Source organism: Cibotium barometz, chromosome 12, assembly GCF_041138505.1.
Source record: "Cibotium barometz isolate CiBa-2024 chromosome 12, ASM4113850v1, whole genome shotgun sequence".
Lineage (NCBI taxonomy): Eukaryota > Viridiplantae > Streptophyta > Polypodiopsida > Cyatheales > Cibotiaceae > Cibotium > Cibotium barometz.
In genome coordinates, this window is record NC_141057.1 from 4,849,991 (window position 1) to 4,971,886 (window position 121,896).

Sequence of the window (121,896 nt, forward strand, 5' to 3'; positions counted from 1 at the left end):
CTGCAACGTAACTACTCGGCTTACGAGCGAGAGTTACTAGCGATAGTTCATGCACTGAAAAAGTGGAGACACTATTTATATGGTGCTACTTTTGAGGTCCAGACGGACCATGAAAGTCTGAAATGGCTTTCAAGTCAAAATGAACTGAAGGGTAGAAAAGCTCGGTGGGCGGAGATTCTACAGGAGTTTGACCTTCAGATACGTTACCAGAAAGGTAAGTATAACGTGGTGGCAGATGCACTTAGTCGCACGCCACAGATTAATGAAGTTAGTTTCACAGTCTTCAAGAATGATTTCTTGGAGTCCCTACGTGGTTTATGTGAGCACGATCCATCTTTTACAGAGGTCTGGCGCGCTGTACATGTACGCACTTCTTCACAGACGCGACCACCTCCCTCGTCGGCACGTATTGCTAGTCCGGAGAGATTGGTCGAAGGTGCAACGAGAAGGGAAGCGAGAGTTAGTTCGGAGAGACTAGCCGTGTCTTCTGGTTATAGTTTGGAGCCGGAGAGTTCTGACGTAGGCCCTTCATCACCTTTGACTGCCACGGCTTTAAAGGGGAGTGATAAACTTCGTCGGGGGGAGAAATATGCTAATTACTCCATTGACGACGGGTACTTACTCTACAAGGGTAGAATATGTGTACCAACTATTGGTGACTTTCGGGCCCAAATTCTTAAAGAAAGTCATGATAGTCCAAGTGCGGGTCATCCTAGGATTCAGAAGACCTATGCACTAGTAAAAAGACAGTTTTATTGGCCTAGTTTGTTTAAGGACGTCCAGACATGTGCTGAAATGCAATAAGTGCTAGGTCAATAAACATGAACGTCTTAAGGTTGGAGGACTACTCCATCCGCTGGAGATTCCTCAAGGGAAATGGGAAAGCATTTCCATGGATTTCATTACCGGTTTACCCAAGACGAGTCAAGGGAATGACTCGGTGTGGGTGGTAGTGGACAGGTTAACTAAAATGGCAAAGTTTATAGCCACGAAGAAAATTGTAAAAACGCCAGAGTTGGCAAAACTCTTTATTGAACATCTCTACAAGCTATATGGCCTGCCCGCCCGCAGATATAGTGTCGGATAGAGATAGAAAGTTCAATAGTCATTTTTGGAGGAAAATCTTCAAAAAGTTGGATACTACTCTGAGTACAAACCCGACATAAAGTGTATCAGGACGTACTTGTTAAATGGACAGATAGGGATGAGGAGGTGGCAACTTGGGAACGCCGTAGTGTAATTTCCAAAAGGTTTCCCCCAGTTTGTTTTCGAGGACGAAAACTCTTCTTAAGGGGGGGTAATGTCACGTAGGCTGTAATGCCTGTGATGACCGACGGCAGACCGGATGGCCATGTCCGGGGTTCAGTGGGAGAGGACGCCCATGTGGAGTCATGGGCGGCCAGGCTAGTGTGGACGGCAGGCCACACACTATATAGCCTGGGGGGGGATGAGGGGCAATCCTCATTCTTCCTCTATGGCTGGGTGGTGAGCCAGAGGCCGTCCCCTCTCGTGGTAACGCCCGTAGAGCGGCGTTACGGATATCTAACATCAACCTTGAATCTAAAGCTTCTTTCCCACAATTAGGTTTAGACTGTTTCCTTGCTACTTAATGATTTAAAAGAATTCAGACTTTGCAAAGAAAACACACTCCTTTGTGTGCTGGCTGTGCAAGTTGATCCTAGGCTTCTCTAGAAGAAGATGGGGATTACTCACGTCTGAAAATACCAGATTTTTGCAGAATCATAGACATGATTACGACATAAATCACAACAAAATTCTCGTTTATTCTCAGCTATTTATAAGTACCCCTAGTGTCAGGGTGACCTTAGAAATACCCCTGAATACTTAGTCTTACGACATAAATCACAACAAAATTCTCGTTTATTCTCAGCTATTTATAAGTACCCCTAGTGTCAGGGTGACCTTAGAAATACCCCTGAATACTTAGTCTGATGACAACTCAAGGTCTCAATTGATGTGATTTTGCAAGGTCCAAAATCATGGCGGTGTCCTTTACAAAATCACGATGATGTTTCTCACCCTAACAAGTTCAATGAATGTGTATATGAGTTCCTTGAGGTCTCTAATATCTACTTCAGATATCTAATCAAATTATCAGGTTGGGACACCATGATTAATGATGTGGCACCTTGATTGATGATGTCGGCATAGTCACAGTCGTGTTTCCTAATCCACGGACCGTGATCCATGATCACGATTGGATAAGATAAGATAAGATGAAATTTGCCAGAGATAAGGCACAATTGATGCACAAGCCCAGGATTAGTGGGATAGTTGGAATTATCAGAGAATCACAGAATCACATCATGATCGAAAATGTGCTAGAGATAAGGCACAATGATGCACAAGCCCAGGATTAGTGGGATAGCTGGAATTATCAGAGAATCACAGCGTGATCGAAAATCATGGGTGTGATTTTGTAAACTGCAAAAATCACGAACGTGAATCTATAGGTTTCGACCCAAAATCAATGGTTTGGGGGTGCAAATTTTCTTTTCTAGTTCAAAATTTCTAGATTATTCCTTTGCAACATGAATCTTTAAGTGCTAGCAAGTAATCGGATCAATGGCTCTTTGTTTTTTCAAAATTTTAAGATTTTAGAAAATGCAAAAATGGGTGTTTACTGTGCATGATTATGCGAGCTCCCACCATGCAAGTACTGATGTAAATGATTTGTTTTTTTTTTGTTTTCTAACTCTTAAACAATGCAAACAAACATTCCAAATGCTAAAACAATAGAAAACACCCTTCTTTTTCTCTTATTCTACCTTTCTCACAACCTTATCCACAACTTATCCTCTTCTCAACCAATCACACAGCTTCAAGAAGCCATATTAAGGGAAAAGGGACTTATAAGAAGATGACAAGGAGTAAAAAGAGACCGGTTACTCCTGGCAGGCACGAAAAATGTTACAAGCTACACTACCCCTTTCCAATAATGCTTACCTTAACATGTCATGGGGAACTTGTTGGCTCCAAGCTCGTATCTCTGGAAGACTCCAAGCTATGCTAGTGATGGTGGCTAGCTCTACTCCTTTGCCTCCTTCCTCAAGCTATCACCAAGAGGTTGTCTCTCTTTATACAAGAACTCTCACTCCTCCCTACTCTTACACCCATGAACACAAGCATAAGAGGGATATGCACTAAGTATGAAGCTCTCTCAACTCCTTCTCTCACACTATTAGTATCTCCTTTTTTTGGTTTCTAAAATGTGTAGAACGAAGATGTGTGTGTGAAAACCATGCAAATTCTTTCAAAAGTGCACTAGGGATCTTATTGAATACATGGACCCTTGTTTAGGCCCATACTGATTAATGGCCCCACCAAATATCATGGGGCCATAGACTCTTTGCTCATGTTTATTGTGATATGAGGCTCAGAGAAGGTTTGAGGGGTATTGCTATAGGGTTCTTTGAGTCTTGTTGAGGATTCTGAGGGGTGCCATTGTACTTCATAAATTAAATTATGGTTTCTTTTTCTATAGAAAATCATAATGCCCACAAAATCTTTGTGATATAAATAAAACAATTTGTAAAGAAGTTGTAAAAAGTACAAGGAAAATTACTATGGAGCTGATTTTGGTACTAATCCTAGTGAACATAGCAAGTCTTGGAATTGATGTAGAGAGAGAGAGAGAGAGAGAGAGAGAGAGAGAGAGAGAGAGAGAGAGAGAGAGATGTTAGGCTGTTGCTATGTTTAGATTATATTTTTTATATTGGGCTAGATTCCAGAAAAATAAGATTACCGTTATTTTAGGCTGCTTCATTACATTTTTTCCAATTTGATTTTTTTGAGGCGTCGAAGGTTTATGATAGAATATTCCCTACTTTTTGGTGGGTTGATGTTGTTTTGCATTTCTATTAAATATATTATGAAATATATATTTGAAAAAACCATATTTGTTTTTTTTCGAAAGATTTGGAAATATATTAAAAGAAAAGAAAAAATCAAAATCAAACCATACAGTCTAGTGTGTGATTACATTGAAGCTTTTATAAAGAAGCTTAACTTCATACGCTAGCTTGTTTCTCGTTTCTCATTGCCGTTAGGCTGCGGATATACTTTTGCAATTTTGAGTCTTTGATCAAGAGGTTCACTTCTTCATCTACCACTAGGCCAGCCCTGCTCTGTTAGGCTGAGGATATACTTTTGCAATTCTGAGTCTTTGATCAACAAGAGTTCCACTTCTTCCACTAGGCCATCCTCAAACGTTCGCTTTCTCAATTTCAGAGATTTTCTCCTGAAAGTCTTCTTTGGCCTTCTCTCTTTCTGAATTTCTCAGATTTTCTTGTTCATATTTGATATTTGTAGTGAGAGGTGGGGTCTAACGAGCCTATTACACATCGCCATACCCTTGCCTGCCCATGGAGTGGTGGGTATCCCCACCGCCCATAATTTATGGGCAGGCAATCTCCCCCGCCCATACATGGGCGGTGGGGTATGTGTAACGGGCCTTAGTGCGTTGTCGTGAAAGGTTGTCGGCAAACCCACTGTGCCCACCCACACCGCTCAACCAACAACAAATCTCTTTAAAGCTCCCGCATTTCTCCTAAACCTGTCGAGCTCAACAAATCTCTTTAAAGCTCCCGCATTTCTCCTAAACCTGTCGAGCTCAACAAAACCAAGCAACTCTTGCCATTGCCGCAGCAGCTTCCCCTCAGGTACCTGTGTTTTCTTTGTCTGTCGTCACTGTCTGCAATGTACCTTGTCTGCACATCTTCAGGATTTCGTCAACTAAAGCTACCTGCGAGTGCTTTATCCTGTATCTATCTGCTGGATTCTGTGTATGTGGCAGTGCGCTTGTGGCTTCGACTAGTAGACCTAGGCTTTCTTGACAAGCAGATCTAGGGCTTAGCTTAGCAATGATTATTGAACTGCAACACTCCTTAGCATTTTGACGAGCGGATGTAAGGTTTTGATGAACGTGAAAATGTAGTTTACATGTTGCCATATGTGAGCATGCCGTAGGAATGGGGCGCTACCTGGTTGCTGTAAGTATAGCTTAATAATTCAGTCTCTGAGGAATCGCAGCACACCTTCGGTTTCCACGTTTCTGTGATTGTAGCTGAACAGATAAAAACCTCGAAATTAAGTAATCAAACAAAAAGAGAAGATCTAGGGTGTTCATGGTTTCTAGCAGATTAGGGCAGCGGGAAACCGCAGCATACTTAGCTGATTGAGGGTTTCCACCACTCAGGTTTAACGCACACCTCTGATCTTATAGGGCTTTTCAATTGCAGATTCAAGATTCAAGATTTCACTTCAGTGTAGATGTGGTTTAACAGATCCATGAAACTGCACTTTTCCTAGAGTCTTGAAGAGCACGTGTAGGGTTTTTTACGCGTCTATGGCGTTAGCGGATTACCCTGCGCTCCTATAAAGTTTTCATCCCTCTTTTCATTTCTTCTGTTACTAATGGCTCACCAAGCAACGTTCTTCACTGCGGGCAAGCTAAAAGCCATGTCAGCCCCATGTCTGGAACTGTAACCTTGAGCTGTGAGCTGTGGTTGGCAGTTTGGCTCTTTGCATGATACCTCAATGTAGATAGGTGGACACCCCCTCTAATCTTAGCCGAAGATACTGTGTGGACCTTTGCATGATGCCACCTAAAAGTGTTGAAGAAGTCATGAGATAGAATCACCTTGTGATCTCTAACAAGGTGTATTCTGTTTGAGAGAGATATGCTGTGGCTATGTCCATTTCAAGCATTTTAGTGTGACCCTTATTTTTATCGCCTTCCCACTGACTGCTTCTCCCTTTCTTTTAAGGTCTCAACCTTACTCTGCTGCCATGGCTTCTCATGTGGTGGGTTACCCCCGAATGGGACCAAAGAGGGAGCTCAAGTTTGCACTGGAGTCGTTCTGGGATGGAAAGTCTTCAGGATCTGACCTAGAGCAGGTTGCCAAAGATCTGAGATGTTCAATTTGGAAGCAGATGGCCAGCGCCGGCGTTAGCTACATTCCAAGCAACACGTTTTCCTATTACGACCAGGTACTGGACACGACAGCCTTGCTTGGTGCGGTTCCCCCTCGCTATGGATGGACTGGTGGAGAAATTGGCCTTGACGTGTACTTCTCCATGGCTCGTGGTAATACAAAGAATCCGGCTATGGAAATGACTAAGTGGTTTGATACCAACTAGTAAGTGTCGAACTATTCTCAGTACTATGGTGGTTTTTCTTTCTTCAATTTCACAACAGTAAGTTTTAGGCCTAGATTTCTCTTATTCACTCTAAGAGTCTGTTTTCTGAGCCTTGATTGTCAATCCTCAAGTTTAGCAAGGGATGTATTCCTCCATCTGTGCTGCCTGGTTGGGAGTTGAGCTTGTAGACTTGTTTGTTTTACCTAATGTAAAAGTTATCTGTAGAGTTGTCACTGTACATTGTCCACTGCAACTATGATGGGGGCATGTGCAAAGCTTGTCCTCAGAGTGACTTATTGCAATTGCCATTCAACCCTTTGGTTGCACATCTGGATGTTTCTGTATATGGTACTGTCTGTTGTCAACATAGTTGCAATGAAACACGTTTCATTCAATTTGAATAAACGAAACGTTTTGTAAATGTTTCATACAAATGAAACGCATTTCATTCATGTCCACCTGGAACTGTACAATTTAAGCATTTTTTATCTAGATTCTTTAGTTTTAGCTTGAAAACATGTTTTAATGTGTAAATGATGCATGTTTTATATTGTTTTGCAGGGAAGGCAACATATTTTTTACATATTGTAAACTTGTATATAAATTTTGGGGTCTGTAACCTCCCTGTTTTGTATGAAACGTTTTTGAAACGTCTGGGATTTGAAAGAAACGTTTATGAAACGCGTTTCATGAAACGCCTGGCAACTATGGTTGTCAAGCATTATGTTAATGCTTTTTCCTAATCTTGTCTTCTTGGCAACTTGTACTCCAGCCATTACATTGTGCCTGAACTTGGCCCTGACACTAAGTTCACACTCTCATCCCACAAAGCAGTTCAGGAATACAAGGAAGCCAAACAGGTCAGCGACATCTATGTTTTGTCTGCATCATTAATTTGTGCTACAGGCAATGAAATTATATGTTTTTCTCTTAACAGCTCGGCATAGATACCATCCCGGTACTTGTTGGTCCTGTTTCATACCTTCTTTTGGCAAAGCCAGGGAAGGGCGTAGATACATCCTTCAATTGCCTTTGCCTCCTTGATTCTATTCTCCCAGTCTACAAGTAAGCACGCTCTTGCAGCTTTTGAGCTCTATGAAATCTTCTTTTAAGAAATATGGTTTTGCCCTTACAAGGTTCTTACTGAGCATCATGCTTCCTTGGTGCAGCGAGATCATTTCTGAGTTGAAGGCAGCTGGGGCTTCATGGGTTCAGCTTGATGAGCCTACTCTTGTTCTTGACCTTGAGGCACACAAGTTGGACGCATTCAAGCAGGCCTATGCCTGCCTTGGAGCGGAGCTTAGTGGAATCAAAATTCTTATTGAGACCTATTTTGCAGACCTTCCTGTTGATGCCTATAAGTATAGATCTTCTATATCAATGTTTGACTTGAAAGCCGTGCTATGTTATGTTCTTGGCATGCCTTATTGTCTATGTTTCCTCTGGCTGACTCCACATTGGCTTGCTGATGTAGGACCATTATCGGCCTAGAAAACGTATCTGCCATTGGAGTTGACCTTGTTAGGGGGAAAAAGACTTTTAGCCTTATTAAGGAAATTGGCCTTCCTCATGGAAAGGTTCTGTTTGCTGGAGTTGTTGATGGTCGCAACATTTGGGCTAACGATTTGGCTGCTTCAGTCACTTTACTAGAGGAGTTGACCGCATCCTTGGGAAAAGGTCTGAGTATAGAATGGAAATGTTGTCAATTGATTTGACATTTTGTGTGTTTGGCAGGAGTGATGAAGCTTCTAGTTCTATGCATTGGCTTTGGCTCTATTAACCCAGTATGACCATGTTTACTGTGGAATACAGACAAAGTGGTGGTTTCCACCTCCTCTTCCCTTCTCCATACAGCTGTTGATCTTCAGAATGAGAACAAGCTGGATGCGGAGCTGAAGTCTTGGCTAGCTTTTGCAGCTCAAAAAGTTGTGGAAGTTGTTGCCCTTGCCAATGCCCTCCAAGGAAAGAAAGATGAGGTAATCAAAGGACCTTGCGTGATGCTACATTGCATGTACAACACTGCTTACTTAGTTTACTGATAGTAAACTAGATTTTCTAAAGGGTTTGTGTCTTTCAAACAGGGTTTTTTTGCTGCAAATGCAGCGGCCCAGGCCTCCAGAAGGTCTTCTCCTCGAGTCCATAATGAGGCAGTGCAGAAAGCAGTAAGTTACCAAATCTCATTGATTCTTCATTGATGTGAAGCTTGGTAAAATGATGGGACATTCCGGTGATACCCAACGGAAACTTGTGATAAGATCTACACGACTGCGGAAAAAAAAAATCCTATGGATTTGATTTTTGAGAAAGAGACGTAGGCTTCTACTTTTCTCTAGAGACATACTCGCAGAGAACCGTGAGAGAGATTCTTTTCCTTTACCTGTAGAGAAACTAGCTCGCAGATAGAGAGACAGAGATGGACCCAGCTCTACGCACAAAGCCTTGTAATATTTGATTTTCGGCATTTTCGCTGTGTTATGCTATTTTTTTCCAGTTGCGTTCTGCTATTGTTATGGTGTTTTGCCATTTTTGTGACATTTTGGACCTTAGAAACAAGATAATATTCCTTGTTTTTTAATCGTACCCCCATATTCACAACAGCCAGCGGAAGCAGGTGACATGTATTAAAAAAAGAGTTGGAAAGAAAAAGCAAACCTAAACTTTAGGTATAAGTAATAAATTTGATAACCCAAAAAGAAGCGTTCAACGTTTCGTACTTTAGAAATGGGTAAAACAATTGGACATTTAGGTGATTACCCAATGTGCACTGCTTTGTATGCAACGCAATTCTCTTTGTTTCTTACGACGGATGGATTTAAATTCTAAGTCAGTTATTCTATTTGTGCAGTCTGTTACTCTCTATGTCCAACTTTGGTCCACTTTGGTTTGAGTCTCTGTGCCTGAATTTAGATGAGCGTTGTTGGTGGTATGACCAGGCAAGTGGTCTTCATGGGTCTGAACACAGAAGGGCCACGCCTGTAGCGGTCAGGCTAGAGGAGCAGCAAAAACATCTGAATCTCCCCATTTTACCAACCACAACTATAGGGTCATTTCCCCAAACAATTGAATTGCGAAGAGTTCGCCGTGAGTTCAAAGCCAAGAAGTAAGAATATCTTATTTAAGGATTCCTGTGTATGGCCTAGTTTCACATTTATTAGCACTTATATGCCTTTCTTTGCCAAGTGCAGAATCTCAGAGGAAGGTTACATTAAGGCCATCCAGGCTGAAATTGCCAAAGTATGCAAGCTGCAGGAAGAGCTTGATATTGATGTCCTTGTACATGGAGAGCCTGAGGTGAATGCTTTGTAGATTGACGTTTTGTTGGAGTGGTGATTTGAGAGTAGTTATGCCTTAGAACTCATTTGTATCATCTGTCTCAACAGCGAAATGATATGGTGGAGTATTTTGGAGAACAGCTCAAGGGCTTTGCCTTCACTGAAAACGGTTGGGTGCAGTCATACGGCTCTCGCTGTGTGAAACCGCCTGTCATTTATGGTGATGTGAGCCGCCCAACTGCAATGACTGTTTTTTGGTCAAAGTATGCCCAGAGTTTGACAGCCCGACCGATGAAAGGAATGCTTACTGGTCCAGTGACAATTCTGAACTGGTCCTTTGTCAGGAATGATCAGCCAAGGTGAGCTACTTAGATCAAAATCCAAGCTGAATTTTATGTGTCTTTCTTTGCAGACATGGCTGCAGCTTGTTTTGAATGTGTTGAGCTCATTCTGCTGTGTTGCAGGTCAGAAACATGCTACCAAATTGCTTTGGCTATCAAAGATGAAGTAGAGGACTTGGAGGCTGGTGGAATTAATGTACTGCATTTCATCTTCATTTCAAGCTTTGTTGCCATTATTTTCAAGTGGCTTTATAACCTGTTAGGGTGGTGGTGTTTGTGTGTCTTGTCATTTGATGAGTGTTACTTGTTTGTGACCCCTCTGTACCATTGTGAAGTGTTCTTTTAGCTCTTATATGCTTGTCTGCACAGGTCATTCAAATTGACGAGGCTGCACTCAGGGAGGGTCTACCTTTAAGAAAATCAGAACAAACTCATTATTTGGATTGGGCAGTGCATTCTTTTAGAATTACCAACTGTGGAGTGAAAGACACTACACAGGTAAAGAACTTTGCGTGGCTTCATTTTTATCCAGGTAGACAAGTAGTTGTGTGTTTTGTTACTCCATTTATTGTGAGTGTCTTTGACCTTCATGCAGATACATACACATATGTGCTATTCCCACTTCAATGATATCATCCATTCAATCATTGACATGGATGCTGATGTCATTACAATTGAAAACTCTCGGTCTGATGAGAAGCTTCTTCGAGTGTTTAGAGATGGTGTGAAATATGGTGCTGGGATTGGTCCTGGTGTTTATGATATCCATTCTCCAAGGGTTCCTGATACTACAGAGATTGCTGAGCGTATTCGAAAGGTACTTTATACTTATGTGTGAGAAAATTTTCTGCAAACTGATTTGTGTGGACCTGGAGTGCCAACTATATACCCTGCAAACTTTGGATTGAAAATGTAAGCATGCTGTGTTACAGATGTTGGATGTTCTGGAGTCCAAGGTTTTGTGGGTCAATCCTGATTGCGGTCTGAAGACACGCAAGTATGGGGAGGTTAAGCCAGCTTTGATAAACATGGTGGAGGCTGCTAAGAAACTTCGTGCAGAGCTTGCCAGCACAAATTAGAACCTTGACTTGCATATTGACTACTACCAAGGGCACTGGCCCTGAAAGAGAACAATGGTTGCTAGCAATGTTGTGCAGTGCTAAATTAGTAAGCTACTGAGGGATTACCTAACTTTCACCTCTTTTATTTTTGGCATATTCATTCAGAACTTGCAGCCTTCCTCATGTGGCATGAGGTTTAAACCAATTTTGTAAAGTTTAATGTAATATTGATCCAAGAATAAATTTCTTATTCAAAAACAAAAGTGTACACAGGCAGAGATTTTCAATTTCCTGCTTTGATATTTGGTAATCTAATTCTCGAATGAGTTGTTATTGACATGCCAACTAGTATGTCATCATTGTAACACTCTAGGATACAGGCCCTTGTTCTCATCCCCTACCAAACAAGTAGCAGGTGCAGCTCCCTACATTATGTGCTGGCACAAGCTGATTTTATGAAACAATTATGGGAAGGCGATCGCACGTGAATATCCTCTCTCCAGTTATTGGGGGCCATCTGATGAGAGAGTGCTTCTACAGCTGCATCACATCACAGCTACTTCTTCATCACTACTGTGTGTGTGTGTGAGAGAGAGAGAGAGAGAGAGGGGAGCTATGTTAATGTCCTGAAGGTGTCTGACCAAAAAGATGTAAGATATGATCCATGAGTAAACTGGATGTCAAGACAACATGAGAAAGAAAAACGTCATATAGACAAGGTTGGACGTGCAGTTAATGGAGAAGGTTCTTTAGGTGGTTATCTCAAATCTATGAAAAGAAGATCCTGCTCACCTCCAGCTGAAAATTGGCCATGTGCTGGCAATCATTGAGCTTTAGCATGTCTGCTTAATTCATTCATCATGTTGATTTTAACAAATGTGTTACGGATGTGTCAAGAGAATCTAGAAAATTTGTTTGGTACTAAGGTTCAAAGTTTTAAAGTGTTCTTGAAGACAAATTGTGTCGTTTACACACGTAAGAATAAGATATCCTATCATGGACATAATAACCTAAAATCTTTGAATCAACAGGGGGGAATGTACAAAGGATTGTAGGTGATAGTGGTGGGGCTATTTCCCATTGGCAAAGATAGCGGCCACAAGCTAAGTTGCCGGGCAACACTAAGCAATATATATGAGTTTAAAACAGTGGAAATATAAGTGTACCTATGTATTGCTGAAAGATAGATGTTTATGCTGGCAACTATGGTGCGCAAAGTGAAGAGTTGCCAACATAAACTTGGAGATGTTGAACGGCTCCTCCATCCATGAAGGTAGTAGGTGAATTGGTTAGGCTTTGTCCCATGGGGGTGAATTTGTCGGGCTTTGCCCATGAAGGATTAGTGTATGGCATATTGTGGGGTTGAAGGTTGGGAATTGTCGGAGGATTAGTGAGTGTTATCCGGCACAGGAACCTAGTGGCAAATATTTCTATGATTGACCCTTAGGGATTTCTCCTTGAGAGGTATTCTTATCGGCTCTAATCACCACCACGTGTGGTTAGACCAAGAGACAGCTTGCAGTGGGCAACGGAACATTGATTATGGTGCTGTGCATTGAAACCAAGTCAAGATTTCGTTGACCAAGAGATGGACTGAGTATGGTGCTATGCATTGAAACCAAAGTCAAGATTTCGTTGACCAAGAGATGGACTGAGTATGGTGCTATGCATTGAAACCAAAGTCAAGATTTCATTGACCAAGAGATGAGTGATTATTGTGCAACCAAGTCAAGATTTGGACACATTCTCACTATTCTTGCCCTTGGCATAGCATTCACTTACGTGTCACTCTATGGCCATCTTATTGTGCCAAGTATATAAGGGGAGATAGATTGCTATACACACACATAAATATATATAATAACATATAAATATACACACAAACACACATGATGCATGTGTACGTGCACGTGCACACATACACATACACGTAAATATATTATTATGTGCATATTTATAAATTTTATAAATATACACACTAATATTTATGTATATTCATATATACACATAATAATATTATTATGTGTATATATGAATATACATAAATATATACACATGCATACACACGCGTATGTATATACATAAATGAATATACATAAATATATACACATACATACACACGCGTATGTACACGTGTATATACACATACACACATACACACAGGTATCCACACAAATACATACATACAGATGCACCCATACACTCTTGCGTTCATGCACATAGAGACACAGACACAAACACATGCACACGTATAAGCGCACACATGGTGTTGCACACGCACATGTATCCACACAAATACATACATACAGATGCACCCATACACTCTTGCGTTCATGCACATAGAGACACAGACACAAACACATGCACACGTATAAGCGCACACATGGTGTTGCACACGCACATGTGATTTTATTGGCAGACAATCATACACAAAGTCGATACACATAGTCTCATTAGAGCCACCTTTATTAAGGCTTTAATACATAAAGGTGCACTCACATAGACATGTGCGCGCACACACACTCACACATGTACGCATACACAAAGTTGCACTCGACACATGCACATATATACACACATGCACTTCCACATGTGCACACACATAAACACATAGAATCAACACACGCGTATACGTGCACATAGAATTGACACGTACATGCATATGTGTGCATACACACCCACACACATAGAATTGACACGTACATGCATATGTGTACATACACACCCACACACATGCACATGATGTGCATACACATAAAGGCATATACACATATACATACACACTTGCATGCTTGTACGTACACACTTGCGCACGCACACACACACACACACACACATACACATGCACATGTAAGTGCATGCACACACTTGGGCGTGCAAACACACACACTTGACATATGTATGCACACACATGCACACATAAGTGTTCATATATGCACACACATGTACACACGTACACACACACCCATGCATATACATACACACGTGCATCCACACACACAAGCACATAGATGCATACCCACACTCTCTTGCACACACACATGGGGTGACACAATCGCACACATGCGTACATAGAGTTGACACACACACACACACACACACACACACACACAGAGTTTGAGTGTGAGGCTAGCATTGAGCCGCCTTCATTAAGGCTTTACTATGTGACGATGCACTCACACAGATACGTGTGCACACACTATCAACACATAAAGGCACACACACTTGCATGCATGTGCATACACACAAAGTTAGCATGCACATAATTGACATACACATGCACACATATACACACGTACATGTTCACGTGTGCACGTGCACGCGTGCACACACACACACACATGTACATTGTTTGAGCACACGGGTCTATATTGTAATAGAGAGAGAGAGAGAGAGAGAGAGACAGAGAGGGTGCACATGCGGGTGCATACATGTGTGTGTGTGTGTGTGAGAGAGAGAGAGAGTGAGAGAGAGAGAGAGAGAGAGAGAGAGTGAGAGAGTGAGAGAGAGAGAGAGAGAGAGAGAGAGATGTGAACCTACACACATGTACACATACATCATCCCAACAAAACACATGAATGTACACATATATATATTTATAGTAGTGTTCATCCCAACAAAACATATGTATAGTAGTGTTCATCTCAACAAAACATATGCACATCTCACAATGAGTGTTTTCACACCTATAGTCACTTAGATTAAAATATAAGCTCACAAGTTGGTACATAGTGCAATCGAAACATTATTTCGAGGTGATTGTTGAGAGTTTTGTTACTACATTTGATCAAGGCTAAGGTCCCAAGGAGCCAAAAGTCCTACCAAGATTGCACATGGTAATGGTCATCTTCTTGGTCTCTCTTTTTTTAAGGGGTTTTTTTTGTTTGTTTACTTTTTAAAAATTACTTTCACTTTCAAATTCACCTAGGCTGTGCCATATTCTTATATGGTATCAGAGCTTAGGTGCTCTTAGCAAGAATAGTACATAAAGTTTAGTCTTTCTTTGTGCATAGAACCCTAGGAGTGATGGCTTCTACCTCTGCTGCTACTGTTGTTGGTGCACTAGTCTTGCACATTCGTCCACTTACCTTCACGGAAGGCAAGCTTGATGGGACAAACTATACTCTTTGGAAATTCAAAATCAATGCCATTCTAGACTCTTATGAGCTCCTAGAAATTGTTGTGGGAATGGATGCAGAACTAGTGGGAAGTCTCGACCCCAACAACCCTACAAACATGCTTCTACCAGATGCTACACTTCTTGGGGCATGGAGAAGGCGTAATGTTGACACACTTTGTGCCATCGTCACCAGCATAAGTGATTCTGTTCTCACTCTGATTCAACATACTACCAAGGCTACGGATCATACTGAGAAATCAGTATGAGACTCGCAATCAGACCAGGATTTTGAACCTGGAAAATCAGCTTACTGCTGAAAAGTTTGCTGAAGGAGAAGCTGTTGAAGCATTTATCTCGCGGATCAAATATCTGCGAAATCAAATGGCTGCTGTAGGGATTACACACACTAGTGAGGAGTTGGCCCGGAGGTGCATCCGAATTCTTCCACAGAAGTATGATGGCTCAGCTACATCACTAAACACTCAGGTTAGAGTACCATCTTTATCATTTGAAGAATTTAGTGCTATGCTACTTAGGAGGAGATGCAACTGAAGACCCACGTAGTGATGCTGCATTTTTGGCCAATGCTAAAGACAAAGGCGCAACATCTTCTGATGAGAAGAAGAAGAAGCCAAAGAAGAAGAAGTTTCAAGGGAGCTGTTATTACTGTGACAAGAAGGGTCACGCTATCAAAGACTGTAGAAAGAAGCATGTTGACGAGAAGAACGGCACCTTTTGAAGTCTTCATGGAAGGAAAAGGAGTCAGTCAACAATGTCGAGACCGAGCTTGAACTTTGGGTCGCCATTGAAGAGGTATGTTCATCTGCTCAGGCTCCAACTGATGATTTATGGATTTTGGATAGTGGAGCATCTCGACACATGACCAGTAAGAAGGGTTGGTATAGTTCCTGGAAGCCTCTATAGAAACCCATCAATGTTGTTGTTGGGAATAATGCTAAATGTCTAGCCAAAGGGTCTGGAACCATATCTTTTGTGGCATCTATAGGTGAAGAGAAGAAGTTGTCAGATGTGTTCTATGTACCCCAGATAATTGTTGTGCGATGATAGATCGTGGGCCTGAAGTACGCTTCAAGAAAACTGAAGTAGAAATTCTAGATGTTGTTGGAAAGGTAGTTGGGAAAGGAGTAAGGCGCAACAATCTCTACGAGCTGAGTGCCCTTACAATGTCTGCAGATAAGAGCACAAGCAAGCTTTGGCATGAGCGATTTGGTCACAATTGATTTGCCGTGCTAAAGGAGATGCAAAAAGAGGGTATGGTACCTAATTTGCCTGCATTCTCAGAATTGCAGGAACCATGTGAATCTTGTATAATGGGCAAGCAACAACGCAAGGCATTTCCACAGGAAAGCAGCAAATCGGGCAAAGACTCCTCTAGGGCTGATACATGTTGATCTTTGTGGTAAAATGTCTACTATTGCATTAGGGGGATCTTCTTACTTTATGCTGTTAGTCGACGATTACAATAGGAAGAGGTGGGTTTACTTCCTTCAGGATAAGGCTGAGGCTTTTGGCGGCAAGTTCAAATAGTGGCATAAGCTTGTGGAAAATGAGACAGAAAAGAAGGTGAAGAAGTTTTTTCGTACAGATCGAGGAGGAGAATTCCTTTCAACGGAATTTGACAGCTATACTGCAAGGAGAATGGCATCAAGCGCCAACTCACCACTCCTCACACACCTCAACAAAATGGTGTTGTAGAACGCCACAATAGAACTGTCATGGAGATGGCTCGATACATGTTGAAGACAAAGGGTTTGCCCAATACATTTTGGATTGAAGCAGTCAACATAGCAGTTTATGTCCTCAATCGGAGCTACACAAAGGCACTCAAGGATGTTACACCACAAGAGGCCTACTCTGGTAAGAAACCTTCAGTTTCTCATTTCAGAACATTTGGCTGTGAATGTTATGTGCATATTCCAGATGCATCCAGGACCAATCTAGATGCCAAAAGCAAGAACTGTATCTTTCTTGGATATAGTCAAGAGTCGAAGGCACATCGGCTCTATGATACAAAGGCAAAGAAGATTGTGGCTAGCCGAGATGTGGTATTTGCAGAAGAGCCACACTCAGTGGTGGAGGAAGGAGGTCCGTCCACTCTATCATCAGTTGGAGAAATAGTCCACCATGAGCCCAACTCACCAGTCATATTTCCTCTTAAAAGGAGGAGTTTTCAGAGGATGAAGACTCTTACACATCACAACAGCCTGCTACTACTGTACCACAGGAAAGCCACTTCCAAAGTGGACACAACAGCTCTTTGATGAGCGTAATCCAGTACTTGAGAAGCTAGAATCTTCAGTAGATGGGCCACGTAGATCAAGGAGAATAGAGCAGCAGAGAAGAGCATTTGATCTCATTGTCAATATGGCCTTGATGGCTGAGATATTGGGAACAGTGAAGGAGCCAGCCACCTTGGATGAAGCCTTAGAAAATTCAAGGTGGAAAGCCGCGATGCAGTCTGAGTATGACAACATCATAAAGAACAACACCTGGGAGCTAGTTAACCGACCACCAAACAGAAAGGTAATTGGTACCAAATGGGTTTGGAAAGCAAAGTATAAGGCTGATGGCTCACTTGAAAAATACAAATCTAGGTTGGTTGCACATGGATTTGCACAAGTAGAGGGTTTTGACTTTGATGAAACCTTTGCTCCCGTATGACAACTATCAGGGCGGTACTTGCCTTGGTTGCTCACAAAAATTGGCTAGTCTTTCACATGTATGTCAAATTAGCTGACATTTATAAATGGCCATCGCAAGGAGAGGTATATGTAGCTCAGCCACCAGGTTTTGAGATGCCCACATCAGAAAACAAAGTTTGCAGGTTGAAGAAGGCATTGTACGGGCTGAAACAGGCCCCAAGGGCATGGTATCACATGATAGACCAATTTTTCAAAAAGATTTGGTTTATAAGAAGTACTTCTGATGCTAACTTGTATGTTCTAAAAAGGCATGGCAAGATTGTTTTGGTTTTGTATGTAGATGACTTAAACATTTCGGGTGACAATGGAGAAATGATCCAAAAGACAATGGATATGCTGAGCCATGAGTTTGAGATGACAAACTTGGGTCTTATGCATTTTTGTTTGGGGATTGAGGTCTGGAAAGAGTCGGGCAAAATCATAATTTCGCAGCAAAAGTATGCTTGGGAGATTCTCAAAGCATTTGGGATGAAAAACTGCAAGCCTGTGTCTACGCCAATGGAAGTGAAGATGAAGCTTTCTGCAGGAGGATTCTTCATCTCTTGTTGACATCAGGAAGTTGGTGGGGAGTTTGATTTTTCTCACTAACACTGGACTTGACATCGGCTTCACAGTTGGTGTGTTGAGCAGGTTTTCCAACAAGCCATGAGAGAGTCATTAGAAGGAAGGGATGAGGGTACTTAGGTACATCATAGGTACTCTTGAGTATGGCATCACTTACAGCATGGATGACACTCTGATAGGTTATTATGACTCAGGTGTGTTCTCTTTTAGGGTTTTGTGAGTGTGTGTATGCTTGCAAGAGCTCAAGCTCTCTTCTCCCCTGCATCTTTTCAAGGGGTAATGATCTCGTCTTGTTATTGCATTGACCTTCTTGAGATCGACACATACTTGCAATTTCCCACTCTTTTTAGGCACAACCACAATGGGTGACACCCAGTCTGAATGTTCTCTCATAGATGAATCCACATTCGATGAGCTTGTCTGTCTCTTTTTTTATAAACAATTTGAGTATACTTTGGATTCATTAGATAAGGTCAAGAGCATGTGATTGTGTGAGCATTGCACACATGTAAGTGTTTTGTGTCCGCATGTGTCCATTTACTACCATTATGTGCATCTCGCATAATATTTATCTCACGCACTCACGTCGTGACAATTACAATGATGCTCAAAGAAAGGAAGATCGTCCTTTTGCATGGGAACCATGTGAGAAAGGGCCAGGGCTCGTCAGCCCCATAAAAAAACCATGAAGAAAAGAAGAGATGACAACTTGAGTGTATTGGGAGCCATTTCGATGAAAAAAAAAGGGATAAATTAAAGTAAAAGAAGGGTAGGGTGGCCCAAAGAACGAAGGGGCACAGCCGTGAGAAGTGGAACATTTTTTGGGGCATATAGCTTTTGGGGGTTGGTTGGGAGACTAACACAAAAAAAGAAGGGCGATCAACAGCTCGGGGAGCGCCACACAGCCGGCCAGCGAAAAGCGGTGCCATGATGCAAGCAACGGATGAGGCCACGCAGGCCGCCGGGGTATAAAAAAAGGAGACACAAATACTTATTCTCTTGTGATTTTTTCACTCATACACAAAAAGCCCTTGATAAAAATTGTATAATTATATTGATTGATTATGTGCCTTGAGCATCGAGAGAACACACACACCCGCCCCGAGAACTGCATCGACAAACAAAAAAAGACGACCTACAAGTCTCGGTAGCAAAGACAAAAGAGATATGCCCTTCTTTCAATACATTTTTCGATATCTTGCTCAAATGCATTAAGTGTGGTGTGAACGTTTATTTTTTCTAATAAAGAATATAATAACACATTAAGGTCTTGTTTATTTTTTCTAATAAAGAATATAATAACACATTTAGGTCTTTGGTGAGCCCGATTGTTGTAAAGTTTTAGCATCTATTCCCGTACATTATTATCCCGCTGTATTGAATATTTACCAAAATGATTGTGCTCTAGTGTTGTGTGTTACATAAACTCCATCACATATTTGCAAAGCATTGCATCTAAGTGCTGGTGAAAGGAGAGAAGAGAAGAATTGATTCATAAGGGTTGCATTGCACATTCTTGACTCACACACCAGCTATTTTAATATTCATGCACTTCTCTTTGCAGCTTTGATTTGACTTTGAGGATATAACCTTGCATACATCTTTATCATCTTTGCTAGGTGTTTCTTGCATGAGCTTGGCTCTAGAGCTTGTGTGAGCGCTTGTGTGAGAAATATTTCCTGATAGTGGCACGTCCGATGGGACTCTATCTCTAGTTTAGGATCATGTGACACGAAAACTCACAACCTTGGGTAGATGGAACCTTGCACTACATGAGCACTAGTGATTGGGAAAAGCAATTGAGACAGTTTGAGAGGGCTGATCGATATAAGCATCAGAAGAACTTTAAAAAAAAGCATAATCTTTGAGTCCATCCATCCACCAGGGTTAGTTCACCCCCTTCTCCACAATCGAGTGTTGGTATACCTATCATTAAAACACCTCCCATTTCACCTCCCAAAACACTTCCCAAAACTCTTCAAATAACTCACATTCCTACACAACCACCTTTATCCCAAGTTATCATCATGGCCGTGCCATCCCTAGCACCCCAAGCAATTGTGATACCTGCAAACATGGCTCTCCCTAGAAAAGCCAATTATACCTTTGCCTGAATTTCATGCTAGCCTAGTTGGAGGATCCCCAAAGGCATTTAAATGACTTCAAGAGAGCTTTCCATGTGTCTCAAATCTATAATGATGCTCATTTAATGGTTTACTTTGCTATAACTCTTAAGGACCATGTTGTACTGATTGGTACTATCACCAACCACTAAACTCAATTGTTGATTTTGAATGAAAATTCTTGGTTGAGTTTAGACTACCAGTGACTAGCACTCAAATGGTGCATGAGTTATCTAACTTTAGGCAATAACCATGGAAAAATGTGAATATGGCTGGTGAGATTGAAAGATCTTGTTTGAAAATATGCCAATGTAGCCAACTTAGACCCTAGACTTGTGGTTGAAACTTTCATGAAGGGATTACAACAATATCCAAATATTAGTTAGATCCCAACAACCTGTAGATTTAGAAGTCGTCACCATCACCACGGGAATTCAAGTTTAATTTTTTTTTAAATTCACTTTTGCTCAACCATTGATGAGAAGTATGCATCAACCAGAAAGTTTCTATACCTCTATATATACAGCATGGGTAGCACCACTTAATTCTTTCCCATCACCACTTAATTCTTTCCCATCACCACCACAACCCACTTTCTCATCTCCACATATCTCTCAAACTTTAACCTCACCATCCCAACCTTTAGCCTTACCACTTCCACCTCTCAATCCTTCATTTCAACCCCCTACATAGAAGCTCTACCAACAAGTACTTCTCAGTATGTGCCAATGCCACCATTAGCCTCACAATACATACCACCATTACCACAAACCCCACAAATAGTTCAAGTATCCTCTCAAGATGGGTATGAACTTAGTGCCTGATTTAAAAGTCATGTTCACAAACTACATGAACCAATTGAACGAAAACATCAAATCTATCACTTTAGATGTGAATTTTTTAAAGAGGCAACAAAATCTCTTGGCAGTACCAAAAATTGAACCCTAGCCCACAAGGGTAGTTTGTCAAGCTTGTAGGGGATCTCATCTCACACTGGAATGCCCTAATGTTCAATGCACATATTGTCTTGGAAATGGGCATGTAGAGGCTCGTTGTTTTATGAAATTTAGGGCTCAAAATAATAGACAAGGAGATTTTCCACCACCTGGATCCTTGAACCATCATAGTGATGTTGCAAAACCACCTGGACCAAGTTGGACTCTCCTTTAAAAGGAGCAGCCAAGTCCACAAGACCCAAGTTCTGGCACTAGGATCCAAGAGATGACATCTGACAATAAAACTCCTATCAACATGATTGACGTCATACAACCTAGCTCTCATATATGTGTGTCATCACTATGGGGGGGGGAAGGAAAGAAAACCCAAAGAGCAAGCTAGCACATCTAAGGTAGAACCCCAAGAACAACCAAGCATTCCTCACACCCTCCCACCCGCTCACATTGAGAAAGAGTCTCACGCTCTAATACAGTCTGAACCAAAAAAGAAAAAAGAAAAAAGAAAAAAGAAAACTTAGGGTAGTAAGGGTGCTTCTTCCAAGTAAGTTACCATCTTCCATCTCTTGCTTTAATTTGCTTGACTTCCTTAACCATGTGGAGATTACCATGTCCCTTTCCCAATTTTTGTTAGAGATCTCTCATAGTCTCACTCAAATTAGAAGACTATTTCGTGATATGAGTTTGTCTCGCCACTTAACCCAAGGGAGTAAGCAAGTGCAAAAGATAGATTCTATGCAAGTTAATAGGGATTTCCCATCCATAGCTTGCATGATTCATGAGATAGTCATTGGTAAAGCTATAGTGGATGCTGGGTCTGGGGCTAATGTTTTGAGCTATTCTATTTTTGTCGAGTTGTTGGGGGTCACATTTAATGGTGTGCCTAAGAGTGGTCTTAGGATGGAAAATCATAGAACAATCTAGCCAAAGGAGTTTATTCAAGGGTTACTAATCACAGTAGTGGAATTTTATGTCATTAGACTATGCCCAGGGTCTGGTCAATATCAAGTGTTATTAGGGTGTCCTTGGCTTAGAAAGAGTGATTGTGTTGGTAGATATCCCTAGAGGCCAGCTTATCTTTGGGAGAGGAAAAGAAAGAATTAAGCTTGATGCATATCCTCGAGCTCCACAATCTGATAGGGTAGAAGATTCATATGATTTAGCTAGTGATGATGGGAGTGAGGATTCTTCAGATTCCCTTGATGTTTACATTGTCTACCCTGATCACACGGAGATTAGCTTTGGGGAGGAGGAGGAAAAACCACCCTTAGCTAGATATCATTAAGGTTCCCATTAAAAGTCCTGACATTTTATCTTGGGACTATTCTAAGTTAAGTGGGATTCCTCTCCTGAAAAAACAATCATTTTGAGTGCATCCATAGACCCTAGCCTATAAGAGGGTATAATTGAGCTTTGTAAAGAGGTATCAAGACATTTTATCTGTTCTGAGTTAAGGGGGATTCCTCCCGAGTTGATTGTCCACTGTATACCTTTAAAGCTAAATGTCTAACCTGTGAGACAAAGACAAAGACGCTTGCCTGAGCATTATCGACTTGGAGCGTACAATAAGCTAAAAAAATTATTATCAGCAGGGTTCATCTTTGTAGATAACACTGAGTGGGTTTCCCCTATAGTAGTTGTCCCTAAGAAAAATAAGCAATTACGCATTTGTGTAGACTATAAACAATTGAATAAGGGTACTGTGAAAGAATACTATCCCCTTTCTTTTATGGATCAAATTCTTGATTCCTTAGCTGGGAAGGAGATCTATTCATTCCTTTTGGGTATAATTAAATTGCCATAGCCAATGAGGATAAACTAAAAACCACCTTTGGGACCCTATGCATATCATGTCATGCCATTTGGGTTATGTAATGCACCAGCCACATACCAGCGCTTTATGCATGAATCTTTTTGGGATGACTGAGCTGAGTTTCTTAAGATTTTCATGGATGACCTTGGGTTGGGAACTGAGAGACACAAACACTTGAGAGCCTTGTCGTATGTCTTTGAACGGTGTAGAGAAAAATCTAGTATGGTATCTTATTGGGACATCTCATTAGCAAACATGGCATAGCAATGGACCCTTTCAAGGTTGAGGCTCTTATCCAAACACCAACACCAAAAACAGTGAGATAGTTGAGGGGTTTCCTTGGGGCAGCTAAACACTATAGTTGATTCATTAAAGATATGGCTTATGTTCTCCTTCCATTGAATACTCTCTTGAGTGCTAAAATAGAATTTGATTGGGTAGAGGGGCACCAAAAGTCATTTGATACCCTTAAAGATGCCTTCACCAAAGCTTGAATTATGAAACCTCCTAATGCTTTAAGACCATTTCACCTTTACTCATATTGTTCACGACACATTAGCTCAGCTTGCTTAGCTCAAAAATATAATAAGAGGGATCACCCCATATCTTACTATAGCCGAAAGTCAAAGGATGCCGAAACTAGATACACTCGAGTGGAGAGAGCATGTTTAGCCATTGTAGAGGCAGCTAGAAAGTTTTGACCTTATCTTACTATGCAGCATACTATGCAGAAAGTTTTGACCTTATCTTACTATGCAGCATACTATCATCTATGTACTAAAAGATTCCTTTAAGCTTTTATTGAATAAGTTAGAGCCCCCTGAGAGAATCATGAAGTGGGTAGTGGAATTACAAGCCATTGATTTATGAGTTGAAAACCAAACCCCTGGCTCTGCAAAAACTGGTGGATCACTTAGCTAACCTCTCAATCGTTGAAAAAGAAGAACCTAGTGAATTGGTGGTTGACTTATTTTGTATTGAGAAATCTCAAGAGTGGTATGACAAAATAGCCTCTTATCTTTCTATCTTGGAGTTTCCCGATGAGTTGAATAAAATAGAAAGAAAAAGGTTAGCTACACATGCACAAAAGTTTTCTATTATTGATTGGCAGCTTTATAGAAAGGGTATGGAAGGAGTACCTAGACGATGTGTTGCACAAGAGGAGATCTCACATATATTAAGGGAATGTCATGATTCAGCTTGTGGGGGATTTTGCTGGGAAACTCACTGCAATGAAGATTCTAAGGGTGGGTTATCTTTAAGGATGCTCAGATGTGACATGTGTCAATTGGCTGCTACATGTCTTGAAAATAGTCTTAGACCTAATATCCTATTATGCCCGCTTCATCTTTTAAAAAATGGGGGATAGATTATGTGGACCCATAGCACCTACATCTAGGAGCTAAAAGAACTACATCATAGTAGCCCCCCTCACTGATTACTTCACCAAATGGTCTGAGGCACGAGTTGTTAGAAAAGATGATGTACAAACCACTGCTAATTTCTTGATTGAGAAAATCATTTGTCATTTTGGATCTCTAGCCAAACTTGTATCTGATAGGCGGACACATTTCTTCAATGAAGTTATTGAAGGTCTCACTGTTTATTTAAATATTCATCATGATAAACCACACCATATAAACCTTCTACCAATGGGAACTTTAAAAGCACTGATAAGACATTAATGGCTACCTTAAGAAAAACCATTGCATCACTTAAGAGGGATTGGGATGATAAGTTATGTGCTATTGTTTGGGCTTATAACACTATATATAAGGAGGCTACTGGATTTACCCCTTTTTTATTGGTTTATGGACAAGAATGTGTACTTCCCATTGAGCATGAATTGTTGACCTTAAGGTTTCTATATGAGCATAACCTTTCTTTAGAAGAGTCTTTTTAAGAGAGATTAAACACTTTGAGCCATTTAGATGAGTGGAGGTTGAGAGCTTACTTACATCAAGAGGTTTTCGAAAAGAGACAAACAAAACAACGAGCTAAAAAAGCCAAATCTTATGAGTTTGAGAAGCACCAATTAGTATTGCTTTATGATTCCCATCATGAGTTGTTTCCATGAAAGCTTAGCCATGTATGGTTAGGTCCTTATCGTATAGCTGAGGTGAAACCAAATAATAAGGTCTAATTAGCAGAAATGGATGGGACATGGTTTCCCACTAAATCCAACGTTGATAAAATCAATCCATATTGGATTTGATTCATCTTCTCACTATACATCTGAATACCTTTTCTCCTCTTTGTGTTGTAGATGTGGAGGTAGTAGGTAGGTGGACTATGTGGTTTGATAAAGCTAGCAGAGGGTCTACAAAGTCTGGATCATGTGGCATTGTTATACATCATCTTGATGGGTGCATTAGTCTTCTAGGGATTAGTTTGGGGTAATATTTTAGTAATGATATGGCTGAATATTTTAGTAATGATATGGCTGAATATCAAGCTTTACTAACTAGGTTGAGGGCATTCAAAAAATTTGGGGCATCTTTGGTTCATGCTAAAAATTCGCAATTAGTCATCGACCAACTTTTGGGCATTTCTAAAACACTCCATCCTCTTATGCATTATTACTGCCAACAAGCTTATGATCTACTTTTGTATTTCCATAACCCCATTATTGAGTATGTCCCACATTGTCAAAACACTATTGCTGACACACTTGCCACAATGGCTGTCCTTGGATCCTTTGCCTAGAACCTGGGGAATTTGTCGACTTGTTCTCCCTCGTTAGAAGATCTTAGCACTATTTGGGAGGATATTTAAACCATGAAGATCTTTGGGATAGAACATATATCTTTAGAAGTGGGCATGTTGAGAGAGATCAATGTTATGCTTTGGGAAAAATTGGTTTATGCTCTTACACACATTCTTCGACAGTTACATGAAGTCACTTTTTCTCAGGTAGATCCATTATACCTCATATGGTTCTGTAGCCCAATGTATAAGACACTAGTCTATAACTAAAAATCTGGGTTCACACTAGTAGGCTAGTTTCCCCGCAGAGCAGCAGGATGCCACTGTTGCATTTTCTTGGAGCCTCGAGAGCATATGATTGTGTGAGCATTGCACGCATGTATGTGTTTTGGGTCCACACATGTCCATTTACTATCATTATGTGTATCTTGCATAATATTTATCTCGCACGCTCATGCCGTGATAATTACAACAATGCTCTCACTTGATCTCAGCCAAAGTTTCTTGTTCTCACAAGAAATTCCAAAGTAAAGACACATTCGCATGAAAATGTTAACACACTTAACTGTGTTCAGTGCTCAAAGAAAATAAGATCGTCCTTTTACATGGGAACCATGTGAGAAAGGGCCAAGGCTTGTCAAAAAACCATGAAGAAAGGAAGTATTGGGAGCCGTTTTGATGAGCAAAAACAAAAGGGGGATACATTAAAGTAAAAGAAGCACGTGGAGAGGGGCGTATAGGATACAACACAAAAAAGAAGGGCGATTGAAAACCCAAGGATTGTGCAAGCGACACATATAACGCACAACCGGCCAGTGCAAAGAACCAACATCACCCGGCACGCAATAATAGTCGGCACCAAGGGCAACAACAACCTCTACAACATGAGAAAATCGGTGCCACAATGCAAGCAACAGACGAGGCAACGACAATACATACACATTTACTATCGTTATGTGTATCTTGCATAATATTTATCTCGCATGCTCATGTCGTGACAATTACGACAATGCTCTCACTTGATCTCAGCCAAAGTTTCTTGTTCTCACAAGAAATTCCAAAGTAAAGACACATTCGCATGAAAATCTTGACACACTTAACCGTGTTCAATGCTCAAAGAAAAGAAGATCGTTCTTTTGCATGAGAACCATGTGAGAAAGGGCTAGGGCTTCAAGAAGAAAAGAAGATAAGACAACTTTAGATGAGAAGAGTGTATTGGGAGCCGTTTTGATGAGAAAAAACAAAAGGGGGATACATTAAAGTAAAAGAAGCGCGCATGGAGAGGGGCGTGCAGGATACAACACAAAAAAGAAGGGCGATCGACAACCCAAGGATCATGCAAGCGATGCATATACCACACAACCGGCTAGCGCAAAGAACCAACCACGTCACCCGGCAACAATAGTTGGCACAAAGGGCAACAACAACCTCTACAACACGAGAAAATCGGTGCCACGATGCAAGCAACAGATGAGGCCACGACAACACATACAAGAAGCCGACAAGGAGAGTAAACTCTCTCTCTCTCTCTCTCTCTCTCTCTCTCATTGCTAACAGACGAGGCCACGACAACACATACAAGCAGCCGACGGGGGAAGTAAACTCTCTCTCTCTCTCTCTCTCTCTCATTGCTAAAGTGTGATCAAAGTTATAAATATACTCCAAACCACTAACTTTCTTGATGCTATGTGGGATAAATCCCAGAGCATGTGGCATTTTCTGAGGAGTCATCTCCTTTATATATAAAAAAGGAGACACAATACTTATTCTCTTGTGATTTTTCACTCATACACAAAAAGCCCTTGATAAAAATTGTATAATTATATTGATTAATTATGTGCCTTGAGCATTGAGAGAACATACACACCCAAGAATGGCATCGACAACAAAAGAAGACGACCTACAAGTCTCGGCAACAAATGCAAAAGAGATATGCCCTTCTTTGAATACATTTTTCAATATCTTGCTCAAATACATTAAGTGGTGTGAACATTTATTTTTTCTAATAAAGAATATAATAACACATTTAGGTCTTTGGTGAGCCCGATTGCGACAAAGTTTTAACATCTATTCTCGCACATTATTATCTCGCTGTATTAAATATTTACCAAAATGACTGTGTTTTAGTGTTGTGTGTTATATAAATTGCATCACATATTTGCAAAGCATTGCATCCAAGTGTCGGTGAAAGGGGAAAAGAGAAGAATTGATTCATAAGGGTTGCATTGCACATTCTTAACTCACACACTAGGATTTTAATATTCCTGCACTTCTCTTTGTAGCTTTGCCTTGGACTTTGAAGATATAGCCTTGCATACATCTTTATCATCTTTGAGCCTAGGTGTTTCTTGCGTGAGCTTGGCTCCAGAGCTTGTGTGAGAAATATTTCCTGACATCGCTAATGCATGGGTTTAGCATTTGGTACATGGGGATTGTGTGCTGCAAAATCTCAGTAGTAGGTACTCCCTTCATATATCATGGTAAGTCCATGCAAAGCAATCCTTATATTCTTTGAGGAGGTCAATGAATTTGGCTTCCTGACTCGGAGTGAGGTCTTTTGCTATAAAGACTGGCTTAGGGTCTTCCCCATGTTTAACCAACTCTACTTCCTTTACTTCAACCAGACCATCAAGACCCCTTCTACCTCACTTCGGTTTTTGTGTGTGGCACTATATCAAACACTAGCTTGCGGTCCCCTGCTTTGGGGCACGGTGCAAGTTAGGTGGTGGCTTTCAGCTACCTTAGCTGCAGCTCCCGCTTCCTTCTCTTTTTGGACAACTCTTTGTTCTTCTTTCGTCTACTATAGCGGAATGATTAAGCTTTGGTTCATCGATGACATCAATTTTAGATATCAACTCAGTTGGAGGAGGGTTGCAATACATAACTTTTTGTAATTCCTCTCCCTAGTCGTCAATAAACTTGCAAATGCACCAGCATATTATAGCCATTGGGTAGTATCCTTTTATAATGATTGTCCTTTCTTTAGATTAGGACTCAGTATCAGATTTAGAGCTACTCCCCCTATAGTTTTTCGGTTTCACTTCCCATAGTTTCTCTTGATATTGTCATCTCTTTTTTGCCCGTAGTATTCGAGGAGTTGGTGTCACTTCTAGTCTCTATTTCAAATTTCTCACCATCATTGGTGCTTATGTCAAAGTCATTCCATGTGGGCTCAAGTTCACTATAACCAATCTCTTTGACATCTGAATGTAGAGCACAAATCATTCGTAATGGCACAACCTTGGGGAGCTCTTCACCATCATCAGGTGTAACCGATGTAGATCCTCTCGTTCCCCAACTATTGATTGTAGCCATCATATGTATCCAATTTAGATCATCTTGAATATCAATGGATCTCTTCACCACCATCAGGTGTAACCCATGTAGATCCTCTAGTTCCCCAACTATTGATTGTAGCCATCATATGTATCCAATTTAGATCATCTTCAATATCAATAGCTTGTTTTTGAGCATCTCTATAGGGTGGGTTCTTCCCTACATTGGTCTCTTCTCTACAAGTGTAGCAGTATTGCAACGAGGCTCAATGAGTGTTCGTGTCTGAAAGATTTTCAAAAAGTAGTTCCACTACCCATAGGATGTATGCGGCCAGTCACAAGATCAACCCTAATGATGGAATCATCGAATTGGATGTAGACATGGTTCTTATGCTAGTCATGCACCGTCTTTGTGCCTCTCATGAAGCGGTGTCCTAAGATCATCTCATACAATTTTGAAAAAGTCTATAACAATGAAAGTATGTTTAACCTAATGTTTAAGAACCTTGACCTTTAAATCTCGTAACATCCCGATAGGTTTGGCAATCAGTCCCATCATCCATCTTGATAATGATATTTGAGACTTCCAAATACGGCTTGGCCATCTTCTCCCAGCATTTCTTGGTGATTATGCTCACTTTGGCACCACCATCTAGGAGTCCCATTATTGTGATACGGTGGGATTGTAGTAATGCACTAGACACATCACCTTCAGAGTATTGTCCTAGTTTATTAAGTGGAATTGAAAAAATAGATTTGGCATTTTCTTCTTCCATTGGGATTGTTGATTTGAGAATGATTCGAAGTGTCTCCATTATATAGTGCAAACGTGCCTTATGCATGTTAATAAATGGTGGTAATCTTACATTGAGTTCTCCATTGTAGAGCTCTCATTGTTGCTTCAAACAATTCAGGATCTCTACTTGATCATCGAGTGGTTATCGTTGCTCAGGATCTCTACTCAATCGTGTTCATATTGTTTGTGAGGCCATAAAATCCAACAATTTGGGGATGTTCAATGGCAAAATTATGACCTCCTTTCTATAGAAAGATTTTGGTAAGACTAGAAAAATCCATCTCCAAGATGGGCTCAAGGTTTCCAGATGATAATTGTCCCTTGAACCAATCAGGGATCGAACTATGAGTGGTGGAGGAAGAGGCCTCAGCCTCTTCCATGATGACACTGGGGGCACATAGGGTTTGTGAGTCTCAGTAGTAGTCATTAAGGTACTAGGGTAGGTACTAGGGTGTACAATATTTGAGACTCTCACTCTTTGTTTCTAGCTCCTCTTATGTTTTAGTAACTAACTAAATCACTAAGTTCTTGGACTTTCTCAATCTCCTTTTGAGGATTAGGATAAGAGCCTAGTTTCATCATGTGTGATTTAATTTCAAGAATTACAGGTTCCCTTGGGGTGTCCTTTCTTGTGTTCTTGGTTACCCTTATATCCAAGGAGTCCGAGTCATCATCCATATCCCTAATGAATATTGGCTCTTAAGCTGTTTTCCAAGGAGTCTGAGTCATCATCATCCTCATATCCAAGGAGTCCGAGTCATCATCCATATCCCTAATGAATATTGGCTCTTAAGCTGTTTTCCTAGATTTCTCGTTTGGGTCTCTTTTGGTGGTTAATCGACTTTTTTCTTCTATGGCCCTTCTTCTTCTTAGACTCTACTACCAAGGACATAGATTCTTTCTCAAGAACATGATGTTGGTTTTGAGCTTGTAGCCAGGTGATAGCATTCAAAGGTGTCGGATCTAGATTTCTCAAGATATGCCTTTGTGTTTGATTACTTACGGTCGCCGCAATCATGTTTAGGGGTGTGATGATGGGTCTCATTTGTGGACTTGTCACCATAGACTTGTTGGGACAATATGTAATCCAATGATCTATGCTACAACAGTTACAAGTAGCCACACATTAGTGGCACGTTTTAGGGCATAGCTTGGTTGAGTTGAGGAAACTTTACAAGGCATTCCGAAACTTGATGGTGGGGACCTTAACAGTGGTAACATTGAAGAGGCATTGTCGTTCCTATTGCATTAATGTCTTGTCCCCTTCCCATAGCAGCAAGTTTATAAACTGGCTTGACTCTCCCTTCCCATAGCAGTAGGTTGGTAAACTGGCTTGACTCTCCCTCTCCCATCCACTACATAATAGTCCAGGATGAAGCTCCATGGGGTCCTCAAAGAAGTGTGAAATGGGTTCGACATCCACCTCATATTCTTAGTAATCAATAAGGTCCTTAAAGCTTAGGCTTGATTAACAGGTGCCACACCATTTGGTGGAGGTGGTTGCAATCCTAAGACTGGTGGAGGCTTGTGCATGCCCTTTGATAGTAGTTGTTATCTGGGATGCTCAACCATTGCTTAATTTGTTACAGGACCGAGGACCTAGGGCTAGTGTTTGTAGCGGTGTGGGTAGACAAGGCTAGCTATGGTCTTGTTATGTTGGCAATAGCCTATAGACATGTTCAGAAATCTCAGGCTTCTTACCATTGTAAACGAGTCCTTAAGATTAGACATTTGCTAATGGTCTGTTCTTGATGACAAATGGAACACCAATGAAGCTCTCTCCTTGGGAACATCCTTGGGAACATGTATACATTTGCTAGTGGTACGTCCTTGATGACAAATAGAATACGAATGAATCTCTCTCCTTGGGTACATGTATACATTTGCTAGTGGTACGTCCTTGATGACAAATAGAATACGAATGAATCTCTCTCCTTGGGTACATGTATACATTTGTTGGTATTCAAGGAGAGCTTGTGAGAAGTTAGTCCAAGTCATTTTTACTAAGGTACTATCTTTAGCCTATAAGTTTTGTAGTGGTGGTGCTACAACCACCCACTAGCTTCCTGCTGATGTGACAGACTTAGAATCTAAAGCTTTGACTCCTCTTATTATCAGGTTATTCTCAAGCTGGATGGCATTAGCTGTGATGTCCTCCCAATTGACGATACGTCTAATGACCAAACCATTATAGATATCTTCCCTAGATTGCAATTGCATATCATTGCAGGTTATTTTGGGAATAGGGGGATGTTTCATAGTGTTTTTGTTTTAATTCATTAATCTTTTTGTCGCCAAAGTATATTTGAAGTGGGTTTTAAGCGCTACTGGAAGTTATTGCGAAAAGAAATAATGCACTTTTTTCTAGCTAACCAGAGGTGGTTTCTTATAATTAAGGTCCCTTAACTATGGGAAATTGTAATTTTTTGAGTCTTGTATAGGTTACGCCAAAATGGTAGCAATGGCCTAAAACCTGTAATAGTCAAGTTTGTGCATGCACTTTTTTAAAAAAATTTAAAAATTGTGCCCACCTGCGGGCAACTATTTCTTTTCCTTTTTTAAGTTTTTTTTTAAATTACTTTTTTATTTTTTTACTTTTTGACTTTCTCCCCCCCCCCTTTTGGATTTCGGGTTCAATTATCATGTTTTGTGGCCAAAAAGTTTCTAGATTGCTACCTGATCCAGTGGACGAGTGGCGTTTAATTATTGGTCTAAGTTAAGAGAGGATTAATCTTGATTAGTCTACATAAATCTTGATTAGTCCATGGATTAACTCTAACTTGAAAGTGCAGGTTTGTAGGTTTATGCAAAATTTACAGATTTCGTTTAAATTTTGATACCCTCTTACTCTATCCGAGTAGACCTTAATTAAAAAATTTCCAAGTGGAGAAAGTGATTAATAAAGAAACACAAAATACAGAAAAACAAACATGAAAGCAATTCTTTTCCTAGAATTGAACTTGGATTAAGCAAAATGCTAAAAATGTAGGAAATGAGAAATTGAAATTTGTTAATGATAAATTGAACCTGGATTACCCGAATGCACAAATTAGAGAGGTTGTAGAAATTGCAAGAATCATAGAAATTACAGGAAATACATTAAGTCATTCTTTTGAAAAAAAATCATATTATAATAAACTTCCACAAATTAACCATTTCTAAAAATATCTTCTCTTTCAACATAGGATAAGAATACCGTTGCAAAAAACAAGCTTTCATGAGGGCTTAGCAAGAGAGTGAGGTCCTGGCAATGAAAACAAAAATGGAGGGCTTCACAGCCACAAAACGGTAGGACTCTACTCTCAAGATTTGGAGAGCCATAGTTCCACCTGACCTCTATCCTACCAAGAGAAACACTATGCAAAAGATAAAGTATCTCTCACTTACCTCTCTTGCTCTATAATCGAGGATTCGTTGTAATCGCCACCACCTATAATGCCCTAGTGTAAAATCAAAACCAACAAAACTAACACATCCAAGAATCAAAAATCATATGTTTTTTGGTAAGTGAGATCCTAATCAACATTGGGCAATATTGAGTAAGACCGATAGCCGTGCCAAATCATGTGTCGTGAGGCCTTGCCTTGTAGCCATAATTACAAGTTTTCGATGTGGGTACCGTGTCCACATCTCATATCCTCACTTTGTTTTGTCACACCGGAATTCTTCTTACCAGAGGGTTGAAGGGATAGCTCTCTTTGACTAGATGGAGGCAGATAGAGATATTCCTTTGCGGTTGTTCTCTCTCATAGAAGAAGAAGCTAATACAAGAGGAAATCCTACAAGCAAGCATCCATCTAGCTTGCATGAATCTAATAGCATACAAGCAAGAAAGAGTAGAGAAGAGAAGATCTCACAAATTATTCTATTACAAGAGAATGATTTTTTATTGCTTAGTGCCAAAAATGACTTATATACAAGTGACTCGTTTTCACACTAGGCCAGTCTCAAAACTTTAAAATGGTTTAATCTCTATTACTAGTCTTAAGAAAGTATGTGCATAGAGTCCTTGGACTTTCCTTATTTGGTATTAAGCTTAAGTTAGATCCACTTTATATGTTCTAGTGACCTCTTAAAAGATAAGTGTCCATCCTAGCGAGTAAGATGGTAAAGCACCTTACGGTAGGTCAAGCAAGTGAAAACCATGTTACCCTATGAAGTGGTTAACAAGGACCTTAAGTTTCTATCCAACCCAAGAGATAACAAATTTTTTTAGTACCGAAGGCACAGTTGTACGATCTTGCCCCACAAATGATAAACGGAACCCTTTAGCCACTATCAAAGCTAAAACAAACTTATGAAACAATCAACAAGGCCAAGGAGAGGGAATTAAATTGAAGGAAAGTAAAAGTGCTCAAATACCAAAAGCCAAATTGTAAAGGAAATATAGCTAAAAGACCTACTCAATTATAAGGGATCCTACTAAGCCAAATTGTAAAGGAAATATAGCTAAAAGACCTACTCAATTATAAGGGATCCTACTAAGCCATAAAGGAAAGAATCCATGAAATCCCATGCTTAAGCAACAATCACATGTATGAGTATAACTAATTTAAAGGTCTTAAGCACCCATAAACAAAGCAAGGAGCATTTAAAATCAATGCCTAGACTAGGCAAAGTTAACAAGAGAAATATAATAGCAAGAACTAAGCTAGTGCCAATAGCAAAAAGCCACAACAACTCAGAAACAAAAGCTCAAAAATGTAATCCCACTAGTAAACTTTGTGAAGCTTTTTAGCTTACCTCATAAAAATGTAAAGCGGATAATGAAGTCCAGTTAAAGAACAAGGGGAAGGAAGTCATTGTAGATTTATTATAAAAGGTAGAAATGCAAATTGTAGATTACCTCATCAAAAACCACCCTCAACTACAATGGTCGAGAAAAATTTGAGCCTGCTTTCATACTTGGGGCATCAATTTTTTTTTAAGCTCAAACTTCAAGAAAGCCCCAAAACTTCAAGAAACCCCTAACACTTGAGCATAAGGGGGTACTTCGAGTAACATATGTCTTTCCTCCTTGAATAATAATTACTTTTACTAGAGTGCCCAGTTTTGCAAAATTTCTACACAGATGGAAAGGTTGTTTTTTGTAGATGATTTGTGACTATTTGATCATGCCCATCAAAATTATCATTATGGCCTCGATAAGTTAAGGGTATGCAATCCATCTTTTCAACTGGCCCAGACTGGGTTTTAGTTTTCCATGCATGGTAGTTTGAGGGATCGCATGATTTGAAATTAAATCATGGCCATGCTACATGCATGTGAGTAATTCAAGGAAATCAAACCTCATGTTATCAAAGATGAATATTTCAAGAAAATCAAACCTCATACCCACCATCGGATAAGTACAACCCATTAGTTCTATCCTGCTTAAGTACTCTCCTAGCAAGGGCTTTCACTATTAGACTTAAACAATGATTTTAAAGTGTAAAGTCCCTGAAAAGTAAAAAATTTGACAATAAAATCTAAAATTACACAAAAGTGTAACAAAATAAAAGCGTGTTTCCTATAGATAACTTTTACTACTTGGTTATCCCAATTAGAGCTTCAGAAACTCAAGATGTAGGCCCAACAAGTCCTCTTTATAAGGTGGCAATTTTCCACACAAATTAAAGGAGGAGCCTTTGTTATCCAATTGAAGATAATCTCTTGAACAACCTTTTTTTCCCTATAGGTCACAAGAATACCAAATTTCATCCCCAACTAACACCCGGAGTATACAGCCACCCTAATAGGGTAGGCGAGGTTCAAATTCTGGGCCTAAAGCTCTAAAATTTTCCATGCCTAGAAGAAAAAGAAGCTTTGGTTCCATGCACATACATGTCTTCATCAAGGTCCATTCTACCCTCCTATATCAAGTTTCAGTTGAGATTCTAGGCATAATAGGTAGGTCAACCGGGCTCTAGACACACCAAACACTAAAGGCCAGTCAGATACCAACTTGGGGATTTTTTCCATGCCTAGTTAAATGAATGGGAAAATTGCATCAAATGGATGCTCAACTTGACATCCATGCAAATAATTTACTAGACTAGCCACATATTAAATATCAAATCATTTTGGGTAGACTCTTATGTTTCCCAACTTATCGTAGCCTCCCGACCACAGGTGCACTATTATGTTTCCCAGCTTATCCCAGACTCTCGGCCAAGGGTGTACCACACCTCCAAGGCTTCCCAATTTTCCATGCCTTAGAAAAAGGAGACCCTAGAGGGACCTGATTCAAACATGGTTAGGCATGTATGTTAATGTTCAAGTCAAGAGCTTACCTTCGCCTTGCCAAAGCATGTGTTGTTGGGTCTTGCCTTTGAGCCACAAATGCAATTCTCATTATGGATGTGCTTGCTCATCTATTGCATCCTCACTTTATTATCACACACAAATTCTCCTTTGCTAAAGGGGTGAAGGGAGAGCTCTCAATACCTAGATAGAGGCAAGAAGACATTATTCTTCTTCATGATGGTTCTCTTTCACCAAAGGTGGTAAAAGAAGAAGCTAATGCAAGAGGGAAACATATAATCACACATATCCAAGAAGTAAATGTAAGAGGGAAACCTACAATAATACCTATCTAAACAAGCAAGTAAGAACATAATAGCATGCAAGTAAGCAAGAAGAGGGAATAAGGAAGAGCTCATAAGAAAGGGAATGATTGTGTATTGCTGACTAATTTTCACACTAGATTAGCTAAACTTAAAAATAGTCCAACCTCTATTACTAGTCTTAAGCAACTATGTACACTAAGTTCATAGAATTTCTCTATTTAACATTAAGTATATATAAGGCTACCTTATATGTTCCAGCACTTTCTTACAAAAAGATAAGATAATTGCCCATTCTTTATGTGGGTAAGATGGCAAAGCACCTTACATCCGATGACAAAACCATATTAACCTATGGGATGGTTAACATACCCCTTGACTACATCCTTGCATCACCCAAGTCGGTGTGGTGAAGCTACTACTAGTAGAGAAGTGGATGGTCCAAGATATGCCATGGAGTTGGCGGTGGGTCGAGGTTGAGGTTAGGCCAGAATCAATTTGAAACCAAATGTGAGACAAAGTGATGGGAAGCTTTTGGGCAACCCTGATGATAGCAAGCTATCAAGGTAATGTGAAAGTTATACGTAATATAAAGGAGATTTATGAAGTGTGAAAATTGGATGCAATTACTGGCAACTATGGATGTATTACTCCAAAAATTTGGAAGCAAATTCTAGAAGGTTGTAAACATGGAAGCTAATTTGTTTACGATGAATCTTGTATCGATAAAGGAAATATCTAGTGAATGAAGCTTCACGCGGAAGTGATCGTGAAGATAAACTTTATGAGAAAATAAGAAAATCAAAAAAGAAATTGGGTAAAATTAGGAACAAACCTTTAAGGATTAGGCCAAGCCCCCACCCTAATCTTGAAAGTGAGAATCATTTCTTACAATATGTGGGTGCTATGCAAAATCCTATGACGGAGAGGATTTGAATCGAATCACTCCTATTCAAACCCTTGAGTCAGTCAGAGGAGCCAATGATCAAATTGAAACATCTTGAGAAGAGATATCCTCTAAAAATATGACTTGAAGTGCCAAAAAGAAGAAGAATAAGCTTCTAAAAGAAGCTAAAAAGGAAGAAAATTGGAAAACTTGGGAAGAGGAAGCTACTTCTGCTGTGCTACCATCCAGGAATCCAGTGCGTAGAGGGGGCAATGGGACCTCACAGTTGGTATTAGAGCACTGTTGTAAATTTACGTAACAGTAGCAGAAATTGCTTAAATTTTTTAAGTAAATCTGGGAAATAATGTTTTCACTTGTTAATATTATGTTGAATGAACTTCAAAAATTGAAAACTCATAAATTGAATTAGAAATTTATAGATGGATACCCCGAATCTATCTGGCATTCTTGAACTCTCCCAGAGTCAGGATATGATAGCCTTTGCATATTCGAGCACCTCATCAACTCTGCTATTACCCGACTAAGCAGAGTGAGACTCGCACGTTATTTTGAGAGTCTTTACTTTCCTGATCCTCTTGAGTGACGTCGGTATATGTGGTTCTATGGAGGACGATATATTAATGTCAGTACCAGCAGTCAGCGTCAGAGGCTCAAGCAAAATATTTCCTTAGCCATGATTCTGATAAGGCTAGGGCTTTTGTTCAGCATGTGCAACTCTTTGATCATTCACCCAAGAACTTCAGAATTTCATGCCGAATTTTTAGGCTTCTTAGCCGCCTTACCCCTAGAAGTAGAATTACTACACCTCTTTCTGTAATGAATCGTGTGTACCATGGCATGTCTCCTTCGCAGTTTTGCTTCTTTATGCGTATACGATTGAGGCAGTGATTTTGGGAGCCGTGATGCTCTATGTATATATCGAAAACTTTTGATAATAAATGATGTTTTACAAAAAAATTCCAAATTATTTTCATGATTGTGAATGGTTAATAAAATTATCAAAGTAAGTTTTGTTTCATGAAGTATGATGAAATAATTATCTATTTAAAGAATAAATTACAAAAATTAAATAATCATAAATTTGTTGTCAAAGTTAAGTTGACGAAAATCTCAATTTATCATAGTCATGAGGCGCGCAGCCCGTGCAAGAAGGCAACCGGATCCTCTAACCGATGACGAAGAGTTAGATCTGGATGTTCGAAAAAGCCCTGCACAGATCCCAACCTGGTCCCTTCAAGGGTGAAGGGGAGCAATTAGGTGAAGTAGTGGAAAAGTGGATTGAGGCAATGGAGGAATACTTTGATGTAACTGGCTACAATGAGAGAAGCAAGATGGCTCTCGCCAGGTTAAAGATTGTGGAAACGGCCAGGGTCGCCTTGGAGGAATCACTGTAAGACTAACCGTCTCGACCGGAATACCCAGACTTGGACCGATCTTAAAGCTTACCTTAGAAAGAGGTTTTGTCCTCCGGGCTTCCTTGAAACTAAAATGAATGAGTTCTTGGAACTAAAGTAGGATAGCCGAACAATTGAAGAGTACCATTAGGCTTTTGCCCTTCTCCTTAAATATTCCCCGCAATTGGATGAAGAGCAGCTGATGGTGGCCAGATTCATTCAAGTAATGAACGAGCCATTGGACACCTTAGTGAAGAATGCCAAACCTGTCTCAATGGCCGAAGCAGTAAGAATGGCAAAGGACTTTGCCAAAGCCTTTGTAGTTAAGGTCCCGCCGTCTAATTTTAAAAGATTCCAAACCCCGAGAAGTACTTCAAACTTTCCTCCCCCAAAGAGACAGCAAGGCCCAAATCAGAATCAGGATACTAGGAGATTTAGAAGTGAAGGAAGACCCTTCCCACAGAACACTTTCTCAAGAGCCCCACCTCTTTCAAGGATTCAAAGGGATGAGCTCAGAAGTGAGAACCGGTGTTTTGGATGTCAGGGTTTTGGTCACCAGCTGAAAGACTGCCCGACTCCTGCCATGTCAAGGGGACAGGGAAGTCAAGGACCGAGAGTGCAGAGACCAGCCCCTTCCTATCAGTCAAATCAGGGTCCATCTCATCAAAATCAAGGCAATCCCAGGAGAACTCCAGCTCAGCCATCTGCCTCTGTCCAGAGTAGCCTCAAAACTCCTTCCCAGAACTGGGGCAACCAAAGAGAAAGAGTTCCACCTCAGACTGCAGCAGCCAGAGCAGTCAGAATAGCAGAAGTAGTGGAAGAGAAAAGAGGACAGATTTATGCAGCAATTGAAAACCAAGGGCCAAATCACTAATTCTCCATCATCCATACTCCACCTGAGTATCAGGGTAAGCCTTTTAAGCTTTTGATTGATTCATGCAGTACTCATTCTTTCATTTCCCCAGGATGCTTGCGTAAGTTATTCTTAGAACAGAAATCAGGGAAACCTATGCAAGTTGAATTGGCCAGTGGGAAGATTCTTTTCACTCACTTTGAGATAGATCGTATTCAGTTCAATCTAGATGGGAATTTAACTGACTGTCAGTTTAGAGTTATACCTTTGGGAGTTTTCGAGGGGATCCTTGGAATGGATTGGCTCCACAAAAATCAAGCTCACATTCACTATAATGGAACCATTTCCTTCCGTGACCTTCACGGAAATAAAGTTCAAGGAACCAAAATTTTAGGATCCCCAAGTCTGCAGTTAGTAAAAGCTTCTAAGTCACTAAAAAGACTTAGAAAGAAGCAGCTCATTTATGTTGTTAAAACAAATCTAGTAGACTCAAAGTTAAAAGCTAAAGAACCTAAATGGTTAAATGAATATGATGATTTATTCCCAGCAGAATTATCAGAAATGCCTCCAATTCGGGAAGTAGATCATGTGATAGAATTGATGCCCAGAGCTCAACCAGTAGCCCTGCGCACGTATAAAATGATAGTTCTTGAAGCCATCAAACTCAAGGAACAACTTAGACAGCTGTTAGAACAAGGGTTTGTAAGACACAGTGTTTCACCTTGGGGTGCACCAATTCTCTTTCAGAAAAAGAAAGATGGAACGCTAAGACTCTATGTGGACTACAGAGGCCTCAATCAGCTGACAGTTAAGAATAAGTATCCTATCCCCAGAATTGATGAGCTTCCGGACAGGCTAAGTGGAGCGGAGATCTTCACAAAGATAGATCTCAAATCAGGGTATTATCAGATTAGGATTAATGAGCAAGATATCCTGCGAAGACAGTCATCAATACTTGGTATGGGCATTATGAATTCACTGTTCATGACGTTTGGATTGACAAATGTCCCAGCTACATTCAATCGCTTAATGCAAGACATTCTCACAAAATACTTGGATGATTTTGTTCTTGTTTTCTTTGATGATATTTTGATTTACTCAAAGAATGTAGTTGACCATGAAACTCATGTCAGAAAAGTTCTTGAGATTCTAAGGAAGCACCAACTCTTTGCAAAAAAAGAGCAAATGTACTTTCTCTGTCGACCATGTTAAATACTTGGGCTTTCTGGTATCCAAAGATGGAATTTCTCCAGATTTCGCAAAAGTCCAAGCAGTCATAGATTGGCCTAAACTAAAGTCAGTGAAAGAAGTTAGAGGATTCTTGGGATTGACTGGTTGGTATAGAATTTTTATACCAAAGTATGCTCTCATAGCTTCCCCCTGACTAATCTTCTCAAGAAGAATATCCCGTTTCAATGGTCTACCAGGTGCCAGAGTGCTTTTGATAAGTTGAAGACCGCCTTGGTAACCAATCCCGTTTTGAAGTTGCCAGATTTCTCTCTACCATTTTGAAGTTGCCAGATTTCTCTCTACCCTTTGAGGTAGTAACTGATGCCAGTGGTTTTGCCCTGGGAGGTGCACTCATGCAGGAAGGCCATGCAGTGGCCTATGAATCCCGAAAACTCAAAACACATGAGAGAAATTATGCTGTCCACGACCTAGAACTACTTTCAGTAGTATATGCCCTGAAGTTATGGAGACATTATCTACTGGGTCAGATTCACTTTGATGACAGATCATCAGAGCTTAAAGTGGATCTTCACTTAGAAAAATCTCAACATGCGCCAAAGAAGGTGGATGCAGACCTTGCAGGAATTTGATTTTGAAATCAAGTACCGCCCAAGCAAAGAAAATGTGGTAGCAGATGCCCTCAGTAGAAAAGCCTCCTTGCTTGCAATTACTGTAGTGTCAAATCCTTTGATTATTGAAGCAGAAAAGCCTCCTTGCTTGCATTTATTGTAGTGTCAAATCCTTTGATTATTAAAGCAAGAGAGAAGATCATGCAGGATAGATTCTTTGGCCCTATTGCTACCCTACTTATGCAGGAAAGCAAAACTCCACAGGAGTTGAACTGAGTTCAAGGGTACAGCCTGGATGATGGAATTATGTATTATAATGGCAGGCTATGCATTCCCAATGATGAGGGAACTAAGGATCAAATTTTGAATGAAGCCCATGACAGCCTTATTTGCAGGACATCCAGGTTTCATCAAAACCTACATGTCTGTGAAGAAAAGCTTCTTTTGGCCTGGTCTAAAAAAGGATGTACTTAATCATGTACGTCAATGTCTGACCTGTCAGAAAGTCAAGGCCGAGAGAGTAAAAATGCATGGGAATTTACATCCATTAGACATCCCCCCGATGAAGTGGGAATGTATCAGTATGGATTTTATTACTGGATTACCTTCAGTGCAATTAGGTTACACTCCATCTTCGTGGTAGTTGATAGACTAACCAAAGTTACCCATCTGATTCCAGGAAAAGAAACCGACACTGCAGTGGATGTGGCCAGAGTGTTCCTCAAAGAAATCTTCAGATTGCATGGCCTGCCCAGAAGAATAGTAAGTGATCGAGATCCCAAGTTCACGTCAAGATTCTGGACTATTGCATTTTTTGAAGCAATAGGAACTTTCTTGGATCTCAGCACAGCTTACCACCCCGAGATCGATGGTCAAACTGAAAGGGTGAACCAAGTAATCGAAGATATACTTCACTCATGCTGTGGGCAAGGAACCCAAGAAGTGGCTAAGCTATCTACACCTGGTCGTCGAGTTCGCCTACAATGCTTCTTATCACCGAAGTATTGGGATGAGCCCTTTCAAAGCTCTGTATGGAGACAAGATTGTTTAACTCCATTAACTTGGTCCGACCCATCGAGATGTCCAGATAGATGCTTGACGACATCATGGAGCAGCAGATGCAGTCAATTCGTAAAGATATAAAAGCTGCCCAGGATAGACAGAAGCAGTATGGAGATAAGAAGAGAATAGACAGAGAATTCGAAGAAGCAGATATAGTCTTCATTCGAGTACACCCAAAAAGAAGTTCTCTATCTCTTGGGAAGTATAAGAAGTTATCCCCCAGATATTGTGGACCACATCTGATCACAAAGAAAGTAGGTGACTTAGCCTACGAGCTTCTTCTGCCTCCTCATCTCAAAGTACATAATGTATTTCATGTCAGCCTTCTTAAAAAGTATATACCAAGCCCAAATCATGTGCTTGATGATGAAATCTTAACTTCTTCAACCCAACCTGAAGAAATCCTTGATGTTCCAGAAAAGGTTCTCACGAGCAGAATTCTGAGAGAATTGTTGGTCAAATGGAAGTTCTATCCTTTTAAAGATGCCACTTGGGAGAAAGAAGCCGAACTGTTGCGAGATTACCCCCAATTTGCGAGATGAGGACATCTCGCATTTTTCAAGTGGGAGAGAATGTAAGATTCCTCCCTAGCCCCTCAAGATGTCCACTATCTTCCCCTGTAATCAAATCCCTCTTCAGAAATATAAAAGATCTTGTTTCTACCTGTTTTTGCTTAGAGAGAGAAAATATTCTAGAGAGAGGTTATTCAGATATTAGATATTTTTGGATGAAAAAATATCTCTTCTTATTAAAATAAATTCCCCTGAAGCAGAAGTTCAAAAAGATTTTCAGAAGGTGCATTAGAAATCAATTATAATCTATTCAAAAGAATCCTTTTATGCATCTATTTATGCATAAAAATCCATTTTGATGAAAGTAACACTTTTATAATAAAAAAATTCTTTTATGCATCTATTTATGCATAAAAATCAATATTGATGAAAGTAACACTTTTATAATAAAAAAAATTCTTTTATGCATCTATTTATGCATAAAAATTAATATTGATGAAAGTAACACTTTTATAATAAAAAATTTCTTTTATGCATCTATTTATGCATAAAAATCAATATTGATGAAAGTAACACTTTTATAATAAAAAAAATCCAATATGCATCTTTCTATGCATAGAATTTAAATCTAATAAAAATCACTCTTTTATAATAATAAAAATAACCAATATGCATCTTTCTATGCATAGAATTTAATTTTAATGGAAATAACACTTTTATAATAAAAATATTTCTACTATGCATTTTTCTATGCTTAGAATGAAAATAACACTTTTAGAATACACAAATGGTGGGGATTACTCTTTTTGAATAATAAAAGATAAAACTTATTTCACAAAATTTAAGAAAATTTTGCCATAACCTCCTTTCTATGGCTGACCATTTTTCAATTTTTCCTATCCTTAAGTCACTTAAAAATTATCCCCAAATGGTTTAAAGCATTCTAAACTAATCAAATTCCACTTTTAAAAGAGAAATAATATGAAAAGTTTAATTCCAACAATTAGATTACTTCTCTAGGATAAAGAAAGGCTGAATTTAAGAATGAGAGAGGGGGAAAGCCTTTCCAACAAGGCATAGCATCATTTTATATCTCAAAGAAAATAAAAATTAGAAAACCATTAAAAAGGAATAAAGAAAAAGTAGGATTTCTAGCTTACATGAATTTCTAAGAGCTTTTCTTTGGCTTGATGGTTTGAGGGATCTACTCTTGTTTGCAACAAGAGTGGCTACCAATTCTTTAGAAGAGGGAATGGTCAAAAACTAATGAATTATTATGAAATTCACAGTTTTTTGCTCTAGGAAAGAGTAGAGTAACAATGCATAAAACACTATTAAGTTTCTACTACAAAGGGGGAGGCTTCTATTTATAGGAAAAAGTGAGCTTCTAACCAAGCAAACTGATTCTAGAATTTTCCAGATCAGTTTGGTCAATTTTTGACCATTTTTGGGTCAGTTTAGCTTACTTTTTGGAACTAGACTTGAATGAGGAGAGAGGAGAGATGAAATATCTCAATATTTGAGAATTTAAAACTCCACCACACATGTGAAATAGGCGTCTCCTTCATAAGGGGGAATCTTCACTCCGAGAGGTGTCAAAAATTCATTTTTTTAGTATTTCCTTTGGTCCTTAGTCCACTCTTCATCTTATGTGAGTATTTACTCATTTTTGGGGGGATTTTCTTTATTTCTTCTATTTATCTCCTCCTCCCTACATTTGGATGAATCTGATTGGCCCCTTAGAACCTTAATTTAAATTTTTTTGAAAATCTAGACCCCTAGGATAAGGCCTTTTGAATAGATTATAATCGATTTCTAATGCACCTTCTGAAAATCTTTTTGAACTTCTGCTTCGGGGGAATTTATGTTAATAAGAAGAGATATTTTTCCATCCAAAAATATCTAAAATCTGAATAACCTCTCTCTAGAATATTTTCTCTCTCTAGGCAAAAATAGGTAAAAACAAGATCTTTTATATTTCTGAAGAGGGATTTGATTACAGGGGAAGATACTGGACATCTTGAGGGACTGGGGAGGAATCTTATATTCTCTCCCACTTGAAAAATGCGAGATGTCCTGATCTTGCAAACTGGGGGTAATCTCGCAACAGTTCGGCTTCTTTCTCCCAGGTGGCATCTTCAAAAGGATAGAACTTCCATTTGATTAACAATTCTCTTAGAATTCTGTTCCTGAGAACCTTTTCTCAAACATCAAGGATTTTTTCAGGTTGGAGTTTCATCTGCCCTTGGGTTGAAGAAGTTAAGATTTCATCATCAAGCACATGATTCGGGCTTGGTATATACTTTTTAAGAAGCCTGACATGAAATACATTATGTACTTTGAGATGAGGAGGCAGAAGAAGCTCGTAGGCTAAGTCACCTACTTTCTTTGTGATCAGATATGGTCCACAATATATGGGGGATAACTTCTTGTACTTCCCAAGAGATAGAGAACTTCTTTTTGGGCGTACTCGAATGAAGACCATATCTACTTCTTCGAATTCTCTGTCTATCCTCTTCTTATCTGCATACTTCGAATTCTCTGTCTGTCCTCTTCTTATCTGCATACTGCTTCTGTCTATCCTAGGCAGCTTTTATATCTTTGCGAACCAGTTCTTAGCGAGTTTTATTCGTGATAATATTCACTCCGTATCTGCCAACAAAAGGACTGCACCTTTAATGGTCTTCCCTTGTATCTAAACTGTTACTTTTGGAATTGCCTCATCCCAATCCACAAAACTGGCCGGATTTTAAAGGCTGACTGATCCTATTTTTCTTCTTGGGTGCTAACCAGTGAGGTTGAAACCTTAGCAAGGTACACCCACAAGCTTCCCTATTAACTGTGTGTGGTAATTGGGTACCAAACACAACAACTGATCCAATTTCATGTCGAGCTTCATATTCTTCAGATCTTCCCATAAATCGTACTTAAAAGTTGCCATCTTTCCACATCTGGAAATTTTCTACTTTCAAGACTCCCGGACTGTATCATTCTACTTTAACGGACTTATCTTCACTAGGGTCTACTCCCCCATCTGATTGAAGCTTCCCACTTCTTGTGGAAGTGCGGAAACGTGCTGCATAATCCTCCACTAGCAAACGCTTCTGTGCCGATGGAGCTTATCCAACACTTGGGAAGAGGTCTTATCTTTCAAAAAACGGTGAAGGAAAGCATCTTGTAGGATCTCAAAAGTAAGAAAATTATTGGGGCCATATTGAGCATGATAGTTGGTTGCCTCACCACCATCAAAAGTGCCACTGAAGGCATTCCGCTTGGTAAGTATGGGAACAGTGGGTGGCATACCGTTGGTGTGCCAAATATTCTCAAAGTTGGCAAGTGGGTATCCGGATCCTCTTGTTTCTTGCCATAGAACTTTGGATACTCTCAAGGGTGACAATGACAAGCCCATATGGACTTCTGGAATCATTGTGCCATATCCCTTGTCAGTAGAGTTCTCCTCCCATTCATCCCCGTGAATCGGAATTGTATTGATTGGTGTCCTCCAAAGGATTTTCGTCAGCCAACCTAGTAAGGCGAAATCGCTCCTGGCGAGCAACGTAACATTGCTTACAGTCGGTCATGTGGTCCACTGCTTTTAGGAATCATACCCTTGCTCATTCCAGAGAGTTTATAGATCATCCAGTTCTTGCTTGGTATCTGGATCAAAGAACACAAGCATGCCACTCAGTAATGGAAAATACAGGCAAAAATCTTCAAACCACATGGAACGGGAAATGCATTGTAAGAAATGATGGCGATAATAATTCGACATCATTTCTTACAACAATGTGATCAACAATGCCCGAATGACTGGCTAACTGAATAGCGGTGAACTTAGTGGGATAATAATCAATGTAAGAGAGTGCATAGGCATCGACAACCATAATCCAAATATAAACAAGAATGGAACACGGCAATGTCCCATTGTGATGAATGATTTTAACATTCTCAGTATCTAAAAGACCACGGACAATCGCGTGCTTTCATGGTAAAGAACATGCTAGTAAACAAACAAAAACCAAGAGAATCAAAGGGAAATCAAACACCGCAAAATTGCTAGTGTTGGCGGATAGCCAACGCGTACCGTTATTTATATTAATGTATTACAGACAAAGAACATAAATGAATAACAACACAAACAGAAGTAAACAAAAGACAAGTAGTCGGCAAACCATCGGTATCTGAATATATTGCTTCTTCTTCTCTAAATACACATATGCTTTCAAGTGATTGCACTTTGCATCATAACGTATTTTCGGTTAAGATACAAAGAACATAAATGAATAATAGCACAAACAGAAGTAAACAAAAGACAAGTAGTCGGCAAATCATCGGTATTTGCAAATATTTCTTCTTCTTCTCTGAATACACATATGCTTTCAAGTGATTGTGCTTTGTGCCATAACGTATTTTTGGTTAAGATACAAAGCGACACATAATTTCAGTATGCCGGTGTTGAATAATGAATAAAGATAAAAAGTAGATAACTATTGTGGCGAATAACTAAGGGTTAAAAAATATCATTATTTTTGAAACAAAACCAACTCTATCTTAGCCTTAATAGGAGTAGTTTCTTTTAAGATAAAATTGAGTACCTGGGACACATAGTCTTGGTGGATCTAAAGAAGATTGATTCCATTGTCACTTGTTGTAGACCTCATGATATACATGAAGTACCCATTCTTAATGAACCATGGGAGTAGATATCAATGGACTTCATAATAGGCTTCCGTACTATTGCGAGTGATTTAGACATATAGTGGACTGCTTTAGTAAATAAATCTATTTTATTCCATACGAAAAGATAATGACATCTCCACAAGCTGCATAGTTGCGTTACCAAGCCAAATCTTTGTGCATCATGGCTTACCCCAGGTCATTTGTGACTACTTGTACACTCTTTGAGAACTTAGGCAGTAAAATGACAAAAGAAAGTTACTAATAGTACGATTTTGGTTTTACTTAGCCTATGTTTCATCCCAACCTAGACTTTGGGACAAATACATTCACCTTCTTCAGTTTGCTTACAACAAGACACCTTATTCAAGATCATGCACCATTTGAGATTATTTATAGGAAGGCTTTACCTATTCCTACCTCTCACCTTTGTCACAAAGTAGAGGCCGTTGATGAGTTTACTTAAGATTTTGAGAATATATTTCAGCACACCAACTTGTATGCAAATCTCAAAACGTACACTAAACAAGCAAACAATAAATGTAAAGCTAAATCTTTTAAAGAAGGTAATTACGTTCTCTTAAGAATTGAAAGAGTTATCTCACAAGTGTTGAGAAGAATCTAGTATGAAATTAAGGTATTTTGGGTCACCAAAAATGTTAATAACCTTGCATATTGATTAGATTTATCATCACACTGGCACATTCACAATTCTTTATACATTAGTTTACTGAAACCAACCTTTACGAGGACCACTTCCTTCACATCTTGCTACTTAGAAGAGCCACCTCTAATTCTTGATTAAGAGGAAATACTTGAACTTGATATAGTCATCGATTATCATCAACACGTAACCACACACACATGAAACACATACACACCAAGTATCTTTTGACCTTCAAAAACCATCCTATAAAAGATGCTCCGTGGATGCCTGAGTGATATTTTCTTACTTGTTCATACCTCATCCACTCATATAAGTAAACACACAATCGAGGATAATTTCCAACTTAAGCAAGAGGCATGCTAGCTAGATCCTTCTTTAGTAGATTGGGGATGCTCATAATACCATTGCACCCCATGCTAGTAGTTGGTATCATGGTGGGTGATTTCGTATTAAATATACGAGCTAGTGTTATTGGTGTATGCACATTTAGGGCCATGATAGTGTTATTGCTATTGCAGATATGTGTGTACTGAACTAATATTATTGGTGTTTATGTTTTTGTCTATTATATGTGTCATGTTGGGATTGATTTTGGAGGAGTCCAATTGATTATAGGTAACTAACATGGTTAGAATTGTTAAGTAATAGGTGACGAGCACTATAACAAACCTGACTAAGATGTCGGATGGATACAGTCAAATGGTGTGTAGGGTTGAACATGTGCATATTTATTGTTTGTGATATCGTGTAGAATTACTTCAATTATTTGGACACATGTCGATATTTTACTGTTATGTTTGTGCAATTATTTATGGCTACAAACTTTGTCGCATGACTTATGGTTATTTTTGTGAAAGACAAGCCCATTTTTGTAAGAAATGCTAATTATGGCTCCTTGGGCTAATGTGGAAGAAATATAAAAAATACCTGCATGTCGGAAGTGGAGCCGCTCGCCACTCACGTCGCCCAAGGGGAGAGGGGGGGAGATTGCACCCAATCTTTGTCTTTTGTATTTTTCTTCACACTTTTATGTTCTTTCATATACTTTGACATGGTTTTATTTATTTGCACATGGTCGTTCAATTCTAGTTTAAAAGGTAAGTGAGTGGTGAGAGATTTCTCCTTGTACCAAGATCTTGTCTCATCAAAACAGCACGCAAAAAGCCTTTAAAAATCCCCTCGGAATTCACAAGGGTTATTTTGCAAGGCTTACAAGCCTTGCAATAGGCCTCTCAATAAGCCTTGATAGTAAGTACGTTTACAATCCTTGCAATAGACTTCTCAATAAGTCTTAATAGTAAGTAGGTTTTGCAATAGGCTTGTAGAATGGTTCCAATTTACTCATTTTTTAAAAGTTCATGTAGCATTGAATTTAGTATATGATGAATGAAACCAAAACTTTAGATCACAAATTAATCAAACCAACAAAAAATCAAGAGATAAAGATAAGAAGTTAGAGGCACAAATTGTGCAATTTTTATTGTGGCTCTAAAGGCGAATAAATACATCAAACAATAAACAGGTCCTCACTTGGCTTAAGGGTTTACATAGCCAAAAAAGAAAAGAAGAATGCAAAACTAGCTCCTTTTTATTGGATCCACACTTTTCTTTTCCTTGAGATGAATTGCCTTGATTCTATAAAGGCAAAGTTAGAAAGAGTTGGATAGGTATTCACATATACATTCTCATAGTTACCTTATATGCGTTGTGTGTCAAAATTGGAAAGGAAAGCATATGTTCCATGATGAAGGATGAAGTTGATTTAGATACATTACTTTCTAACTTAACTACATTACTTTCTAACTCAAACCTTTAAGCCACTAGTATATTGTTTGTGCATTACTTTGAGCGAATTAAAGGTTTGAGTTAGAAAGTAATACACAAATAATATACTAGCGACTTAAAGGTTTGAGAGTTGGATAAGTATTCACATATACATTCTCATAGGTAGATTGTATACCCTGTGTGTCTCAAAATCGAAAGTGTTTCTTGATGAATGCCTCGAAGCAAACCACCAATTCTGCCCACATATGCAATTAAAAAAAGTTAGATTAAGCCACATTATACATAAAAGAGATACAATCAATGATTAAGCAAAATAATATTTAGTAATAAACTAGGCCTGAAACTAATAGACTAATAGACCAAGCCTGAAACTAGTAAAGGGATACAATCGATGATTAAGCAAAATAATGTTTACTAATAGATTAGACCTGAAACTCTAATAGACTAATAGCCTAGGCCTGAACTAGTCCCGATCACCATTCCCAAGGTGACTTGCTCCTTGAGGTCACATGTCATTCTTCATCTTAGTCCAATCCCTCTTGGAAATTGACCAGGTTTGGGATGGTGTGAGGGGTTAGTTTTCCCTTGTTTCAAGGCATTGTAGATAAGAGATTAAGCAATTCAAATGAAGTGGCGTGAGGTTGAAAATTCATCAATGGAGGACCAAGGAAGCCATGCTTTTTTCTTTTTTAAAAACATAATCTGAACCTCATATCAAGTTTTTAATTTTCTTTTTTAATCTCAAAACAAAGTATGTGGTCCATTTTTGTTTCTCATTTTCTAATGCAAGAACAAAATAAGTGTTGGATAGGTGTCATCTTCAAATGGTGTCACGCTAGTGGCACACTCTTTAGCCTCTAGGCATTTTTGGGATTTATAGCATTCATTTCCATTTTTTCCTATTTACATACATTTTTGGGTGGAGGAAAGGGTGGAGGAACTTTCCTATATATATGAGGCATTGTAGTTCATTTCTAATCAAGTTGGCTAGTGGTTCATTGATGAGTTCTTGAGTACATTGTCTCTTCTCTCATCTCTTCTTTCTCACATGGTATCAGAGCAAGGTGGTGGCATACATAGAGCCTCCTTATCCTTCTTCCTCTCTACCTCTGGTCCTCTTCAACAACCCCGCTTTCAATTGCATTTTTTCATTCTTTGATTTGTTGCTAAATGAATGCGTTTTTGAGGATTGTGCTCGAAGGACCTACTGGAATCATCGTGGTCTACAACTTTGCAGAAGAAAGTTTTCACAAATTCCTCACCGTTTTTGAGTTATTCTTCGCAGACTGCCTGCATGCAGAATTTCTGCTTGCGTTTTTTGCAGAAGCCCTTACTCATCATCCTTGCACTCGTTCAATGATGCAAGAGGCTTCAAACCAGCCCCTTACCATCCTCTACAAGTGTGTTTTTTAAAGCACTTCAATCCGAGTCCTACAACTCTACTTGCCAACTAGTTTTCCCTACATGCGGTAGCGTTTTTTTGGAGGCTTCTTGTGGAGAGATTTCTTGGCTGCGTTTTCATCATCAACTTCAGCCCTCTTCATGGTGTTTTGAGGTGCATATTCATCCTCTTTTCTACACCTTTCTACCGGCTGAAAATTCCACTTTACTACACACTTTGTGTTTGCATTTTTGTGGACGATCAACTCCTTCATACTCCTTCTACCTAAGGCTACATTCTTAGCCCTCTTTTGGTGGTTTCTATGGAGTCTATTGGTTCATATATCGGCTGCGTTTTGTGGCTGCGTTTTTGCACTATCTTTGTGCATATTTTGGAGATACTTCCTTGGTGGACAGCCCATCTATTGGCTGCGTTTTTGGAGGTATGACACTTCTTCCCTTGTGTTTTCCCACCCTCCTCTCCCTATGGGATCTCGGAAGTCCTCTACTCCAAAAGACAAAGGCAAACTTGAAGATACTATGGATCCTACATCTCCTACGACGGTTGGACCGGCACCTACTACAATGGAAGTTGGTGCAATTCCTTCTTCGGTAGATGCTTCTACTTTCTCTTTTCCGTCATATCCATTACCTTCTACGGATCCTTTCTCTCTTTCTTCTTTGTCCTTTATGCCTTCCTATCCACATACTTCTATGCCCTCTATGGTATATCCCCCTACATCATCTATGCCTTTTATGGCAACTTCATCTACTATGATTCCTCCTTCTACTACTTCCACTACTACTCCTCTCCCCAGTCAAACATATCAGCACTTTAACCCATTCACTCAATCTTTGAGCCTTCCAAGTCTTTCCGATGCACAAAAGCTTATCCCAAACAACTACCACACTTGGTCCTTGTTTATGCAACTTCTTTTGGAAAGCGCCGGGGTGTGGTCTATAATCACTTCTCCTCATATGGTGCCTTCTCAATATCAAACCTATATGGATGCACGGGCCAAAGCTTTACTTGTGCATGGCATGTCTACATCGATTGTGTCTCAATTTCTCTCTACAAGGAGTACGGCTCAACAATTATGGCATGCTATACAAATGCAATATGGAAGACTTTCAACAGTTAAGGTGGCTAAGTTGGAAGAAGATTTGGATAAGCTTTCTATCTCCGAATCCGACAACATAGTGGAGAAGCTTGGAGAATTCAATCGAATCAAGCGGCAACTTGAAGAGTTTGGTACATTGGTAAGCAATCCGGTCCACAAACTACTTGTAAATTGTCTTCTTCTTTTGAATCGTTCAAAGATAACATCTTTCTTTGAGTTCCTTTCCCTTCCTTTGAAGAGACTATGGGTCTTCTTCATGATAAGTGCCTTACTCGCAAGCAAAACAAAAAGGACTCGGCTTTTGTAAGCCAAGGCAAGGGCAAAGGCAAAGGCAAGGGGAATGATCAACGCAAAGGCTCTAATTCCAATGCTAAAGATTCTTCAACCAAAGGCAACAAGGACAAATCAAAGGATTTTTCCAAGGAGTGCACTTTCTGTGGTCATAGTGGCCATACGGAGGATCGTTGTTTTGTTAAGAAGGCGGCATCCAAGAAGGTAAAAGCTGAACTTGAATCCAAATCTAAGGGTTCTTCTACATCAACATCTTCTCACGACAAAAACAAAGATAAGACAGAAGACGGTAATGCCAAGATTGCATATGTTGCTATGTCCTCTACTTCTTCATGTACACATCACTTGTGGTAATCAAAGATCTTGATACGCATACTACGGATGAGTGGATTGCTGACAGTGGTGCTACCTCTCACATGACGAATAGTTCTTCCTTATTGGAAAACTATAAGTCTATCTCTTCATCAGTATACATTGGTGATGCTTCGTCTCTCCCTGTGATTGGTATTGGTGATGTTTCTTTTGGAGATGCTATCTTACATGATGTTTTGCATGTGCCTAAGATGTCTGCCAGCTTATTTTCTATCTCTAAGGCTACTTCTAAAGGTCTTGGGGTTTACTTTGATGATGAAGTGATTGAAATCATTGATAGACAGTCACTTTCTTGTGTGGCACATGGTTATCAAAATGCTGGGCTTTATCATATAAGCTCTTTTACTGCACAGTTGCCACCACATGAGTCTCATCTTCATCAATTATTTGCTTCTCCTAAAGCACTTGTTTCTAATGAAGATAGTGATCTATGGTATTTCCGCTTTGGCCATGTTCCTCTTACTACTTTGCAACATCTTGTCTCACATGACATGGTTACAAGTCTACCAAAGCTTCAGAAACCTCGCCATCACATTTGTTCTTCTTGTGCTCAAAAGGAAAGCAACATCGGGCTTCTTTTCCAGAGGAGGCTACTCATAGGGCCACACGCATACTTGAGCTTATTCATGCAGGACCTATGGAAGTACAATCGCTTGGTGGATCCAAGTATTATATATGCTTCTTGTGGGGATGACTTTTCTGAAGCACTTTGGCTTCAGCAAATTCCGAATCACCTTGGATGTTCATCTACTCCGACACTCATCTACTCAGATTCGCTATGAGACCTTAATAGATGTACAATGTTAAAGCCATTCAATTTGATTACAAATTTGACTCGATTTCGAGTTTGAACATAAATGTATGAGTTTTTTTGGCATAGGGACTAAAAGGAGTGCTTAAAGTCCCAATGCCAAACTTAAAAGGGCTATAACTTTTACACTCATTGAACTCGAAATCATGTCAAATTTATAGTCATATTAAATAGCTTGGGCATTCTACATCATAGGAGGATAGTGACGGCACTCCATCTATTACTCTTGTTACAATTCATGTCTTTTTCAAAGTTTAAAATACGAAAAATTATATATGTATACATGTATATATGTATATACATATATATGTGTGTATTTGGACCATATATATGAACATATGTGTGTGTGTGTGTGTGTGTGTGTGTTAAAGCGAGCTCACTCACTCCATCATCGCACCGTTATGGTCCTTGCTTGTTCCTTTAACAAAAATTCTCTACATAACAGACACTTTGTGTGATGTGTGTAAACAAACACATTTGCTCAAGCATCAATTTTTTTGTTAGACATTTCAAGGATTTGAAAACTCTTTGTAGAGCTAACCTAAAACATACGTTTTTCCCTTTTGGATTGGTTCTCCAATCTATTATTACATATGGAAATGCATCGTGGAATAAAGCTTTTATATATGTTGTTGAAGACTCTTGAACCACATAATTCCTCTTATATTTCCATTATTACAATTGGAAATGCAGTGTGGAATAAAGCTTTTATATGCAGTTGAAGTCTCTACAGCCTCTAAACACCCCCATGTGTGCACACGATGCTCACTACTTATAGTGTATTCCTATGCCCACGACATTCATTGAACTTGCCCAAATGGCCAAAATCGACACAGTTGGGTTTTCCCTTCTCAAACTGGGCCACTGATTGAGCTGTTTTGGAATGGAAATGAAAAAAAAAGGACTTCCCATGCCCACGTGAGGTGGGGCCTCCCTATATTTGTATAACTTTCCCAACTGGCCAAAATCGACACAGTTGGGTTTTTCCTTCTCAAACTGGGCTACTGATTGAGCTGTTTTGGAATGGAATAAGACCTCATGAAAAGAAAGCACACTGATTTATGCTTTTGCCACCACTTAACTAGACCGTGGGACGGGTCAACGACTCAGCTATGGGCGGACGGACCAGTCCAGCATCAGAAGCCACCCATCTTGGTGCATGTGTATAGACCCTTAATGTGAAACCGTGATTATGTTTTGCCTTTCACCACCCACACGAGTCATGGCTGTGAATCCATGCACCTTCATCATACGCTCCCTTGTCTGCACAACTCAACCCATCAGGGCTTCTTGCTTCACAAGCAAAATTCATCACCATCTCCATCTCCATCTCCATCTCGTTCACCATCGTGTTCATCACCGTTCTCTCTGCACGCGCCCATCTGCAATGGTCGAGGGCAACACAGAAGAGCAGCATCTGCAGCAGGCCATCAAAGCTTTTTCTGTCCCCATGGAAATCGAGGACTACAGGATTGAGGGCATCTCCATCGGCGGGCATGAGACCTGCATCATCGTCCCTAAGCTCAAGGTTGCATTCGACATCGGCCGATGCCCGCAGCGCGCCATCGCCCAGGATTTCCTCTTCATCTCCCATGCTCACATGGATCACATTGTAAGTCGGAATTGGGGTTTTTCCCAGTGCTCCTGTGCTGAATTACGGTTCCCCCCTGCATTTGACAGTGCTCCTTGCAATTGACGATGCGCTAGTACTGGCTGAGGGTTTTTTTCCCCTGCACTTGCTGGCGTTTTAGTGCTTAAGTAGGGTTTTCCTCATGGTGGTGTTGATATCTGAAGTGGTGTTATTCAGCTCGGTGTTAGCGTTTTCTTCTTTGTTGGAGTTCTGAATCAGGGTTTCCTTGTTAAATTTTTGAATTAGGTTTTCTTGTTAACAGTATTGAATTTGGGTTTGTCTGCCATGGTGGTCCCTGTGAGTCCTGGGATACAAATCAGTTCTGCGTTGAAGTTTCAAGCCTCTTGTTTTAGAGTCCAAGGTTTTGGGCGACATTGATTATAAGCTGGCAAGCTGCCGTAAAGAGAATGTGGGGGAGAGGGAGAGCTTCAAACCCTAGCAAGCAAACACACACACACAAGAGAGAGCAAGACACAAGAGAGAGATGTATAGCTGAATTTTCTTCTATCTTCTTCTTCTCTACTCAACCAACATAACATAAAGATAAGAGTACACACTATATAGGTTAGTACTCAACTACTACAACATACAAGGGTCGGTCCATAATGTGAACCCGACTAAATGAGCTGGCGCTATAACTATGTCAGTCTCTAGTAATCCAAAATGGCTGTCACACAGCCTGTCATCCCACTAGCCGCATATCACCCATAATCTCACCAACCATGCTAGTGTGTAGATACGGAAGCTATCACCTAGGCGGGTTATCAATGTCCGCCATAGCACTAGTTGAGTTCGATATCTCAACACTCTCCCTCGAGCTCAACTCTACACACTGCACTCCAAGTAAGCTCCTAAACCTGGGCTTCTCTGTGCCCAATGCCTTTGTGAAGATGTCAACCACCTGATCCTCTGTGTGCAGACATATACCAGATCTACATCTCTTGCTAGAACCTTCTCTCTCACAAAGTGATAATGCACCTCAATGTGCTTTGTTCTAGCATGATATACTGGGTTAATGGCCAACTGTATGCTGCTCATGTTGTCACAATATATGACAACTGTCCTATCCACGGGCTCTCCCATGTCACCAAGTAGCTTCTGAAACCAAGCTACCTCACAAGCTACCATAGCAGCACCGGTGTACTCTGTCTCTGTACTCGACGAGGTAACTATTAGCTGCTTCTTACCGTTCCAACTCACGGCAGCACTCCCAAATGAGAACATAAAACCACTGGTAGATCTCTTGTCTGCAATACTACCAGCCCAATCTGCATCTGTGTACCCATGCAACTGCATCTCTGGGGCGTGCATAAATTGACTCACAAGTTCAACAGCATAGCTCAAGTCTGGCGTTGTAATGGTCTTGTAGATCAAACTCTCCACTATGCGTTTGTATGTAGTGGGGTCCTCCAAAAGCTCACTAGTATCTGCATAGAAAGCTTTGTTTTGTGCTCCAATGGCACTGAAATAGGCTTACAACCTTTTATACCATACTTGGACAACATGTCCAAGCCATATTGCCTCTGCAATAGCAAAATGCCATGTGGTGATCTCACCACCTCTATGCCCAAGAAATACTGCAGCTCATCCACATCCTTCATTTCAAACTTCTGCTTCAAAAGCATTTTGACATCATGTATGTCTGCATCACTATCACCAGTGATAATCAAGTCATCCACATAGATGACTAATAGCATGATTCCTCTATTTGTCTTTTATACATATAGTGAAAAATCTGCATTGGATATCTGAAATCCAATGGTAACAAGATATTTCCCGATCTTGTTTGACCATGCTCTGGGTGCTTGCTTCAAGCCATACAAGGCTTTGCGTAACCTACACACAAAATCTGGATGTGCATCACTCTCATAACCTGGTGGCTACATCATGTGCACTTCTTCTTGCAAATCACCATCCAAGAAAGCATTCTTTACATCCATTTGATGGAAAGACCAACCCTTTGCTGCAGCCATAGCGATGATAGCTCTCACGGTTGCCATTCTTACAACCGGGCTGAATGTCTCCTCATAGTCTATGCCATAAGTTTGCGCATAGTTCTTGGCAACCAATCTTGCCTTGTACCTGCTCACTGAACCATCAGTATTGTGCTTGACTTTATACACCCACTTACATCCAATTGCCTTCTTATCCTTAGACAAAGGCAGTAACTCCTATGTTGCATTTGCATCCAATGCTGCCATCTGCTCATCCATGGCATCTTCCCATTTCTTATTTCCAATTGCCTGCTCAAAGCAAGTGGGCTCAATCTCCTGTATTGCTTTTACCATGTAAGCATAATGATAAGCTGTATATCCATCATATCTCAACCTGTCAACAGGATATCTAACTCTCGTAGACTTGCGTACACCTGGATCACTGCCAGGTGTCCTCAAAATAGCCCTGGTTCTCCTTACACCAGGAGTAATCACAGACGGAATGCCAAGCTCCTCATCAAGGCTCTGCTCAGAGCTACTAGAGTCACCATCCACATATGAGTGACCTGCTGACAGATTAGGCACAAAAGGTTGATCTATCTTTTCCTTCTCTTTCCTTGATACATGTGTACCTGCATCATTCCTCAACTTGCGTGACCATGGGCTAACATTGGATCCACTGCTCGAGGACTCCCCAGGTCTACTCAGCACCTATGATTGCTGCTCTACATGTGGTGCAACATCAACAGTTCTTACATCTACATCTTCTGTTGCCTTCACTATTGGTGCATACCAGCTACTCATCTCATCGAAGACAACATCTCTACTTACTCGCATCTCACGAGTGGTAGGATTATAGCATCTATAACCTTTTTGCTCCATAGCATAACCAATGAAGATGCATTTCTCTGCCTTTGGATCCAACTTTGCTCTCACTTCATGAGGAACATGTACATATGCAATACACCCAAACACTTTCAAGTGAGACACATCCGGTCTTTTGCCTGTAAACTTCTGTTCAGGAGTCATACCATAAACAGCTACAGTGGGTGTCATGTTCATAATGTACACAGCAGTTGCTACTGCTTCTGCCCAAAAGTAATGTGGCATATTCTTTTCAGCCATCAAGGCACGTGCCGCTTTTGCAATGTGCATGTTTTTCCTTTCTGCAACACCATTCTGTTTTGCGGAGTGTACTTGCACGTAAACTACCTCTTGATTCCTTGCTTTCTCAAGAAATCGTTGAACTCATTGGAGAAATATTCTTCCCCACCATCTGATCTTAGGCATTTTATTTGCATGTCTTTTTCCTTCTCTGAAAGTGAGCAAACACCTCACTTTTCTCCTTCATGAAATAAACCCACACTTTCCTAGTGTGGTCATCAATGAATGTAACATAGTGCCTGCAACCTGCGATTGTTGTAGTCTTGGTCAGTCCCCATACATATGAATGTATGACATCCAATGGCCTTGCACTAACATGCTTTTCATGTGGGAAAGCATGTTTGGCCTGCTTACCAAGTTGGCATGCTTCACGTACCTTATGCATACCGTTAACCTTAAACTTTGGCAAATCTGCAACAATATTTTGGGCTTGCATAGACTTCAGTCACTGTACATTCACATGACCAATGCGCTTGTGCCATATGTCAATATTTGTAATGACACATGTTCCATGCACAAACATGGCTGTCTTTATCTCAGGCATGTTCACATCCAAAGTAAACATCTTGCCATTTCTGTTACCCTTTGCAACCAAGCGATACTTATTTTTGAAGTCTTCCACAAAACATCCTTGAGGATTAAACCTCACTTGCAGACCCTCCTCAACCATTTGTCCAACAGAATCCAGGTTCTTTGTAATATTCGGAACATGAAGTACATCCATTTTGCCATCTTGTATAGACAATGGTACTTTACCAATATGCGCAATGGGATGTGCAGTATCATCACTTGTTTCTACATAACATGGTTTTTTCATTTTCTGCGTATCTCGAAACCACTCAGCATGACTGGTCATGTGGTTAGAGGCGCCAGAATCCACATACCATATATCTTGAGATCCTGACACATCCCCTGTTATGGAACTAAGCATGTGTTGCATCACAAACAGCTGCTCACTTTTGTCATCACCTCCATGTTTGCTAGATAATGCATAGTTGCCTTGTTGCAACTTCCCACTTTTAATGCCATTCTACTTTTTGTAGCAGTCCTTTGCTATGTATCCTGGTTTGTCATAGTAATAGCACTCTATGCTATTTGCATTTTGATTTCTTTGCCAACCACCTTGGCCTCTTTGGCTCCCCCTGCCTCTAGACTGCCCTCTTCCACCTGTGTATGATTGATGTTGTGAATCATTGGACTATTGTTGTCCAGAATTTTGATTTCCTTGTTGGCCACCACCTTGGCCTCGACCACGGCCTCTACCTCTACCTCTACCTGAATTAGAGTGGAAGGCCTGTTTCGATGTGTTCTTGCTTTGTGAAGAAGAATCCTCACCTAAAGCCTTTTCTTCTATGATCAGCATAGATATCAAGTCCCAAAAGTTGGGAATATTCTCCCTGACTGCAATGGAGGTCTTGAATGGCTTGTACTCTTTGCCAAGCCCATTCAGACAGACACTCACTAAATTATCATCTTCCACTGATACATTGATAGATCCAAGGGATTCAACAATGCCCTTGATCTTTAAGGCATATTCGTTGATGGACATACTTTTCTTTTTCCCAGTATGCAACTCTTGCTCTAACTGCAACTTCCTTGCCTTTGTTATAGTCTGGAACATCTGAACCAGATTCTGCCATATGCAACTGCTGGAGTGTTGCATGTTCATTGATGCCCTTGATCTTTAAGACATATTCATTAATGGACATACTTTTCTTTTTCACAGTATGCATCTCTTGCTTTAACTGCAACTTCCTTGCCTTTGTGTTAGTCTGGAACATCTGAACCAGATTCTACCATGCAACTGCTGGAGTGTTTGCATCCTGTATGTGTCCTATCATAGTGTCTATGACACTAATTGAAAGCACTGCAGTACATGTCTTTTCTTGCACCCTGATTCCAATCCTTGAATGCCTTTATATCTGCAGGAGTGGCATTCTCCTCAGATAACTCTGGAGGCTCCTCATTGTCTCCTTCTACATAATCCCAAAATCCTTTACCCATTAGGAAATTGGTCATTCTGAACCTCAAGGCATGGTAGTTATTCTTATCCAGCTTCTCACTAACAATTTGATTAATTCCGTCAGACATGTTTTTCTGTGGCAATCAAATAACCTGCCGCAAATAGACAAATTCTATATGCAACCTGTAGTACAGCAGTATCTCCTGTAATAACTGCTGCAGCAGTGGTACTTCAGCACAGCCTGTGTGTTACTAAATGTGACCAGAGTACATGTACATACACCCAGTATCAACAATACATGTGCAAACCCTGTCTGCACTTCCAAAATTCACTGCTGCACTGCAAGAACCAGATTTCGAGCAGAACCAGTTCTCTACTAGAACTTCCAGAAAACTGTCAAAAATACCCTGCAGTGACGGAACGGGGCCTGTAACGCGCCCGAAACACAAATCTGGCCGAAAAAGCTTTGTCCAATAGCACAATATATCTGCCTTGTAGCTCTGCTTCCGCGAAGACAGCTCCTCAATCGGAAATGTGTAGCTCCCAGAGCTACTGAGGGGGTGTTGTACCTAAACCAAGAAGGGGAAAGAGATGATGGTTCTCTTACCCGTGTAGTACCGCTTCCTTCCTTGCTTCTTCTTGCCTCTTGCTTGCCTCCGTCACACGAACCAAGCTCTGATACCGTAAAGAGAATGTGGGAGAGAGGGAGAGCTTCAAACCCTAGCAAGTAAACACACACACACAAGAGAGAGCAAGTGAAACCGGCCTTCAGAAATCTGACGGGCGGTGGAACAAACACTCGCACACGAAACACTTCATCACCCATGGGAACCTGAAAAAGGAAAACAAACAGGGGAGCTAGAATGCTCCTGCAAATAGTACAAGGACACCAATTGGCCCCAAAACGCAGTGGCGCTCCTTGCGGTGTTTCTTTACTTGATCATCACCCATGGGAACCTGAAAAAGGAAAACAAACAGGGGAGCTAGAATGCTCCTGCAAATAGTACAAGGACACCAATTGGCCCCAAAACGCAGTGGCGCTCCTTGCGGTGTTTCTTTACTTGATCAAAAATGAATACAAAGTACAACTCGTCGAATCCTTTACCAATAGGATCCCTCGAAGCTTTTCACCTAGGACTTTCCAAATAAGATCTCTCGCTATTACAGCAAAGCATTCCATAGAGAAGACACACCTGTACGACACCTCCCTGCTTGAAAAGGTCTTCTCCATCTCAACCATGGATCTCACGAACCTAGACAGCAGCAGGGCTGTACCAAACCTCGTGTCCTTCCTACAGTCACAACTTTGCGTGTAACCTCGAGAAAACTAGAACCTGTTCACATGAATCGAGAGACATGCTTTCCACACGAAACCAAAGACCTGTATCCGATAAACCAAAGACTTGTATCCCATAAACCATAGGCCTGTTTCCTCGATACCAAAGTCCTGTTTCTTCTCGAAAGACCAATGTCGTGTTTCCATGATAGATAAATCCTCATATATGCACCATCCAATCACGATGCCAAAAACCTAAAATGAGAAAGATAGAGGACGTGTCAAGCAATCTCTGAATACACATAGGTCCAAGACGAAGAGCAACCCACATCTCTTCCAAGAACATCATCCTGTGCATCTTAACTTGATCCTCTATATCCAAATCTCGTAAACAAAGCCTGCTTGCGAAGAGAGAAAGAGAGAGACCCCTTGGCTGCTAGCCCCTCGGTGCCTCCTTCAGCTCGCCTTCTTCAAGAGAGAGGCCCACGCTAACTGCTTCCACATATGCAGCCACCTGGCATAGAGGACCTCCCATCTAACACTCGTCTGGCTGCCCAACTATCTGCAAAGAAATTTCTGCTTGACGCCTGCCTGGCTGCCCGACCGATAATAGCCCATAGATGAAGTTGCCTGGTCGCTTTTTACTTGGTAGTAACCCATGCTCAACCACCTAATCACTTGCCTGGCTGCCCATGTGCAGCAGCGCCCTGCTGTAGGCCATGTGCATCAGCACCTTGTCAACACCCAACAGCAGCAACTTCCGGCAATAGCACCCAACTGCGGCGGCACAACAGCACCCGACAAAGGTGGTAGCAGGACCCGACGGAGGTGGCAGCAGTAACAGCAGCAGCGACAGTCACAACAGTGGCTGCACTGGGCGGCGGTAGCAGCTGTTCCTGGAGGCGACTGCAACGGCAACCCTGTACCCGACGGCACCTGTATCCGACGGCAACAGCAGCTAAGGTGGCGGCAACCCTATACCCGATGGCGGCAGTTGCTGGTGACGGCGGCAGCAGCAGTCGTTGGCGGACCCCTGGCAGATAGCAGCTACGGTGGCGGCGGCAGCAGCAACGCCACGTAACCCACGCGGCCACCCTTGAAGTTCCATACGGCGACCACCCATACGGCCGCTTCCACATACGGCTATCTCCCATACGACCACCTCATGCTCGCCACCCTTCGATCTTTATAAGCATGCAATTCAAATCGCTTTTCTCAAAAAGCCAAAAGCAAGGATTAAAAACGCATGCTCTTTTTTTTTTTTCAAAAAAAATAATGTTATTATCATCAAAGGTTTTAAAAACCTTATAACCTCAAAATCCCTTTTGTCTCCTTTCACACTTGGGCTAGCCACACTTATGAGATTCCTTTTTACATTCAACTAATGCCTGTCCACACTGCGTCCTGTGCCCGTGCCCGTGCCCAGCTGCTTGTTGTCCAGAGGGAAAAACACAGGGTCGTAACAGCAAGACACGAGAGAGAGATGGGTAGCTGAATTTTCCTCTATCTTCTTCTTCTCTACTCAACCAACAAAACATAAAGATAAGAGTACATACTATATGGGTTAGTACTTAACTACTACAACATACAAGGGTCGGTCCATAATGTGAACCCGACTAAACGAGCTGGCGCTATAACTATGCCAGTCTCTAGTAATCGAAAATGGCTGTCACACTGTCACCAATTGGCCGACCATTTGGTCCATCTCTAGTTTTTGTGTCTCGTTCACTTGAGGTCAAGCCGGTGTCTCATGTGAAGAGGCCAGTATTTTTGCTTGACATGGACGGGAGCCAGACTGGTGCCACCCGTGTATGACCTGGACTGTGTTCTATCCATGGGATTGTCACGCCATGGAAGAGCCAGTATTTGTGCCGTGTCGTCCCTATGGGACTGTCACACCATAGGGAGGCTCGTGCCTGGAACTGTGTCTTACCTATGGGACTGTCACTCCATAGGAAGACCAGGATTTATGTTTTACGTCGTGCCATTTTTGTGCCGACAGATAGTTTGTACTTGTTCCATGAACGGGAGATATGTCCATGATACTGTTTGCACATGCACTCATGTTTTGCATGTTTGAAACTGTTTTCGCATGACTTGTATTTTTGTGTTTGCCTGTTTGACGTGTCACTTACTGAGCGGGGACGCCTGCCAGTGAGTCGTGAAGTTTGCTCTGTCTTCTGACAAGTTTTGTTGCATGTGAACAGGTGGTAAGTATATTGCACATGTTGGTTTAATATCTTATTTCTAACCTTTTGTTTTATAAGGTTGTATGTTCACATTCACTTAAAAGTGAACATCCCCTTTGGGCACCCACTTAGGGGCCAAGGTGGGGAGCCACACTTAACTTGTGTGTATGTGGGGGTGGGTGCATGGTCACCTACCCACACCATCATGGAGCTAGCCGCCCACATGCAAACATGGGGAGCCAGCCAACTCTAATCGTTAACTCCCCTCCAACATCTATAAATCAGAGGCGACCACCCTTCGTGGAGAGGAACCGGCGAACGTTTCCACCATCTATCATCCGGTGACCATCTCTTGCGCATGTTCTCCCAGGCGACTGCTGAACTGGCTACGCTTCTGCTCCCAGGCAGCTGCTGAACTGCCTATGCGCTTCATCCCTTGGCGGCTGTGTGTGTGTGCCTCCAGACAGGCAGCCAAACAGGCTGCGCTGCCCACCACAGCAGGTGTCACCAACCTGGACATTTCCCTTTCTGGAAGGGGTCTGGTGGACTCCAGGATGCTGAAATATTTGGAAAGTACAAGCTTTGGGAATGGGGGATTATCCTAGAATACAAAGGACCACACTCCTAAAATTTAGGAGAGTTGCTATTTTTGGCCCGACTCCGATGGAAATTCTGTTCGCGTCATTACATCTAGAATTGAGCAGATACCAAGAGTTGGCAAAGTGCCTATGACAGAATGTCTACCAGTTGGGATATTTTTAGAGGTAAAGATTATGGAATGACCCATCTCTTAGATTGGGACATGTGGCAAGAAAGTGGACCAAAGTGAGACAAGTGGCCTGACACTTGTTAGAAAAAGGATCAAAGTGAAGTGGCCTCACACTTGTCACTTCAGCTATTGTGTGGCTCTCCACTTGTCATCGTAACCTTCTCTTGCCATTTTAGCTCATGGGAGGCCCAAATCTATAAATTGGAGCCCTCTCTCTTCATTAATGGAGGCTCTCTTGCTCCACACTAGCCTCTACCACCGTTACAGGTTGCCCTAATGATGGCTACTCTCTTTCTCTCTCACTTGAAGGCTGCCCACGAAGAATACCGGCTGTTGGGGACTGTTTTGGAGGCTTCCATCGCGAAGAAATACATGAAGGCAAGGGTATTTAATCATTTATTATGATTTCTAGCCATTGTACTTGTTGTACCAGCATTTGTACTTGCTGTACTTGCTGTACCAGCCCTTGTACTGGCTGTACCAGCTTTTGTACTTGCTATACCACCCATTGTATCGGCTGTACCAGCTTCTGTACTTGCTGTACCTGCTGTACCAACCACCGTACCGACTGTACTAGCCATTGTACCTGCTGTACCAGCCCTTGTACTGGCTGTACCAGCTTTTGTACTTGCTGTACCACCCATTGTACCACCTGTACCAGCTTCTGTACTTGTTGTACCTGCTGTACCAGCCACCGTACCGGCTGTTCCAGCCACTGTACCTGCTGTTCCAGCCACTATACCGGCTGTACCAGCCATTGTACCTGCTGTACCGGCTGAATGGAGAGTTGTACTTGCTGTACCCTCTCTATTGCATGAAGACCCGTGGTTTTTGAGGAAGAATCAGTACCCACACGGAGGTATATGGATTATATTGTTGGCTCGGCATTTCTACAGCCTATGTTCCGGCTTGGTTGCCTCGTGTTGGGCTGTGTTATGGCATTTGTATATGGATAATCCGGCATCTCCCGTGGGGAGAGTAAGGCCCTCAAAGCTTGTACATGATATTATTCTCCTTGGGTAATAAAATACTCCAAGGGGGGGGGGGTCGGCCCATTCCGGCCTCTATGCGGTGTCACACGTACAAGCTCCATTTTCAGCATTTGTGGATGTTTTGTCCAGCTTTATGTTTTATGCAAAGTGATGATGGATATGTGTTAAGGCTGTGGCCATGTTTAAATGTTTTAATATGCATTGATGGTATCAACAAGTGTGTCAAAGGCCCTAGTCCCCCGGGCACCCGCCGCGAGTTTCAGCAGGCGGCTGTGTGTGTGCGCCTCCAGACAGGCAGCCAAACAGGCTGCGCTGCCCACCACAGCAGGCGGCTGTGTATTCATTCTCCAGATGTTGTACTCCTACAGCTAAGCGGACGGCGGCTATGCTCTGCAGACAGGTGGCTACTTCTCCATCTCCAGCGGGGTGCTCAACTTATCCATAGGCGGCTACGCCTCCTCCTCCTCCAGAGTAGGCAGCTGTGTCCTGCACATCAGGCAGCTACTCCTCTCGACATGTTGCTGCACTTTGGTGTCCCTCTGAAGTAACTGCACACAGACACCATGAGTATTGGTCTTCCATCTGCAATCTACAAGTAAGTGAATTTCAGATTTGAGTAAAGAACTTTGTGATAAATCTGATAAGGAATTCTCTCTACGGCAACACCCGTTCGGTGCCGGGTAGTCCAAGCTCTTGGAGAACCACGGTCCAAAGGTGCTGAGATCGGGAGAGCCAGGCGTTAATATGGGAGCGCGTGTTTGTGCGTGGTCCTGGAACACCAGTGGGGCGCTCTCCGCGGAGACCAGTGAAGGCACAGGACCGTAGAGACTGGACCACTCAAGTGGTCGCTCTACTTCGAACGTCGACTTCGAGCCTTTTGTTTGGTATTGTATTCATTTGTACATGGACATCATCTGGTTCTTGGAACCCATGGAGCATTGTATTTGTGCTCCCAATAATATATTATATATTGAGGGGAGAGTCGGTCCGTTCCGGCCCCAGTGCTGGTGTCCATTTATCTCATTCCATTTCATTTCAATTTCAAGTTGTGATTAAGTTGTCCATTTTCAAATTGTGATATTAAGTTGTGCTATTACGTGTGTGGGTGTCCAACGGAGTCTATTCCCACTTGACGGGATCGGTTTCATTGGTATCAGAGCACGGTTGTTTCTCTCTTCCTAGTGGGGAAACGAACCTGTGTATTGGACACCCCGCTTCTAGCACACTTAACACAATGGACAGCCAAGGCAACCCTTTGGAAGTGCCTAATTCGAGGGGTCCATCTAGTGCCTCTCGTGGTTCTGATGCTCTGCGAGGAAGGCACAAGCCCCTTGAAAGGGTTAATGATAGTGAATCAAAGGGTCAACTGTCTCGAGGAAAGACAGTCATGCTAGAAGAAGAGCCTGATGCAACGAGGGCTGAATTGGAACATATGAGAAAGCTTTTGCAGGCACAAGAGCAAGAGCTAAAATTTTTGCATGAAGATCCCCATGTGCAAAGTGCCATTGAAGCAAGAAAAGCCGATGCAATTGTAGATGTGACTTTTGAGTCCATGGCACGGGAAGTGGGCAAGAAGCCAAGGGAGTTGGCACTTGCCTACCTCCTCCGCAAAGGTGACATCAAAGAGGGGGACGATGGAGAGCTGAAATTCAGAAATCCATCTCGCTTGAAGCATGGAGATCCCGCATCTCAAAGGTTGAGGTCTTTTATGCAAAAGGAAGAGGTGACAGTCACCTCTCGTCATGCGTCTTCTCCACAAGGCACAAAGCCTGACAGGTATATGTATGCTAGTGCTCATGGAGGGCATGAAAGTCACATGCATTCAAGACATGTATCCCATGGTAGGGGTGACAGGTCTGCAACTAGAAGAGCTTTGCCCACTGAGTTGTCTCATGGAGAGACATTGCCTTATGCAGGAAAGTCACATGCATCTGATTCTCAAGTTCGTGGAGCACATGCCACCGTGCCTCATGAAACTTCTATGATGGCCCATGGAGCCCATGCAGATAGGGCTGCCCCGTTGGATAAGGGGAAAAGAAAAAGAGAAGACCATGAGCCTCATGCCAAAAAGCTCAAGGAATTTAAAGCAGGTGACAAATCTGTTAAGTTTGATGTTTTTCATGGAGAGCATGATGCTTCCAAAGTGTTAGCATTTGTGGCACAATTTGACATTGCCTTTAGCGATGAGGACTTCACTGAGAAGTCAAAAGTATGCCATGCTAGCATGTTTTTGAAAGGGACCACTGCTCATTGGTGGATCACTGAAAAGATCACCAAGGACCCCATTTGCACCTGGAAGGAATTTAAGGATAGATTCTATGCTCAGTTTTTGCCACCAAATGCGGATCAAACTCTCACCCAAAAGTGGGACAGACTTGAGCAAAGAGATAATGAAAGCGTGCAACAGTATGTCAACAAGTTTTGGAAAGTGTTGCTGGAAGTAACTCCTTTTATGCAAATCACTGAGGATGAAAGAAAGAGGAAGTTTCGCTCCGGAGTGCAACCAGCATATCGTTCGGGCATTGAATTGCACCCGAAACATACTTTGCAAACAGCTTACAACTTTTGCTTTTGCTACGGAGCAATTGGTGCTCAAAATTAAGCAGGATCAAGGCGGTTCAAAGGGGAAAGACAAGGCTGTCCCAAATCTGCAAAAAGGTGGACAACCACCTAAAAAGAACTTCCGGGAGACCCACAAGGGAGGTAGAGCTGAAAATACCTCATCTAAAGATCAGGGCCCAAAGAAGAATGAATTCGGCTTGACCCCGGAGCAAAGAGAGCAATATGCCAAGGAGGGAAAATGTTTTTCTTGTGGTAGCAAAGAGCACATGTTTCAACAATGCCCTGACCGCAAACCTAAGCACGAGGCCCACATAGCGTCATGCTTGTTTTGCAAAGAAGGTATAAGGGAGGAACGTGGGGCCTTTAGTAATCGTCTCCACAAGCAGACCAAGGCTAATGTACATGCAGTTCTCGATGTGCAGGGAAACACAAATCATGATGCAAAAGAGCGAATGGTATGCAAGGCTTGGGGTCAAATCAAGGATCAGCCCACCCTATTCATGTTTAATGACTGTTCAACCGATAACTTTATCTCTATGCAAATGGCAGCTGCATTGGGTATTGAGGTTGAGAACATGGGACCTCAGATTGAAGCCGAAGCTGCATTTGTTGGTAAAGAGGTGTAGGTTACCCCATTGATAGGGAAGTTGCGCATACATATCCAGGGCTACCTTGATAATGAATTGATGTGATGTATTGTTGGGCAAGCCATGGCATCATAGGCTTGAGCCCCGCAAAGAAGACAAGACCAATATGATTTCTTTTATGCATAAAGGCCGCATGCATTTTATTGATGCTGGCAAAGAAGGGGATTCTATCCCACTTGTATCACACATCCAAATTAATAAAGCAATGAAAAAGAGTCTTTCTACGTACTTGGTTTTTGTTCGTGATAGCATTGCCCCAAGTCATCAAAATGTGGATGCTATGACTAATGATAGGCTGAATTTTCTTCATACATTCAACGACTGTTTTGCTGATGCGATGATCTTCGGGCCTTTGGGGAGGTAATTCTCCCCCTAACAAACACGCATACCGGGTGAGTGCTGCACAACAAGAAGAGATCATGAAGCAGGTAAATAAACTATTAGAGAAAGGTTTGGTTCAGTCCAGTTCCTCACCTTATTGCTCAAAAGAAAGACGGATCATTCCGCATGTGTGTGGACTATAGAGCTTTAAACAAGCTTACCATCAAGAACAGATTTCCAATTCCGCGTATTGATGACATTTTGGATAAGCTTGATGGTTCAGCTTGTTTTAGCAGACTTGATTTGAAGAGTGGTTATCACCAAATACGAGTGGTGCCCATAAACCTCATTCAGGACAGCCTTTGGATTATATGAATTTTTGGTAATGCCTTTTGGTCTCACCAATGCTCCTGCCACGTTTAATTGTATGATGAATAGGATATTCCGACCCCATTGCAAATTCACAGGAGTATTCTTTGATGATATCTTGGTTTTCTCCAAGAATGAGCAGGAACACAGAACTCATTTGGTCACAGTGTTTGTTCGAAGAGTTGCGGAAGCATAAACTTTTTATTAATGCCAAGAAAAGTGATTCTTCCTTTCAGAGATACATTATCTGGGTCATATTGTATCCAAAGATGGAGTTACAATGGATCCTGCAAAGATAGAGACCATTCGGAATTGGCAAGAATTGCAAAACGTATATCAAGTACGTAGTTTTCTGAGATTATGTTCATATTATAGGCGTTTCATAAGGCATTTTGCTATGATAGCAACCCCTCTACATGATCTCACAAAGAAGAAAACCACTTTCAAATGGACTTCAAAAGAACAGGATGCTTTCTTGCAGCTCAAGCATGCTATCATATGTGGTCCAGTATTGATTGTTCCTGACTTGCACAAGTCATTCGTAGTTGAATGTGATGCTTGTGGTGATTGCATAGGAGCTGTCCTAAATCAAGAAGGGCATGCAGTCGCATACGAGAGCCGTCAATGATTGCATGATGCTGAGCTTCATATGGATATCTATGAGAAAGAGCTCTTGGCTGTAATTCATGCCTTAAAGATATGGAAACATTATCTTCTTGGGGCTGAATTTGTAGTCAAGACAGATCATCAAAGCTTGAGATACTTTCTATCTCAAACAAAGCTTTCGGAGAAGCAAATGAGAATGGCAAACTTTCTTTCCATGTTTCATTTTCAGATTGTGCATACTCCAGGAAAGAAAAATGTGGTGGCCGATACATTATCCAGGAGGCCTTATGTAGCTGCAGTCTCAGTGGCCTCTCATGGCGACTTATCTGCTATGCGAGATTTGTATCATTTGGATGCTGATTTTTGCCATATATGGACTGATTTGATGGCTGGTCATTCACATGCCTCTTATGTTATCAACGAGGGTTATCTTATGAATGATAATTGCCTATGTGTGGTGAAGGATTTGCGTCCAAAGGTTATGGAGGAATGTCACGCTCCACCTTATGCTGGTCATAAGAGGTATTATGTCCACTACACGCATGATTCAGAGATATTTCTTTTGGCCAAGCATGCGTAAAGACATTGAGGCTTATGTACGTGCATGTATTACTTGCCAAAAGGTGAAATTTGACAGGCAAAAACCTCCAGGTTTGCTTCAGCCATTGCCTATTCCCTCGCAACCTTGGGAAAGTATTACTATGGATTTTATTATGGATTTGCCTAGATCCCAGCATGGGAATGATGCTATTTGGACCACTGTGGACAGGTTTAGCAAGCAAGCTCATTTCTTGCCTGTCAAGAAAACCATTAAAGATGATCATATGGTAAAGCTTTTTCTTGCTAATATCTTTAAGCATCATGGCATGCCTAAATCCATTGTTGGGGATAGAGATCCCAGGACTATAAGCCTCTTTTGGAGGGCTTTATTTGATAATATGGGTACTAAACTTGAGTTTTTATCAGCTTATCATCCCCAAACGGATGGCCAAAGTGAAGCTACAAATTCAGCCGTGTTGGATTTATTGAAGTGTTATGTGGGAGATCAAAAGACTGCATGGGAGAAGTATCTTCCACTTGTTGAGTTTGCCTACAACAATACGATCCATGCCTCCACGGGAAAGGCTCCGTTTGAGATTATTTATGGCAGAGTGGTCTTGCCACCCATCCTTCGTACAAAGGATGAGATTTTTGCAGCTGATGAATATGTTCGTGACTTGGATGTAGCCTTTGGTCAGGTGCGGACAGCCATTGCAAGGTCACAAGATAAGCATAAAATGGCTGTTGACAAGCATAGAAGGGACATGTAAGTCAAAGAAGGTGATTGGGTTTTGCTACAATTTGAGAAGGCTAGGCTTCGGAAGAGGCCAGGACGAGAAGGATCATATCCTAAGCTTTCTCCTCGCTATTATGGACCCTTCAAGGTGATTCAAAAGATCAATGAAGTGTCATATAGGCTTGCTTTACCTAGTCACTGGAAGATTCACAATGCATTTCATGTGAGTCTATTTCGGAAATATGTGGGGCGAGATCTTGACGAGCCTGTCACAGAAGATCCGCTAGAGATTGATGAACTTGAGGAGATTCTCCAGCCAGAACAGATTGTTTTTCACAAGGAGCGAAAGCTACCTGCAGGAAAGCTTTCCAGGAGATACCTTGTGAAGTTTAAAAATTATTTGCCTATTGATGCCAAATGGGTAAATGAGGATTATTTTGTTGACTACCCACAGTTGTTGCAGGCATATCTGGAGGCTTTTCAGTTGAGGACAACTCTTTAGAAGCCCGGGGGGATGTCACCAATTGGCTGACCATTTGGTCCATCTCCAGTTTTTTTGTCTCGTTCACTTAAGGCCAGGCCGGTGTCTCATGTGAAGAGGCCAGTATTTTTGCTTGACATGGACGGGAGCCAGACTGGTGCCACCTGTGTATGACCTGTCACACCATAGGGAGGCTCGTGCCTGGAACTGTGTCTTACCTATGGGACTGTCACTCCATAGGAAGACCAGGATTTATGTTTTACGTCGTGCCATTTTTGTGCCGACAGATATTTTGTACTTGTTCCATGAACGGGAGATATGTCCATGATACTGTTTGCACATGCACTCATGTTTTGCATGTTTGAAACTGTTTTCGCATGACTTGTATTTTTGTGTTTGCCTGTTTGACGTGTCACTTACTGAGCGGGGACGCCTGCCAGTGAGCCGTGAAGTTTGGTCTGTCTTCTGACAAGTTTTGTTGCATGTGAACCGGTGGTAAGTATATTGCACATGTTGGTTTAATATCTTATTTCTAACCTTTTGTTTTATAAGGTTGTATGTTCACATTCACTTAAAAGTGGGCATCCCCTTTGGGCACCCACTTAGGGGCCAAGGTGGGGAGCCACACTTAACTTGTGTGTATGTGGGGGTGGGTGCATGGCCACCTACCCACACCATCATGGAGCTGGCCGCCCACATGCAAACATGGGGAGCCAGCCAACTCTAATCGTTAACTCCCCTCCAACATCTATAAATCAGAGGCGACCACCCTTCGTGGAGAGGAACCGGCGAACGTTTCCACCATCTATCATCCGGCGACCATCTCTTGCGCATGTTCTCCCAGGCGACTGCTGAACTGGCTACGCTTCTGCTCCCAGGCGGCGCTGAACTGCCTATGCGCTTCATCCCTTGGCGGCTGTGTGTGTGCGCCTCCAAATAGGTAGCCAAAAAGGCTACGCTGCCCACCACAGCAGGCGGCTATGTGTGTGCGCCTCCAGACAGCAGCCAAACAGGCTGCGCTGCCCACCACAGCAGGCGGCTGTGTATTCATTCTCCAGCTGTTGTACTCCTACAGCTAAGCGGACGACGGCTATGCTCTGCAAACAGGTGGCTACTTCTCCATCTCCAGCGGGCTGCTCAATTTATCCATAGGCGGCTACGCCTCCTCCTCCTCCAGAGCAGGCAGCTGTGTCATGCACATCAGGCAGCTACTCCTCTCGACATGCTGTTGCACTTTGGTGTCCCTCTCAAGTAACTGCACACAGACACCATGAGTATTGGTCTTCCATCTGCAATCTACAAGTAAGTGAATTTCAGATTTGAGTAAAGAACTTTGTGATAAATCTGATAAGGAATTCTCTCTACGGCAACACCCATTCGGTGCCGGGTAGTCCAAGCTCTTGGAGAACCACGGTCCAAAGGTGCTGAGATCGGGAGAGCCAGGCGTTAGTACGGGAGCTCCTGTTTGTGCGTGGTCTTGGAACACCAGTGGGGCACTCTCCGCGGAGTCCAGTGAAGGCACAGGACCGTAGAGACTGGACCACTCAAGTGGTCACTCTACTTCGAACGTTGACTTCGAGCCTTTTGTTTGGTATTGTATTCATTTGTACATGGACATCATCTGGTTCTTGGAACCCATGGAGCATTGTATTTGTTAAATACTCCCAATAATATATTATATATTGAGGGGGCGGTCGGCCCGTTCCGGTCCCAGTGCTGGTGTCCATTTATCTCATTCCATTTAATTTCAATTTCAAGTTGTTATTAAGTTGTCCATTTTCAAATTGTGATATTAAGTTGTGCTATTACGCGTGTGGGTGTCCAACGGAGTCTATTCCCACTCGAGGGGATCGGTTTCACACACAACCTGTCATCCCACTAGCCGCATATCACCCATAATCTCACCAACCATGCTAGTGGTGTAGATGCGGAAGCTATCACCCAGGCGGGTCATCAGTGTCGGCGGTAGCACTAGTTGAGCTCGATATCTCAACATGCCGTACTTGCTTCATGGGTAAAGACCATGAATGTGAAAACATGACTGTTGTTTACCATTTAGCATATGCTCTTTTGTCTGCACGTTCCCATATGTCAGGGTTTCTTCTTTAACAAGTAATACTTCTCGCTGTCTTTGTCCATTCTCTCTACACAATCTCATCTTTAATGAGCAGATGGCAACACAGGAGGGCTTCTGAAGCAGGTTATGGAGTTTTTTCTTCTTTTGCTGCTGGCCCCCATCTACATTGACAACTACAGCTTCCCAAGGCATCTCTGTAGGTGGGCATGAGACCAGTATCATCTTCCCCAAGCTCAAGATTGCCTTTAACATTGGTCGATGCACAGAGTACGCCATTGCCCCGGAGTCACTATTCACCTCCCATGCCTACATGGAGCATGTTGTAAGTTGTTCATAAAGTAGCAGTGCTTCTGTGCTGAACTAAGGGTTTTTTTCCTGCATTTAACAGTTCTCTACTGCTGAATAATGATATCTTTGCGATGCTTCCATTGTTGCGTTGTTGGGGTTTTAGTGCTCAACTAGGGTTTTCCTTATGGTGGTTTGGTTTGTCAAGTATGGCTTGATTTACAGAGTGGTATTAATCTGGCTGGTGTTTACTTTTAATTGTCTATTTAAGTTTAACCCTCCTTGCATTTGTGGATTAGGCTTCTCTCGTTAAAGTTTGGGATTAGTGCTGAAAGTTTTGGATCAGGCTCTTTTCTACATTAGAAACTTTTAATTGCAAAGAACTTGAAATTTAGTACCATTCTTCCTTTTGTTCCTCTAAAGGAGCTTTTGCGAATGGTACTAAATTTCATGCTTCTTCTTTGAAGGACTCTTGTCTCTTGAAGGCCATTGGGAACGGGATTTCCAATATTGCATTCAAGCCGAAGAAGCCTTGGAAATACAAGGTGTTCTAAGCCAGTGGAAAATAACAATTTTAGAAAGTGAAAATGAAGCTAAGAAAAGCTTTATTGAGCAGAAAATCTAGGTTCATGTAACTCAATTTTTTCAAGTGATGAAGATTCCTTACATGAATTTCAGTGATGAAGATTCCTTACGTAAATTTCATAGTGATTATGTCACTTCTCTTCTTACGCAGACAAATTCTCAAATAACTTTGTTGTCACTTGTAAAAAGTTTTATTCAAGGAACTTTAGGAGAAACTATTTCCTCATTCTAGTTGCATTTCATCTTCAAAAGTTCCTATAGAGCCCAAAAAACTTTCAATTTTAGCTGTAACTCAAGGCTTTCTTATCTTTATGGAACCATTCTCGAAATCACCGGAAAAGACTTGCGTAGCATGAAAGATCAATATGTCGTTTCCGCAGAGTTTGGTACTCAATATACTTTGGCCCTTCATTCTGAGCGTGGCCATTACTCAGTGCAAAACAAGGCACTTTTTTCCTCTTTAGGAGGTTTTTTTCCCCAAGCATATGTACGCACTCTTATTGGTGTGTAAGTGACCCTATCATGTCACTTCATTTGTGCTTCACCCATTCTCATCAATCTACTTTGAGTGTTGTGCTTCTATCTATCTCTCCTTGCGTGTTGCATCTGTGTGTGTTGCTACATTGATCTCCACTCCAACAACAACACGAGGGTGGAGCATTGGGCAAATACTTTTCCAATACAAAATGCTTCAAGATCCATGAGTTGGATCATCATTTTTTTTGAAGTGGATTCTTCCAAAGCTCATGGACTATGAGTAACATTGCTTTGATGCAAAAACTCAACCTCTTGGAAACTTAGAGAGGTCTTACAAGCTGAAGCCATAAATCTTGGCTTCTTAGGAATTTTATGGGATTCCTAGAGATGTAGAGCCCATTATATCGCTAAAGGTGCAAGACTTTCTCCACATCTTTCTCATGTTGCTCCGCAATGGCTGAGAATATAAGTATGTCATCAAGGAATATGAACACACACTTACCAATGAGGACTGCGAAAATCCTGGACATCATTTTATTGAAAGATTGTGGGTGCGTTGGTAAGCCCAAAGGACATGACTACAAACTCGTAGTGACCACGCTCTGTTCGGAAAGCTGTTTTTGGAATGTCAGCTTCAAAAATGCGGACCTGATGGTAACCACTCTTGAGGTTGATCTTAGTGAAAAATTATGCACCATCTAAATGCTCCAAAATGTTATCAATCCTTGGCATAGGAAACTTATTCTTGATGGTGAGTTTGTTTAATGCCCTGTAGTCTACACAAAGGCGTGCAGACTTGTCCTTCTTTTGGACAAATAGGATGGGTGCACCAAATGGTGAGGAAGATGGCCGAACGAATCCTGCTCATAGGAACTCAAATAACTACTTTTCTAGCCGCCCTCTAAAGTTTTGGAAAGACGATAGGGAAACTTGCTAGGAGGTTCTGCTGCTCTAGGGACCAAATCGATATGATGGTCCTCAGGACGAGAGGGGGGGAGACTGGGCGAAGATCGTCCCGAAGCATAATGTCCTGGTGTCGAGACAGGAGGTCTGCTAACTGCGGGATTGGAGGTGAAGATGAGGTAGCCACTATCGATGAGGTAGAGACTGTCTGAGCATAAACATAAATCAATGCTCCTTCCACTCCCTTGCGGATAGCTCGTCGGGCCTGGGGATGAGAAATCAAAGGGATGCCAAGAATGCTCCTATCCCCATGAATCATAACGGGCTTAGGAAAACCTTTATAGATAGTAAAGTGTCCAGCTCCCAATCAGGAATAGGCTCATACTGACGAAACCACTAGATTCCTAAAATCATACAGAGGTGAGACAATGAAATCTCGTTGAAATGAGGCCTTTTGAAAATTGTTGTGCCTTTTGAGAAATGTGGGTGTGGAGACTGAAAGAGTGCATAAAGCGGAAGCAAAGGGGCACTAGAGTGTGCAGAATAGAGAGTGCAAGAGAGAGAGATAGATATGGAGCAATCTATGCTGAATATACTGAAGCAAAACAGTCCCAAGCCAGAGACATACAAGTCTCATAAGTGAGGGAGCAGATATGTATAAGACTGAATGAATAATGAGAGGCCAGCACCTCCTATTTATAGTTGAGGTGAGCTGGCCGACTGGAGCTGCAAAACTGGCCGACTGAAGCTACTGGACTGGCCGACTGGAAAATGCCAGAAAGGTTGGGAAAAATGCCAGAAAAATACATAAAAAAGGGGTGGCCAACCCACAATCAAGGGCCATACAAATGGGACCAAAAGGACACCAGAAATAGGCAGAAACTGGGGATGAATGTGCTAACACCCCCTCTCAGCACCAGATGATGCTGAACATAACTCCGAGAAGCCGAAGAAGTCGTCCTCTGTCAAAGACAAAAGAAAGCAGCAACAACAGGTACCAGGAAAGCTCCACAAGCAATCTCCACAGCAACTCAGCTACAAAAGTAACAGAGCAAGCTGCCAAGTACACTGTTCTTCTAGAAGAAATCAACCATGAAGGTTGCGTCGTGCTGCTCCAAATATCGGTGCCAAACCCAAATATAAACACAGTGTCACAGGAATCCCTAGAAGTGTCACGATTGTGACGTGTTTATATATCAGATTCTCTCTTCATTGCTGATTACTGTTGCAGATGCAAAGAGTTACCAGCCAAAGGGAACCCCTACCCTCGACTGGTTGCGACTCTTCGTCAAAGGATGTACCTCTTCATCGAATAGCCACATCTCTTCGACGAATGGTTGTATCCCTTAGTGAATGGTTGTGCCTCTACATCGACTGGACACATCCCTTAGCCTAAAAGTTGTACCCTTTCGTCTAAGGTCATGTCCTTTCATCAAAGGACATGCCTCTTCAAATGTGTCTCTTCATCTCCTATATAAGAGACCTATTGTACTCAGTTTAATAACAACAAGTCAATTCAATCTTGTCTCAAGTGTTCTCCTGAAGGTTCTTGTTCTAAGTTAATTACTTAAGTAGTAATTAGTACACAATATGCAGGATTAACAACATAATCCTCACAGTGGTATCAGAGCAAAATTTTATCCTACCCGTGGGTTGTGAAGCCCTCACCCTCTCCGCGGCACTCCCTCATCCACCTCTCCTTTCGGTGTTGTATGGAAGAAGCAGAGCGATGGTGGACTTGGCGTGAATCCTTGCTTGTAGTAATGTAAACAAGTACACAAGGTCTCACACCCATATACACGTATTGTGTGTATAGCCCCCTGCAGTATTTCCGGAATGCCCTCCCTCCCTGCTGCCGGTGGCGTTCGCAACATGGCAGGAACTGCCCCCTTCGCTGCTGACTATGGAGCCCCCCTCTCTTCGCCTTGGTTGCTGCCAACGGGCGCTCTTGTTTGCTGAGCGTGGCTGCCGGTTTTGAGCCGCCTTACTATATGCTGAGCGTGGCTGAGCGTCACCTCCACTCATACTTTGTGTGCTACTATATGCAGTGACTGATGATTCAATACTGTTCGCAGCGACTCATTCGGTGATTCAGCCTTCGAAGCGTCACCTTCACTCGGCGATTCAGCTTTCGAAGCGTCACCTCCACTCGGCGACGGCCTTCGAAGCGTCAACCTTCAAAAAAAAAAAAAACACCAATACACAACATTAATAAGTGTACTGCCACGTGGAATTCAAAAAAAAAAACCCAAACAAACCCAACAGGCGTGCGTAATCGGCTGGGCGTGCGCTGGCCGCCGTTTGGGATTTGATGGTGTGAACAGCCAACGTGGGCGACTCGAAAACCACCACCCGGCTGTCAGGATGTCGCCTAGTTCTTACTCGCCTCCTTCTCTCCAACGAATAGGCGCCCTTCTTCCTGTGGGTTTTCCTGGCTTTGCCCACACCACATACCTTGTGTGCTCTCGCCCCCTACGTGCATGCTTCATGGACAACTTCCCGGAGGAACCCGACATGCACATCTCTTACCTGAGTTACATCGACGAGATCCCCGAGGCTGTTCTTCCCGAACACAGCCCTCCTCGTGCCCTCACTCCGGATTCAGTGCCACTACTCGCCGATGTTGGGTGGATTCCAAGTCTTTCAGCCTCTCCTATCCCAGCATCCCCGGCCTCTCAGGTGTACCGCATTCATGTCAGCAGCCCGCATGTGACCGAACCCGACACTTGGGCGATTTGGACTATTTTCCTCACCTGCGAGCCACTGCATCTTACTCATTTCGAGTATTTTTTATCACGGTACCCGCAGTTGGCACACTTTCTTCCAGAGTGCAGTGTGGATGGCTTACGCAATGTCTCCTCCACGCGCCCTCCTGTGACATTTTACTGCGAGATCTTCGTCCCCGACTATACTCCATTATCTCCAGTGCCCAGTTCTTTGGAGGAAGCCAATGCAGTAACTTCGGAGGACGATCCCGACGAAGTGGAAGATCCCGACTTCGCGTACGAGGACCCTATTACTGCCTCTCCAGCAGCTGTTCCTTCCATTCTCCATTTCGGGTGGACCTTTCCTGCTTCACCACAGTACTCTCTCTGAGTGCTTCAGATGTCGACGTCGCACGACAACGTGCCACCCGCTGATCCTCAGATGGAAGCCTTGCTGATGACTACTCTCCAACAACAGATGGAGGACTTGCAAAAGGCATTTTTCGACGGAATGGCATCAATGAGATCCCAGATGGAAGACATGCAGCAGCGGCACCAACATCAGCGCGAGGGATCCAGGAAGTCCCAGCGAGCGCATCGTTCGCATTCTCCACAGTCATCATCATCATCCTCGGTGGGCCAGCAGGACGATCCCTTACCTCCTCCCGATCCGACTGCCGAGGTAGACTGCTGAACTTAAACTTTTATATAAATTAATGACCACAGCACAAACACGGAAGATGGACATCAAGTTACCCGAGCCCTACAATGGCCGCCGTGATAAGCGGTTAATCGATCATTGGCTCTACAAAATGGAGGTTTATTTCTCGAATACTGAATTGCCCGAGACCAAAAAAGTAGCATTGGCCAGTACCCTCTTGAAGGATACCGCCTTCCTCTGGTGGCGACGCAGGATTGCAGATGGCAAGTCTACTCCAACGTGGGATAAATTCCGGCGTGCTCTTCGCAAGGCTTTTGAGCCTGCAAATGCGAATTTTCATGCCAGGTCTTCTCTCCGCCGCCTGAGTCAAACTGGCTCCGTGGCCGCGTACATCTCAGAGTTTCAAAAATTGGCTCTGGAGATAGAGACACTCAGCCCCTCTGACCAGCTTCACAGCTTCATTGACGGGCTTGAACCCACAATCCAAGACGAAGTCCATAAGTATAATCCTGCCACCCTGGATGAAGCAATCTCGTATGTCGAGCGCATCAGTGATTACCGGCGTCCTCCCAGGAACTTTCCCTCCGGCGCCCGTTCCTTCCAGCGGAATCGATCCAATGGGACTAGCCAACCCCAGCGTCCTAATTCTGGACAACCCAACTCTCGGCGACCATATTCTGGACAACAGTCCTTCCGGCCGCGCTTTTCCGGGCAAACTTCCGCGTCAAATGCAGGATCCTCTCAGACCGAATCCTCTGGCAGCAGCAGAAACCGAGATCGGTCTCGACAGGACCGTCGCAACAATGATCGGCGCAATTTCAAGCGAGAACCCTCTTCAGGACAGTAAACCTCTTCATCAACTACCCCTTCATCCCAACCTAGTCGCCCAGGCCTCTGCACAATTTGTTCTGGCGATCACCGGTGGTATGAATGCCCTCAGCGTCCTAAACCCTCCAACACTCGGCGCAATTCTCAGGTGGACAGTTGTCACCATGCTGATCATGACCCGCCTCCTGTGAAAGACAAGAACAAACAGATGGCTTGTTCTGTTCGCGTTTCAGAGTTTGTCAGTACCCTGATGCTTAATGGCCAAAGTACCAATCCTGTTCCGGTGAATCTTTCCAAACAGGTCCTTAGTCTTCTTGGCTTCATTGGCGACCATCCCATCAATGTGCTGGTGGACAGTGGCTGTTCCACTAATTTTGTGGGCACTTCTTTGGTTCATAAGCTTCGCCTACAGACCCGACATTTTGTGGATGCTTTTCAAGTGGAGCTTGCTGATGGTTCCTTCCTTAATTGTAACCAAAAGGTGCAACAGCTCCAGTTCCAGATTCAAGATTACCAGGATAACCTTAATTTTTCAGTGATGCCGTTGTCACATTATGACATGATATTGGGACAATCTTGGCTGTATCGATATGATCCGGTGATCAGCTTTCGTTCCCATTCAATCCAATTATATCATAATGGTCGAGAGCTGGAACTTCATGGCCTTTTCAGTGCCAAACCCATCACCATTGTTTCTGCCCTGCAAGTCAAACGTCTCGTTCGCAAACGTGACAGTGCAACATCCTTGGTCATGTTACGGGAGATTGAAGCAGAAACCAGTGAGCAATCTCAAGCCTCGTCATCAACTACTGCTTACTTGGAGCAACCCTTCTTCAGGCCTTTTCAGGATTTGTTTCCGAATGATCTTCCGACGACATTGCCTCCTCGTCGTCCTGTGGATCACCCGATTGATCTTATCCCAGGTCAACCTCCTCCAACCCGAGCTCCTTACCGTGTTTCTTACTCTGAATCTCGGGAGATACAAAAGCAATTACAGGAGTTGCTGGACAAAGGTCACATCCGTCCCAGCAAAAGTCCCTTCGGAGCCCCGGTTTTACTTGTCAAGAAGAAGGATGGATCAATGCGGCTTTGCATTGATTACCGAGCTCTCAACAAGCTGACAATCAAGAACAAATTTCCTTTACCTCGCATCGATGAATTGTTCGACCAACTGCTTGGTGCTAAGGTGTTTTCCAAGATTGATTTAAAGTCCGGCTATCATCAAATTCGTATCCGTAATGGTGATGAATACAAGACAGCCTTTCGGACAAAATATGGCCATTATGAATTCTTAGTCATACCTTTTGGGTTAACCAATGCCCCGGCCACTTTCATGACCCTGATGAATGAAATTTTTGGGCCATACTTGGATAAGTTCGTGATCGTTTACCTTGATGATATTCTGGTTTTTAGCCGATCTATGGTCGATCACAAAGAGCATTTACAGATAGTCTTTGAAGTACTACGCAACAATGTGCTGTACATCAACAAAAAGGAGCGAATTTTTCAAAAACCATGTGGAATATCTTGGTCACATCATTTCTGCTAATGGGATTGCAGTCGATCCTAAGAAGATTCAGGCGATTGTGGATTGGCCTTTGTCTCTCACCATTTCAGATGTTCGATCTTTCTTGGGACTTGCTAATTTCTATCACAACAAGGTGCATAGATTTTCAGAGATTGCTGCCCCTTTGACAGAATTGACAAAGCTGGACAAACTTCAGTGGTCTTCGGAAGCTGAGCAATCCTTCAATGATCTCAAGCATGCCTTGACGACAACCCCGGTCTTGGCCATTGCAGATCCCACTCAGCCCTGTGATGTAATGACAGATGCCTCAGATCGTGCTTCTGGTGGAGTTCTGATGCAGAATGATCGTGTCATTGCTTTTGACAGCAGAAAGTTTTCAGCCATTCAAAGCAGGTATCCTGTGTATGATAAGGAGTTTTTGGCAATCGTACATGCTTATCGAACATGGCGACATTATCTTCTTGGAGCAGATTCAGTTGTACGTACAGATCATCAATCTCTGACGTATATTTTCACTCAGCCTGTTATGAACTCTCGACAAGGCAGATGGGTTGAATTCTTGGCTAATTTCCACATGATTATTCAGTATGTTCCTGGTCTTCAGAATGTGGTTGCAGATGCCTTAAGTCGCATGCCTCGAGCCATTAATTTTGCCATCACAGATGTGCAAATGGAAATCCTTGCTTGTTTCAAAAATGAATATTTGACGGATAGAGATTTTGGAGATGCGTTCCGTGCTCTCAAATCTTCTAATCCCAGTCCTGCAGAAATGAACATGTTTGCAGCCTATATTATCATGGATGAGTTGCTGTTCTTCTCTGACCGCATCTGTGTGCCTCACAATACTTCATTGCGGAAGATTCTTATTCAAGAACATCATGAAGTCCCTTATGCTGCTCACCCTGGTATCAACAAGACATATCGACTTTTGTCTGCTACATACTTCTGGCCTCAGATGCAGCAAGATGTTATCAAATTTGTCAAAGCTTGTCATTCATGTCAAACAATGAAAGCCTCTCGACAACTTCCTCAAGGGTTACTTCAACCATTGCCAGTTCCCAATGAGAGATGGGAAAGTATCAGTATGGATTTTATCACCACCTTGCCTCGTTCATCTAAAGGCAATGCTCAGATTCTTGTGGTGGTTGATCGATTTTCCAAAATGGCACATTTCATTCCTTGCAAGAAAGCTGCTTCAGCCCCAGACGTGGCGTCATTATTCGTGCAACATGTCTTCAAATTGCATGGTTTACCAAAGACCATCATCTCTGACAGAGATCCAAAGTTCACTGGACATTTTTGGACGTCTTTGTTCAAATCTCTTGGCACGAATTTGTTATTCAGTTCAGCCTATCATCCTCAAACAGATGGACAGACTGAAAGAGTCAATCAGATTTTGGAAGAAATGATTCGACATTACATTCAATTCCGTCTGGCATCGTGGGAAGATTATTTACCACTCGTGGAATTTGCTTATAATAATTCCCATCATTCAGCAATTGGATTAACTCCATTTCAAGCAGCATATGGACATACTCCTCTTGTGCCTACAAACTTTGTTTTACAACACAAAGTGGCGCTGGCAGATCAGTTGGTTCAGGAGATGCAAGATGTGCTTGTACAAGTTCGAGATAAATTGGTCCATGTACAACAAAAATATCAAAAACAGGCCAACAAGCATCGTCGACATGCAGAATTTCAAGAAGGAGACTTGGTCTTATTATATGTGGCACCTCACCGCTACAAAACAGTGAAGTCAGTTTTTCCAAAGTTACGACCTCGCTTCTATGGGCCTTTCAAAATCCTTAAGAAAAATTCAACTGTCAGTTATAAGTTGGAACTTCCACCGTCATGGGGAAAGATTCATCCGACTTTTCACATATCTTGGCTCAAACAGTATATTCAAGGAGATTCGCCTGTTCCAGACTTATCTTCTTATGTACCAGAAATTGAAGATGACCATATTATCCTTGTTCCAGAAGTAATACTTGACATAAGACAGAAGGAAACAAGAAGAAAGTTGACTACAGAATTTCTTGTGAAGTGGATGGACTTGGATGAGTCTGATTCCACTTGGCAAACAGATGAAGAAATGCAGCAGTACCCTAACCTTCTTCAGGAGTTCTTCGACAAACGGATGTCTATCATTTGACACATGGGTTTTATTTTAAATGGGAGGGAATGTCACGATTGTGACGTGTTTATATATCAGATTCTCTCTTCATTGCTGATTACTGTTGCAGATGCAAAGAGTTACCAGCCAAAGGGAACCCCTACCCTCGACTGGTTGCGACTCTTCGTCAAAGGATGTACCTCTTCATCGAATAGCCACATCTCTTCGACGAATGGTTGTATCCCTTAGTGAATGGTTGTGCCTCTACATCGACTGGACACATCCCTTAGCCTAAAAGTTGTACCCTTTCGTCTAAGGTCATGTCCTTTCATCAAAGGACATGCCTCTTCAAATGTGTCTCTTCATCTCCTATATAAGAGACCTATTGTACTCAGTTTAATAACAACAAGTCAATTCAATCTTGTCTCAAGTGTTCTCCTGAAGGTTCTTGTTCTAAGTTAATTACTTAAGTAGTAATTAGTACACAATATGCAGGATTAACAACATAATCCTCACAAGAAGCGTGTAGCTCCAAGAAGATAATACCCTCAAAAGAAATAGAGCCCATCTGCTCCAACTCTGTACCAAGAGTAGCCAAATGCTATATAATAGCACCCTCCTCGAAGGTCGGCATCGCCAAATGTAAGAACTCAACTGCCCCCTCTGAAAACTGATGCCTGGACTCCACAGGCCCAACCAAATCCAAATCCTAATCCTTCAATCCCTGGAAGTACCACTGTGCCCCAAGCACGGTCACAGACACACCTAACCACAATCCAAAATCCTCACACAGAGTAAGGGAAGTAGGAAGATTCACAGTAGTGGTAACTGAAGTAGTAGTAGCCTCCTCAATAGCATAACACAGCATAGAAGCAGGCTCCTCCATAGAAGGCAAAGGGACCAGCAAGACATCTTGGTCACTGGTTGTTGAAGAAAGAGTCGGAGGCGAAGCAATAGGAGACAAATCCCCCTCAGAAGCTGTGAGCAAAGATAGCCCACTATCTTCCTCAAAAAAATTATTAGATATATTGTCCTGGCAAGGAGAAGTATGCACAAAAACTAAAGGCAGGGCAACAGGAGAAACAAACTCCTCAAATGCAATGAGCAAAATTGACCCACTATCCTTCACTGCAGGAACATCTCCAAAAGAAGTATCCATAAGATCACTGGCTGCAGAGCATCCAGAAGCAGAAAGCATCTGTCGATCACTGGCATCACCATAAAGGCCACAAAGCAAATGCCACACAGAGGAAGTAGAAGCATCATCAGGAGCATAGATGAAGTGTCGAAGAACCGAATCCTGACAATTCAGGAGGAGAAAGCCATAGATCGGTCCGTCAGTCTTCCTCCACCGACACACATCCTCCGTAGAGGCAAGATCCGGCAAGCACTGATTCTTGTACGAGAGAAACTCCATCAAACCATACTCCTTGAGAATAGAAGTCACCTGCAACTTCCATGACTGAAAGTTACCACCATCCAACTTGTCTGCCTCATCAAGGAAATAACAAGAGAGTGGTACGAGAGCCAAATCTGAAGTTGTCATCATTGATCCAATCAAGAGAACCAACCCTCATAAGATAAAACTGATATAGGGCCCTTCTTCCCACCAAAACGCAGCCCTTAGAGGGTTGACAGCACCCGAAAATCCTCCTGTAGCAAAAAATGCAGAAGCTTCTGTCGACTGTACCTCCAACCTTGAGGCCACCAAAAGAGGGAAGCAAAGAATGCAGATTTGATGTAGAGAGAAAAGGCAGCCACACAGGGCTTGGGAATATGCTGTAAGAGGGTGCAAGAGGGAAAGGCATCAACAAGGACAGTAGCTTGGGCTCTCCTTTAAAAAAAAATGCACAATCTCTGAAGAAGAAGTGTCCTCCACAGGTACCAAGAGTGCCACCAAAGCCTGCAACACCAAAGACCCCCTCTGCAAAGGAGCAAGCCCACTGGAGAGGAAAACGCAACACAGAAGGCTGCTGTCCTGAAGAAAACAGGCCGCCTATGTCCCAAACTCCATGTAGAAAAGAAAACGCTGGTCAACAAGTACCTGATGGCTGAGTTGATGAAGCCAATCTGAAGGCGAAGCGACCAGCAGGTCCAGTCCAGAAAACACAGCAGTAAAGGGCTGCAGATCTGAGAGAAAACGCAGAGGAGAGGGTGCTGAAGACAGGGCTGAATCTGGGGCAGCAAAGAGGTTGCTAAACCAGGAGCGATGATACCATGAAAGAGTGCACAGAGCGGAAGCAAAGGGGCACTAGAGTGTGCAGAATAGAGAGTGCAAGAGAGAGAGAGAGAGAGAGAGAGAGAGAGAGAGAGAGATGGAGCAATCTATGCTGAATATGCTGAAGCAAAACAGTCCCAAGCAAGAGACACTACAAGTCTCATAAGTGAGGGAGCAGATATGTACAAGACTGAATGAATAATGAGAGGCCAGCACCTCCTATTTATAGTTGAGGTGAGCTAGCTGACTGGAGCTGCAAAACTGGCCAACTGGAAAATGCCAGAAAGGCTGGGAAAAATCCCAGAAAAATACATAAAAAAGGGGTGGCCATCCCACAATCAAGGGCCATACAAATGGGACCAAACGGACACCAAAAATGGACAAAAATTGGGGATGAATGTGCTAACAGAGACTAGGTGTGTATAGCTCATTTTAGCAGCCAACTGGGGAGAGATGGCGTCCTCAGAACTGCCCATGTCAAATAGGACTACAAACTGGCGGCCCTTGGCAAAGCAATAAGCTCGGATGAGGCTTTTTTGTGCAACATCACTTTCACCCTTCTGCTTAGCATCAAACACCACAGATGGCATAGGATGCATAGAAGGTAAAAGTTGAATTGCATTGGTGGTAGTAGGCGGGGCTAGAGGAGCGGGAGATGCTGTGGCAATTGTGGATGCGTTAGTCTTCCGCTGCGCATTCTGACATGGTATCAGAGCCCGGGTGTGTGTGGTCCTGGGCGGCTCAGGCGTGTGTGGTCCTGGGTGACCCCCTCGCGCCTTGGTGGCTTGCGGAGCTCGAATCGAGGGAGGGTGTTGGAAGGTTGGCGATTTCGAGCATGTGATCTATGGCTAGAAGGTGCCTTGGATTATCCCATAAGTGGAAGCATGGGAAGTTGAAGAGCCATATATAGGCTAGAGTGGCACCTTGTCATAGTCATCTCCTCCGGCCGGTGTTTTGGGAGGCAGCTCATTGGGAGATGGGAGCCCGGTGGAGGGATGCTGCAGTGCCCGTTGGGGGTGTTCGTGGAGCTCAATGGTGATGCGTCTCCTACGTGCATTAGTCTTCCGCTGCGCATTCTGACAGCATCTTCCACTATCTTGGAGCCTGTCCCTACTTCGAACGTAGCGAATTCAACTATCAGTGATGATTAGTTTGTTCCAGTGGTTGTTTCAGTTTCTTCTTCTTCATAGAAGGATTCTACTTTGGTCCCGATACTTGTTGCAGATGCAGAGGAGGTACCACTTTTTTCGGAGCCATCTATGGTACCATCTCTTGAGGGCTTCTCTCTCTTGATTGATCCTGATGTTTCGTCTTCGATATCTTCTCGATCTTCTCGTGGCTTCTTCCAGAGACCTTCTCGGTATTCAGATGTACCATATCTTCGCGAGCTTTGTACCTTTTATGAGGAGGTTGTTCCTTCAGACTTTGGAGGATTTTTGCAGCGTACCGCCACCCGTCTGGCGCTGAAGAGGAGGTGTTGGAAATTATTTCATTCCCAAATGGACTTTCCCATGCATATTCTTGCTTGTATCTGGCTCCATATGAAGCCCTGCATTGGCATATCTTAGCAGAGATTATTCTGCATTTTTTCTACCATTTTTTGGTATTTTTTAAGGCATTTTATAGCATTTTTTTGCTACAGCCATGCTGTCGGTTTGCTACAGCTGGCCGACCAGCATACTGAGGTAGTATAAAAGGGTTGGCTCCCTTTTCCCTTAGATTCTCTCTCTTTTCAGCTTCTGGAGTGATAGGCAGCATCTAAGGAACCTCCCTCATGCTGCTCCACGTGATGTACTACCTTTTCTGGTGATATTCAGCAGTGATCTTCTTTTCTCCTTTATGCTTGCTGTCCATATACAGTGTTGTACAGTTCTTGCAGCATTTCTTTACGGGTATCACAGCATAGTACCCATTCTTACAATTTCTGACAATCCTTCTTACCATGCCCAATGGTATGATAGAAAAAACATATGTTCTCTGACTGGTACTTCCTTTGCTCCTCTGGAGGAAGATAGCCTCGAGTGATGCCTGCTTTAGCCTTTTCCTGAGGAGTTTTCATAGGTTTGGATTGGTTATCCTTCTTACCTCCTGAACTAGAGCTAGAACTACCGTCCTTCTTGGCATCTTTAGAAGACGCATTATCTTTCCCCAACTGACAATCCTTCTTACCATGCCCAATGGTATGACATAAAAAACATATGTTCTCTGACTGGTACGTCCTTGGCTCCTCTAGAGGAAGATAGCCTCCAGTGATGCTTGCTTTAGCCTTTTCCTCAAGGGTTTTCATAGGTTTGGATTGGTTATCCTTCTTACCCCCTGAACTAGAGCTAGAACTACCGTCGTCCTTAGCGTCTTTAGAAGACACATTACCTTTCCCTGACTGCGAAGCAGTTTGTTGCTGCTAGGGTTTGGTACTAGACTGCGGTTGCTTAGGCTTCCCTGTTCATCTTCATTTCTTCACTTTGAGTAAGAGTCAAAGCCCGATCATATGTGCTGGGTTTAAAGTTACAAACTGTGAACCGGATGTTAGGATCTAATCCACGAATGAATTGATCCATCTTGGCCTTCTCAGATAATCCTAACTGCTGCTGTGCTAAAGTGATAACCTTACCGGAAAACTAAAGCACGGGTGACCGGTTCTGTTTGAGTCCATAGAACTCATCTGCTAGGTTGGTCAAATACCAGGGAGGGAGAAATCTGGTCTTTAGGTCATGGACAAAGGTATCCCAGCGAAAAGTTGTGACACTTGTGATCTGGTCTATATGGATACTAGACCAATGCTACCACCAAGTGTGCCTCACCCGTGAGGTGGGGAGCCACTACATGGACTTTGTCTTGAGGATCTGTTAGCTTTGCCAAAGGAAAATATACATTAAACTAATGAATAAATCGATTGACAGCTAAATGATCACACTTACCATCATACTTACTGAAATTTGATTGAGTTCGGATGACGGTCGTTGATGTCGCGGGAGTCTGGCTGGTGGCACCTATGGGTGGGAAAACTGAAGAGAGGGTGTGCTGAAATTTCAAATGCATGGCCTTCAATGATAATAATGTTGAAATAATGTGTGTAAAATGCTAGAAAATATGGTAAAAAGATGAATGATATTCTAATACTTCTACAATGATGTATATGCATATGGGATGAATGCTATGCAAATGCAGAATGCTTTTTAATGCAAACCCTAAGGTTTCTACTTACTCTACATGCATGAATGATTCTCTCCAAGTGGGTTAAGGGACTTGACTGACTGACTGACACTCTAAGGCTGAGGAATGACTTACGTAGCTCGTGCGTGACATATCTTGGACTGAGGACTACAATGGGGCCACGGCATACGACAATATCATATCCTACAGGGTCCTATTGCTGTACAATGATGCACTGATGATGGGCCATCTTGTCACCATGCACTACAGCGCAAAGTGCATGTGACAGATGATGACGATGGCGACAAGCTTTGATACCATATTGGATATCACAGGAGCACACACATGATGCAGCTCTGGAGGATGAAATGAGTGTGTAGAAGAGAGATGAAGCAAGAAGAGAGAGAGGGAGAGAGATACTCAAGCCAAGAGAGAGTTTGCACAACTTAAATGATATTTACTATGATTATGAATCCACCCAAGAGAGAGAGAGGGAGAGAGATACTCAAGCCAAGAGAGAGTTTGCACAACTTAAATGATATTTACTATGATTATGAATCCACCCAAATACATGCTTTTATAGGCACCAAGGCCTTGTCTTTTGACCCTAAATAAGAGGGTGTTCACACATAGTGTGTTCACACCACTAAGGACACTTGACTAGACTTTAGAACTGTTCCTAACCTCTAGGAGGTAAAGTGCACCTCCTGTCTTACCTCTTTGACCCTTGACCACACACTAAATGCACTTGCCCTTTGACCAATCGACCTTTGAACTGATTGCATTATTGTTTACACGTGCATGATGACCTCATGGCTGACATGTGTTGGGCACGTTCACTTGGCAAGTTCACATGACACTAATGATTGGGTAATTTGGCATTATTCCCAACAATTCTGTTAAAATGGAAAATTGTCCAGTTGTGTACCACTAGTTCTCTTCACATGACACTAATGACTGGATAATTGGGCATTATTTCCAACAAATCTGTTAAAATGGAAAATTGGGGTTCTCCTGGTGTGGTACACTTGTTCTCTTCCGAGTGCTATGGGCATGCTTTATATCCAATAAGAGTTTTCTTTTAATGTAATTTTTCCTCTTTGCTAGGGAGGTGTGGCCATGTATGTTGCTACTAGGGGCTTATACAAGATGAAGCCTCCAACATTGATCGTCCCCAAATGCATCAAAGAGACTGTGGAGAAGCTCTTTGAAGTGTACAGGCAGTTGGACGGCTCCGAGCTCAAGCATGAATTAATAGCTTTGGATGTAGGTATGCATGGCATCTCCTTGCACAGCTCTTCCTAAATGTGCCAACATTTTTTCACCATTTCTGCCATGTTTCAGGTTGGAGAGACATATAATATGGGAAAAGGCCTTGTTGCGAAGGCCTTCAAGACATATCATGTTATACCGAGCCAGGTTAGTGACGAATACATGAATTTCGACCAAGAAGATAAATTTGTTGATTCATCCAGGTGTTAAGCACATTAAATACTTACCTCAACCTACTGCAGGGGTACATATTGTATTCAGTTAGACACAAGCTGAAGGCGGAGTACCTTGGGCTTCCCGGCAAGGAGATCAAGCATCTCAAGGAAACTGGTGTTGAGGTATAGAAGCAGTCTCAGTTCAGTAGTATTCAATTTTAGTTCTATTGTTGTAGTCAGAGCTGGTCTCATTTCAACAAAATTATCTAGTAGTTCAAGTGGTAGCCTAGGTGCAGACATTCTGGTGAGACTCAGTTTTGTGACATAAATTTGCATGGTCCAACTAATATCCAATGCCGCAGGTTCTTAAACCTGGAGTGCTCTTGTGGATATGTTTCAAAAGCAGAGGGCATGAGGGGCAAAATGATCCCCATCCCTTCCTTGCCCCTTTGGATTTTTTGCTAGGAGCAATGGAAGAAAAGATATTGGGCACCGATGACGTTAGTGGGGATGTCGTAGTATCTAGTCCATACTATGCATGATGGAGTTGATGGTTTATGGTCTTGTGGATGACTACCATGAGGTTATAAATTGCACTTTGGGCATGTTCCTAGATTCATCTAGGTATATATATATTAAAACTGAAATTTGCTGCTTCTCTACGGTGTACCCATGAAAGAATGGGGCTAGAATAAGGAGTCACTAGTGTTACACCAAGGGCTTCTGGGATGCTCTAAGGGATGCAAAGTTTGGGCTGCTATCCTTCTGCTCAAATGAGTGGACATCACCCCCCTCCTCTCTGCGCACCTCTCGTCCTGCCCTCCTTCTGCCTGCCATTCCTCTCCTATCTGTGCATTTCCCTCCTACTCTCCTCCTCCTACCCGTCATTCCCCTCCTCGCTGCACATTTCCCGCCACCCCTCCTCTTTGCCTGCCTTCTTCTCTGCCTCTCACCATTTTCTCCCTTCTTTCTCGTGCAGAGAAGCCCTTCCTCCTGCCTTTCCCGCTTCTTTGCTTGGGTCAGCTTATAGAAAATTCTTACTATGTTCAAGTCTAGTGCCAATTGGGTATTATGGCTTTTGCCCAAGCCAATCCTTCTCCACTCTCACAAGCCGTGAGAAATATCACCTAACCTACTCCTACTATATATTGCTGAATGAATGAGTAATTACAATGATTGTCATAGATCCAATGTAGATCTAGACTATGAATACTATGCTTGAACTAATGCTTAGTGTCCTCCTCTGTGCGTTAATGGAAAATGCTGATTTGGAGATATACTCGGCTGATCCAAATTGTTAGACTGCATGCCCTTGGTCTTGGCTCTGCAATCCCCATCTTTGAATGCTAAGAATGACCAATGACTCGCCTTTATATAGGGATTTCTATAGCAAGAAGTAATCAGGTCGGTTTTCACCTTTGAGGCCATAAAAGTCATCAAAAATGTCATAAAATTTGTTCATATGGTGCCCATAATATGTCCCAGCCATTGATGCATGTCTTGGGCATCTTTGAGCTCCTATAGGGCTACCAAAATGGCTCCAAACTGCCCGTATACAACCTCTAGCTTTGCCCTTAAGGCGGCTGTAAGGAATAATCATGTCTACGTGGCACCGTATTAAGGCATGCACGTGACATTCCCTCCTATTAAACTTGGAGCTGGGGTGCACATGATGCGCCTTTGCTCCATGTAGTTGATTCGACTACGGACTGGATCTACCGTGTGGTGTCTCCTTCTCTATCTCCTCAGGAACTGCAATGGAATTGATCCCTTTGCCTCTTGAAGCTCTATTGGCATGGTAGACTCCATGAAAACCTCGGAAACTGTCCCCAAGGCAGTAGCCTAGTGGATAAGACTTTGGACTTTCTATGGGAGGTCCTGGGTTCAAATCCTCTTGGGGACATCCTATATTAAGGGTGTGTTCATGTGCAGGTGGGCACGTAGGCAGTCATCCGCACACCTTAAGCCGTCATCGTTCGATCGTTCAGGGCGCTTGCTTCCACCTTTCTCTTCGGCGAGTCTGCGGGCAACAACAGTGTGCAATGCTTGCTCTTTAAGCTCACACTCTGGATCAGGGACGATGGTTGCCATGGACATCAAAGATCACGACTCAACTTGCGGACGCCCAGTTCCACCAAAATTGTGCAGGGTGTTCACACCAATCGGCCGAGCGACCATGGCTTGTCCACTGCTTACAAAGTGGCCAATATTTGGAAAGGTGGTACTCGGGTGTGTGTGGTTAGTATGGTGTGTGTAGCCGAGTGAAATTCCCGTGTGCGACTAGGAATGGAATGAGATGTCATGGAAAAAAAAACTCAGAAACTGAATTACTTATCTTTTCCTGTCCGTCAATGGATTTGGAGATAATTGTGGGAACCGAGGGAACTATCACCTCCTCAATGGCTATGATGATCTCGGAAACTCGCTTGGAATCTGGAATTGTCTATGGCTCTACATGCTCGAACCATTGCACCTCTTGGTTGACCTCGACCCATGGATCCAACACGGTCTCTAGTGCCTCTTTGGTATCCCTTTGTTCTTGGTCTTCTACTACGATACTCGTCCTCTTCCTTGGTCTTTACCACACTTGTTTCCACTAGAGTACTCGTCATGGCAAAAAGCTCCTTCATTTCTTTCCATACTTTCCTTCAGAGTGTTCCCTTCTTTGCCTTGCTTCTTCTTCACGTTGTTCCCTTCAGCGATCTAGGTCTTCACATGCTTGTCAGTAAATCTATGCGCTTTCCTAGGATGCCCGTTCGAACCTTGCCCAATTAGCTTCACTTTGCCTTTTCATCAAAGCCCAAATATCCTCCATGGTTTCCATGAAGAATCACTTGCTGTTTTTCTGCTATAATCAGTCCCAAAACCCTAAACCTAGGCTTCTCCATGCATCCTAGACACCTTAGAACCATGCTAGATTGAAATCTAGACTTTCTAGTACTATACTATGCTGACAATGAGCAAAAAGCTGTTGCAGAAAGGCTGATTTAATGCAAAAACGCAAACCCTAATTTGCTGATTTACATGCATACCCCAGCGTTGATGCAAATCTTTTCCTAGGAAGAACCTAGACATGCTCTAATACTAATGTAACATGGCTACTATGAGGAAGCATGCTTAATTAGGCTTAATGCAAAGCAATAAAGATTAACACTAATTACATGCTCATGACATACACAAGTAGAGAGAGACTCTTTAACTAACCTACTCCTACTATAGATTGCTAAATGATTGAGTAATCACAATGATTATTGCTTGAACTAATGCTTACTGTCCTCCTATGTGCGTTAATGGAAAACGCTGATTTGGAGATGTACTTGGCTGATCCAAACTGTTAGGCTGCATTTCTTTTGGTCTTGGCTCTACAATCCCTATCTTTGAATGCTAAGAATGACCAATGACTTGCCTTTATATAGGGATTTCTGTAGCAAGTCATAATTAGGTCGGTTTTCATCTTTTAGGCCATAAAAAGTCATTAAAAATGTCATAAAATGTGTTCATATTGTGCCCATAATATATCCCAACCATTGATGCATGCCTTGGCCACCTCTGAGCACCTATAGGGCTAGGCTTGCGTCCAGCCATGGTCCCCCACCCAGAGATGTACCTGGAGGGTGGTCGTTGAGGAGGTTAGTTGTAGGTGCATGTGTCCGTGCATGTGTGAGGTGCAAGATATGAAAAAAAATGTGATGCCCTTCATGAAATATGCAAGTGATGTGCATGGGCAACGGGAAGAAGGTGTGCCCTGTTTGTGTACTCCTCCAATCTCGAAGATCTCAATTGCTTTCTTCAATTCTCTTTCAGCTTTCTTCAACATTTATCTTTCATCCCATTTTTGGGGAATCAAGGTCATGAAGCTTTTGCGGTACCTCTCTTTGAGTTGACGAGGGTCTTGTACCGACTTCAGGCTCATAAACTATTGGAATGTAGTAGACGAGGCCGGCATAGGGGTGAGACTTACCAACTTGCATTGGTGCGAAAGATACTAGTCTCGTAGAAGGACGTGATGAAGGGCTTGCGGGTCTTCGAAGGTGAGTCGTGACCAGCATGTGGCCATGGAAGTATTTGACCATGCTGTAGAGATCTCTTTGCTGGTGGAAATTTGGGCCTTCATTGAGGTCGAAGATGAGGTACCTATTGGTTCTTTGGCACCTCCTCAAGGATGAGGATGATGAACTGGAAGAACCGGCATGTGGCAACAATGGCTCGATTGGGGACCTTTGTGTAGTAGAGATCATTAAAATTCTTCATGTGGATCTCCATGGTGGCTGGTGAGTGGTGTGGGTTCATCAATGTAAGAAAGTTTGTAGATGGGCCCTTTTCCTTCCATGTGCAAGAACTTATGCGAGGATCACCTTCTTTTGATTGGCATGAACTTGGGTTGATGCAGACTTCTCTTGGTGCGGCTATGTACTCTCTCCACATTTGATGGGGTCATTGAGGAGATAGGGCCGGCGCCACCCGAGTTATACTCCTAGATGACCTGTGGCTCTGTAGTCCTTTGGATCAACAAAGTGCCAATTGCCTTGGTGTGTTGCCGGTGGTTGATCTTCCACTAGGCAAATAGGTGATTCTTGTGTTGATTCACCAGGTAGATTTTGGCCATTTCAAAGGGTGTATCAAGGCTATCATAGAAATTGCCTTGGAATGTGAGGTTTTGCATAGTGGGTGGGTACGTGAGTTGCTACTTGTCACGTGCACGCCTGTGCCATGGCTAATCTCCAACATTAACAACATAATCCCTGAGTAATATAGCAGTTAAGAAGGCATGTAGGACATCATCATCATCATCATCATCAGTAGCATCATTAGCATCAGCATCAGCATCAACATCAACATCAACATCAACATCAACATCATCATCATCAACATCAGGATCATGAGAATAAGCATGAAGAACAGCATGAGTACCTAGTTGGCAGCCTCCAGTAAGCAGTCTGTAGCCAGCACTGGACTCAGGCAGCAATTGGCAGCATCATTGTGAAGGCCAACCAAGTGTGGGCAAAGCATTGAGTAAAGCGCAGCATTTAAAGTATCATATCATGAATATTCATGTCCAAAGCTGGCCGACAACAGCATCTGCTGGCCGACCAGCAACCTCAGCATATATATAAACATCATCCATTATTTGCATCAATCACATTCAGCGCATTCAGCATTGCAGTAGTAGAAGTCAACATTAATCATGTAGAAGGGGCTAGAGGTCACCCTTTGGGGGTAGACCAAGGGCCTAATCATGTACAACCATTAAGTAACCTTTTTTAACCATATTAATACAAGAAAACCATGACACCAACTATCTCTCTCTTCTCCTCTCCTCTGTTTTAATCATTTTGAATCAGCATCTTGTTCTTAATTAAGATTAGAACTATGGATCAGTACAACAAGGCTTCTACGCATGCAACATTGGTATCAAAGCATTCAGGCTCAGCCACTAAGCAAAGTCCCCTTAGGAGCTGAAACTACTAGCAATATGGGTCTCGCTTATTGATTAGCAATAGAGGTAGAAGTTGAAATGCCCGGTCTCATGGCATGCTGATCTGAGTTTGGGCCCTCTCAGCCTCTGAAGGGTGCACGCATCACTGGATCTCTGCACATGACCATCCAGACTGCGGTTCTTATAGAGACCCTCACCCCCCTTGGTGTTGAGGTTCGCTGGTGCTCTTGTAATATTTTCTCCACGCAAGATCATGCTGCTGCTGCCATTGCCCGAGATAGTGCAGCTGTTTCTGCATGGAAAGGTGAGACCCTGCAGGAATACTGGTGGTGCAGTGAGCAAGCCCGCTCTCAGATCAGTTCCAAAGGCCTAGCAATAGGCATGATCAGTTCTGGCAGGTGACCCACTGCCGTTAAGGGTAAGGGATAGCAGGCACAATTGCTCAATTCTTCAACAAGACTTGGAAGTGGAGATCAGAAGTGGAAGGTGTTTAGACAAAAATATCAAAGTCAAAGTAGAAAGACAGAAGTCATTAGTCTAGGGAGGAAGGATGATAGTGTCCACCCCATCATCAAGTTTAGCAGGAGGGGATGTCATGTGCACGCCCGTGCCATGGCTAATCTCTAGCATGAACAACATGGTCCTCGAGTAATATAGCAATTAAGACAGCATGTAGGACATCATCATCAATATCATTAGTGTAGGACATCATCAATATCATTAGTGATCATCAATATCATTAGTGTCATCATTAGCATTAGCATTAGCATCAACATCATCATCATCATCAGCATCAGCATCATCTTCATAATCATGAAGAAGGGCATGAGTACCCAATCGGCAGCCTCTAGTATGCAGCCGGCAGCTAGTAGGGGACTCAAGCAACAGTCGGTAGCATCATTGTGAAGGCCAAGCAAGTGTGGGCAAAGCATTGAGTAAAGCGCAGCATTTAAAGCATTATATCATGAATATTCATGTTCAAAGCTGGCCAACCAGCAACCTCAACATATACATAAGCATTATCCATCATTTTCATCAATCACATTCAGTGCATTCAGCATTGCACTAGTAGAAGTCAACATTAATCCTGTAGAAGGGGCTAGAGGTCACCCTTTGGGGGTAGACCAAGGGTCTAATCATGTACAACCATTCAATAACCTTTTTGTACCATATTAATAGAAGAAAACCCTGAGACCAACTCTCTCTTCTTCTCTCTCCTTTGTCTTAATCATGTTAAATCAGCATCTTGTTCTTAATCAAGCTCAAGGCTGTGGATCAGTACAGCAAGGCTTCCGCACGCCTGGACGGGCAAGGGTACCCTTGGGTTCTTTCCATCGTCTTCATTGGCTTCTTCTTGCGTGGTTGGTGGTGGTGCGTCATTGAGGTCTAGCCCCTCATGGAATGATTCGATGAGACTAAGAGCTCATGGATGGGGGTGATGAGATGGTGAAGTCCAGGGAGAAGCTTGAGGACGGGGGTGATTGAGAATCCACAGGCGGAAGCATAAACAAGACAAGCGAGAGAGTAGAGAGAGCTTGTGGACAAGATCACCTTTTATATTAGCTTGAAGCTTTACAATGGCAATTGGCCAGCAAGAGAATGTTGAACTTGTGCAAGGGAATGGATGGATTAGTGAATAATGGGGGAACTCCTTATATAGTCCATGTGAGAGTTCGCCGACTGTCTCTAGGACTGGCCGACTGGCACAGGACAAATTACCAAATAAATGATGCAGTCCCAAAACACCGAGATGCATAAATTCTAACAGGGGGTTGAACTATGGATGAAGCAAGTAATCCTGTGAAGGATGATGCTGAACGATTGACAAGAGGGTTGTGGTTGGAGTATCGGTTTGGGCAGAGTGGAGCAGTTCATGGGGTGGCTTTGGAATTGCTCATTGTTGGGGTTGGGTTTTGCTCTTAGGGATTTGCTTGTCGCCCAAACTGCGAGAACAATGTGTCATGGACTTGCGGATCTTCTTCTCTTAAAGGTTGGGCCTTGCCCTTCCTGCCTTCTGAGGAGTCTTCAAGGTCATCCTCTTCATCTTGTGGCTTCTGAAAAAGGCACTGTGTCTCGTCGATGGAGATGTCTTGCGGGAAAGCCACTTGGATTGTATGAATGGTGGCGTCTCCAGTGGCGAGGGCTTGCTGGAGGTATGTGTAGACTATTTGACATAGTTAGAGGATGCTGTGTGCATTGTATTGGCTGTTGGGCATGTGACAAATGAGGGTCTTCATGGTGAGTGAAGTAGATCTATATTGATGGGGTAGTTGAGGCCAGGGGGAGGGCGTGAGTTCGAGAAAGTGGTCTTCTTGTAATTCACCCCATTGGGTGTGAGCACGCATTGGCCACTGTCTCGTAAATAATAATCACTTAAACACTCAATGAAATGGAAACATGACAAAACATAAACAAAGCTGAAAACTGAAATATGCACAAAATACATTTGGGCTGACCCCCCCCCACCCCTCTCAATACCAAGTATATTATTGGAGTTTTTTTTTTTGGGCACAATATTTTATGGGCTATGATTGCTAGATTTGCCATAAGCAATGAAATGAATACAAATACCAAACAATATTTCCATTCAAGAAAGCCGACTTGACGTCCATTTGGAAATCGGGCCATCTATGATGTCCTGCAAGTGCAAGAACGGTGCGAATGGTAGTCATCCGGGCTGTCGGAGCGAAGGTCTCATCAAAGTTGACACCAGGGCGCTGAGCATAACCCTTGGCAACCAACCTCACCTTGTGCTTGTCCAAGCTGCCATCAGCTCGGAACTTTGATTTGAAAATCCAACGCACACCAATCACCTTACGCTGCAGAGGCCGAGGCACCAAAATCCAAGTGCCATTCCGTTCGATAGCATCTAGCTCTGCCTACATAGCATGACACCAAGGCTCATGTGAAAGAGCCTCGTCTACAGAAGTGGGATCAGAAGGACCATTAATGATTGTAGACATAAGAGCATAATTAACAAACATGTTGCCCTCATGAATTTGTTTCTCTGTAACTCTGGAAGAACGCCGAAGAGAACCAGGCGGAGGAGCAGAAGGGAGCTCACGCAACCCAGAATCACGAACTGTCTGATAATACCAACCAGGTACAGATCTGCTCGAACTCGCCGGAGGAGGAGCAAGGTCATCATCATCTGACTGAGTATCCTTAGCTCGAGGTGTAACAGAAACAACGGGCGCAAGAGGAGGAGGAGGAGGTGGAGACGGAGGTGAAGGAAGCAAAAGCTCACCACCCCCCTCTGAAGATGTAGGAGTCTTGTCGAACACCACATCACGGCTCACAACAACTTTACCGGCCCGAGGATCATAAAGACGATATGCCTTGGACACAGTGCTGTATCCAAGAAAAGTCATGCGCTGAGACTTCGAGTCCAACTTGGAGCGGTGCTCCTTAGGCACATGAACATACGTTGTACACCCAAATATCCGGAAATGAACAACGGAGGGCTTATCACCATGGAAAGCCTCATATGGAGTTTTGTCGGGAAGAGCAGCAATAGGAGACCTATTCTGAATGTAGACAGCAGTGGAAGCCGCCTCAGCCCAGAAACATCGAGGTAATGAAGAATGCTCAAGCATAGCACGGGCCATCTCCATAATGGTCCTATTCTTCCTCTCGGCAACTCCATTCTGTGATGGAGTATATGATGTAGTAAGCTGTCTCCGAATGCCATGTGTCTTGCAGTATTGCTGAAACTCCTGGGTAGTGAACTCACCCCCTCCATCGGTCCTGAGAGCCTTGACCGAGTGACCGGTCTCTTTTTCCACCTCAGCTTTCCAATCACAGAAGTGATGAAAGGTCTCATCCTTGGTCTTCAGAAAGAAAGCCCAAGTATATCTGGTAAAATCATCCACCATCACAAGCATGTACAACGCCTTACTCAAAGACGCGGTACTCATAGGACCACATAAGTTTGCATGAATGAGAGCAAGTGATGTCGAAGATCTGTGTGTCGCCTCCTTTGGAAAGGCGGCTCGGTGTCGCTTCCCCTGTAAACAAGAGGAACAAGCAGAAGACGGAGCCTTGATGGTCGGTAAACCAACCCATCCTTCGAAGCTCGCTGCAGAAGCTTATAGCTCAAATGGCCAAACCGAGCATGCCAAAGAGCAGAAGAAGCACCAGAAGAAAGCAGAGCAGTCAACTTGTAGAGACCACTATCTTGGACTCCCTGATGCTACTAGTTGCTTTATCACGAATGGTAATCTCATAACGAGAAAAAATCACCTCCGCACCCTGAGCTGTAAGGGCACTCACTGACAAAAGGTTAAAAGCCAAATCTGGAATATACAGAACGTCAGAGAAGTACCTCTTGTCCTAGTCAGAACGGAAGATGGGGATAGTGCCATGACCATGCACAGGCACAGAAGAAGAATCACCCAGAGTGATCTCGCCTGATTTGGCAGTGAAGTCCTAGAACCAATCTCGATGGGGTGTCATATGAGCAGTAGCACCGCTATCAACAATCCAAGACCGTGACTGAGAAGTCATGAGCAAGTATACGCCGAGTACGTGCTAAGAGAAGAATGCCATCATCCTTCTTGGATTGAGACACCGCCGTTGAGGAAGAGTTCTTTGCTGCTTCATCACGCTTCTTCTTGTGACATTGGGGTGACTTGTGACCCTTCTTGGCACAATAATGACATTCAATGTCCTTATTCTTTGAAGATTTGTTGTCTTTATCCTTGTCGGAATCCTTGGAGTTCTTGTCAGAATCCCCTTTTCCTTTCTTTTGTTGAGTCTTCCCTTTATCTCGTGTTGCCAAAGCTCCATCAGGGCCACCAGAAGTGCCAGTCCGCTCCTCAAAGCGGGACTCAACCTGCATAACGGAGGGGAGAACTTCCTCCCAAGTAACTGGAACAGGACGAGGAGAAGAAACCAAAGACTGAAAGTATGCATCAAACCTCTCTGGAAGTTTGGAGAGCAGCTGAATAGCCATATCCTCTGTGGAGATGTCCTTGCCACAAACAACAAGCTCGTCCTGGAGATCTTTCATCTTCGAGATGAAAGCAGATAAAGATGGAAACGCAGAAACTGATAAGTTCATAAGTTGCTTTTCCAACGCCAAAATCCGACCCGGAGACTTAATCTCATAGAGATCTGTAAAAGCCTTCCAAACTTCATGTGCAGCGTCTGTTGTACGCACATGAGAGAGAACAGCATCCTGATAGTTCAACATCAGAAAGGAGAAAACGTGTCGATCATTCGATTGCCAAATATCGATCTGTGCCTAAGTCGCACCACCGGAAGCAAGGGTGGGAGGGGTGGTATTGGCTGGTGTAACAAGCCAATCCCAGAGATCCACGCCACGCAAGGCTGATTTCACCTTCACCTTCCATAGGGTGTAGTTGGAACCATCCAACTTGGCAGACTCAGCAAACATATGCAGAGAAGTCGGTGCAGCCATCACAAAAGCTTGGGCTCAATCTCAAAAAATGCACAAACTCTGAAGAAGAAGTGTCCTCCACAGGTACCAAGAGTGCCACCAAAGCCTGCAACACTACAAGCCCCCTCTGCAAAGGGAAAGGGCCACTGGAGAGGAAAACGCAGCAAAGAAAGGCTGCTGTCCTGTAGAAAACAGGCCGCCTATTGTCCAATCTCCAAGTGGGAAAGAAAACGCTGGTCAACAAGTACCTGATGGCTGAGTTGATGAAGCCAATCTGAAGGAAAAGCGACCAGCAGGGTGCTGTCCAGAAAACGCAGCAGCAAAGGCTATGGATCTGGAAGAAAAACGCAGAGGAGAAGGTGCTGAAAACAGGGCTGAATCTGGGGCAGCAAAGAGGTTGCTAGACCGGGAGCGATGATACCATGAAAGAGTGCACAGAGCGGAAGCAGAGTGGCACTAGAATGTGCTGAACAGAGAGTGCAAGAGAGAAAGAAAGAAAGAAAGAAAGTTATATTAACGTCCACGGGAGGCCGAATCCGACCTATGGGACAGATCAGGTACATCCATTTACATTCCACTCTGGGTATCGATGCCAAAGAGGCATAAAACTGAAAAAAAAAAACTCAAAATGAACTCTTAAGACTCTTAATAGTTTAAATTACAATGGGTTCTATTGCATCTAGTTCGAAATTGAGGTTCAAAATAAAAATAGCTATAATTCATCCATGGATGGATTTGCTCTTGAGGGCGGTGGGGTACGGAATTCTTTAATGATTGCTTGTCCTCCTCTGTATATTGCCCATTTGCCATTCTTTCTTGCTTCTTTAACTTTATTCAGCTCTGCCGATCTGTTCTTGAGTTGTAGCGGGTGAGTTCATCAGCTATCCATACCTTTGTCCCTTGGAGAGACCTTGTTTGCTTCATCACTGCTATTTTCTCATTGTTGTTCATATAGGAGACTTTTGCCTGTGTACCCTTTACTATAATAGAGATAGGGTCTCCTAAGTCCACGAAGGGGACTACTTTGCTCAGTTGTGCCGTAAGTACATCTGTATCTAATATGTAGTCTTCTCGAAGCTCTTGAGCTGTGTCTGCCCTATCCCAGCCTTGAGGAAGACCACCGACTCTGATTACCTTTTTGTTACTTTCCATTCGTTCCTTTTCTTTGACTGCTGATATGACTTCTTTAACAAAATCTTGTGAGTTAACTGAATTTACCTTTGAAACATGGTTTGTCGTTTCTGTTTGTAGTGTTGTAGGTATGGGTCCTTCTCGTGCTTCCTCTTGCTTCGTCTTCATGGCTTGCACTTGCACTTTCAGTTCGTTGATTTGTTCATCTTTCTTGATAGTCTCGTGTTTCAGTGCTGCTAATTCTCCCTGAAGTTTCTTCAGTTCTTGCATGAGGTAGGCTTCCCATGGTGTCGGCTTGCTCACGGGTGGAGGAATGGGCGGTAATCGTGAAGCGGTGACTGAGGCAAAAGACTTCTTACTTCCCATGTGTTGCTGCTGATAAAGGAGAGGGCTGTTGGTGGAACAAGTCTCCCCTCAAGGGTACCCTCTCCCCTTTGGGGGAGACTCAGAAAATGCGACCTACAAGATGCTCAGCTACTACAGGTGCAGGGGAGAGTTATGTTGCTGCCTTGGGGGCCTGAGCAAGGGTCGGTAGAGAAAGGGCGGACGAACAGCGAAATGCGACTGGGTGAACGGGCCAAGCAGGGCGGCGCAGAAGCGAAGGGGGGCGAGCAGAGACGGACGAAGGGCGGGGTGCAAGAGGGCGCAGAAGCGAAGAGAGAGAGAGAGAGAGAGAGAGAGAGAGAGAGAGAGAGAGAGAGAGAGAGAGAGAGAGAGAGAGAGAGAGAGAGAGAGAGAGAGAGAGAGAGAGGGGGGGGGGACAAAGGGCGGACGAACAGCGAAATGCGACTGGGTGAACGGGCCAAGCAGGGCGGCGCAGAAGCGAAGGGGGGCGAGCAAAGACGGACGAAGGGCGGGGTGCAAGAGGGCGCAGAAGCAAAGGGGGGCGAGCAGAGAGAGAGAGAGAGAGAGAGAGAGAGAGAGAGAGAGAGAGAGAGAAGAAGATTTTATTAACGTCTTCCAAAAGACTGAACTCGGCCTATGAGACAAATCGGAGTACATGTATGGGGTATCCTCTGTCATCCCAACAAAATGAAAAAGTACTGAATAAAAAAGCTGAATCTGGGTGTGCAGGGGATGGAGCTCTATTACTAGGAGAATGCAAAGCTATATGCATGGAGTATACAATCATGATATGCAACCTAGCTAGCTCCATCCTGTACCATACTGGGGGTATAAAATGGTATACATCAGTGAAGGGGGTGTCCACAGCTCCCTGAAGAACATGCCTGGGTGTGCTCTGAAGCGAGCCAGTCGCTCCGCACCCTCTCTGTGAAACTGAGCTCTGATCTCTGTCATCTCTCTCTGGTATAGGCGTGGTGTCCGAAAGCCAGGTGTCCTCTGTCTCCTGCAGGCTCTAAGTGTCTCTGCTCTCTGGAGAGTAATTCCCTGCCGTGTAGGGGCTGGGAGGGGTATGGATCTCTGAAAAAATGTAGTAATCTGTGTCTGTCGCCCCCCCTCTGGAGCTGTCTGAGCCTGTAATAATGTCTCTCTGTGGCGCTGTATGTCTAGAATGTATCTCCCCAGTATGCGCTGGTCTGCTGCCTCAAAGATCTGGCGTAGGGAATGTGGCTCTCTGAATAAAATGGGATATCTCTCTCTGATGGCTGTATATGCTCTGCATCTGCATACATAATGCTCCTCACTCTCCACCTCCTCTCTGCACAATCTGCATACCCTCTCCTCTCGGGGGATCCGTGCTGCTCTGCCAGTCTCAATCTCCAATCGGTGTGATGAAACTCTGAGAGAGAGAGAGAGAGAGAGAGAGGGGACAAAGGGCGGGGTGCAGACGGGCAAGAGGGCGCACAGGCGGGGATGAGGGGAGTGAGAAATGAAATGAAATGAAATGATATATTAACGTCTTCAAAAGGCCAAAATGACCTATGAGACCAAAAAGGTTACAACAATTGGTGGATCTGATACAATGTCTGTGTAAGAAAAGCTAAAAACAACTAACTGAAACTGAAATAACTGTGAGGAAAAGTACGGTACTAGGAGCTCCTAATGGATAACATATGGGAGGAAAACTCTAGCAACAAAGGTAAGCATCATACACATCACTATCCAAAGATGTCTCTCATCGGTCGATGGCGGATATCCTCAATGTCCTCCATGGTGAGTACTCTGACTGGACGTCTCCCATGCCGTGGTAGTATGGTCCTGATCCTCTGTTGTAGTCTCCGCCTGAGAGATGCGCAGGAGAGAGAGACGGGGGAGGGTAGAGAGAGAGCGAAGGGCAGGCAACGTGAGGGGGGGGCGAAGGGCAGGCAGCGGGAGAGAGCGAAGGGGGGCGCAAGCACGCAGCCGGAGGGGGGGCGCAGGTAGACAGGCAGCGAAGGGGGGGGCAAAGGGCAGGCAGCGGGAGAGAGAGCGAAGGGGGGCGCAGGTAGACAGGCAGCGGGCAAGCAGCGGGAGGGGGAGCGCAGGCAGGCAGCGGGAGAGAGAGCGAGAGAGAGAGAGAGAGGAGGGGGGGCGCAGGCAGGCAGCGGGAGAGAGAGAGAGAGAGAGAGAGAGAGAGAGAGAGAGAGAGAGAGAGAGAGAGAGAGAGAGAGATGGATGGAGAGAACTATGCTGAATATACTGAAGCAAAACAGTCCCAAGCAAGAGACACAGATAGTCTCGTAAGTGAGGGAGCAAAATATGTACAAGATTGAATAATACAAGAGAGGCCAGCACCCACTATTTATAGTGAGGGAATGCTGGCCGACTGGAGATGATAAACAGGTCGACTAGAGCTGATGGACATGGCCGACTGGTAAATGCCAGAAAGGTTGGGAAAAATCCTAGAAAAATAGTAAAAAAGGGGTGGCTAGCCCACAAGCAAGGGCCATGCAAAAGGGGACCAAATGGGCACCATAAAAGAGCAGAATCTGGGGATGAATGTGCTAACAATTTATGCTCAGCTTCTCTCAGGTCACATTATGCAGCTCTTGATTTAGATGCATCTTCTAAGCTTGAGTGTTTGTAGTGTACACCTTCACCAAGGTGTCCCAAGCCTCCTTAGGCGTTGTTGCATCCTGTATATGCACAATCAAAGAGTTTGTCACACTGATAGTGAACCAATACAACACCTTTCTGGCTCTTTCATACCATGTTTTATATGCTTGCACTTGCTGTGGGGTGGAATTTTATTCAGCAATTTCTTCACACCTATGATAAACTTCCAATATCCTTTTTCCATTAGGAAATTGGTCATCATGAACTTCCATGCTTGGAAGTTATTCTTATCCAGCTTCTCGCTTACAATCTGAGATAGACTGTCAGACATGATTACCTCCAGCAACTTACCAAATAGTGGTTGCAAATACTTCTGCACTTAATAACAAATTTTGTAATCTTCAACATAGCGGTATCGTACACTTATTATACTGCAAATGTATAAGGAACGGTCACACTAACATACATCTGTTGGTGTTGGACTCACACACTCATTAGGGTTAGGTGTAGGATAGAGAAGCTCACACACAGAAAACGAGAGAGAGAGAGAGAGAGAGAGAGAGAGAGAGAGAGAGAGCCAAAAGTGTGGTATCCACAAAGTGCAAGTCAACCCTTGCATGTGTGCCACATCCATATAATATAGAAGTACAAAATATTATATGTAGAGTGTCCTTTCACACTTGATATCCAAGGGGAAAAACCACATGGAAAAAAGTGCCCTTGGTTAAGCCCTGTTCACACATAGCACTACCATAAGTGAGCATATGCCTACAAATCCCCCCTGCAGTGGAAGTGTGAACCTGTACAAGGTAGCAGATCCCTCTCGGTATGAGAGTAAGCCCAAAGCTTTGCGGAAAGCTTCAAACTTTTCTCGAGGTAAAGCCTTTGTGAATAGATCTGCAACATTATCCTGTGTAGGGCAGTAAGATAAACTAATCTCCCCTGCATGTAGCCTCTCTCTGACATAGTGATAATGAATCTCAATGTGCTTGGTACGTGCATGAAATACTGGATTTCGTGCCACGGCCATAGCACTCTGGCTATCAGTGAGAATGGTGGTGGGTGTCTGCTGACACTCACGAAGATCAGCCAATAGTCTCCTCAACCATACACAATCTACTGTAGCTGTGAAGACTGCCCTGTACTCAGCCTCACAAGTAGATGTGGCAATAGTGGGTTGCTTTTTACTCAACCAAGATATGCATGAACTGCCAAGAAAAAAACAATTCCCACTGGTGGATTGCCTGGTATCATAATCACCAGCCCAATCTGAATCAGTGTATGCATAAAGCTGCAAGCTGCCCCCCCTGGGATAGAACAAACCAAGATCCAGGGTACCCTAAGATAACGAAAAATGCGTTTGACTGCTTGCCAATGCTTTGTGCTTGGGCTGTGCATGAATTTGTTCAACAAAGACACCCCAAAAGATATGTCTGGCCTCGTGTCACACAAGTAAATGAGACATCCCACTGCCTGGCTGTAAATGCCGGCCTCAAAAGGCTCTCCAATATCATGCATAGTAAGCCGTACACCTAGTTCTACTGGAGTAGAAATGGGCTTACATTCATCCATGTGAAACCTTTTCAGCAAACTTTTTATGTACTTAGTTTGGTGCATAACAATGCCATCATCTGTAAGCATAAACTGTATGCCGAGATAGTAGTGTAAAGGCCCCAAATCTGACATATCAAATTCAGCTTTCAAATCTGAAATTTGTGCTTTGCTAGGACCTGTAATGAGCATGTTATCTACATACAAGATGACTATGAGAATAACGGCATCGGTTTTCTTCACATACAATGTGCTTTCAGCTGGACTATTCACATAACCTTGGCTGGTTAGATGAGCATGTATCTTATCATACCAAGCTCTTGAAGCTTGCTTTAACCCATACAATGCTTTGTGTAACCTGCATACTTTATGTTCCTCACCAGGAACTACAAAACCAATGGGCTGATTTACATATACTTCCTCCTGTAAATCCCCATTTAAGAATGCAGTTTTGATGTCCAATTGATGCACTTTCCATCCTTTATGTGCAGCCAATGCAATCACTGATCTTATTGTGGTCATTCTCGAAGTAGGAGCAAAAGTCTCTTCATAATCTATTCCCTTTTTTTGGGAGTAGCCTTTAGCCACAAGTCTTGCTTTGTACCTGTCAATAGTACCATCAGACTTTCTTTTGACTTTGTACACCCACTTTGTTCCAATGACATGCTTGCCTTTAGGCAATTCCACAAGATCCCATGTATTGTTCTTCATGATAGAAGAAATTTCAGCTTGCATAGCTTGCAACCAATGCTCATTCTCATGTGCTTCTTCATAAGAAGAAGGCTCTTCTGAATCAAAGAGACCACCCATTGCTAATGCAGACTCCCCACGATGTATATTCAAAGCATGGCTGGAACTAGCCCTTGTTCTACCTGTGAGTGGAGCTGCAAGTTTGCTTTCTTGCAAAGTTTTCAGCAACCATCTTGGCACTGACTTGGTTGTGTGTATGGCTGTTTGCTCTTCCCTGACAAGATCTTCCACTTCTTCCATAGAAGGGGGCTGAATGGCTGGCTGTTCCACATGTTCTACATGAGGATTTTCTTGTGTTGGGGCTGGCTGATCTGAATCCCCCCTAATTGCAATGGGTAAAAGTCCATCAAACATGTCCTGTATGCCTGTATCATTGCTTTTATACAAGCTGTACATGGGCTGTTCTGAATTTTCAGCAAATACCACATCTCTACTGACAAAAATCCTTCGTGTAGTTGGATTATAAAGACGGTATCCTTTGCTCTCATTGTTGTAGCCCACAAAAATGCATTTAATTGCTTTGTCATCTAGCTTTGTTCGGAGTTGTTCTCGCACATGTGCATATGCCAAACACCCAAATGTACGCATATAGTCCACTGTTGGCTTTCGGCTATACCAAGCCTCAAATGGTGTTATGGTTTTTAAAGCTTTTGTTGGACACCTGTTCAACACATGAGTTGCACACATTATAGCTTCCATCCAAAATTTGTAAGGCAACTTTTGTGCTTTCACCATGCATCTTGCCATCTCCATGAGAGATCTATTTTTCCTTTCAACTACACCATTCTGCTGCGGTGTATAAGGCACAGTACATTGGTGTTTAATGCCCTTTCGAAGCATATAATCCTTGAATGCATTTGACATATATTCCCTATCTCTATCTGAGTGGAGTGTTTGGACTTTACATCCACACATATTTTCAGCCATTACTACAAAGTGTCGAAAGCATGTAAACACATCTGCTTTCGCTTTCAAGGGGTAAGCCCAAGCAAACCTGGAGTAGTCATCAATGAATGTGACGAAGTAAAGATGCCCCCCTATGGATGGTGTCCGCATTGGACCACATACATCACTATGTATGAGCTGTAATTTACTTTCAGCTCTAACAGCTCCATCTTTGGGGAATGGTTTTCGTTGCATCTTTCCCAAAATACACCCCTCACATACATGTCTTGGTGGAGACTCAAGAGGCGGCATATTATCAACTCCAAAAATTTACATGCCCAAAACGAGCATGCCATAGCTCTGCATCATGCATATAGCAGGAGAGTGGGCAACCACTGTATTTGCATCATAAGTACGCTTGTCATAGCTGTCCAGCTTATACAAGTCTTTGTATCGTGTTCCAGAAGTGACTATTTCATAACCCTTTGATGGGTCTTTTACCAAGCACTTCCCATCTTCAAATTCAACCTTTAAACCTTGGTCGTTTATGGCTGAGACGGAGAGCAGATTTTTCTTTATCCCTGGAACATACAATACATTTTTCATACATATATTGGCACCATTGGCTGCAATAAGTATGACATTTCCAATTCCCTTTACTGGATATGTGGTATAATCTGCACATGATACAGTGCGGCCATTTGAAGCATAAACCAAGTGCTGAAATACATCTTTGCATGAAGTGATGTGGCTCGAAGCACCACTATCAAAATACCATGATGCATTCTGTCTGTCAGATGCAATGCAAGACATATCAGTGTCTGAAGCACTTGGTGTGCCACTAGTGCATGTGACCAAAAAAGTGTACTCTTCTTGGATTACATTAGCTGATTGTTGTGCTTTGTCATCAGAAGAGTCTGCTACTGCATTGCCTGCTTCTTTCCTTTTCTCTTTTGCAATCCGCTTCCTACATTCACTGATGTAGTGTCCAGGCTTATGGCAGTAGTGACATTTGTCCTTCTTTTTGGGCTTGTTTGCATCCCCTTTGTCAAACTTTTCACCACCAGAAGAGGGCTATCCATGACCAGCCTTGCTAGACTGTTGTCCCCCATGCTTAAAGCTCTTTGCTTTACCCTTATCCTTGGCTGTAAATGCCTTGTCTCCACCACGGTTGCTTGATAAGTTTGCTCTTGTTTGCTCTTCTTGCAAGAGTAAACCCACCAGCTCTTCAAAAGTGACGGGATCACCACCTCCTCTCATTGAGAGGTTGAGAGAGGTGTGAAAGCCCAAGTAGGAAGGTGGTGAAGAGTGACCATCTGTCTGTCTGGGATAACCTCATCAATGCAATTGTTCCTGCAAATCTTTCACTTTGGTGAGATGATCTGCCATGGAGTCACCCTCATCCATAGAAAGAAGATCCAATTGCCTCTTCAAGTAGGCAACTCTTGCCTCGTTGCGTACCTGATACATTGCTTCCAATGTGTCCCATGCAAGCTTTGATGTCTTGCAAGAACGAATGTGCGGAATAATAGTCCTTTTCACTGAAAGGGCTATCAATGACATGGCCTGTGCATCTCTAGAGTCCCATCTCTTCTGCTCTTGTGTGGGAGCAGGTTCTACATCAGGAGCTCTTTGAGCACCTCCCCTTTGAGGTGTGGCTGGCTGTATGGTAAGTGGGTGTGTGTCATCACCACACACGATGCCCCAAAGCCCTTTGGCTACCAGCAAATTACGGATCATGAAACTCCAGAGGGAGTAGTTAGATCCATCCAACTTGTCCTCCTGGGTGAGCACGCCAAATACATCTGTAGCATTCTGTGCCATGTCAACAAAATATACATGCAAGCAAACCAAGCACCAATGTGCACTGCCAGGCAACCAAATGTCTTGTGCAAATGTATGCCTGCAAAACAAAGCAAGTGTAAACCTGCACCAAATTGTCCAATTACACACAATGTGTATACATACACGACAAATCACAGCTGTAATGCCCAATTACATGCTCCAATCAGAAAAGCCCCAATTTTTATGCGCTCCAATTGCTCCCATGTGCATTTAATTGGCCAATTTTCACAAAAGCTCCAAATTTCTGCCAACTGAAAGAGGTTCAATTTGCTGATTTTGACCTCAATTTTGAAAACCCCCAAATTCCAAACCAAACAAAGTGAATGGTACCACCTACAATTTTTCTGGCAGAGGGCAACTTCTGGCAATTCCCCAGAATTTTGTTTGAATCTGACCTGCCCTGAAATGGCTGTAAAATTTGTATTTGTGTTTGAACAAAAATGTGTACAGAGAATACCTTTAGGCAAGGGCAACACGTGTAAAGCAGGCGTTAGGCGGGGAGCAGACAGGCGCAAATGTTGACGGACCAGCAGCGAGGCGCAGGCGTTAGGCGGGGAGCACACAGGCGCATATGTTGACGGGCTAGTAGGGAGGCGCAGCCGTTGGAGGGAGCCACCGGAGCCGGAGAGTCGACGAGGAGGAGCACACGGGGTCCTCGTACACGGCAGAGCAGACGGTCGAGGCGGAGGCGGTAGGCGTAGGGCGAGCACGGAGGTCGCAGGGAAGCCGCCGGGAGGCCGGAACGGGCTTGAGTCGTCGGCCTGGGCACGTGCGGAGGTCGGAGCAGCAGACGGCGCGGCTGTTGTCGGTCGGAATGGAGCAGCGACCGAGGCGCTCTGGGGCGGCGACGGTTCTAGGCGCACTAGCGCCGCCGCGGCTGGAGAGGGAGGAACCGCCCGCGGGCTGAGCGGCGGTGGTGGGCTCCCCACTAGTGCTGCCGGTTTCTGGTGGCCAGAAGGGGCAGCGACGGAACTGTCGGATGGACGGAATTTCCAGGGCGACGGAATTCTGCAAGCGTTGCTGCAGGTTTTCTTCCAGGGGCAGAATTCCAGGGCCAGCTCCCTGCTCTGATACCAATTGTTGGTGTTGGACTCACACACTCACACACACAAACCTGCACATTAGGGTTAGGTGCAGGATAGAGAAGCTCACACAGAAAATGAGAGAGAGAGAGAGAGAGAGAGAGAGAGAGAGAGAGAGCCAAAAGTGTGGTATCCACAAAGTGCAAGTCAACCCTTGCATGTGTGCCACATCCATATAATATAGAAGTACAAAATATTTTATGTAGAGTGTTCTTTCACACTTGATATCCAAGGGGAAAAACCACATGGGAAAAAGTGCCCTTGGTTAAGCCCTATTCACACATAGCACTACCATAAGTGAGCATATGCCTACAACATCCAGCAACAACTTGCAAATCTCAGAATCTTTGCAAAGAGTGTTCTGCAACTAAAATTTTGCCACAACTTTACTCCGACCAAAAATTTGGCAAACATAGTCAAAATTGACACTTTCACAGAGTGCCTTGTATAGCCATAATGGGGCCAAAACGCCCTGAACCGTGAAAATTTCTGTTAACAAAGTCAACCTTATACAACAGGGTCTTCTTCCTTCACCCAAGAGGATGCCTCAATCTGAGACAGTGACTTTCCTGTCTTCCTGTAGCTCTCATAGCTACCAACGGTGATGCTCCAAAATCAAAGAGAGAAAGAGATGGAATTACCTTTACCTGCGTACCTCTTCACAGAAACTGGCGCTCTGATACCATGAGAAGAGTGTGGGGAAGAAGATGACCTTGAGCTCCTTGCAAGCAAAGAGTAGACAAGCACACACACAAGAGTAGACAAGCACACGAGAGATGGATGCTGAATTTTCTTCTGTTCACTTTTCTTCTCTACAACCATAACATACGAGTGGGATCAAGGAGTCTTTTTCTCATCTACCCCCACAGGACTCTTTTGGTACCTTTGTGCCCAGATTGGTTGAAATCACCATACATTCTGGGATGAGTATTTTTTGTTCCGGCTTCTAGCCTTGATTTGAACGATCTATTCATACTTTATAGAAGTCAGTCTCAAATTTGCCAAATCAAAATGAAATTTTAGAAATCTCCAAATCTAATTTGGGGGGGTTTTGCAGATTTAGTGAAAGTTTTGGAGAGAGGGGAGTTCAAATTAGAGAAAATTGAAAGGGGGGAAAAAAGGGAGCACGGGAGAAGAAAATTGAAGGAGCAAATGGGAAGGAGAAGGTAGAAGGAAGGAGATAAGAAAATGGGAAAAAGCTATGAAGGGAGAAGATTAAATTTATTTTGGCAAGGAGGTATGAAAGGAGAAGAGAGAAGGAAAGAGCAAATGGCTGCGCAAGCATGCAGTAGGGCTCAAATCGGGTTGCAGAATGGGTGAAAATAGACACAAGGAGTGAAGCAACATAATTTTTTACCTTAAAAACATTAGGCGATACTTTTTTTTGTTCCAGAGGTTTCGTTGCATTTCAGACACATTAATCTAGAAATATGTGTTTCCATGGGCTGGCCTCTAATTTTTGGGCTGTCAACCTTAGCATACAGGGCTGGCGGGTTGGACAGCTGCATGGCAGCCTAAGCTTGTAAAAAAAGGCCCATTTGAGACATGAGTCTAGAGTTTTGCAGGGTAGCAACCCCTAGCAGTCCTATATCTCCCTCCATGTGCAGCAAGCCAGCAGATCTACCCCCAAGCAAATGTTTCACAAAGGGAGTAAAAGAGATGCAACAGGCCATAGAGATCCCATGTGGGTGCCTTATGCTTTTTCTTACTCTCTTGATGCCTTCGTACCTACCTTGTGATCATTTCACCATGATAGATTTTGGGTTTTTGAAAAAGATCAGCTTATGATGATGTGAACCAACACTTACATTGGAGTGAGCACATATTATGCTTCGGTTTCTTATGATGGGCAAAAGTAAAGGATGACTTTGTTGAGGTATGTATGCTCTTATGACTGTTCTTGTCCAGCAGATTACGTACACAATCATGGTTCCAGAGATAGCATTCACGGGTGACACCATGGCTGACTTCATTGTTGACGAGAGTAATTCAGATGTTATGAATGCAAAGGTCCTCATCATGGAGGTCTCTCTCTCTCTCTCTACCCCCCACCCCCCCCCCCACCCCACATGTGACATTTGTGCTCAAAATCATTTTTCATTTTCATTTTGTATCAATAGTTCTAGGGCATGCCTTCGCATCACCTATTACAGATTGTCTACACAGTACTGTTTTGGTCTCATAGGCCACCTTGGCATCCAGCAGATGTCAATAAGTCTCTCTCTCAACCCACCCACTCGCACGCACGCACCTACACACCCATGCATGCACAAATATAAATAGTGAATTGGTTTCATACATGTTACAGGCTACTTTTGTTGATGAGAGCATGACTGTGGAACATGCCCGCGAATATGGTCACACCCACCTATCTGAGGTACTGTATCTTTCTTCTTAATTATCACATGTGCTCTTTTTGCTGCCATCTGTGCACAAGCTATTCTGAGTCTTAGGCTCAGGGGTGTGAATATGCCTGTGAATACGGTCACACCCACCTATTTGAGGCAATTTATCTTTCTTCTTAAACATCTTATATATTCGTTGTTGTAGCCATCCATGCAAAGGCTTAGGCTCAGGGGTAGGTATGCAACGTCATGTCTTTTTTTTCGCCATAATTTGTCTTGCTTTAGGATCCTGCTTTTCACCATGATCATATATTGATTGAAAGCAGGAGTTGGCTCACACAAAATGAGGGCATTTGGCCTGAGAATGCTCTCATGATGAACTGGCTCACGCGCGCGCACACACAAACATGCAAAGAGTACCAGAGTTTGCTTAAGCGAGATGGTTTTAGTTGTGGAGTGTGATTGTTTGATCAATAACAGGATATGACGATTCTCCTCCTATGGACATTGTGCAGGTTGCTGCACTTGCAGACAGGTTCCATAACAAGGGCATTCTCTTCATTCATTTTTCAGCAAGGCATAGAACTGAGGTGTGACATGATAACTGGGCTTCGAAGTAATGATCTTTTCCACTTTGTGAGCTGCTTGCTCATGTTTTTTGCATTGCTGCAGGAAATTCAAATGGCTTTAAAGAATCTTCCTAAAAGACTACAAGAGCGAGCATTTGCTTTGCTTGAAGGTTTTTGATCACATGCCAGCTTTTTGGCTCACAGAGCTGTATATTTGTGTATGAGAGCAGTAAATGTGTGTTTTGGCGCACAGTACTACTCAGAAGTCATCTTATCAAACCGTGGCAGCAATTTATTATTTGGATTTTTGGATGATGTAAAAATGAGGCACCAATGAGATGATGGGATTTGGTATGGACATTCTGATGCTTAACTCCAAGCAATAGGGGATACTCAGGTTTGAAAGGAGTTTTCCCAGCAGTTTTCCTTGGAGTCCAGCTCCTTTAAGGTAGCAAATTGTGACCATGGTTTGCCCAGCTTGGCCTCGGCTTTTCTTAGAATGTAACACTATTGAGTCATGTTGAAGGTTTTGGGACAGCTGATAAAGAGCATAACAACTGCAGTAATGAGTCTGCAATCCCACATGAATGCTTACCGCCAAAACTGGGGATTGCAAACTGAAACACCCAAGTACTTGCACCGAAAAACCCTGTAATAATGACACTCTGCATTTTCACATGATTGCATCCTGCCGTCAGACCATGTTTATGCCCTAATTAAAATATTAGTGATATCACCACTACTTGGTAATACATTCTGAGTACTCCTTAGAGTTATCTCAGAAACATCAACGAAATGCTATTTAATTGTAAGAGTATACTTCCTCTCTAGAAGGCTCAAGGCAGATTATGGACACCATTAAGTATGCAAACCTACATGTTGACAATGTTTGCTGCCTTTTCAATATGATGTAAACGTTACATACTAGTAGTGCTAGACCAGCCTATAAGCAAGGGGAGAGTAGAAAACTAAGGCCACATGTCAACTTCAGCGCATGGCTTTTGGCTTTCACTGGATGTGAAAATATTATCATCATCATCTTTCTCTGCCAGCTTGTAATCATCTTCCTTGGATACAAAGTGAGCGTGCAGTCTTTGCAAAAAGAGAATACGTCCAGACCCACTAGTAGATTTCAGTGCCTTGTTGCAATGGTGTTTGTGGGACACTAGGACTTCATTCTTGGTGCCTTCTATTACACTTCACTTTTGGGTCTCATAGTAGGCCATTTTGGCCTTTTGTGGCTCTCTCTCTCAGATAAACGTGAGTCTTTTTGTTTTTGTATGCATCCACACAAACCAAAGGAGATTGCAGGCACAAAGCGTGTAGACACAAGCCAAAAACAAAAAGACTCAAAAGCCTATTCTTTTGAGGATACTATGCTTGAGTGTAGGGTGGTGGTGTCTTCTCTGGAGAATCATTGTGGAGATGGATGGCCTTGTGCATATTAGGGATATTGAGACAAAGAGGCAAACCAACAAGACAGCTAAAATACAAGAGGATTGCAATCTTCAACATCTCAAATTCTATGTGGGGGTGAGCAAAGGTAAGAGGAAAAAGAAGACATACTAGCAAGTAGCTTGACTACATTTGTCAAGATTGTAATGCACTCTGACCATAACATCTTTGTTGTTTCAAAATAAAATTGTGGTATAATTGTTAACTAATTTATTAAAATTATGTGGTATAATTAATGGTGCTAATCTGTCTTTGTTAGACATTGTGCATGGTACTTGGCCAAGAGGTTTGTAGTGGGACACACTACATTTGTCGATGTCAATATGGATGTTATTTGTGAAGGATAATATACAACAATGTTTTATGTACTTTTTGTGCTTTGTCAAGCACGAGATTACCTTCATTACAAAGATCTTATCATGTTGTATAGTTGTTAGCATGCTTGCTCTTAATAAAAAACAACTCACAACTAGATACCCAAAAAAATCAAATCAAATCTAAAGACAGAAGTAAACACAAACTCACCAAAAAGAGGAGTCCCTATGGGTATTATCTTGAACATACTTCATCCATAGACTTTCTCTTTTTTCGAAGCCATGGTGCAACAAAGAGTGAGACCCCCAATGCAAAGGGCCACACCATATTGTGGAGTGCCATCACAAAGACCTTGCACTAAATCCCCCAAGTGCTCCAAGCACTCCTCTGTCAAACCCTAATGTAATTCCTTATGATGGCACATGTTATAAGTGAGGATTCAACGGTGCTTACAACAATTATCCCAACAGAGTGATAATCATCCCCATGGCAAAAGCATATGCTACCACTAATTTGTTAGCATATAAGGAGAACTTATTCATACGGTCCTCCTTAATGCCATCACAAGGCTCCAAGCTAAGACAAGGGTAGCAGCCAAGGCTAAGCAAAAAGCCTAGGCTTCCACTTCGAAGTAAGCAACAAAAGAGCTAGAGGTGTAAGCTCCAAAGGCTACAGTAACCCCTAAAAAGACTAATGAACTAGAACTACAAGTCTAAAAGAACAAGACCTCAATGAACGAACTGTTGTCAAGGATGACAACATCATAACCATTAAAAGCGGTTTGGACGAGAGCTCTGTTGAGATATCGAGCTCATCTAGTGAGGCGGTGGACACTGATGATCCGCTTGGGGAATAGGCCCCACACTTACACCACTGGCATGGTTGGTGAGATCATGGGTGATATGCGGCTAGTGGGATGACAGGCTGTGTGACAGCCATTCTAGAGACTGGCATAGTTATAGCGCCAGCTCATTTAGTTGGGTTCACACTATAGAGAACCCTAGTATGTATTTGGTTGAGTACCTTTCATATGTAGTATACTCTTATCTTTGTATATGGTGTGTTGAGTGTTGTGTGAAGAAAAAGAAGATTTTTAACCTCTCACCTTGTGTGTTCTCTATTAGGGCTTTGTGAGTGTGTGTGTGCTTGCAAGAGCTCAAGCTCTCTTCTCCCCTGCATCTTTTCATGGTATCAGAGCCTAGTTCATGCTGAGAGTTGAGCTGCAAGCAAGAGAAGCACAGGAAGCGGTACTAGGGTAAGAGCTTCAACTACTCTTCCCTATTTGTGTTGGCGACTACACCCTTGTCGGGAGCTCTACGGGAGGCACCGGCAAACGATCTCTGATTAAGGAGCTTTCTTCGCGGGAGTAAAGCTATAACTATATTGTCCTGTCGGACGCGTCCTGTCCTATCAGACAAAGTTTTTTGGGCCGAATACGCGTTTCGGGCGCATCAGGACCTCCGTTTTTCAGAAAGCAGGTGATTTCGAGCACTGTGGGGGTAAGTCATCGATTCTCCGTAGAACTTTGTTTTAAGAACTGCAGGAAGACAGATTGGCTGTGTAGACACTGTGTGTGCTGCAAGGAGGTCAACAGTTGCCATTGGGTGTATGTATGCACATTGAGGTCACTGGTTGATTTGAGTGTAGTACAATACCGCTACAGAAAATACAGCAGTTTATGCAAGACAAACCAAAGTGCTGTTTCTGGTAATTTTGTGTGTCTGGCAAGATATCAAATGATGGCATAAATCAGATTGTTGCTGAGAAGCTTGATAAGAACAACTTCCATGCTTGGAGGTTCAGGTTGACGAATTTCCTGATGGGAAAGGGTTATTGGGACTACATAGAAGGTGAGCATGAAGAGGCACCGGAGATACCGGAGATCAATCCGACTGCTATAGATGTGAAAGAGTTCAAGGATTGGAACCAAGGAGCCAGAAAATTTATGTATTGGCTCTCTATCAGTATACAGGACACCATGATTGGGCACATTCAGGATGCCAAGTCCCCCAAGGAGGCGTGGGACACCTTAGTAAAACTCTATGAAACAAATACCAAGGCATGAAAGATACAGTTGAAGAATGAATCTCATACTGTGGAGAAAAAGAGTATGTCTGTGAATGATTATGCATTGAAGATAAAGGGTATTGTGGAATCCCTTGCATCTATTAGTGTTTCAGTAGTAATGATGATAAGGTGGAAGTCTGTCTACGTGGTCTCGGGCCACAATACAAGGCGTTCAAGGCGTCTATTCAGACTCCAGAAAACATTCCCAATTTCATAAATTTGGTGTCTATGTTGATTATAGAAGAGAAGAGCTTGGGAGAAGATCAACAGTCTCACAAAACAAAAACAGTTCAGAGCAACAGGCCTTCTACACAAGTTCAGGAAGAGGACGAGGTAGAGGAGGCCGTGGATGCGGTCAAGGAGGTGGCCGAAAAGGTAATCAGAATTATGGCCAGCAACAGCAACAACAGTAGTCCCAGAATTCACAACAACAATAACACGTAGGTGGAAGAGGCCACTTCAGAGGCAGGGGGAGTCAAAGAGGTCGTGGAAATTGGCAAAAGTAGTATAATGATACACGTGGATGCTTTTATTGTGGTAAGCCTGGACATGTGCAGGCAGATTGTTATAAGCAGGCTGACATGCAAAATGGAAAATTGCAACAAAACAACTATGCATCCTCGAGCAGAAACAATGAGGATAATGAAAGGTTGTTTGTTATGCAGCATGTCGTTAATGCCATGTCTGAAAATGTTGAAGCAGCACATAAAGATGATATATGGTACGTTGATTCAGGTGCTTCGAACCACATGACAAGTCATGGGGAGTGGTTCAAGGAGATGAAAAACCTTGAAAAACCAGGTTTTGTGGAAATAGGGGATGACACTGCTCATCCAATTGCCCATGTTGGAGATGTGCCATTGTCTATGCAGGATGGCAAAGTGAAGTACCTTGCAGATGTACTTCATGTTCCGAACATAAAGAATCTGGTTTCAGTTGGCCAGATGATTGAGCAAGGTTTGCAGGTTCGGTTTAATCTTGATGGGTTTTATGTTGAAGACTTTAAAGACAAGTGCAAGTTGGTTGCAAAAGGCAACAGAGTGGACAGAATGTTTACGTTGAATGTAAACATGCCTATAGTGAGTGCTGCGATGTTTGCAAATGGTTCAGGAATTGTTGCAGACACAGACATTTGGCATAAAAGAATTGGATATGTGAATGTGCAGAGAATGAAGTCTATGCAGACTAAAAGAATTGTGACAGGACTGCCAAAGTTTAAAGTTGAAGGTATGCAAAGAATATGTGAAGCATGCCAATTTGGAAAGCAAACAAAGCATGTATTTCCACATAACAGAAATGTGAGCAGAAATGCACTAGATGTTGTGCATTCAGATGTATGGGGTCCTAACGAAGACCATGTCTATGGGAGGCTGCAGGTATTATGTGACATTTATTGATGACCACACAAAAAAAGTGTGGTTATACTTCATGAAGAAGGAGAAGGGTGAGGTGTTCACTCACTTTCAGAATTTCAGAGTTATGGTTGAAAAGTAAACAGGGAAATATGTAAAGTGCCTAAGGTCAGATGGAGGGGGAGAGTACTTCTCCAATGAGTTCTCTGAATTTTTAAAGAAAAATGGTATTCGGAGACAATTTACATGCTGATACACTCCGCCGTAGCAAAATGGAGTTGCTGAGCGAAAAAATAGGCACATTGCTAAGATTGCGCGAGCATTGATGGAAGAGAAGAATATGCCGCATAGCTATTGGGCTAAGGCTGTTTCTACAGCAGTTTACATCATGAACAGGACTCCAACTGCAGCCATACATGATGTAACTCCAGAGGAGAGGTTTACTGGCAGAAAACCTGATTTGTCTCATCAGTTTTTGGATGCATTGCATATGTGCATGTGCTAGATGAGCTGAGAACTAAGCTGGATCCAAAAGCTGAAAAATGTGTGTTTATTGGATATTCCCTTGAGCAAAAGAGATACAGGTGTTATAACCCTGCTACACGTGAGTTGAGGGTAAGCAGGGATATTATTTTTGATGAGATGAGCAACTGGTATGCTGTTGAAAAAGAAGCTGTTGGGGCTGATGTGAGTGGAAATGTGGTTGCACAGAATGCAAGTCAGCAATCACAGTCTTTGAGTGGACCAGGAGAATCCTCATCTAGTGGTTCAGTTGTTGATAGACCATGGAGTGGCAGGCTGCATCATAATACCAGTCCTGCAAATGTGATTAGTACATCACGTAAAGGCAAAGAGAAAGTGGTTGAGCCCTTTTGTATGCCTGACATTTCTGCAGGGCATTCTCATGTTGATGGAGAGTCTAGTGGCTCAGAGATGAGCCTTGATGAGGAGCTTGGGATCCCAGCTATGAGAACACCTAGTGTAAAGAAGGCTATGGAAGCCATAAATGCAATGCTGCGAAGATCTGGAAAAGTGAAGAATCCTGTGCAAAGGTTTACCTATGATGGTTATGTGGCACATCACTATGCATACATGGCAAAGGTTGTGCAGGTTGTAGAGCCCACATGCATTGATGAGGCTATTGGAAATGTGTGTTGGGAGAAAGCTATGGATGAGGAGATGGATGCACTATATGGAAATGAGACTTGGGATTTAGTGCAATTGTGTGAAGGCAAGAAAGCCATTGGATACAAGCGGGTGTACAAAGTAAAACATAATAGTGATGGAAGCATAAGCAAGTACAAGGCTAGATTGGTAGCCAAAGGATATGCGCAGACATATGGCATTGATTATGAGGAAACTTTCAGCCCAGTTGCCAAGATGGCAACAGTGAGAGTTGTGATAGCAGTGGCTGCGTCAAAGAAATGGTCTTTACATCAGATGGATGTAAAGAATGCATTCTTGCATGGGGATTTGCAAGAAGAGGTGTATATGCTACAGCCACCTGGTTATGAGGATGTGAGTCACCTCGAGCATGTTTATAGGTTGAA

General features: G+C 42.7%; 2 protein-coding genes across 2 annotated transcripts; both read left to right on the plus strand.

The window, feature by feature from the left end:
* Positions 1-4,503: 4,503 nt before the first annotated feature.
* LOC147632974 (5-methyltetrahydropteroyltriglutamate--homocysteine methyltransferase 1-like) lies at positions 4,504-11,099 on the plus strand. The gene is made up of 15 exons (XM_086805974.1): positions 4,504-4,682; positions 5,790-6,161; positions 6,935-7,022; positions 7,100-7,227; positions 7,332-7,523; positions 7,637-7,839; positions 7,975-8,138; positions 8,244-8,324; positions 9,096-9,262; positions 9,348-9,453; positions 9,543-9,793; positions 9,899-9,971; positions 10,145-10,273; positions 10,371-10,592; positions 10,708-11,099. Exons 2-15 carry the CDS (start codon positions 5,812-5,814, stop codon positions 10,852-10,854), a joined length of 2,301 nt encoding a protein of 766 aa, XP_086662100.1. The 5' UTR covers positions 4,504-4,682; positions 5,790-5,811; the 3' UTR covers positions 10,855-11,099.
* A 44,179-nt stretch (positions 11,100-55,278) lies between these two features.
* Positions 55,279-115,675, plus strand: TRZ1 (tRNAse Z1). The gene is made up of 8 exons (XM_086805975.1): positions 55,279-55,697; positions 90,905-91,063; positions 91,142-91,216; positions 91,312-91,407; positions 114,155-114,268; positions 114,552-114,620; positions 115,104-115,178; positions 115,261-115,675. Exons 1-8 carry the CDS (start codon positions 55,308-55,310, stop codon positions 115,333-115,335), a joined length of 1,053 nt encoding a protein of 350 aa, XP_086662101.1. The 5' UTR covers positions 55,279-55,307; the 3' UTR covers positions 115,336-115,675.
* Positions 115,676-121,896: the final 6,221 nt, after the last annotated feature.

Bases quoted from the DNA above. Each gene is read 5' to 3' on its own strand.
- LOC147632974 (XM_086805974.1), top strand. From the start codon at position 5,812: ATGGCTTCTCATGTGGTGGGTTACCCCCGAATGGGACCAAAGAGGGAG. The intron at 7,228-7,331 runs GTAAGCACGCTC...TCCTTGGTGCAG, and splicing joins TCTATTCTCCCAGTCTACAA to CGAGATCATTTCTGAGTTGA. The intron at 9,972-10,144 runs GTACTGCATTTC...TTGTCTGCACAG, and splicing joins TGGAGGCTGGTGGAATTAAT to GTCATTCAAATTGACGAGGC.
- TRZ1 (XM_086805975.1), top strand. From the start codon at position 55,308: ATGGCTGTGAATCCATGCACCTTCATCATACGCTCCCTTGTCTGCACA. The intron at 91,064-91,141 runs GTAGGTATGCAT...GCCATGTTTCAG, and splicing joins ATGAATTAATAGCTTTGGAT to GTTGGAGAGACATATAATAT. The intron at 114,269-114,551 runs GTCTCTCTCTCT...TACATGTTACAG, and splicing joins CAAAGGTCCTCATCATGGAG to GCTACTTTTGTTGATGAGAG.